Below are 144179 nucleotides of genomic sequence, written 5' to 3' on the forward strand. Positions count from 1 at the left end.
CAGGGTATTCGGGATGGATACTGGTGTACTAGCGCCAACACCTTCTCCCTGGTTCAGTATTGAAAGTCTTGGAGGAAACTCGTTCTTCCTTGGACAAAACTATAGATGGTGGAAGGCGATCCAGCTGCTGTTGACACAACGTTACTACCATTTATGAGAAGCAACTGTATCTATACCTCGGACATTACAATGCTTCCCTACCGTCCCAATATGGGTATTGAAATAGGTCGCTTCTGCCTGGATGATCAGTCCTGCATTGGTCTCGAGATTGACAGTAGCTGGCCCTTCCCAGAGAATCACTTCTGGTTCAAAGCAAGCGTTTCCAACGCCGACTAGTGGTTGAGCTGAAGTTCATTTCATCGCTTTGTTATTTGTTGTGTGAGAAAAACTTTACTACAATGTTTTGTTGGAAATGATCTATAATCCAACGTGTATCCTCGTTGTCGTTGTGGGTTGATGACTTGTTGTATGTAATCAAGGTACATTTGCATATGCGTCCATGAACTCACGCCTGCTAGTGGTGTCCATATGAACAGTGCTACTGATTTTAGTTGCAAAAATTAGATAGTGCTCGTGATTTGTAGCTGCATATTTTGACAAATCGCAGTGTTACAAGGTTGACAAATGGCAATGTTACTAGATAAACAAATGTCAATCTTTCAAGTTTGAGAAATGGCAACATACCCAAAATGACAGATATGCAAATCTTACCCAATTGTTTGTACGTGTTTGCACACGGGTCATGCAAAACAACCGTTTGCGTTGAAGGGATGCAGAAATCCTGCTCGGCACATTTTCCCTTGGCTTCCTGGGGAAGCTGTCGGTTTGCATACGGGTGTTCTAACTAAAACGTTTGGGATGAGTGTTTTATATTTAAAAACCATTGACATTTTTTTCAAAAGAAAATCGTTTCATAAGTCTGTACATTAAGGGAGAAAAACGCAAGTTCGTTCAAACCATATCTTTCATTCAGTCACACTACGAATTTATATTCATATGATCGAGAATTCGAGATACAGTATTAAACCCCAAAAAACTATTTCCGGCGGCGGCGGAGGTGGCGTGCCACGCCGTCGTTGTCGTTGTCATCCTCCAGGACGCCGTTGTTGAAGTCTACAAGGAAGCACAAAATGTTCTTCACTTGTAAATCAAACATCATGTCGTCGCGCAGGAGGACGGCAACTGGCGCCGCTCAGAGGTAGCGGTCGACGGAAGCGTCCCATGCCGCTGAGGGGGGGGGTGCACGGGCACGGGCACGGCGGGTGCAGCCAAACGCACGGGGATCGGCGCCGCGGTGGGTGGAGGGGCGCGCACGGGCGCGGCGAATGCAGCCAAACGCACGGGGCCGGCGGCACGTTGGGTGGAGGGGCGCGCACGGGCACGGGCGCTGGCACTGGCATGTACACGCGCTCGCGCGGGTCCGCGGAGACCTCGCTGACGCCCGCGGCTTCCAGCTCTGCGATAGTGCTTGGCCACCAGCCCGTCAATGCTACGGGGATGGTCGCTGGCACGGGCGCGTGGATGGGAGATGGGACGGGAGCGGGGGCAGCAACCGCCGCGGCCAGCTCGTTCTGGGCCATGTCCATGAGGCCCCATTCCTCCTTATTTTCTATCTCCTCCGGCTCGGAGTCGACTTCACCAAACTTGAAGACTAGTGGCAGGTGATCATTCTGCGCCATGGCGGTGCAGGTCTACGGGGGGGAGGGGAATGGGAGGCGAACAATAAGGCCGCCCGTATTAAACAGCGGCTCGGGCGCCATTAATGGAGAGGAAGGCGGGCGGCCAAGGAAGTCAAAGGGCAAGCTTCCTAGTGAGCCTGCGCAGCGTAAAGCTCGCTCGCTTCCCGGTGAGCCTGCGCATTGGAGGATAGCTTGCACGCATTTCGGTCAGCCTGCGCACCGGACTGCGCTCGCAGGCCTCCCGTTCAGTCAAGGTCAAGCAGCTGTCCACATGGCACCTCCTACAGCCATTAAAACCAAGACACATGGCGTCACGTGAATGGTTAACAGAACGCACACGTTTATACAAACGTTTGAGATATTAAGTGGCAGCTATTTTTTCAAAATGCCTTTGTTGCTGTCATTATTCCAGTGCGCCTTCTCTCAAAATGGACACGAAAAATACTACATCGAGCACCATTCCATGATAGAATGCCAAGTTTCATGAATTTCAGATGAGTTTTGGATTTACTAGAATTTAAAAACCAGGCATCTCAATGTTTTGTCGGCAATCAACGGTGCCCTGGTGTTTGAAATTCATTCCCATTTATTGCGTGGGACCTAAGCATGCACCCAAGGACACATATTTCATTTTTTTAACCAATTTATATGCACTCGAGCATGTGCATGTGGTTCAAATTTGAATTATGCACATAAATGCATTGAAAACTCAGTTAATGCATAAAAATGTCCAAAAGAACCCTAAAAAATCACAAAAATTGACACAACACTCATGTTGTTCTATGTTGACACGAGAAAATTTTGGAAGCAATAAGAGGCAGTGGATATCGTTTCATCCCCAAAGGTGGGACGTTCCCTACCGAAACCATGATGCTTGTTGTGAGAAGCTCTGGTTTGTGAGAAGCATATACCCATACCTGCCCCAAACGGGACAAAAAATTTACCACGGCATGTTAATGCCGCTCCATGAAAGCATGCCAAGTTTCATGAATTCAGACGAGTTTTGGATTTACTAGAATTTAAAAATGAGGCATCTCAATGTTTTGCCGGCAATCAACGGTGCCATGGTGTTTGAAATTCATTCCCATTTCTTGCATGGGACCTAAGCATGCACCCAAGGACACAGATTTGATTTTTCAACCAATTTATATGCACTGGAGCATGTGCATGTAGTTCAAATTTGAATTATGCACATAAATGCATTGAAAACTCAGTTAATGCATAAAAATGTCCAAACGAACGCCGAAAAAACCCAAAAATTGACACAACACTCCTGTTGTTCTATGTTGACACGAGATTTTTTTAAAAGCAATAAGAGGCAATGGATATCGTTTCGTCCCCAAAGGCGGGACGTTCCCTACCGAAACCATCATGCTTGTTGTGAGAAGCTCTAGTTTGTGAGAAGCATATACCTGAACCTGCCCCAAATGGGACAAATTTTTTAACATGGCATGTTGATGCCGCTCCATGATAGCATGCCAAGTTTCATGAATTTCAGATGAGTTTTGGATTTACTAGAATTTAAAAACTAGGCATCTCAATGTTTTGCCGGCAATCAGCAGTGCCCTGGTGTTTGAATTTCATTCCCATCTCTTGCATGGGACCTAGAAATTCACTCAAGGACACATATCAGATTTTTCAACCAACCTTAGTGCATTGGAGCATGTGCTTGTAGTTCAAATTTGAATTATGCACATAAAATGCCTAGAAAACCCAGTTAATGCATAAAAATGTCCAAACGAACCCCGAAAAATCACAAAAAATGACACAACACTCCTGTTGTTCTATGTTGACACTAGAAAATATTTGAAAGCAATAAGAGGCAATGGATATTGTTTCGTCCCCAAAGGTGGGATGTTCCCAATCGAAACCATCATGCTTGTTGTGAGAAGCTCTGGTTTGTGAGAAGCTTATACCCGAACCTGCCCTAAACGGGACAATTTTTTTACCATGGCATGTTGATGCCGCTCCATGATAGCATGCCAAGTTTCATGAATTTCAGACGAGTTTTGGATTTACTAGAATTTAAAAACCAGGCATCTCAATGTTTTGCCGGCAATCAACAGTGCCCTGGTGTTTGAATTTCATTCCCATCTCTTGCATGGGACCTAGAAATTCACCCAAGGACACATATTAGATTTTTCAACCAACCTTGGTGCATTGGAGCATGTGCTTGTAGTTCAAATTTGAATTATGCACATAAAATGCCTAGAAAACCCAGTTAATGCATAAAAATGTCCAAACAAACCCCAAAAAATCACAAAAAATGACACAACACTCCTGTTGTTCTATGTTGACACTAGAAAATATTTGAAAGCAATAAGAGGCAATGGATATCGTTTCATCCCCAAAGGTAGGACGTTCCCTATCGAAACCATCATGCTTGTTGTGAGAAGCTCTGGTTTGTGAGATGCTTATACCCGAACCTGCCCCAAACGGGACAAATTTTTTACCATAGCATGTTGATGCCGCTCCATGATAGCATGCCAAGTTTCATGAATTTCAGAGGAGTTTTGGATTTACTAGAATTTAAAAACCAGGCATCTCAATGTTTCGTCGGCAATCAACACTGCCCTGGTGTTTAAATTTCATTCCTATCTCCTGCATGGGACCAAGAAATTCACCCAAGGACACACATGTGCTTTTTCAACCAACTTTAGTGCATTGGAGCATGTGCTTGTAGTTCAAATTTGAATTATGCACATAAGATGCCTAGAAAACCCAGTTAATGTATAAAAAGGCCAAACGAACCCTGAAAAATTCCAAGATTGAACACAACACTCCTGTTGTTCTATGTTGACACTAGAAATTTTTTGAAAGAAATAAGAGGCAACGGATATCATCCCGTCACCAAAGGTGGTACTTTCCCTATCGAAACCATCATGCTTGTTGTGAGAAGCTCTGGTTTGTGAGAAGCTTATACCCGAACCTGCTCCAAATGGGACAAAATTTTCACCACGGCATGTTGATGCCCCTCCATGATAGCATGCCAAGTTTCATGAATTTCACACGAGTTTTGGATTTACTAGAATTTAAAAACCAGGCATCTCAACGTTTTGTCGGCAATCAACAGTGCCATGGTGTTTGAATTTCATTCCCATCTCTTGCATGTGATCTAGAAATTCACCCAAGGACACACATGTGATTTTTCAACCAACTTTGGTGCATTGGAGCATGTGCTTGTTGTTCAAATTTGAATTATGCACATAAAATGCCTAGAAAACCCAGTTAATGTATAAAAAGGCCAAACGAACCCCGGAAAATTCCAAGATTGAACACAACACTCATGTTGTTCTATGTTGACACTAGAAATTTTTTGAAAGCAATAAGAGGCAACGGATATCGTATCGTCCCCAAAGGTGGTACATTCCCTATTGAAACCATCATGCTTGTTGTGAGAAGCTCTGATTTGTGAGAAGCTTATACCCAAACCTGCCCCAAATGGGACAAAATTTTCACCACGGCATGTTGATGCTGCTCCATGATAGCATGCCAAGTTTCATGAATTTCAGACGAGTTTTGGATTTACTAGAATTTAAAAACCAGGCATCTCAATGTTTTGCCGGCAATCAACAGTGCCCTGGTGTTTGAAATTCATTCCCATCTCTTGCATGGGACCTAGAAATTCACCCAAGGACACACATGTGAATTTTCAACCAACTTTGGTGCATTGGAGCATGTGCTTGTAGTTCAAATTTGAATTATGCACATAAAATGCCTAGAAAGCCCAGTTAATTTATAAAAAAGGCCAAACGAACCCCGAAAAATTCCAAGATTGAACAAAAAACTCATGTTGTTCTATGTTGACACTAGAAATTTTTTGAAAGCAATAAGAGGCAACGGATATCGTCTCGTCCCCAAAGGTGGTACGTGCCCTATCGAAACCATCATGCATGTTGTCAGAAGCTCTGGTTTGTGAGAAGCTCATACCCAAACCTGGCCCAAATGGGACAAAATTTTCACCACGGCATGTTGATGCTGCTCCATGATAGCATGCCAAGTTTCATGAATTTCAGATGAGTTTTGGATTTAGTAGAATTTAAAAACCAGGTATCTCAATGTTTTGCCGGCAATCAACAGTGCCCTGGTGTTTGAAATTCATTCCCATCTCTTGCATGGGACCTAGAAATTCACCCAAGGACACACATGTGATTTTTCAACCAACTTTGGTGCATTGGAGCATGTGCTTGTTGTTCAAATTTGAATTATGCACATAAAATGCCTAGAAAACCCAGTTAATGTATAAAAAGGCCAAACGAACCCCGGAAAATTCCAAGATTGAACACAACACTCATGTTGTTCTATGTTGACACTAGAAATTTTTTGAAAGCAATAAGAGGCAACGGATATCGTCTCGTCCCCAAAGGTGGTACGTTCCCTATTGAAACCATCATGCTTGTTGTGAGAAGCTCTGATTTGTGAGAAGCTTATACCCAAACCTGCCCCAAATGGGACAAAATTTTCACCACGGCATGTTGATGCTGCTCCATGATAGCATGCCAAGTTTCATGAATTTTAGACGAGTTTTGGATTTACTAGAATTTAAAAACCAGGCATCTCAATGTTTTGCCGGCAATCAACAGTGCCCTGGTGTTTGAAATTCATTCCCATCTCTTGCATGGGACCTAGAAATTCACCCAAGGACACACATGTGAATTTTCAACCAACTTTGGTGCATTGGAGCATGTTCTTGTAGTTCAAATTTGAATTATGCACATAAAATGCCTAGAAAGCCCAGTTAATTTATAAAAAAGGCCAAACGAACCCCGAAAAATTCCAAGATTGAACAAAAAACTCATGTTGTTCTATGTTGACACTAGAAATTTTTTGAAAGCAATAAGAGGCAACGGATATCGTCTCGTCCCCAAAGGTGGTACGTGCCCTATCGAAACCATCATGCATGTTGTCAGAAGCTCTGGTTTGTGAGAAGCTCATACCCAAACCTGGCCCAAATGGGACAAAATTTTCACCACGGCATGTTGATGCTGCTCCATGATAGCATGCCAAGTTTCATGAATTTCAGATGAGTTTTGGATTTAGTAGAATTTAAAAACCAGGTATCTCAACGTTTTGCCGGCAATCAACAGTGCCCTGGTGTTTGAAATTCATTCCCATCTCTTGCATGGGACCTAGAAATTCACCCAAGGACACACATGTGATTTTTCAACCAACTTTAATGCATTGGAGCATGTGCTTGTAGTTAAAATTAGAATTATGCACATAAAATGCCTAGAAAACCCAGTTAATGTATAAAAAAGTCCAAACGAACCCCGAAAAATCCATTCCCATTTCTTCCATGGGACCTTAGCATGCACTGAAGGATACAGATTTGATTTTTCAACCAATTTGTATGCACCATTTTGTAATTCAAATCAAGTAGATCCCACACAGTTTATTCTCACCAACTGTGTGAGATGTAGTACAAAATATCTTGGAGCACCGTCGGTGTATAGTACGCCTATGGCTTACACGAGAAGGTGCATCGGCTACAGTCCACAGCCGGCGTGTGATACGTCTCCAACGTATCTATAATTTTTTATTGTTCCACGCTATATTATATTCTGTTTTGGACATTATTGGGCTTTATTATACACTTTTATATTATTTTTGGGACTAGCCTATTAACCGGAGGCCCAGCCCAGAATTGCTGTTTTTTGCCTATTTCAGAGTTTCGCAGAAAAAGAATATCAAACGGAGTCCAAACGGAATGAAACCTTCGGGAATGTGATTTTCGGAACGAACGTGATCCAAAGGACTTGGACCCTATGTCAAGACATCAACTAGGAGGGCACGAGGTAGGGGGGCGCGCCCTCCACCCTCGTGGGCCCCATGTTGCTCCACCGACGTAATCCTTCCTCCTATATATACCTACGTACCCCCAAACTACCAGATACGGAGCCAAAAACCTAATTCCACCGCCGCAACCTTCTGTACCCGTGAGATCCCATCTTGGGGCCTGTTCCGGAGCTCCGCCGGAGGGAGCATCGATCATGGAGGGCTTCTACATCAGCACCATAGCCTCTCCGATGATGTGTGAGTAGTTTACCTCAGACCTTCGGGTCCATAGTTATTAGCTAGATGGCTTCTTCTCTCTTTTTGGATCTCAATACAATGTTCTCCCCCTCTCTTGTGGAGATCTATTTGATGTAATCTTCTTTTGCGGTGTGTTTGTTGAGACCGATGAATTTTGGGTTTATGATCAAGTTTATCTATGAACAATATTTGAATCTTCTCTGAATTCTTTTATGTATGATTGGTTATCTTTGCAAGTATCTTCGAATTATCGGTTTAGTTTGGCCTACTTGATTGATCTTTCTTGCAATGGGAGAAGTGCTTAGCTTTGGGTTCAATCTTGCGGTGTCCTTTCCAAGTGACAGTAGTGGCAGCAAGGCACGTATAGTATTGTTGCCATCGAGGATAACAAGATGGGGTTTATATCATATTGCATGAGTTTATCCCTCTACATCATGTCATCTTGCTTAAAGCGTTACTCTGTTCTTATGAACTTAATACTCTAGATGCATGCTGGATAGCGGTCGATGTGTGGATTAATAGTAGTAGATGCAGGCAGGAGTCGGTCTACTTGTCTCGGACGTCATGCCTATATACATGATCATACCTAGATATTCTCATAACTATGCTCAATTCTGTCAATTGCTCAACTGTAATGTGTTCACCCACCGTAAATACTTATGCTCTTGAGAGAAGCCACTAGTGAAACCTATGGCCCGCGGGTCAATTTTCCATCATATTAATCTTCCAACACTTAGTTATTTTTATTGCTTTCTATTTTACTTTGCATCTTTATCATAAAAATACCAAAAATATTATCTTATCATATCTCACTCTCGTAAGTGACCGTGTAGGGATTGACAACCCCTTATCGCGTTGGTTGCGAGGATTTATTTGTTTGTGTAGGTGCGAGGGACTCGTGCGTGGCCTCCTATTGGATTGATACCTTGGTTCTCAAAAACTGAGGGAAATACTTACGCTACTTTGCTGCATCACCCTTTCCTCTTCAAGGGAAAACCAACGCAGTGCTCAAGAGGTAGCAAGAAGGATTTCTGTTGCCGTTGCCGGGGAGTCTACGCAAAAGTCAACATACCAAGTACCCATCACAAACCCTTATCTCCCGCATTACATTATTTGCCATTTGCCTCTCGTTTTCCTCTCCCCCACTTCACCCTTGCCGTTTTATTCGCCCTCTCTTTTACGTTCACCCTTTCTTTTTCGCTTGCTTCTTGTTTGCTCGTGTGTTGAATTGCTTGCTTGTCACGATGGCTCAAGATAATACCAAATTATGTGACTTTACCAATACCAACAACAATGATTTCCTTAGCACTCCGACTGCTCCTCTTACCGATACTGAATCTTGTGAAATCAATGCTGCTTTGTTGAATCTTGTCATGAAAGATCAGTTCGCCGGCCTTCCTAGTGAAGATGCCGCTACCCATCTAAATAGCTTCGTTGATTTGTGTGATATGCAAAAGAAGAAAGATGTGGACAATGATATTGTTAAATTGAAGCTATTTCCTTTTTCTCTTAGAGATCGTGCTAAAGCTTGGTTTTCATCTTTGCCTAAAAACGGTATTGATTCATGGAATAAGTGCAAAGATGCTTTTATCTCTAAGTATTTTCCTCCCGCTAAGATCATCTCTCTTAGAAACGATATTATGAATTTTAAGCAACTTGATCATGAACATGTTGCACAAGCTTGGAAGAGGATGAAATTAATGATACGTAATTGCCCTACGCATGGTTTGAATTTGTGGATGATTATAAAAAAAATGCCGGATTGAATTTTGCGTCTAGAAATCTTTTAGATTCGGCCGTGGGAGGCACTTTTATGGAAATCACTTTAGGAGAAGCTACTAAACTCCTAGATAATATTATGGTTAATTATTCTCAATGGCACACTGAAAGATCTACTAATAAAAAAGTGCATGCGATTGAAGAAATTAATGTGTTGAGTGGAAAGATGGATGAACTTATGAAATTATTTGCTACTAAGAGTGTTTCTTCCGATCCTAATGATATGCCTTTTTCTACTTTGATTGAGAATAATAATGAACCTATGGATGTGAATTTTGTTGGTAGGAATAATTTTGGTAACAACGCGTATAGAGGAAACTTTAATCCTAGGCCTTATCCTAGTAATTCCTCTAATAATTATGGTAATTCCTACAACAATTCTTATGGAAACTTTAATAAGATGCCTTCTGAATTTGAGACTAGTGTTAAGGAATTTATGAATTTGCAAAAGAATTTCAATGCTTTGCTTGAAGAAAAATTGCTTAAAGTTGATGAATTGGCTAGGAACGTTGATAGAATTTCTCTTGATGTTGATTCTTTAAAACTTAGATCTATTCCTCCTAAGCATGATATCAATGAGTCTCTCAAAGCCATGAGAATTTCCATTGATGAGTGCAAAGAAAGAACCGCTAGGATGCGTGCTAAGAAAGATTGCTTTGTGAAAGCGTGTTCTTCAAATTTCTATGAAAATAAAGATGAAGATCTAAAAGTTATTGATGTGTCCCTATTAAATCTTTCTTTTGCAATATTAATATTGATAATGATGGGACTGAATATGATCCACCTTTACCTAGAAGGCGTTCCAGAAATTCGGAGTTTTTAGATCTTGATGCTAAAATTGATGAAAGTGGGATTGAAGAGATCAAAACATTAGAACCCACTATTTTGGATTTCAAGGAATTTAATTATGATAATTTCTCTTTGATATATTGTATTTCCTTGTTGCAATCCGTGCTAAATTCTCCTCATGCTTATAGTCAAAATAAAGCCTTTACCAAATATATCGTTGATGCTTTGATGCAATCTTATGAAGAAAAACTTGAGTTGGAAGTTTCTATCCCTAGAAAACTTTATGATGAGTGGGAACCTACTATTAAAATTAAAATTAAAGATCATGAATGCTATGCTTTGTGTGATTTGGGTGCTAGTGTTTCCACAATTCCAAAGACTTTATGTGATTTATTAGGTTTCCGTGAATTTGATGATTGCTCTTTAAACTTGCACCTTGCGGATTCCACTATTAAGAAACCTATGGGAAGAATTAATGATGTTCTTATTGTTGCAAATAGGAACTATGTGCCCATAGACTTTATTGTTCTTGACATAGATTGTAATCCTTCATGTCCTATTATTCTTGGTAGACCTTTCCTTAGAACGATTGGTGCAATTATTGATATGAAGGAAGGGAATATTAGATTCCAATTTCCATTAAAGAAAGGCATGGAACACTTCCCTAGAAAGAAAATAAAATTACCTTATGAATCTATTATGAGAGCCACTTATGGATTGCCTACCAAAGATGGCAATACCTAGATCTATCCTTGCTATGATGCCTAGCTAGGGGCGTTAAACAATAGCGCTTGTTGGGAGGCAACCAATTTTATTTTTAGTTTTTTGCTTTTTGCTTCTGTTTAGGAATAAATATTTGTTCTAGCCTCTGGTTAGATTTGTTTTTATGTTTTAATTAGTGTTTGTGCCAAGTTAAACCTATAGGATCTTCTTGGATGATAGTTATTCGATCTTGCTGTAAATTCCAGAAACTTTCTGTTCACGAAAACAATTGTTAAAAATCACCAGAACGTGATAAAATATTGATTCCAATTTCTGCTGATCAATAAAAAAATTGTCTAGATCTTCCTATTTTTGCTGAATTTTTGGAGTTCCAGAAGTTTGCGTTACTTACAGATTACTACAGACTGTTCTGTTTTTGACAGATTCTGTTTTTCGTGTGTTGTTTGCTTATTTTGATGAATCTATGGCTAGTAAAATAGTTTATAAACCATAGAGAAGTTGGAATACAGTAGGTTTAACACCAATATAAATAAAGAATGAGTTCATTACAGTACCTTGAAGTGGTCTTTTGTTTTCTTTCGCTAACGGAGCTCACGAGATTTTCTGCTGAGTTTTGTGTTGTGAAGTTTTCAAGTTTTGGGTAAAAGATTTGATGGATTATGGAACAAGGAGTGGCAAGAGCCTAAGCTTGGGGATGCCCATGGCACCTCCAAGATAATCTAAGGACACCTAAAAGCCAAAGCTTGGGGATGCCCCGGAAGGCATCCCCTCTTTCGTCTACTTCCATCGGTAACTTTACTTGGAGCTATATATTTATTCACCACATGATATGTGTTTTGCTTGGAGCGTCTTGTATGATTTGAGTCTTTATTTTTTAATTTACCACAATCATCTTTGCTGTACACACCTTTTGAGAGAGACACACATGATTCAGAAATTATTAGGACACTCTATGTGCTTCACTTATACCTTTTGAGTTATATAGTTTTTGCTCTAGTACTTCACTTATATCTTTTAGAGCACGATGGTGGATTTGTTTTATAGAAACTATTGATCTCTCATGCTTCACTTAGATTATTTTGAGAGCCTTAAACAACATGGTAATTTGCTTAAATAATCCAAATATGCTAGGTATTCAAGACTAGTAAAAACTTTCTTATGAGTGCATTGAATACTAAGAGAAGTTTGATGCTTGATGATTGTTTTGAGACATGGAGGTAGTGATATCAAAGTTGTGCTAGTTGAGTAGTTGTGAATTTGAGAAATACTTGTGTTGAAGCTTGTAAGTCCCGTATCATGCACATATGGTAAACGTTATGTAACAAATTTGAAACATGAGGTGTTCTTTGATTGTCCTCCTTATGACTGGTGATCGGGGACGAGCGATGGTCTTTTCCTACCAATCTATCCCCCTAGGAGCATGCGCGTAATGCTTGGTTTTTGATGACTTGTAGATTTTTGCAATAATTATGTGAGTTCTTTATGACTAATGTTGAGTCCATGGATTATACGCACTCTCACTTTCCATCATTGCTAGCCTCTTCGGTACCGTGCATTGCCCTTTCTCACATTGAGAGTTGGTGCAAACTTCGCCGGTGCATCCAAACCCCGTGATATGATACACTCTTTCACACATAAACCTCCTTATATCTTCCTCCAAACAGCCACCATACCTACCTATTATGGCATTTCCATAGCCATTCCGAGATATATTGCCATGCAACTTTCCACCGTTCCGTTTATTATGATATGCTTCATCATTGTATTATTGCCTTGCATGATCATGTAGTTGACATCGTATTTGTGGCAAAGCCACCATGCATAATTTTCATACATGTCACTCTTGATTCATTGCCCATCCCGGTACACCGCCGGAGGCACTCATATAGAGTCATATTTTGTTCTAGTATCGAGTTGTAATCTTTGAGTTGTAAATAAATAGAAGTGTGATGATCATCATTAATAGAGCATTGTCCCAATAAAAAAAGAGAAAGGCCAAAAAAAGGAAGGCCCCAAAAAAAGGGAAATAAAAATGGACAATGCTACTATCCTTTTTCCAGGCTTGTGCTTCAAAGTAGCACCATGATCTTCATGATAGAGAGTCTCTTGTTTTGTCACTTTCATATACTAGTGGGAATTTTTCATTATAGTACTTGGCTTGTATATTCCAACAATGGGCCTCCTCAAGTGCCCTAGGCCTTCGTGAGCAAGCAAGTTGGATGCACACCCACTTAGTTTATTTTGTTGAGCTTTCATATATTTATAGCTCTAGTGCATCCGTTGCATGGCAATCCCTACTCCTTGCATTAACATCAATCGATGGGCATCTCCATAGCTCATTGATTAGCCTCGTTGATGTGAGACATTATCCCTTTTTGTCTTCTCCACATAACCCCCATCATTATATTCTATTCCACCTATAGTGCTATATCCATGGCTCACGCTCATGTATTGCGTGAAAGTTGAAAAAGTTTGAGATTACTAAAGTATGAAACAATTGCTTGGCTTGTCATCGGGGTTGTGCATGATGAGAGCATTCTTGTGTGATGAAAATGGAGCATGACTAAACTATATGATTTTGTAGGGATGAACTTTCTTTGTCCATGTTATTTTGAGAAAACATAATTGCTTAGTTAGTATGCTTGAAGTATTATTATTATTATGTCAATATTGAACTTTTATCTTGAATCTTTCGGATCTGAATATTCATACCACAATTAATAAGAATTACATTGAAATTATGCCAACTAGCATTCCACATCAAAAATTCTGTTTTTATCATTTACCTACTCGAGGACGAGCAGGAATTAAGCTTGGGGATGCTTGATACGTCTCCAACGTATCTATAATTTTTTATTGTTCCATGCTATATTATATTCTATTTTGGACATTATTGGTCTTTATTATACACTTTTATATTATTTTTGGGACTAACCTATTAACCGGAGGCCCAGCCCAGAATTGCTGTTTTTTGCCTATTTCAGAGTTTCGCAGAAAAAGAATATCAAACGGAGTCCAAACGGAATGAAACCTTCAGGAACGTGATTTTCGGAACGAACATGATCCAAAGGACTTGGACCCTACGTCAAGACATCAACCAGGAGGGCACGAGGTACGGGGCGCGCCTACCCCCCTGGGCGCGCCCTCCACCCTCGTGGGCCCCCTGTTGCTCCACCGACGTACTCCTTCCTCCTATATATACCTACATACCCCCAAACTACCAGATACGGAGCCAAAAACCTAATTCCACCGCCGTAACCTTCTGTACCCGTGAGATCCCATGTTGGGGCTTGTTCCGGAACTCCGCCGGAGGGAGCATCGATCACGGAGGGCTTCTACATCAACACCATAGCCTCTCCGATGATGTGTGAGTAGTTTACCTCAGACCTTCGGGTCCATAGTTATTAGCTAGATGGCTTCTTCTCTCTTTTTGGATCTCAATACAATGTTCTCCCCCTCTCTTGTGGAGATCTATTCGATGTAATCTTCTTTTGCGGTGTGTTTGTTGAGACCGATGAATTGTGGTTTATGATCAAGTTTATCTATGAACAATATTTGAATCTTCTCTGAATTCTTTTATGTATGATTGATTATCTTTGCAAGTCTCTTCGGATTATCAGTTTGGTTTGGCCTACTAGATTGATCTTTCTTGCAATGGGAGAAGTGCTTAGCTTTGGGTTCAATCTTGCGATGTCCTTTCCCAGTGACAGTAGGGGCAACAAGGCACGTATAGTATTGTTGCCATCGAGGATAACAAGATGGGGTTTATATCATATTGCATGAGTTTATCCCTCTACATCATGTCATATTGCTTAAAGCATTACTCTGTTCTTATGAACTTAATACTCTAGATGCATGCTGGATAGTGGTCGATGTGTGGAGTAATAGTAGTAAATGCAGGCAGGAGTCGGTCTACTTGTCTCGGACGTGATGCCTATATACATGATCATACCTAGATATTCTCATAACTATGCTCAATTCTGTCAATTTCTCAACAGTAATTTGTTCACCCACCGTAAATACTTATGCTCTTGAGAGAAGCCACTAGTGAAACCTATGGCCCCCGGGTCTATTTTCCATCATATTAGTCTTCCAACACTTAGTTATTTTTATTGCTTTATATTTTACTTTGCATCTTTATCATAAAAATACCGAAAATATTATCTTATCATATCTATCAGATCTCACTCTCATAAGTGACCGTGTAGGGATTGACAACCCCTTATCGCGTTGGTTGCGAGGATTTATTTGTTTGTGTAGGTGCGAGGGACTCGTGCATGGCCTCCTACTGGATTGATACCTTGGTTCTCAAAAACTGAGGGAAATACTTACGCTACTTTGCTGCATCACCCTTTCCTCTTCAAGGGAAAACCAACGCAGTGCTCAAGAGGTAGCAGCGCGTCATGCACACTAGCTCGCTCCCCCAAAACTCCCACCTCTGCATCCCTCTCTGCTTCAGTCTCCTGATTCAAATTTTCAGTAGCCCCAGCATTTTACTCCCGCCTCTGCATCCCTCGCAATCTCAAAAATATCTGCTCGCCCTTGTTCCAAATTTTCAGTAGCCCCGCCTCGTTACTCCCGCCTAGTAAAATTTTCAGTTGCCGCAGTATTTCCTCAAACACAACCTCCGCTCACACAGACACACACAACCCTCGAAACCATTGGAAGGTCGCCGCCATCGCCGGCGCCTCCATCTGCCACCTCTGCCTGTGTGCCGGGGAGCTCGAGTAGCCAATGGACAAAAAGAGGTTTATTGCGGCCTTTTCGCCCGAGGACTTCCCCGTCCTCCTCCGGACCCGGCAGCCGACGAAGTCCTACCTCGGGGTCCGACAGTGGCGGTGGGGGACGTGGGTCGCCGAGATTACAGATCGAGGGACCCACACCCGCCAGTGGCTCGGTAGCTTCCACACGGCCGAGCTCGCGTCCATGGAGTACGACCGCTGGCAGGTCCACTCCCACGGCGCGGCGGCTAGGCTCAATTTCCCCTTCGGCACACGTCTGGTCCACCTCGTTCCGCCGGAGCCAGGGGTGGTGAGCTCGGCTATGGCGCGGGAGGACCGCGAGGCGTGGGAGCGTCTCGAGGCCGAGGCCGCCACCGAGGCTACATGCAAGAGCTCCGTCGGCAGCACCCAGAGCTCGTGGAGGCGGAGCGGGCGATCTTTGCTGGCGTGGAGGGCGGCGAGGTTATCGCGCTCTCCTCCGATGACGAGGTCAAAGGCGGCGAGGACGGCGGTGCGGAGGGCGGCGAGGTTATCGCGCTCTCCTCTGATGACGAGGTCGAAGGCGGTGGCGACGGCGGCACGGAGGGCGTCGAGGTGGGCCCCCAGGATGAGGAGATCGATGTCGACGAGTGGAGGAGTGCCTTCCCCAACGACCCCGACGGCGGTACTAACGTGGACCCGGCTCGCGGCACACCGTACATGACGAGGAAGGATTGGCTCGACCTCTACTTCGACCAAAAGTAGTTTAGCTTAGTTTAAATTTATGCTTTATGTTTGGTTATGCAAAACTATCTATGTTTATGTTTGAATGCATGTTACTTTCGGTTGAACCTGCTTTGAACTTGATCAAATTGAAGTTTACAACCTTAAGTTTAGGGGATCGACTAGAAAAGGCCAAAAATTGCTGGAGTATATATATATCCACTAAGGGTTTTAGTCCTTTAACTTTTTAAGGATCGCGAGATGTCCTTATGACTTGCTTATTTCAGTTCTTCACAATGTGATGCTCTATATGTGCAACTATTTGTTGTGCAGTTCAATTTCATCAATAACAGTTTCAACAATACCACTATGAATTACGATATTTGGTTGCTATTAAGGATATTGCAGTTAACTTGCCTTTTCGTTTTTCAATTGTTGTTTAGCAACGTGCATTGTACTGAATGGCTAAATATGCAATCCCAGGCTACATAGCAACAAGGAAGAGTGTTACCTTAATGTTCTGGTGATGTCTAGATATACATGTAATAAAATCTTATATAATGGGATGGATGGAATGTTGTACTACATCATTTTTCAATTGTTGTTTAGCTTCTAATATTAACTTGGTGCTTTTAGGTACATATATCATTGCCAAAGATCCACACTTCGACCCTTTCTGCGAATGGGGCAATGAGATATTCATGAACCAGCATCAAGTGAGGAAACTGATAAAGATTGTTACTAAAATGGGTCAAAAGATGTCAATCGAACTATTTGTTTGCACTTTATGCAAGACAACAGTGAACTGCAGGATGGTAAGTAAGAACCATGTAGCCTTCTTTTTACTGCCTGTAATGAGTTGTGTTAGATGACAATATCTGAATTTTTTTTCTTTTGAAGTGGATCCTGAAGCATTTTACTCAAGATTACCTCTCAAACTACATGATTGGCGGCCGGCCATCACAAGGGGTTGGACTAGAGTCCTGCATGCCTTTTACATCCAGGAGAGCACAATAGGGCCATTCCGCTTCACCTTGTTCAGCAACTGGAATGTCTGTCGCCTCTTTCTTTACCATCTGTAATAGTACAAGTATAGAACCCTGGTACATCATTCTTTATTTGCTGCTTCTATAATCCTTAAACATATGTACCTGTGAATCGAATAATGCATTGGTTGTTTGAACCTGATGGATATGAATAAAGCTATAGCCTACTTTCAAGTTTAAATTAGGTACAATTTTAAATAGCAGCAATTAAATTAGGGCGCAATTACGTTGTGCAGGTCATTACGGCACACACGGTTGGTAAAACACAAACGTTTGCGATATACACCATAATTCGAGACGGTTCACAGAGAGGAAACATGTGCAAGCATGCACACAGTTGCCGTTCACAAAGCGTGTGTGATGTCAGACACTATCACATACGGTGCGGGAAAACTAAATGTGTGTGATTGTCTACCTATCGTACACGGTTTATAATCATGAACTGTTTGTGATGTGCCAGGCATCGTAAATCTCCCGTGCCTGGAATCTGCCTAAAATCTGCCTGGAAAGCTCCCGTGCCTAGAATATGCCTGGTTTTAGGCAGAACCACAAAACTCCGACTGTGATGGCAATGCGAGCACAAACGAGTAGCAAGGATGAAGCGTTTGGGATATTCGAGATATCGGAAACGGTTATATAGGGACAACTGTATGCATCACGGCTCCCTATCCCCGACGGTTTTTGGGTCATGTGGGAAGGACCCCCCCCCCTATCGCCCACACTCACTTGGCGACGGTTCCAAATTTCGTCGCGGAAAGGGGTAAAAAACCATTTGTTTAGGACCGACGCGCACCTGTGTGAGTGGAAAGCAACTTGGGGAAGGCTAGAGATCAAGATTCTTGTTGTTGGAATGGAATATCTTGGTCTCAACACATGAGTAGGTGGTTCTCTCTCAGAAAATGTATGTTGGAAGTGTAGGCAAGTTCTGATGGCTCTCTCCACGAATGATGAGTGGGTGGAGGGGTATATATAGCCTCCACACAAAATCTAGCCGTTACAGACAATTTGCCAAACTCGGTGAGACCGAATCAAGAAACTCGGTCAGACCGATTTAGTTCAAAATGTGAACGTTAGGCTTTTCGATGGGACCGATATGATCAACTCGGTGGAACCGATGTGCTATGGTTAGGGTAAAACCTCAACTCGGTTTGACCGATTACACAAGCTCGGTGGGACCTATTTTGGTAATAAGCTAAACAGAGAGTTGGTCAAGCAAACTTGGTGGGACCGATTGCATATCTCAGTGAGACCGAAATAATTGCAACAGGCAACAGAGAGTTTGCAACCCATCTCGGTGAGACCGAGATCCCATCAGTGAGACCGAACTGATTAGGGTTTCTGGCAGTGGCTATGTCAAGTGAACTCGGTGGCGCCGGATAGATCAAATCGGTAGGGCCGAGTTTGACTTTTGGTTTGGGACATATGTGGATATGAGAAAGTGGTTGAGGGCTTTGGAGCATATCACTTAGCACTTTGAGCAAGCAAGCCATTAAGCAACACCTCATCCACTTTTAATAGTATTGGCTTCCCTATGGACCCAATGTGATCTTGGATCACTAAAATGAAAATGTAGAGTCTTGAGCTTTTAAGCTTTTGCCAATCTTCTGTCCTTAGCATCTTGAAGGGGTTCCACGTCATCTTGTCCACGCCACTCCACTATTTAACTCTTCTGAAATATACTAGATAAAAGTATAATTCCAACAAAAGATATGTTGACATTAATTACCAAAATCATCCAGGAAGCACTTCTGCTTTCAACAAGGCTTCAGCCCATTATCCCCACTCCAATCCATCGATCAGATCACCAGAGCATAAAACCAATCACGCACTACAGGTTGACGATTCGATCTGTCGCTCATTCGTCAAGAAAAGGAAAATCCCTCTCTCAATCGGCAACAGAGAAACCCTCGCCTCGCTTGGTTGTGCCGCGTGCCTGTGCTGCTGCCCTTGTCAGACATCATCCCGCGATTCCCCGCCGCGCCGGCTGCCGGGTCCGGCGTCCTAACCACCCGCCTCCCCTTCTAATCTTCTATAACTATTGAAATTACAACATGCACACACTCTGCCGCACAGGTAATATGTACACATTATCATCCAATTCTTTCCCTAGTTCCTTTATATTAGGCAAACTCAGTGAATTGGTGTTGTTAAATTATATTACATAGTCAGTTTTATTTCATGGTCATGAAGAGATTAGAAATACAAGATGACGAGGACCTGTACAATGAAATATTTCTTTCAGGATTGAGGATATTAAGATTATTCAGCGCTATAAAAAATGAGGAAACGTAAGGGGCTACTACCTCGTGCATTTCGCGATAATGGTATATTATGCTCTTCTTTTGTAAAAATTCCATATGAACAATTGACTTAGTCTTTAAATACTGGATATTATGTTTGCATCTCCCAGTCCTTCTACTATTGCTGGTGAAGAAATGATGGCCTTGAATTAAGCAAATCTTCAATAATTTGGTACCAAACAATGTTTGCAATGATGAACTTTATTAAACTATTTATTTTACAGAATTTCCTCTCATGAAATAATGAACTTATATTTTGTTTTTAATGTGAATTTGTGGCATACCTCTAACACACATTGGTACGCACTATGTTCGTCGTAATATTTAGTCATTTAGTTTTAGCCCTAGGCTTTAAGAAATTTTGGCTCCGCCTCTGGCAATAGTTGTTGAAGCAATAGTTGGTGAGACGACCCCGATGCTACGATGGAAATCAAGGTGTCGTGCCGGTGAAGATGGAGATCATGCCGATGCTTTGGAGATGGAGATCAAAAGCACAAGATGATGATGGCCATATCATGTCACATATTTTTGATTGCATGTGATGTTTATCCTTTATGCATCTTATTTTGCTTAGAATGACAGTAGCATTATAAGATGATCCCTTCACTTAATTTCAAGGTAAAAGTGTTCTCCCTGAGCATGCATTGTTGCCAAAGTTCGTCATTTCGAAGCACCTCGTGATGATCGAGTGTGATAGACTCTACATTCACATACAACGGGTGTAAGCCAGTTTTGCACATGCAGAATACTTCGGTTAAACTTGACGAGCCTAGCATGTACAGACATGGTCTCGGAACACTAGAGGCCGAAAGGTCGAATGTGAGTCATATAGTAGATATGATCAACATAGAGATGTTCACCACTGAAGACTACCCCATCTCACATGATGATCGGACATGGGTTAGCTTATTTGGATCACATATCACTTAGACAACTTGAGGGATGTTGATTTAAGTGGGAGTTCATTAGTAACTTGATTATTTGTACTAAAAGTTATCATGAACTTAGTCTTAATAGTTTTTGCATATCTATGTTGTAGATCAATGGCCCGTGCTACCGTTCCCTTGAATTTTAATGCGTTCCTAGAGAAAGCTAAGTTGAAAGATAATGATAGCAACTACATGGACTGGGTCCATAACTTGAGAATTATCCTCATTGCTGCACAAAAGAATTATGTCCTTGATGCACCGCTAGGTGACAGACCTGCTGCAGGAACTACTTCAGATGTTATGAACATCTGGCAGGCTCGATCTAATGACTAGTCAATAGTTCATTGTGCCATGCTTTACGGCTTAGAACTGGGACTTCAAAGATGTTTTGAACGCCACGGAGCATATGAGATGTTCCAAGAGCTGAAGTTAATATTTCAAGATAGTGCCCGCGTTGAGAGATATGAAGTCTCCAACAAGTTCTATAGTTGTAAGATGGAGGAGAACAATTCTGTCAGTGAATACATACTCGAAATGTCTGGGTATTATAACCACTTGACTCTGCTGGGAATTGATATTCCAGTTGAGAGTGTTATTGAAAGAGTTCTTCAGTCACTGCCACCAAGCTACAAAGGCTTCGTGATGAACTATAATATGCAAGGGAGGACGAAAATGATTCCCGAGCTCTTCGCGGTGCTGAAATCGGCGGAGGTAGAAATCAAGAAGGAGCATCAAATGTTGATGGTTGACAAGATCACTAGTTTCAAGAAAAAGGGCAAGGGAAAGAAAGGGAACTTCAAGAAGAATGGCAAGCAAGTTGTCGCTCCCGTGAAGAAGCCCAAAGAGGGACTCAAGCCTGAAACTAAGTGCTCTACTGCAAAGAAAATGGTCACTGGAAGCGGAACTGCCCCAAATACTTGGCGGATAAGAAGGATGGCAAAGTGAACAAAGGTATATTTGATATACATATTATTGATGTGCCCCTAATCACAAACCTTTTCACAGATGATTTGGGTTCATACGGTATCGTCTCAACGGTTTAGACGGTGCCCTATTTAACGTGAATGTAGCTGTCTCTAATGCATAACCCCAAAATGATAGTGGTAAATCGGTAAGAAACATCATAGATTGCACTATATCCAATAAAGTACGGTTATGACGTTCGGACACACCATTATGTTGTGGTGTTCCAGATGGCATGAATTTGTGAAACTATTCCTGTCGGGTGGTTGGTGCAACATATGCCAAGGGATGGCTTATCATTGTGGGAGCCAATAAAACGTCGCCGGTGCCCGGAAACGGGATGAGGCGAAGACATGCACGCCGGCGAATCTTACCCAGGTTCGGGGCTCTCCGAGGAGATAACACCCCTAGTCCTGCTCTGCGGGGTCTCCGCATGATCACTAGATCGATAAGGGGTAGCTACAATCGCTCCTAGAGCTGTTGAGATCAAGGGAGAAGAAGAACAAGGCTAGCTCTTGCTTCTCTCTATCTATGGTGTGTGTGCTATGCGTGGGTGTTAACCTAGAAGCCAACTATGCTCAGTGGCCAACCCTTTGCATGGGTGCTCCGGGGGGTTTATATAGGCCTACCCCCCGGGGGTACAATGGTAATCCGACTGGGATCTGGTCCCAGCCGTCAGTGTCTACGCTCGCCGGCTTCTCCGCCGGCTGCTGGGTCCCGCCGGCTGGTGGGTCCCGCCGGCTGCCGGCTACTTGGTCGACAGGCCGGTCCCACCGCCTAGGGTTTTGTCGGCGGCTGCTTACTGTAGCCGCGCCTCTGATGATGAGGGCTTTGTCGAGGTGAGCGTGGCTACGGTGGGCCACCTCGGGGGCTATCACTGTAGCCTCACCTCGTCTTGTCTCCTTAATGGGGCTCCTGCTTCGAGGAAGGGAGTATAGCCGGCTTCTGGAGGCTGGCTATACTCTTGGCCGACTAGGAAAAGCCGGGCCGCCTTCACGCCTCTCTCTGACTAAAGGGGCCTGCAGTCCTTGGGCCGTACAGGAGTGGGTCGTGGACGACGTCGAGGCTAGCGTGGCTACAGTGCCGAGCCGTACGGGAGACGTCCCTCCCGTACGGCCTCCTGTAGCCATGCCCGCCTCGGGCTTCGGGGGTCATGGGCCGCACTGGGCCACACCCGGTCACGTCGCCGTTATGGAGGGGTGGTTGTGATCTTGGCCGGCCCCTAGGAGTCGGCGTCCTTCCTGGTCGGCTTCTTGGAGTCGGCCACCCCGTAGTCGTCCTGGGGAGGAGTCGGTGAGGCTGGGTCGCCTTTCGGGAGTCGGCTTTAGTGGTAGCCGGCCGGGGGAGGCGGCCCAAATGCTTGGAGTGCTTGAAGGCCCAAAGGCCTGATAAATTTTCTGAAGAGCCAGGGGTAGTCGGTTAGGCTACCCGTGGCCATTTACTCCGACAATTCCACATTGTTTTAATTGAAGACCAAACTCGTAACTCAAATATTCGTCTCCGCGATCAGATCGTAGAAACTTTATGTTCTTGTTACGATGATTTTCTACTTCACTCTGAAATTCTTTGAACTTTTCAAATGTTTCAGACTTATGTTTCATTAAGTAGATATACCCATATCTGCTCAAATCATCTGTGAAGGTCAGAAAATAACGATACCCGCCGCGAGCCTCAACACTCATCGGACCGCATACATCAGTATGTATTATTTCCAATAAGTCAGTTGCTCGCTCCATTGTTCCGGAGAACGGAGTCTTAGTCATCTTGCCCATGAGGCATGGTTCGCAAGCATCAAGTGATTCATAATCAAGTGATTCCAAAAGCCCATCAGCATGGAGTTTCTTCATGCGCTTTACACTAATATGACCTAAATGGCAGTGCCACAAATAAGTTGCACTATCATTATAACTTTGCATCTTTTGGCTTCAATATTATGAATATGTGCATCACTACGACCGAGATTCAATAAACCATTTATATTGAGTGTATGACCATAGAAGGTATTATTAATGTAAATAGAACAACAATTATTCTTTGACTTAAATGAATAACCGTATTGCAATAAACATAATCCAATCATATTCATGCTCAACGCAAACACCAAATAACATTTATTTTAGATTCAACACTAATCCCGAAGGTAAAGGGAGTGTGTGATGGTGATCTTATCAACCTTGGAATCACTTCCAACACACATCATCACCTCGCCCTTAACTAGTCTCTGTTTATTTTGCAACTCCCGTTTCGAGTTACTACTCTTAGCAACTGAACTAGTATCAAATACCGAGGGGTTGCTATAAACACTAGTAAAGTACACATCAATAACATGTATATCCAATATACCTTTGTTCACTATTCCATCCTTCTTATCCGCCAAGTATCTAGGGTAGTTCCACTTCCAGTGACCATTTCCTTTGCAGTAGAAGCACTCAGTTTTAGGCTTGGGTCTAGCTTTGGGCTTCTTCATGGGAGTGGCAACTTGCTTGCCATTATTCTTGAAGTTCCCTTCCTTTCCTTGCCCTTTTACTTGAAACTAGTGGTCTTGTCAACCATCAACACTTGATGCTTTTTCTTAATTTCTACCTTCGCCGATTCCAGCATCGCGAAGAGCTTTGGGAATCGTTTCCGTTATCCCTTGCATATTATAGTTCATCACGAAGTTCTAGTAACTTGGTGATAGTGACTAGAGAACTCTATTAATCACTATCTTATCGGGAAGATTAACTCCCACTTGATTCAAGTGATTGTAGTACTCAGACATTCTGAACACATGCTCACTCGTTGAGCTATTCTCCTCCATCTTGTAGGCAAAGTACTGTCAGAGGTCTCATACCTCTTTACACGGGCATGAGTATGAGATACCAATTTCAACTCTTGGAACATCTTATATGCTCCGTGACATTTCAAAACATTTTTGAAGTCCCGGTTCTAAGCCGTAAAGTATGGTGCACTAAACTATCAAGTAGTCATCATACCGAGCTTTGCCAAACGTTCATAACGTCTGCATCTGCTCCTGCAATAGGTCTGTCACCTAGCGGTGCATCAAGGACATAATTCTTCTGTGCAGCAATGAGGATAATCCTCAGATCACGGACCTAGTCTGCATCATTGCTACTATCATCTTTCAACATAGTTTTTCTCTAGGAACATATCAAAAATAAACGGGGAGCTACATCGCGAGCTATTGATCTACAACATAGTTATGCAAATACTATCAGGACTAAGTTCATGATAAATTAAAGTCCAATTAATCATATTACTTAAGAACTCCCACTTAGATAGACATCCCTCTAATCATCTAAGTGATCACGTCATCCATATCAACTAAACCATGTACGATCATCACGTGAGATGGAGTAGTTTTCAATGGTGAACATCACTATGTTGATCATATCTACTATATGATTCACGTTTGAACTTTCGGTCTCCAGTGTTCCGAGGCCATATCTGCATATGCTAGACTCGTCAAGTTTAACCCGATTATTCTGCATGTGCAAAACTGGCTTGCACCCGTTGTATGTGAACGTAGAGCTTATCACACCCGATCATCACGTGGTGTCTCAGCACGAAGAACTGTCGCAACGGTGCATACTCAGGGAGAACACTTATACCTTGAAATTTTAGTAAGGGATCATCTTATAAAGCTACCGCCGAACCAAGCAAAATAAGATGTATAAAAGATAAACATCACATGCAATCAAAATATGTGACATGATATGGCCATCATCATCTTGTGCCATTGATCTCCATCTCCAAAGTACCGTCATGATTTCAATCGTCACCGGCATGACACCATGAGCTCTATCATCTTGATCTCTATCAACGTGTCGTCATATGGTCGTCTCCCCAACTATTGCTTTTGCAACTATTGCTATCGCATAGCGATAAAGTAAAGCAATTACATGGCACTTGCATCTTATGCAATAAAGAGACAACCATAAGGCTCCTGCCAGTTGCCGATAATTTCAAAAACATGATCATCTCATACAACAATTTATATCTCATCACGTGTTGACCATATCATATCACAACATGCCCTGCAAAAACAAGTTAGACGTCCTCTACTTTGTTGTTGCAAGTTTTACGTGGCTGCTACGGGCTTAGCAAGAACTGTTCTTACCTACGCATCAAAACCACAACGATTTTTCATCAAGTATGTGTTGTTTTAACCTGCAACAAGGACCGGGTGTAGCCACACTCGATTCAACTAAAGTTGGAGAAACAGACACCCGCCAGCCACCTATGTGCGAAGCACGTCGGTAGAACCAGTCTCACGTAAGCGTACGCGTAATGTCGGTCCGGGCCACTTCATCCAACAATACCGCCGAATCAAAGTATGACATGCTGGTATGCAGTATGACTATTATCGCCCACAACTCACTTGTGTTCTACTCGTGCATATAACATCTATGCATAGACCTGGCTGTGATGCCACTGTTGGGGAACGTAGTAATTTCAAAACAATTCCTACGCACATGCAAGATCATGGTGATGCATAGCAACGACAGGGGAGAGTGTTGTCCACGTACCCTCGTAGACCATAAGCGGAAGCGTTATGACAACGTGGTTGATGTAGTCGTACGTCTTCACGATCGACCGATCCTAGCACCGAAGATACGACACCTCCGCGATCTGCACACGTTCGGCTCGGTGACGTCCCACAAACTCACGATCCAGTAGAGTGTCGAGGGAGAGCTTCGTCAGCACGACGGCGTGATGACGGTGATGATGAAGTTACCGGCGCAGGGCTTCGCCTAAGCGCTACGACGATATGACCGAGGTGGATTATGGTGGAGGGAGGCACCGCACACGGCTAAGAGATCAATGATCAACTTGTGTGTCTATGGGGTACCCCCTCCCCCGTATATAAAGGAGTGGAGGAGGGGGAGGGCCGGCCCTCCTATGGCGCGCCCCATGGGGAGTCCTACTCCCGATGATCTTTGCTTCCAATATATCGATCTTTACGCCTCGACCATATCGAGACTCCTCATCATGTCCGTGATCATATCCGGGACTCCGAACTACCTTCAGTACATCAAAACACATAAACTCATAATATTGATCGTCACATAACGTTAAGCGTGCGGACCCTACGGGTTCGAGAACTATGTAGACATGACCGAGACTCATCTCCGGTTAATAACCAATAGCGGAACCTGGATGCTCATATTGGTTCCTACATATTCTACGAAGATCTTTATCAGACAAACCGCATAACAACATATGTTGTTCCCTTTGTCATCGATATGTTACTTGCCCAAGATTCGACCGTTGGTATCCCAGTACCTAGTTCAATCTCGTTACCAGCAAGTCCCTTTACTCGTTCCGTAATGCATCATGCCGCAACTAACTCATTAGTCACATTGCTTGCAAGGCTTATAGTGATGTGCATTACCGAGAGGGCCCAGAGATACCTCTCCGGCAATCGGAGTGACAAATCCTAATCTCGATCTATGCCAACTCAACAAGTACCATCGGAGACACCTGTAGAGCACCTTTATAATCACCCAGTTATGATGTGATGTTTGGTAGCACACAAAGTGTTCCTCCGGTATTTGGGAGTTGCATAATCTCATAGTCATAGGAACATGTATAAGTCATGAAGAAAGCAATAGCAACATACTAAACGATTAAGTGCTAAGCTAACGGAATGGGTCTAGTCAATCACAACATTCTCTAATGATATGATCCCGTTAATCAAATGACAACTCATGTCTATGGCTAGGAAACTTAACCATCTTTGATTCAACGAGCTAGTCAAGTAGAAGCATACTAGTGACACTCTGTTTGTCTATGTATTCACACATGTACTAAGTTTCTGGTTAATACAATTCTAGCATGAATAATAAACATTTACCATGATATAAGGAAATATAAATAACAACTTTATTATTGCCTCTAGGGCATATTTCCTTCATGACTATGATGAAACTTTCTCACTCGTAGCGGTGCTTAAGTCTGTCTGAATCATGTTAGCAATTGCCGCATTTTATGATTATGAAATCTGGCAAATGGACGTCAAAACTGCATTCCTTAATAGGTTTCTTAAAGAAGAGTTATATATGATGCAACTAGAATGTTTTGTCGATCCTAAAGGTGCCAACAAAGTGTGCAAGCTCTAGCGATCCATTTATGGACTGGTGCAAGCATCTCGGAGTTGCAATATACGCTTTGATGATGTGATCAAAGCATATGGTTTTATACAGACTTACAGAGAAGTCTGTATTTACAAGAAAGTGAGTGGGAGCTCTATAGCATTTCTGGTGTTATATGTGGATGACATATTACTGATTGAAAATAATATAGAATTTCTGGATAGCATAAAAGGATACTTGAATAAGAATTTTTCAATGAAAGACCTCGGTGAAGCTGCGTATATATTGGGCATCAAGATCTATAGGGATAGATCGAAACGCTTAATAGGACTTTCACAAAGCACATACCTTGACAAGGTTCTGAAGAATTTCAAAATGGACCAGTCAAAGAAAGGGTTCTTGCCTTTATTGCAAGGTGTGAAATTGAGTCAGACTCAAAGTCCGACCACAGTAGAAGATAGAGAGAAAATGAAAGTCATTCCCTATGCCTCAGCCATAGGTTCTATTATGTATGCCATGTTGTGTACCAGACCTGATGTGTGCCTTGCCATAAGTTTGGCAGGGAGGTACCAAAGTAATCCAGGAGTGGAACTGGACTGCGGTCAAGAACATCCTAAAGTACCTGAAAAGGACCAATGATATGTTTCTCGTTTATGGAGGTGACGAAGTGCTCATCGTAAAAGGTTATGTCGATGCTAGCTTCAACACAGATCTAGATGACTCTAAGTCACAAACCGGATACATATTTATATTGAATGGTGGAGCTGTCAGTTGGTGCAGTTTCAAGCAGAGCATCGTGGCGGGATCTATGTGTGAAGCTGAGTACATAGCTACTTCGGAAGCAACACATGAAGGATTCTGGATGAAGGAGTTCATATCCGATCTGGGTGTAATACCCAGTGCATCGGGTCCAATGACAATCTTTTGTGACAACACTGGAGCAATTGCCTTAGCGAAGGAATTCAGGTTTCATAAGAGAATTAAACACATCAAGATACGCTTTAACTCCATTCTTGAAAAAGTTAAGGATGGAGAAATAGAAAGTTGCAAAATACATACAGATCTGAATATGGCAGACCTGTTGACTAAACCTCTTCCGCGGGCAAAACATGATCAGCACCAAAACTCCATGGGTGTTAGATTCATTACTATGTAATCTAGATTATTGACTCTAGTGTAAGTGGGAGACTGATGGAAATATGCCCTAGAGGCAATAATAAAGTTGTTATTATTATATTTCCTTATTCATGTTAAAGGTTTATTATTCATGCTAGATATGTATTGACCAGAAACTTAAATACATGTGTGGATACATAAACAAATCCCGTGTCCCTAGTGAGCCTCTACTAGACTAGCTCGTTGATCAAAAAATGTTTAAGGTTTCCTACCATAGACATGTGTTGTCACTTGATAACGGGATCACATCATTAGGAGAATGATGTGATGGACAAGACCCATCCGTTAGCTTAGCATATGATCATTCAGTTTATTGCTATTGCTTTCTTAATGTCAAACACATATTCCTTCGACCATGAGATCATGCAACTACCGAATACCGGAGGAATACCTTGTGTGCTACCAAACGTCACAACGTAACTGGGTGATCATAAAGATGCTCTACAGGTATCCTCGAAGGTGTCTGTTGATTTGGCGTGAATCGAGATTGGGATTTCTCACTCCGTATGACGGAGAGGTATCTCTGGGCTCTCTCGGTAATACACATCACAAGAAGCTTGCAAGCAAAGTGACTAAGGAGTTAGTTACGAAATGATGTATTACGGAATGAGTAAAGAGACTTGCCGGTAACAAGATTGAACTAGGTATGAAGATACCAACGATTAAATTTCGTGCAAGTAACAAACCGACAGACAAAGGGAATTACATATATTGTCATAAAGGTTCGACCGATAAAGATCTTCGTAGAATATGTAGGAACCAATATGGGCATCCAGGTCCCGCAATTGGTTATTGACCGGAGAAGCGTCTCGGTCATGTCTACATCATTCTCAAACCCGTAGGGTCCGCATGCTTAACGTTCGTCGACGATATAGTATTATATGAGTTATGTGAGTTGGTGACCGAATGTTGTTCGGAGTCATGGATGAGATCACAGACATGACGAGGAGCTCCGGAATGGTCGGAGGCAAAGATTATTATATAGGACGATATTATTTGGTCTTCAGAAAAGTTTCGGAATGCACTGGGTATTTATCGGATCACCGGAAGGGGTTCCGGAAGGCCCCGGGAGTTTATTGGGCCAAACGGGCCAACGAGGGAGTGCACACCAGCCCACATGGGGCTGGTGCGCCTCCACCTCATGGCGCTGGCCCTAGGAAAGGAAAGGGAGAGGGCTGGCCCCTCTTGCCTTTTCTCCCACATGAGAAAAAGGGAAAGGGGGCGCACCCCCTCTTGCCTTCTCCCAAGCGCCAGAAAAGGAAGGGGAGTGCCATAGGGCAGGCACCCAAGGGAGCCGGCGGACACCCTTGGGGCACACCCTAGCTGCCTCCCCTCCCCCACCTATATACATGAGAGGGAGGGGCGCCACGCACCACGACAATCCCCAAGCCGTGTGCGGCGCCCCTGTCCCCGGTTTCATCCTCCTTCAAATTTTTCCGCAGTGCACGGCGAAGCCCTGCGGGAACAAGTTCACCATCACCGTCACCACACCATCGTGCTGCTGAAACTCATCTACTACCTCGTCTTACTTGCTGGATCAAGAAGGCAAGGACGTCATCGAGCTGAACGTGTGCTGAACGCGGAGGTGACGTGCGTTCGGTACTTGATCGGATGGATCGTGAAGGTGTACGACCACATCGACCGCGTTGATAAACGCTTCCGCTTAACGGTCTACGAGGGTACGTACTCTCCTCTCTCGTAGCTATGCACCTCCATGGATAGATCTTGTGTGTGCGTGAATTTTTTTTTTGTTTTCCATGCAATGTTCCTCAACAGTACTATGATCATTATTACCGCTAGACTTAAAATATATTACAATGTGTAGAATGCCAAAATACTCCCATAAGTATTGCAGACAAATATGTATGCCTTCATGGTTATTCATGTGTCGATATTTTCATTCATGGTACACACACAACCACAAAACACATATATGTGTGGATAGAAAACTTTCACCATTCATGTCAATTGATAGGATTTTGCCTTAAGAAAGTTCGTTACAGCATCCTGGGTGTGGCTTGGCTGCAAAGTGAAAGCATAGTGTGCACCATAGCATTCGAGCAACAACAATACAATAATGTTGTGGTAGCTCACCGAAGACAAGTTTTTTTAGAACTCACCAGAGGCAAGTGAGTCCAAGTATTACGTGGTTCACCTTGAACTCAAATCAGACGGGGGGAATTAAAGAGGAACCAAACTGTAATCTGTGCCAGCTCGTGTATATTATGCACATGGACCGCATTTGACGGTGAATACTATTCCCTGTGTAAGGCGGGGAAAGTCAAGTGCACCTGTTTCCTGCTTGCTCCCCGAACCACGTTGTCGCCTAAACACAAAGGGCGTGTGCAACTACCCCGACCCATGTTGGCGAACTGTAGCAAAGTCGACAGATTACATTTTTGCGTACACAACGGTTTTATCAAGAAAAAACAAGTAGTAGAAATGTCTTGAAAAATCATAGAACTAAAAATGTGAATTTGTTTAGGAACTTTTGAACAATTTTTTTTAAAGATTCTGCTCATTTTTAACATGAACTCCTTTTTAAGAAACGGAACATTTATTTAAGACTTTGAGTTCTTTTGAAAAAGTGAATATGTTCAAAAGTTTGTGGTTTTTTTTTCTAAACACGGATATGTTTTTAGATGAAAACATTTAAAAAAACTCTCAATTTTTTAAATTTTTTTGAAAATTTTAAAAAAACTGAACGTTTTGAAAAAAATTGGAATTTTTTTGGAAAGGAAAATACATAACAAAAATCCATCTCTGCACCCGAGCTAGATGCACCCGCGCTGACGAAAAAAATCAAAACAAATACTAGAATTTTTTTTAAAAATTCCAATTATTTTTTGTGTGGTAGACAATTTGATGTGTGAGGTCTGCTCCAATTGTCACATCATTTGGACGTCTGAGGAGCTCTGAGCAAAAAAGACAAACTGAGGGTCTGTCAAAATATTTACTGTTCATGTACTGTTTTGGCCTGATTTATCTTTTTTGCTGAGAGCTAATCAGATGTCCAAATGACTTGAAAGTTGGAGCGGACCTCACGCATCAAATTTTCTACCGCATTTTTTTGGATATTTTAAAAAAAAATTAGGATTTTTTTTCTAACCGGGTGCAGATGAGCCTGGCACCGAAATGCCTACTCAATACATAAAAGGAAATCGAAAGGAAAAAGTCAGAAAAAGAAAATAGAAGACGAAAAAAGGAAAAACAGAAACCGGAGGAAACCACTAGAGAAAAACATAGCAAAAGAAACCCTAGAACAATACCTTCCAGAAGTTTCCTAGGAAAATGTGATCTAAATTGGAATCATGTGTAGCGATAACTAGATAATTAGGCCAACACATTTATTCGTTCAGTTTGCTCCTCTACGTGTGTTTCCACGAAAACTAGGAGCGGGAATCTATTCCCTGCGCTGGTCGAGGAGTAGTGACTAAACGCGCACCCCACCTGTGGTAACAGACCAGCCCGTTAGTCTGTTTCTGCATTTTTACTGTGGGTTTTCTTCCGTTTTCTATTTCTTTTTCCGTTTGTCTTGTTCGTTTCTTTTTTTTTATTTTTCCCTTTTTCCCCTCAAATTTACGGCTATTTTTCACAAATTCGTGTACTTTTCTCAAAATAACGAAGAACTTTCAAATTCATGAAGTTTTTGAAAATCGCCATAGTTTTTCAAATTCATGCACAGTATTTACGTTCGTGAACTTTTCACAAAATCAAAACACTTTTGAAATTGGTTATTTTTTAAAATATGAAAAAAATCAAATTCATGAATAATTTTTATACTCGCTAGCAGTTTTTGAAATATGTGAATGTATTTCAAAATCACATTTTTTCAAATTTATGAATATGGTTTGAATTCCCGAATATTTTTTGAAACTCATGAGCATTTTTAGAAGTTGCTAATATTTTTTTGAATTCATGAATATTTCTTAAATTGCATTTTTAATTTAATTTTTTTGGATTTCCCGAAAGTATTTTGGTAGAAAAACAGGCAAAATAATTATGTCCTAAAAATCGTCTCCAGAAAATAACAACGGAAACATTATGGAGCACCGCATGCACACTTGTATGGGCCGACCCACCTATGCTTGCGCTACGGAGAAGGTATGTGTTTGCTCAGTTTCTAGTGCAAATTATTGAAAAAAGAAATCCAATTCGTGAACTATTTTTGAATTAGTATACTGTTTCTCATATTCATGAATCATTCTTAAATTCGTTATTTAAAAAACATATGATCATTTTCTAAATGTAATGTTTTTATCTATAAAAACTGCTGAACCAATTGTTGATGCTCTTTTTTCTACTGTCTTGTGCTACTAAACCAATGATTAATGGTCAATGCTTAACGGAACCACCAGTCAACAGGTCCACCTGGTAGTGATCAACAGTAAATCTCAATCAGTCTGTCGAGCGAGCGAGCCATGGATCGAGCGGGACGAGCAACTGATCTAATGAGCTTTCCGCTTTACTGGGTTGGCCAACAATGGCTTTGCGCGAGCACCAACTTGTGAACTAGCGCCGAAGACACCATATAGGAGCTCTCGCTAGCACAATTCCTTTTTGGCGTTTGTAGTGCCGGTCACAGTGCTTTTCATACACGGTGCGCACCCTCGCTTCAATCATTTTTTATGTGGGCTGGCCTATTAACATGTACTCGAGCGCAAGTTCAAGCGCTGGTTTTGGGAAGCTTCCCGGACGTATTATTTTCTTTTTCAGTTTTCTGAACCATTTTTATTCATTTTTCCTTTTTTATTTTGTTTTCTTTTTTCCTTGTCTTTTATTTTTCTTTTGTTTTTATTTTTAAAATGCATGAATATCAAATTCAATAATTTCTTCAAATTTATGATTTTTTAAATCAACGTTTTCCCCTAAATCAGCAAAAAAATTTCAAAATCAATAATTTTTTTACAGTCTCATGAAATTATTGCAAATTCAAAAGATTTAAAAATTCATGAACTTTTTTCTTAAATTTGTGAATTTTTTATTGCAATTTAAAAAAATCATGATCTTTTTCCTTACCCACGGTTTTTGTGTGTTTTTGTCAAATTTGTAGTTTACTTTTTTCAGTTTATTACATCTCTTTTTGAAATCAGCGAACTTCATTCAAATCCATGTTTTTTTAGCCCACAATTTTTTTCAAGTTTGTGAACTTTTTTTTACAATTGATAAACTTTATAAAATCCTTTTTTTAATCGCCGTGAACATTTTGGATTGTGCACATTTTTTTCTTCTAAAATCATGAATTTTTAAAAAAAACGCATGATTTTTTTTGAATTTACTAATTTTTTTGATTTACTCTGTATTTTTTTTCTTTCTAAATGTCGATGATTGACCGGTCAACTGGTCAACCTCGATCAGTCAACCATGACCCGGCGAACCACGCCCTAGGGGATTGAACATGCCGCCATGATGTTGGGCCAGCCCAGAAATGTGGGCGCATAGGCGATGGTTCTCCTAGCCGGCTCTTAAGGCGCCGACTAGGAGGTCTCAGAGACCAGCGCTAAATAGGATTCTGCGTCGCTAGGATTCATCAGTCCCAATTTGCAGAGCAATAGGTCTCAGCCACTACATGGACTCACATGGGACATGTGGTCTGTGGCTTTATTTCTTTTGTCTTTGCACCAGTTTCGTGAATGTTCTACAACCCTCTACTATAGAATTTTTTTCTCTCTGCCAATATTATCGGTTTTTTTCAGTTATTATATTTCCTTTCTTCCTTTTCTTGTTCACTTTTTATTTTTTGTTCTTTTGTCTTTCATAAATACTTTTTTAAACTTGAGCGCATTTTAGATATTCTAGAATATTTTACACATGTTCATTTTTTTTAATCTGTAATAATTTTTGAACTCACGATTTTTTTGTACACATGAAAATTTTAGAAAAATGAGAATAAAAGTTAAAATTCCTTACCATTTTTAATCATGATTTTCTAAAATTCACGAACATTTCTTTAATAGTGAACAATCTTTGAAATTCATGATATTTTAATTTATTTATATTTATATCAGAAGTGATTTTTAACAAAAAAATGGCGGAAATGAAAATAAGAGCAGAAATCAAATTTGCCACGACAATACGAATGCTTGTAGCGCTGGATATCCTGCATATCAGCCGGCCCATATGAGCGAATTCTCGGTTGCGTGTTTGTTTGTTACGATGCGCTTAGCGTGCAGAACATGACATCTCGCATTCGAGATCTTTCCAGGGAGCAACTAAAGAGAGGTTAACTCTTCGGGGGCGACCTTTGCGGTCAGTTTTGGTGGTCTTGGAGTGTGCCAAGTGGGTGCTCCCTCCGAATTTCTTTATTTTTCTAATATTTTGTCGGCATTTTTGGGTTTTAGATGAGTTTTTCTGTTTTTTCTAGCTTTTCGCTTGGTTGTCCCTAGGTTTTGGAGATTTTTTTTCAAAACACGGTTGTGCTTCTCTAGAAAAAATATGTGGCTTTTCTAGCACAGATTTGCTTCGTGTTAAAACACATGTTTGCTTTAGGTGGAAGCACGAATTTGCTTCCCTGTTGTGCGTCTGGTGGAAGCACATATTATTTTTTCGAGAAGCACAAATGTGCGTGCGTTGTGCTTGTCGTGAAAAAGAAAAATTAAGCTTTCAGTCGAAGCACAAATTTGCTTCTCGTGGAAGCACAGATTTGCTTCTGAGAAAAGCGTAGATGTGCTTCTCAGGAAAAAATGTGCTTGCACGAAAAACACATATTTGTTTCTCATGAAAGCACAGAAGCGCAGTTGTGCTTTTCGGGAAAAGAATTGTGCTTCCACGAGGAGCACAATTTTGCTACTCATAAAAGCACAAATTTGCTTCCACCTGTGCTTCTCCGGAAAAGGGAAAAGCATAACCCATGCTTCCAAAAAATTGAAAAACCTTGAACCGGTTTTTTTCTTCAGTTTTCGCTTGTTTGGATTTTCTTTTTTCGGGTTTCAATTTTTTCTTGATTTTTTCATGAAAAAGGTTCATCGAAACCTATTAACGTTGGATTTAGTTTCGAAGATCTCTACCCAAGAAATCCAACGGGAAAACGATTTGGTATTCGAACACATGCTTCAATAGATAAAACATTTTGAAAAAACGAATTTATGAAAAAGAAGAGAAACTCACATGTTGCAACAAGTGGCGCACATGTAGTGCGCCATTTGTTAATACTGAGAAGGTAAAAGTGTTGGAAAATTAGGCAAGTTCATGATTCATTCCAGTAAATAATTCATGACTAGAACAAATACTAGCATGCAACAATCTAGCAAACTAGAAGAACAACAAAACATGCAGAATAGCAGCGTACACGAAACAACAGCTGTAGAGACAGACATGAACATATGATGTTGGACATACTGTTCGTTAGCTATTGTGGGTGCGACGGTGTTGATGACGATGTTGACGACGATCTGCTGCTGACGGCGATGAAGGCGACAATGAGTAGCACCGCCCAACTTGGACGGAAGACGACCCATGATGACGAATTTGAGCAGTCGCGCAGAGCGCTTCCCAAAAACCTAATTTGTCCTCTCCTGGTGCAAGATCGCAAGGACGAACGGTTCCGGAGACCTGCTCTCCCACGCGCCGATGCACGCCGGCGTTTGGGGTGGAGTAGACTACGACGGCGGCGCAAGTTGCGAGATGAGGCAAAACCCTAGGTGTTTTGGGTGTGTCTTTGGTCGCAGATGGTAGCTGTATATATATTAGGACCATAGGCGGTATTGTGTCGTGATTACAATCCCAAACCGACTTGGTTCTAATTCGTATACTTACCGGACAAGAAATCATAAACTTGTCTGCCAAGACATAAAAATAAAACGGCAAAAGGAAACTGCGCCCCTGCAAGGAGACGGACCGGATTTCGGCGGACCATTCACGCGCATGTTGCACGTACGCCACGCCACGCCACGGCCAGGCGAGACGAGGCGGGCGCGCGCGCGTGTGGTTTTCCCTTTCTCTTCTCACACACCACTTAGAGTGGCGGAGAGAACCCACCATGTAAAGAGGTCCAACTCTTCTTCAACTTCCGGGATGGGACTAAACTTTAGCACCACCACTTGCCATTTTACACATGGTCCACAATTTGAGATTTCAAAAATTGCTATGGGCCTAGCCCATTAATTCTAACAAAAAGCATAACCTGTGCTTCTCCTGAAAAGGAAAAATCACAGGCAACAAACGATTTTGTCAGAAGATTCATATCAAAGCTTGAGGTGCTGGCAAATAAGAAGGAACCCACTGCTAGAGGTGCTTCAGTTGTTCATGTCAGGCCGTGAGCTCCACCAGCGGGCTGGGTTAAAATCCACATTGATGTCGGAGTGAGAACTAGGAGAGGAGGTTCAGCCGCTGCAGTCTGCAGGGATCAACAAGGCAACTATCTGGGGAGTTCATCAGTTGTTATTGCTGGTGTTGACGATCCAGCCATCCTGGAGATCATTGCATGGCGTGAAGCGCTTGCCCTAGCGGAAGACCTCAACCTGCATAAATTGGTCATCGCCTTTGACGCCAGGCAAGTAGTAAATGACATCTCAAGATCACATATGGGCAGAAACGCTGCTATCATTCATGAGATTAGAAGTAGAGCTTCATTTTTCCATTGTAATTTTATTTTTGAAGGACGTGCGGCTAATAGAGACGCACACAACCTTGCCAAATATTAACTCTCTCTCGGTCCGGGGCGCCATGTCTGGTTTGGCCAAGCCCAAGCTCCGATTTGTATCCCACTTTCTGTGGACTTTGATGAATAAATTGGTTTTATCCCCTCAAAAAAAAGAAAAAAGCATAATCTGTGCTTCCAAAAAATTGAAAAACCTTGAACATTTTTTTTGTTTTCGCTTGTTTGGATTTTCTTTTCTCAGGTTTCAATTTTTTCTTGATTTTTTCATGAAAAGGGTTCATCAAAACCTATTAACGTTGGATTTAGTTTCGAAGATCTCTACCCAAGAAATCCAACCGGAAAACGATTTGCTATTCGGACACACGGTTCAATAGATAAAACATTTTGAAAAAAATGAATTTACAAAAAAGAAGAGAAACTCACATATTGCAAAAAGTGGCGCACATGTAGTGCGCCATTTGTTTTTTTCGAGAGTACGCTAATAGCGTACCACATTTTTATAGAAGGCAGAGAGTATAATTACAAGAAGCCAACCACCAATGCGAACATTATAGGTCGGCACCCACGCAACACCAGTAACCACTAGACTACTCTCTCACGAAAGGATCTAATCTTCCAGCTCCAATGCCTGCAAGTTTCCATTCTTTGATCTCGGCCAACACAATCTGAACTAACTCTGGTGGGGTTCTTTGCTGGTGAATTCTGTTGAAAACTCTCGCGTTTCTTTGTTTCCACAACGCCCAGGCAGTAGCTATGATGAAGGAGTCAAATCGACGAAGAACTTTCCTCAAAAATCTTCCTCTTTGCCGCAGCCACCAGTCAGTGAACTTCTCCTCCGTGTTCGGCACCTGCACATTAACCTGTAGAACATCGAAGCATCGATGCCAGACCTCTCTGGCATAGACACAGTGGGCAAGAATGTGGTCCACACAATCAATCTCCTGAAGACAGGTGAAGCAGGAGGAAGGCTCATCTTGGAGACCATGACGCGTGCGTCTATCACTTGTCCACAGCCGATACTGCACCATGAGCCAGGCAAAAATCTTGCAGCGCAAGGGGGCCCAACTTTTCCAAATGCATCTTGCGGTGGGGGAAGCTAGGAGCCCTATGCACAACCGGTTGTAAACAGATTTGGCAGTATAGCAACCGGAAGCGTCTGCCGGCCAAATGAACTGATCCGGTGCAGTTGGAATGATCGGGACTGTGGCCAACGCTTGGCAGAGGTTGGCCACCTGCATATGGGCCATGAAGGAGAGGTCGCCCTGAACGTCGTGGATCCACGCATTATCCACAATAGCCTGTTGCATTGTCCTCACGTTCTTCTCTCGGGTCCGAACCATGGCGCTGATCAGCGGAGCAATCTCGCTTATCGTGAATCCATGTATCCATCTATCCTTCCAAAAGTAGACATTTTCACCATTGCCCACCACTATTTTGATCATGCTATTGAATACTAAACTGGCCTCGTTATCTTTCGTCATCCCAATACCTTGCCATGGTCTCTCGCGATCCACGCGCCTCAGCCATTTCTAGTGCGCCATTTGTTAAGACTGAGAAGGTAGGAGAGTTACGTTTACGAGAAGTACTTATCTACCATTCTTAAGAAATTGCTCCCCACTACTTCCTATTCTCTCATCATGCATGTTGTCCACATCAGCAATGTGCCACGTCAGCAAATTCTCCTTTTAACCAATTTCTGTCAACGTTTAGATGTCTGACGTCGTCCCTCTGTTTCCATACTTAAACTACGGAGCGAAGCCTTTTTTTGGTCACTACGCAGCGAAGCTGAATCGTCCCGATTCACAAATAGAAAAACGAAGCCCAATCGCCTCATTCTAAAGAAAAGAAGCCCAACCGTCTTCCATCTCTCATAAAGGACCAATCTATGCCCATGGCAACCGTACTGCGCGGCGGCCAGAAAAGAAAGGAAGCGATCTCCGCGTGTGATCTGGTCCTCGGCTTCGACGTCTTGTCTTCAGCGCGTCCGCCGGGCTCTGTAGGCTCTCTCCGACTGTGGCTCGGTGTGAATCGGTCTGGTGCCCTGTAGCATGGTCGAGATGGCGGTGGTCGTCCTCCTCCCCCCCCTCTCTCTCTCTCTCTCTCTCTCTGTGTGTGTGTGTGTTGGGGGAATTGGTTGTATCGAGTGGGATCTGATCAGGTGCACAACAGTCCCGTGCAGGCTTTCCTTTCGGTCAGGAAGGTGGAGACGCCGCCCAGGTAATGCAACCAACGATGCCCACGCCCCTACTACTCATCCTTCTACCTTTGGATTTTTGCACTTTTGCTTAACCCATCAGCTAATTTGATTGGATAGTGGGTACGTTACTTGATGTGCGAGTTCTTTCCCCATAGGTATTCTTTTGCACTGCTGCGCTGCTTTCCCTTCATTGATTTCTTTTGTCTCGCTCTGTTGTACCCTTCAAGTTCAGTGGGTCTATCTTTTTATTCTTGGTTCCTACATATACTGTTGCTACAATTGAATCCTTTTAGCTTTATACTAATCTTCAATGTTGATAATCTAAAAGGAGAACTTCTTGCAGGCCGAAATGTATTTCTAGCAATGGTTAGGGATAGACACGAAGAAATATGACTGGATGATGAGTACTGATTTCCACTAGCTTGCATATTGCAATCTTTTCATAAATATTGGTCCTCAAGGTCAGTCAAATTATCAAATATAACACATTATTATCTCAAGCAACCTGTCTGAGCAGATCACACATATTTAATTTAATTTCCATCGATTCAATTTTCAAAACGGACAACAAGCAATTTTTCATCATGTGGTGTTCAAACTTTTAGGCCAAAAATAAATATGATGAATGACCCACAAAATTTTTTATTAGTATTTTCTGTTTTTTACATTTACTTTATGCACATCTTTCGATGGGTATTTTAGAGCAGCAGTGCAAATGTTCCGCAGCAACACGCGGGGCGTTATCTAGTTACTATAGTGATTTCGACTTTTAGGTGGCATGGCGTCAGCCGACCCGCATGCATAGGCTCCTAACGGGAGCATATATATCTTGCTTTGTGCAAGTGTCATGCACCCATCGCCCAAGCCAAAGGCTTAGACGATAGGTTGCACCACAACATTCTGTGCAGCCCACTACACACAAGTACACTTTTTTCTCAATTTTTTTCGAAAAATTCAATTAAATGTTTCCTATCATCCGGATAGTATATGTGAAAACGGATATAATATGTTGTATATAAGAATGTTTTAGTGTCATATATATCACTTTTTATGTACCATGTACTATTTTATTATGATGCTTAATACTCACAAATATAAAGGTATTTTCAAAATATACTAAAATCTATGGACTCACATATAAAAAATTCGGATAACACACTTTGGAGAATCTTAAATATAGCACATGAAGATACTTACAATAATAAAATTGTATATGTACTACCATATGATAATATATATGCTAGTGGCTGGGCTGTGCCCCGGGCGCGCCTCTTGAGGTGTTATTATGCGCACTAATCAGGTTGTTATAGTTTTTAACATGTTAACGGCGTAGATAAGTGAGAGTGGTTAAAAATTTAAGGCAACCCTCTCTCACATATAATTAGAAGTATAACAATGCAATCTTTTTTTGGATAAAACTTCTGATCTACTTGTCAATTGTCAAGGTAGTACAAAGAACACTAAAACTAAAAATTACATCCAGATCCGTTAAATGGTAATTTTTTTTGAAGATAAATGGATTGTTAATTGATAAGAAATAAGATCACACTAACAGAATAAAATGTTATCCCTCTAAGATATTTCATAGACACAAGAAGGTCTTTGTCCATACAACCACCTTTCCTCCTTGCAATAGCCATCAATTTAAACCATCATACTAACACCACAAGATACACAAAAGGAAAAATTAAATGGAACAACCTCTATGGCATTGCCACAAAACTAAATCTCGGTCGGCTGAAACGGTATGGAACACTTGCCAACTAGTGCTCATAAAGGACATTGTATCCTTTCATTAATTCATGACGTAAAATAGATAAGTTGTATACAGTGATGCATACCTCTAATTAATTCTTATATTAACCTTTCTAACTATGCACAAAAGAGAAGACAACCTGAAATAAAATAACACAAACCGCATGAGCATCCCTTAGAACAAGAAAAAATAAATTGTTTCAATGTTTTTTGTTCTCAACCCCGATATTTGAATTGGCTTGCCAAAAACGGCTAATCATGAGTTAATTCTTCTAGCATATCAGCTACAAGTTGTCAAAAATGCATATTTGCTAGAGAACATAATGAAGATTAAACTTTAATAACATGCTGACCATTTTTTAAATAGAAATTGAGAAACATAATTCAGAGTTGCTAAAATATGTTCATGCAGGTTGTACTGGTCTAACCAGAATTCGTATACAGTTGCAATTCATTACTCCGGTTAGCTGCTAAAATATGTTCATGCAGTCCTTAAACATGATTTAATTCTTCTAGCACATCACCTACATAATAATGCTTCAACTACAGTAACATGCCGGCTATTTTTTGACAGAGAAACTGAAAGACATAATTCAATTATAATTATCCTTAACATTGTACACCTTGGATTTGGCTTCAGGTCTAGTTTGGTCGGCAACTTCTATGTTCTCAAAGATAGTCCACAAGCATGAGCCTTCCTCCCACAGATGGCATATCCAAGATTATCTAGACAAGCAACACAAAGCAGAGCCAATGAGGAGGCACATCTCTTATAAACAACATGCTTACAACTTTATATATAAGTTAGAGAACAACCATGTAGTGGCTCCGCTTACTCCTCGCGTTATAGCTCGTGCCCTTCACAATGTGTGGCTTCTCTACTTTGATGACTTCTCTTGATATCTTCCCAACTTCTTTTCGGAATATGTATGTTGCATTTTTAGCTCTTGTTCCCACAGTTCTAGCCTTGCATGTACATAGTGCATTGCAAAGATTCAACCATATTATATCAACCTAAAATTTCCCATTACAGACTACACCCTTGACCAAATTATATCTAACCACATGCCATGGATATGTAGACTGCATTGTAATGGCCTCATTTTCTTTGGCACACACATAAACCTCCATGTTATAACTGATCAAAATAGTCACAGTAGATCAACTGTAAGAGGGAAATTCCACAATGCATCCTAAATTCCTAATTACCATACCCTTGATTGTATTTTGGTGCATCGTCCATTACAAATTCACACTCCCATGCCTGACTATCTCAAAATTTAGGCGTTACTGCTAGGGATGTGTAGCACATTCCTGGCTTTTGTTTCCATTACACACTCCCTTCCAACATGGTTGTATCTAGCATCTTCAGCGCCCCATCGGTGCACTCGACTAAAAATGCATTTTTCTTCCCTCGCCAGCCCCTACTGCCCACGTGCCTAGTGCGAGGAGGCGCCCTTTGTGCGACTCTTAATGGGGTTAATTTCATATACTGGTAAAAAGAGAGAATGTAATCCATATTGTAGATTGACATTTCGAAATAATTAAGCAAAGCATTGTTCGCACGCTACAGAAACAAATGTTCACGTGTATGGGAATTTTCTTTCATAATATTGGGAAAAGTTCATGTAATTAAAGAAAGTTCACATGTTTAGCAAAGAGTGTTATTGATTTTTTTATTGTGTACGTGTTTCAAAAAGCATTAATTAATTTTACATAAATGCTTGTGTAAGTTTAAAAGTTTTCAACACATTGTCAATAAATCCATGTGACTAAATATGTGCACAAATGGTCATGTGTTACGCTAACTTTTTAATATTCATGTAATTTTAGAAGTTGTCCATGACTTTATTAGGAAATTGAAATAATTATAAAAAATCACAAAAATTACAATTATGTGAATTTTCTGAATATATATTGAATTGTCTTGTGAAAAATAAATACAATACAAAAATTAAATAAAAGGAAAACTAAATAATAAACATACAAATAAGAAAAGAACAAGCAAAATCAAAAGAGCCCGAATAGAATGCAAAGAAACAAAAACAAAAAAAAGTAATTAGAAGAGGAAAACCATTGATAACCGATAACAACACTCGTGTAATTTTAAAAAGTGTTCCAGTCATTATTTTAAATTTTAGTGTAATTTAGAAGTGTTAATGCATTTTAAAAATAGTATAGTTTCAAAAAAATTATGTAATTTGCCAAAAAGAAAAACGTTGCAAGGAATATCCGAGTGTGGCATTTCGGAGCTCGGGTGGATCTGCACTAGTGAACAACTAATTTAAAATGTACAAAACAAATTTTAAAAACACTAATTTTTTACACATCAAAGATGAGAGGCTCTTCTATGTGCTTGAACTTTTTTGCACTGTTGTAACATGAGAGGAGTGAAGGAAAAATGCCCTAGAGGCACTGATAAAGTTTTATTTTATATTTCCTTATTCTTGATAAATGTTTATTATTCATGCTAGAATTGTATTGATCGGAAACCCAAATACATGTGTGAATACATAGACAAACACTGTGTCCCTAGTGAGCCTCTACTTGACTAGCTCGTTGATCAAAGATGGTTAAGGTTTCCTAACCATGTACATGAGTTGTCATTTGATAACGGGATCACATCATTAGGAGAATGATGTGATGGACAAGACCCATCCGTTAGCTTAGCATATTGATCGTTCAGTTTTATTGCTATTGCTTTCTTCATGTCAAATACATATTTCTTGGACTATGAGATTATGCAACTCCCGGATACCGGAGGAATACCTTGTGTGCTATCAAACGTCACAACATAACAGGGTGATTATAAAGATGCTCTACAGGTATCTTCGAAGGTGTTTGTTGGGTTGGCATAGATCGAGATTAGAATTTCTCACTCCGAGTATCGGAGAGGTATCTCTGGGCCCTCTCGGTAATGCACATCATAAGAAGCCTTGCAAGCAAAGTGACTAATGATTTAGTTACAGGATTATGTATTACGGAACGAGTAAACAGACTGCCAGTAACGAGATTGAACTAGGTATGTAGATACCGACGATAGAATCTTGGGCAAGTAACATACAGATGGACAAAGGGAATAACGTATGTTGTCATAACGGTTCGACCGAAAAAGATCTTCATAGAATATGTTGGAGCCAATATGAGCATCCAGGTTCCGCTATTGGTTATTGACCGGAGAGGTGTCTCGATCATGTCTACATAGTTCTTGAACCCGTAGGGTTCGCACGCTTAACGTTCGATGACGATATTCTATTATATGAGTTATGTGATTTGGTGACCGAATGTTGTTCGGAGTCCCGGATGAGATCACAGACATGACGAGGAGTCTCGAAATGGTCTAGAGGTAAAGATTAATATATAGGATGGTAGTATTCAGACACCGGAAGTCTTTCGGAGTGTATCGGGTATTTATCGGACTACCGGAGGGGTTACCGGAACCCCCTGGTGGAATATATGGGACATATGGGTCATGAGAGGGGAGCACACCAACCCACAAGGGGTGGTGCCCCCCCCCCCATGGAAGGAGGCCGAGTGGGAGAAGGGAAAGAGGGGGTTCGCCCCCCCTCTCCTTCTCTCCTTCCCCTTCCCTTTTCCCCCTCCGGCAATTATGAAAGGGGGGAGGCCTAATTGGGGAAGACCCCAAGTACGATTCGGCCTACTTGGGGCGCCCTTGGCTGCATCTCCTCCCCTCCCACCTATATATATGTGGGGAGGGAGGCGCCTAGAACACACAACATCAATTGTTAGCCGTGTGCGGCGTCCCCCTCCACAGTTTACACCTCGGTCATATTCTCGCGGTGCTTAGGCGAAGCCCTGCGTGTATTACTTCACCACCACCGTCACCACGCCGTTGTGCTGACAAAACTCATCTACAACCTCGACACCTTGCTGGATCAAGAAGGAGAGGGACGTCACCGAGCTGAATGTGTGCAGAACTTGGAGGTGCCGTACGTTCGGTACTCGATCGGTGGAGCGCGAAGAAAGTTCGATTACATCAACCGCGTTGTGAAATGCTTCCGCTTACGGTCTACGAGGGAACGTAGACACACTCTCCCCATCGTTGCTATGCATCTCCATGGATAGATCATTGCATGTGCGTAGATTTTTTTTGTTTTCCATGCAACGATTCCCAACAGTGGCATCATGAGCCAGGTCTATGCGTAGATGATATGCACGAGTAGAACACAAAGATTTGTGGGCGGTGATAGTCATACTGCTTACCACCAACGTCTTATTTTGATTCAGCGATATTGTGGGATGAAGTGGCCCGGACCAACCTTACATGTCCACGCACATGAGACCGGTTCCACCGAAAGACATGCAACTAGTTTTGCATAAAGGTGGCTGGCGGGTGTCTGTTTCTCCTACTTTAGTTGAATCGAATCTGACTGCGGCTAGTTCTTGAAGAAGGTTAAAACAACAAACTTGATGAAACACCTTTGTGGTTTGATGCGTAGGTAAGAACGGTTCTTGCTAGAAGCCCGTGGCAGCCACGTAAAACTTGCAACAACAAAGTAGAGGACGTCTAACTTGTTTTTGCAGGGCATGTTGTGATGTGATATGGTCAAGACATGATGTGATATACGTTATTGTATGAGATGATCATGTTTTGTAAAAGTTATCGGCAACCGGCAGGAGCGTTATGGTTATCTCTTTATTGTATGAAATGCAAACGCCATGTAATTGCTTTACTTTATCACTATGCGCTAGCGATAGTTGTAGAAGCAATAGTTGGTGGACGGTGTCGAGCCGGTGACAATGGAGATCATGACGATGCTTTAGAGATGGAGATCAAAAGCACAAGATTATGATGGCCATACCATGTCACATATTTGATTGCATGTGATGTTTATCTTTTATGCATCTTATTTTGCTTAGTACAGCGGTAGCATTAGAAGATGATCCCTTAACAAAAATTTTAAGGTATAAGTGTTCTCCCTGAGTATGCACCATTGCAACAGTTCGTCGTGTTGAGACACCACGTGATGACCGGGTGTGATAGACTCTACGTTCACATACAACGGGTGCAAGAAAGTTTTGCACATGCGGAATATCCAGGTTAAACTTGACAAGCCTGGCATGTACAGACATGGCCTCAGAACACTGGAGACCGAAAGATCGAACGTGAATCATATAGTAGATATGATCAACATAGAGATGTTCACCATTGATGACTACGCCATCTCACGTGATGATCGGACATAGTTTTGTTTATTTGGATCACATATCATTTACATGACTTGAGGGATGTCTATCTAAGTGGGTTGATTAATTGAACTTAATTTATCATGAACTTAGTCCTGATAGTTTTTGCATATCTATGTTGTAGATCAATGACCTGTGCTACCGTTTCCTTGAATTTTAATGCGTTCCTAGAGAAAGCTAAGTTGAAGGATGATGGTAGCAACTACACGGACTGGGTCCGTAACTTGAGGATTATCCTCACTGCTGCATAGAAGAATTATGTCCTTGATGCTCCGCTAGGTGAAAGGCCTGCTCCAGGAGCAAATGTTGATGTTATGGACGTCTGGCAAGCTCGATCTGATGACTACTCGATAGTTCAGTGTGGCATGCTTTACGGCTTAGAATCGGGACTTCAAAGACGTTTTGAACATCATGGATCATATGAGATGCTCCAGGAGTTGAAGTTAATATTTCAAGCAAAATGCCCGAGTTGAGAGATATGAAGTGTCCAACAAGTTCTAGAGCTGCAAGATGGAGGAGAACAGTTCTGTCAGTGGACACATACTCAAAATGTCTGGGTATCATAATCACTTGACTCAGCTGGGAGTTAATCTTCCAGATTATAGTGTTATTGACAGAGTTCTTCAATCACTGCCACCAAGCTACAATGGCTTTGTGATGAACTGTAATATGCAAGGGATGGACAAGACAATCCCCGAGCTCTTCGCAATGCTCAAAGCTGTGGAGGTAGAGATCAAGAAGGGGCATCAAGTGTTGATGGTTAACAAGACCACTAGTTTCAAGAAAAAGGGCAAGGGAAAGAAGGGGAACTTCAAGAAGAATGGAAAGCAAGTTGCCACTCCCGGGAAGAAGCCCAAAGCTGGACCCAAGCCTGAAACTGAGAGCTTCTACTGCAAAGGGCCTAGTCACTGGAAGCGGAACTGCCCCAAGTATTTGGCGGATAAGAAGGATGGCAAAGTGAACAAAGGTATATTTGATATACATGTTATTGATGTGTACCTTACTAATGCTCATAGTAGCGCCTGGGTATTTGATATTGGTTCGTTGCTCATATTTGTAAGTCGAAACAGGGGCAACGGATTAAACGAAGATTGGCTAAGGACAAGGTGACGATGCGCGTCGGGAATGGTTCCAAGGTCGATGTGATCGCCGTCGGCATGCTACCTCTACATCTACCTTCAGGATTACTTTTAGACCTGAATAATTGTTTTTGGTGCCAGCGTTGAGCATGAACATTATATCTGGATCTTGTTTAGTGCGAGGCGGTTATTGCTACCTCTTGAGCATGCATTGTTTTTCCCTTGAAGAGGAAAGGGTGATGCAGCAAAGTAGCGTAAGTATTTTCCTCAGTTTTTGAGAACCAAGATATCAATCCAGTATGAGATTACATGCAAGTCACCTAGTACCTGCACAAACAATCAAGAACCTTGCAACCAACGCGATAAAGGGGTTGTCAATCCCTTCAAGGTCACTCGCAAATGTGAGATCTAATAAAGATAGTAAAGTAAATATTTTTGGTATTTTTGTTGTATAGATTGGAAAGTAAAGATTGCAAAATAAACGGCGACAGAAATTGGCAAGTTGACGGGAAACTAATATGATGTAAATAGACCCGGGGCCATAGGTTTCACTAGTGGCTTCTCTCATGATATCATATATTACGGTGGGTGAACAAATTACTGCCGAGCAATTGATAGAAAAGCGCATAGTTATGAGAATATCTAGGCAATGATCATGAATATAGGCATCACGTCCGTGTCAAGTAGACCGAACCGATTCTGCATCTACTACTATTACTCCACACATCGACCGCTATCCAGCATGCATCTAGAGTATTAAGTTCATAAGAATAGAGTAACGCATTAGGCAAGATGACATGATGTAGAGGGATAAACTCAAGCAATATGATATAAACCCCATCTTTTTATCCTCGATGGTGTCGGTGTGGAACGACACCTATGGGATCACAAGAATCCCTACTATGGTTGCCGGGGCGCAGGGTTGCGAGAAGAGCAGGATTAGTAATCAGCACAAGGATCGTTTACTCGGGTTCGGGCCGTGAGGATGCGTAAAACCCTAGTCCTGCTTTGGTGGATGTATTTCAGAGAGTTCTTGAGCTCTCGAACTAGCTATGGTGGGTGGGTGGTTCCAAAGAGCCGAATCCTTTTCCAGTATGCCATGGGCCTCCTTTTATACTCGAAAGGGGCTGCCACAGTGGCACACAGGAGGTGGAAAGGCGTACAGTGCTACGAGCTTATCGCTCGTATTATAGGACAAGACGCATTTAATGCGTCGCTGAGGTGTCCTCTAGCTTTATCGGGGACGGGAGCGAGGCCCATCCCGTTTGTCGCCGCTCCTCCTCGCTTCGACACGCGCCCTGGCCAGCGATGCGCGCGGAGCCATGTAGGCAGGCAGGCAGGCAGCTGAGGTGGCGCGATGGTAGGGTCTTCACGAAGATCTGCGTGCCGCCATGCAGGCGCTTGCCAATCTGGCCTGGAAGCTGCATGTTGCCATGTAGGTGCCAGCCCAGCTGGTTGAGCTGGCAGCTGCATGCGAGCGGCGGTGGAGACTTGGCTGGTGTGGGCCTGGCAGTGGCCCTGCTGGCGTCCTCGGTGAGGGCCTTGCCGGGTGGCCCGGCAAGGGTCTTGCCGTGGCGCACTGTTGTCCCCGGCAAGGATCTTGCCGGGGGTCTTGTGGCTCTCCTCGGCAAGGATCTTGCCGAGGACCGTTGTCTTTTAATCCTCATCTGATCTTGAATATTCCTTGGTCTTGACAAAGATTTGCATGCCACCATGGAGGTGCCTCCTGAGCCCTAGTTCCAACGTGGTTGGTTGAGTTGGAACCCGTGGGCTCGAGGGTGGCTCACTCTGCTGGTGTGTGCGAGCCGCCCCGACAAGGGTCTTGTCGGGGCTGCTGAGGCTGCCCCGGCAAGGGTCTTGCCGGGGGAGCCTGCTTCGTTCTTCTGCTTCTTTGTGTTCTTGGCCTTGGCTGTCTTGTACTTTGGTTTTACCTTGGTTCATGTGACAGCCCGGATTTTTGCCTTCTCTCTTTTTACCGGACTTGCCTTCTCTCTCTTTCCGGACTTGGTTTTCATCGTGGTTTTTGCCCTGATTTGATTTGGATTTTTGGATCAATTCAAATGGACTTGTCACTTGGGCATATTCTTGGCTTTCACCCAAGTGACCTATCTACCTTATTCCTCCCACAAATTCCCAAAATAATAAAATGAATATTTTTCCTAAAAGGAAAATATTCATTTTTCTCTCTTAAGCTCATTTCAGAACTTTGTGCTCCAAAGCAACATCAATTTTTCTTGCTCAAAAAAATCTGAGATAATTCCTAAATATTCTTAGGACCATGGCACATCTTCCCATGCGAAAATATTGCATCACTTTTTGTAATATTTTTGCTGTAGAAAATCTTTTCACTTCTGGACCAGAAATGCACTTTGTACAGCAAGTGCATTTTTCCTTAAGCGTTTGGCCTTGAGATTTCTTGAGCTTGAAGACCTTCCTAAGAAACCCTAAACCCCAGGAGATTAGCCCTAATGGCCTTCTAGAAGGTGGCCAAACTTGGCGACCATGTTTCTGACCAGAAACTTGCCAGCTTGGTAGAGTCGCGTCTGGTCGGCCTGGGTATGATCCATCACCTCTCCTAGACGTAGCACTGCACGGTCGAGCTTGTAGACAAGGTTTGGCCGCTCTTGGCCGTCGTTTTGGCCATGCCAGCTTGGTGACCGCGCGAGGACACAGTGCCTGGCAGCGTCTCGACGCGCTCTGGCTCGCACTTTGCGTTCTGTTTCGCGCGTGTGCATGCAAGGGCTCGCCTCAGGCTGCCGCAACGTGCCACAACCCTCGACCCATCACCCATGACCCCTCCCTGGCGCTCGCCGATGCCGGAACCGCTGCAGCAAGCCCGGTCAAGTCGCGGCCAAAACGGCACAATGCGCGCGTGTGCTTGTCCCCATCTCAAACCGCCCCCTGTGCTCGTCCGCGAGTGTGGGCAAGCGCCAGCGTTGACGCTGCACCCTGTCCCCTCACGTTGGAGCCTCTTGTCGACGTTCGTCGCGTGTCCAGAGCGCTCCGGCGGCGACACGTTTGCCCCCTCTGCTCCGGCTATATAAAGCCACCCCGCCTCCCTTGCTAGCCACGCACCACTCCACACCACCTCCACGAACACGTAGACGAGCAGAAGCCCGGTCGGGCAGGCCTCTGGCCGTCGCCCCGACCCGAGGACTCCGGCGATCCCCTCAGGCCAGTTGCCGCTCTCCAGGGCCTCTCAAGCTCAAGCAGCTGCTTGGGCAGGGCCTTGGTGGTCTGCTGGAGCTGCCTGGACCCCGCCAAGCCCTCGGAGCTGCCTCTAGCCACCGTCTTCCACCTCTCCGGCGAACCCCGTCTGCCACCGAAGCTTGCGAGCTCGACTACGACCAGCTCCGTCCACCTTTCGCCAAGCCACGGGTACGGGCAGGTGCGCCATGAGCCCCGCTTCTGATCTATCCCTCTAGCCTAGCCCCAAACCCCCTCGTTGCCGGCATGAGCTCCGGCGAAGCACCGCCTCCCCTCTGATCTCGATCTCCTTCCCTCTCTCCTGACTGGTGGGGCCCAGTGTCAGCCTCACCACTCGCGCCCGAAGCGGTACGAGTGGAGGCGCACTCCCACTTTACGCCTTCGACGTCACCCCCCAGGATTTTCTATTTATTCAAATTTAATTCAGAAATTTGACTAAACTTTGACCAGCCACCATTTCTAAACCATAAGTCCAAATGAATTGATTATTTTTGCATTGTCTTTGTTACAAAAAGCTCTAGCAGCACTAAAAAGGTGGATTTTTCCTTGCTAACTAGAATTTCTAGTGATTTTCAGAATGTGTTTTGACATTTATTTTTGTGGTTTTAAAATATTTTCAGAAGGAGGATCTTGCCTTGAAGCTAACCAGGAGGAGTGTGACCCTCCTCTTCACTAAGGCAAGCCACAACATCATTTGGATGGTGTTATTTCAATATCTATGATTTTCTACTTGAATATGAGTCTTTATTTGCATTTAAAATTTGATAAATTAATATGTTTAATTGCTAGGTGTTTTATGATGCTTGATATGCTTGTTTTAGCTTCTGGTTGAGTTCATAGAATTGTTTGGCTAAGTAGAGTAAGATTTTGCACTAGATATTTTGTTATGGAAAGTTATGGTAGCTATTTTTGCTAGTAATAGTTTTCAACTAAATGATGAACTAATAAAAATGTTGTTTGTAGATAAAAATGAGTTATACCCGGAGAAGTTTCTGATCTTAGTATTGCAAGATAGTTATGTTGCTTGTTTTGATCCATGCTTAAGAGTTTCTTGCTCTGTGTGACGAGTAGTTGCATGATTTCCGGTATGATGCCATGTTAGTAATAAAAAGTTTTTCCGAAAGTTAATACTTGATTAAGTTCAACCTGAATATGATGTTGATCACATCATGGTGCCACTGAATCGGGTTTTTAATTCAGTGCGACCACATTTACCTAATGGGAAGGTCTTGATTCGGTCCTTTGTCATGGCTCTCACCGGTGCCTCCCGTGAGGGAAGGTTATGGGCGTGCATACCCTGGCCCAGTAGGCAGACATAACCTTGTGTGCTCGTTTTGTTTTTATGGTACCTTGTCCCCGTTTGGGACCGTTTTGCCACGACGATGGCCGTTGGTGTCTTTGGTAGACACGGGGCCACCCAAGACCTAGCCCTGAGAGGGAGATAGTCGGAGTGGCCGGGGAGAGTGCATGGCAAAGGGAGGGTTTCGTCGGAATACTTTGGTCCACCCGAATGGGAGTACGAGGCCAGGTATTCCGTAGTGTGGGTAAAGTGCGCTACCTCTGCAGAGTGTATTTAATCTATCGATAGCCGTGCCCTCGGTTATGGGCAAGACTCAGGAGTAAGTCACACCATGGATCAACTTTTATAATTAATCTTGCAAACTAGTAATTGTTGTGATGCATTGTTTCGTGGTGAACCTTGAACACTCGAGGTGTTCATGAGTGATTGGTTTCAGGTGTGACCCCGGTGTGGTCACCATTTGGTTACGAGGTAACCGTCTGGTAAGCGAGTCCGTGTGACTCGGTGCGCTGTTTGGTTGCTTTACATAGCTTTGCCTTTGTAGTAATTTCTCACATTAATTTAACATGATTAATTATCATTGTGACGCCCCCGATTTGACCGTACACTAATCATGCACGCAAATGTGTACGATCAAGATTAGGGACTCACGGGAAGATATCACAACACAACTCTAAAACATAAATAAGTCATACAAGCATCATAATACAAGCCAGGGGCCTCGAGGGCTCGAATACAAGTGCTCGATCATAGACGAGTCAGCGGAAGCAACAATATCTGAGTACAGACACAAGTTAAACAAGTTTGCCTTAAGAAGGCTAGCACAAACTGGGATACAGATCGAACGAGGCGCAGGCCTCCTGCCTGGGATCCTCCTAACTACTCCTGGTCATCGTCAGCGGCCTGCACGTAGTAGTAGGCACCTCCAGTGTCGTAGGAGTCGTCGTCGACGGTGGCGTCCGGCTCCTGGGCTCCAGCATCTGGTTGCGGTAACCAGGTATGAAGGAAAGGGGGAAAAGAGGGAGAAAGGCAACCGTGAGTACTCATCCAAAGTACTCGCAAGCAAGGAGCTACACTACATATGCATGGGTATATGTGTAAAGGGGCATATCAGTGGACTGAACTGCAGAATGCCAGAATAGGAGGGGGATAGCTAATCCTGTCGAAGACTACGCTTCTGGCCATCTCCATCTTGCAGCATGTAGAAGAGTGTAGATTGAAGTCCTCCAAGTAGCATCGCATAGCATAAATCCTACCCGGCGATCCCCTCCTCGTCGCCCTGTTATAGAGCGATCACCGGGTTGTATCTGACACTTAGAAGGGTGTATTTTATTCAGTATCCGGTTCTAGTTGTCATAAGGTCAAGGTACAACTCCGGGTCGTCCTGTTACCGAAGATCACGGCTATTCGAATAGATTAACTTCCCTGCAGGGGTGCACCACATAACCCAACACGCTTGATCCCATTCGGCCGGACACACTTTCCTGGGTCATGCCCGGCCTCGGAAGATCAACACGTCGCAGCCCTACCTAAGCACAACAGAGCGGTCAGCACGCCGGTCTAATCCTAAGCGCACAGGGGTCTGGGCCCATCGCCCATAGCACACCTGCACGTTGCGAACGTGGCCGCGAGCAGACCTAGCAACCCACACGATAACGGCGGTTACGTCAAAGCGGTCCAACACGGTGCGCGCCACTCAGTCGCTGACGTCATGAAGGCTTCGGCTGATACCACGACGTCGGGATACCCATAACTACTCCCGTGTAGATGGTTAGTGCGTATAGACCAAAAGGCCAAACTCAGATCAAATACCCATAACTCGTTAAGCGTGTTATATTTAAATAACCGTGAACGCCGACCAGGGCCAGGCCCACCTCTCTCCTGGGTGGTCTCAACCTGCCCTGTCGCTCCGCCACAAAGATCCACTTGCGGGTACTCCTACGAGCCGACCCGACTTTAGTCACCACATGTGTCATGTATAAAGTATATAGTATAAACCCGTGATCACCTCCCGAGTGATCACGGCCCGATAGTATAGCATGGCAGACGGACAAGGATGTAGGGCCACTGATGGAATACTAGCATCCTGTACTAAACAGGTAGGATTGCGGTAAAGGTAACAACAGTAGTAGCAATGACGGGCTATGCATAAGTATAGGATTAACGAAAAGCAGTAACATTACTACACTACTCTAATGCAAGCAGTATAGAGAAGAGTAGGCGATATCTGGTGATCAAGGGGGGGCTTGCCTGGTTGCTCTGGCAAGAAGGAAGGGTCGTCAACACCGTAGTCGTACTGGGTAGCAGCGGTGTCGGTCTCGGTGTCTAGCGAGAGAAGAGGGGGAAGAAACAATAAATATAATGCAAACATATGCATGACGATGCATGACAAAGCAAACGCGGTGTTAGGTGTGCCCTAACGGGGTAAGGGGTGATACCGACGAAGGGGGAAAACATCCGGGAAAGTGTCCCCGGTGTTTCGCGTTTTCGGGCAAAGGTACCGGAGGGAGAAAGTTGCGAGTTCGATAGGTTAGGGAGGTGTGGCGGACGAACGGGCTGCGCATCCGGATTCGTCTCGTCGTTCTAAGCAACTTTCATGATGAAAATATTTTAATCCGAGTTACGAATTAAAAGATATGATTTTCTAAAGATTTTATTAATTTCTGGAAATTAATTAATTATTTAATTTAATTCGAAAATGGATTTATGACATCAGCATGATGTCATGCTGACGTCAGCAGTCAACAGGGGTTGACTGGGTCAAACTGTCGCGTGGGTCCAGTGGGACCCACGTGTCATACTCTGTTAGGTTAATTAGGGTTTAATTAAACTAATTCTGTTTAATTAAACTAACAGGTTAATTAGATTAATTCATTAGGATTAATTAATTTAATTAATTAATTAATTAATTTAATTATTATTATTTATTATTACTATTTTTTTAAACGTTTTAGGGGCTGGCCCCATTTGTCAGCGGGCCAGGGGGGTTTCGGGCCCAGGGGTCAGCGGCTCAGGGGCGCGGGGCCCCACCTGGCAGTTGCCCAGGGAGAGCCCTAGCGGGCGATCGGGCACGGGACTCGGGCGCGGTTGCAGGCGGCCGACGGGGGCGAGCCCGGGCGCGGCCAGCGGCACGGCGCCGGCGAGGCAGAGTGCGCCGCGGCGGGGCGTGGGCGACGGGCGCCCGTAGCCTGCCCGGGGCAGGGCGGGGCCGTGGCCATGGCGGGGGGGGGGGGGGTTGCCGCAGCGGGGCACGAGGGCCACGGCGGGCGGAGGCGGGGCGAGCGCAGTGGCCGGACGCGGCCACGGCGGGCGCGTGGGGAAGAGGAGAAGGAGGGGGGTCCTCACGGGGGGGGGGGGGCGGGGTCTGGGCTGTGAGCGCGGGGAGGAGCGACGGGGACGACCGGCGCAGGGGAGGAGGGGGAAGCAGGCCGGCGGGGGAGTGCTCCGGCGACGGCGTCCAACGGCGATGGCAACGGGGCGGTCGGCGACGGGGCCGGGGCGGCGGCGTCGGTGGTCTCCTCCCGATCCAGATCGGGGGAGGCAGAGGAGGGAGATTTTTCGGGGGGGAGTGGGGGCTGTCAGTGGAGTGGGTGGGGGGTTGGTGAGTGGATAAGGGGGGGCGAGTGGGTGGCCGGCTGGGCCTGGTGGGTTGGCCAGCTGGGCCACAGATGGCCCAGTGGGGGGGGGTTTCTTACTCTTTTTTTTGTTTGCTTTCTCTTTTTTTATTTTCTTTCTTTTACTTATTTTATTTTCTGTTTTAATTCAATTTAAATTATTTAGGCATTTTATAAAAATGTGTTTACTACACCATATTTACTTATGCAAAATATGGCACCTCCCGAACATTTTTGTTTTAAATTTTGAAAAACTTTTATCGTTGACTTTAATTTTGAATTTGAATTTTGAAACGGTTTGACCTAACGATAGATTAGCAACAGTAACTGTGGTGACGTGGCACCATTAGCGTGGGATTACTGTAGCTTGATTATCCGGGCGTTACAAAACTCCTCCACTACAAGAAATCTCGTCCCGAGATTTAGGAGGTAGAAGGAAACAGTGCGGGGTATTCATCACGCAGGCGATCCTCGCGTTCCCAAGTGGCTTCCTCCTCAGAATGGTGCGACCACTGGACTTTGAGGAACTTGATCGCCTTCTGACGTGTGCGGCGTTCAGCTTGGTCGAGAATGCGGACCGGATGCTCCTTATAGGAGAGGTCTTGCTGCAATTCGAGCACTTCATGATCCACTGCTCGGATTGGGTCCTTGAAGCAATGGCGGAGCTGTGACACATGGAACACATCATGAACCTGAGAAAGGTTCGGCGGAAGCTCCAATTGGTATGCCACTTTTCCACGCCTTTCGAGAATAGTGAATGGGCCAATATATCGAGGAGCTAGTTTGCCCTTGATTCCGAAGCGGTGAGCACCCTTCATTGGTGTGACTCGAAGATAAGCCTTTTCGCCAGGTTGATAGACCATGTCTTTATGATGACGGTCATACTGACTCTTCTGACGTGACTGAGCAGTCTTGAGATTCTCACAATAATGCGGACTTGTTCTTCGGCATGTTGGATAATATCCGGACCGAAGAGTGGACGTTCCCCAGTTTCTGACCAGTTCAGAGGGGTTCGGCACTTTCGCCCATATAACACTTCGAAGGGGGCCATCTTCAGACTAGCTTGATAGCTATTATTATAAGAGAACTCAGTATACGGAAGAGATTCCTCCCATTTCTTGCCGAAGGAAATAACACAAGCTCGAAGCATGTCTTCGAGAACTTGGTTGACGCGTTCAACTTGCCCTTGCGATTGAGGATGAAACGCAGTACTGAATGACAGATGAGTTCCCATGGCTTCTTGGAAACTTGCCCAGAATCTTGAAGTGAAGAAGCTGCCACAGTCTAAACTGATAACCAATGGAATACCGTGGAGTGAAACAATCCTGGACATATAGAGCGTTGCCAGCTGACTAGCAGTGATCGTTTCTTTGATCGCCAGGAAATGTGCAACTTTGGAAAGCCGGTCAATGACGACAAGAATAACATCATTACCTTTCTGTGATTTGGGAAATCCAGTGACGAAGTCCATCTCAACATGGTCCCATTTCCATTCAGGAATAGAGATAGGTTGCAGAGTTCCAGCAGGCCTTTGATGTTCTGCTTTGATACGACGGCAAACGCCACACTCAGCAACATAACGAGCAATGTCTTGCTTCATATTAGACCACCAGAATCTCTGACGGATGTCTTGGTACATCTTTGTACTACCAGGATGGATACATAGAGGCGTATCATGAGCTTCTTTCATAACCTCCTGTGTCATATCCAGGTTTTTCTCTGCACATGGCACCACTAGGCGGCCCTTGAAGTATAAAGTGCCATCTTCAGCGATAGTGAAGAATGAGGGCTTTCCTTCTGCGAGGTAGCGCTTGATCTTGTGGGCTTCAGAGTCATATCCCTGTATTCTCTTGATGGAGTCCAAGAGATCTGGTTCGACGGCCAGGGTATTGAGGGAACCCTGGGAAACAACACGGAGGTTCATCTTGCGAAACTCCTTAGGAGGGGGAGCGAGTGCACCCGGAGGAACAATATGGAGGTTCAGCTTCCTAAATTCTTCAACAAGCAAGGGCTGAACTTTGTGAACCTGGAGGTGGTTGCAGTAAGACTTGCGGCTCAAGGCATCAGCCATTACATTAGCCTTGCCTGGCGTATAGGAAATACCCAAGTCAAAGTCTGCAACAAGCTCCATCCATCTCTGCTGACGGAGGTTCAGGTCTGGCTGAGTAAACAGATACTTCAGACTTTGGTGGTCGGTGATGATCTCGCAACGATTACCAAGAAGGGAATGTCGCCACTGCTTCAGCGCATGAATGACAGCAGCAAGTTCGAGGTCGTGAACTGGGTAGTTCTCTTCGTGAGGGCGCAATTGCCGAGAGGCATAAGCAATCACTTTGCGGTCTTGCATTAGGACACAGCCTAATCCTTGACGGGAAGCGTCGCAGTAAATGACGAAGTCCTTCTTAGTATTAGGAGGAGCTAGAACTGGGGCAGAAGTCAACTTGTCTTTGAGTGCCTGGAAACTCTCCTGACATTTGTCTGTCCATTGGAACTTGACACCCTTATGAAACAGGTTAGTCAGAGGCCTGGCGATCTTAGAGAAGTTCTCGACAAATCGTCTGGCGAGACTAAGAAAACTTCTTGCTTAACGTTCTTCGGAGGAGTCCAATCGAGAATAGCCTGAACTCGCTCGGGGTTGACGGCAATACCATCCTTAGAGATGACATGCCCAAGATAGGTTACTTCCGGTAGCCAGAATTCACATTTGGAGAACTTGGCATATAGTTGATGCTCTCGTAGCTTTTCCAGCACAAGTCGAAGATGTTCAGCATGTTCTTCTTCGTTCTTGGAAAATACCAGGATATCATCCAGATAAACCACGACGAACTTGTCGAGGTAATCCATGAATATATAGTTCATCAGACGAGAGAAGGTGGCTGGAGCATTGGTTAAACCGAAAGACATGACGGTGTACTCGTATGAACCATAGCGGGTCACGAAGGCGGTCTTTGGGATATCCTCTTCGCGAACACGGATCTGGTGGTAACCCAATCTCAGGTCGAGCTTAGAGAACACTGACGAACCCGCCAGTTGATCATACAGATCATTGATCCGAGGAAGAGGGTATTTATTCTGAATGGTAGCTTGGTTTATTGGACGGTAGTCTTGAACTAATCGGTTTGTCCCATCCTTCTTCTTGACAAAGAGAGAAGGTGCTCCCCAAGGAGAGCAACTTGGGCGAATGAATCCTTTGCAAAGAGAATTGTCGATTTCCTCCTTAAGCTCAAGGAGTTCATGTGGCGGCATCTTGTAGGGTCGCTTGGCTATAGGAGTGGTGCCTGGTTTCAAGTCGATGATGAGTTCGACAGCTCTAGCAGGGGGAATCCCTGGAAGTTCTTCAGGAAAGACATCGAGGAATTCACGCACGGCGGGAATGTTTTCAATGCCCTCGAGTGGTGCAGCGTTCAATGCATTCAATGCATAGAGCCTTGCCTCGGCATTTTGCACCAGATGGGCTTGGTAAGTAACTATCTCATCTGAAGGGTGTAGCAGATGGACGGTCTTAGTGGTGCAAACGATTGAAGCAGTATGCGCTTTTAACCAATTCATTCCCAGAATGAGATCAATGCTACAGGACTTCAGTACGATGGGAGAGACAAGAAATTCCAGTCCTTCAATTTCAACAGGAATGTCGTGACTAACCATAGAGGTTTGACATTGGCCCGCAGGGGTGTGTACCACTAGCGGAGTGTTCATCTCTTCGTATTTAATGCCATGCAGGAATGCAAATTCTGCTGATATGAATGAATGGGATGCTCCTGTATCAAATAAAACGGATGCTGGTACTGAATTTACGAGGAGTGTACCCATCACAGTAGCAGGCTGGTCTTGAGCTTCGTTGAGATCAACGTGGTTGGCATGAGCACGACCATAAGACTTAGCATTGTTGTTGCGGGGCTGGTTGTTACCACGGTGTGACACCCCAAAATTTTGGCCTTGTTTTATTTATTAAAATGTTGCCAGGAAATAAAACTTTTCCATTTGTCAAGATTTACCCTTTTGTTATTGTAAATTTTTACTTCAAGTGGAAAAACCTTCAAAGAGTATTGTTGGACTTGAATACTCTCTATGATAAAACAAATTCTTTATCAGTGGTTTTAAATTTGCAAGAATTGTGTTCTCAGAACTTTATTCTTATAAAAGGATTTCTTTTGCATTTGGAGCCTGTTTTGCACTACAACCACTTGACAAATGCATTTAAAATTTCCACCAAAATTTGGGGATGTCATGTGATGTTTCCACATCACTTTTATGCAAAAATACCTTTTGGCCATTGGAGATCTTGAGCTCTACACCAACTTTTCCAATCTGGTCCAGTAGGCACTTTTGCACTACAACCCATTTAAATATTTCTTTAAAAATTCTTCCAAGTGTTTGGAGATGTCAGTGGATGCATACAATTCATCTTCAAGCAAAAACCCAGTGATGTTCTTTGAAAAATTTGAGTGGATCAACATCTTTTGCATTCCGATCCAATTTGGTGATTTGTACTGCAACCTTATTTTTCTTTGCTCTAGTAACCCTGAGCTTTTTCCTACTTGTAGCCCTCCCTTCAAAACCCTTAAGTCCAGGAGAGTGGACTCATTAGAGGTTTTTAAGTGCATGCTTTAAACCCTTTTTCTTTCTGTCCAAAACTGGAGTTTTGCAAAACTTGCACGAACAAGTTTCTGGTTTTGCCCAAGTGATCTTACCACCATCTCCTGCATCTAAAGAGACCCTGATCTGAAGAGTTTGGCCACTCCAAGAGTTGCCTAAGTACACTTGGCATTCTGTCGAACACTTGGTGTGCACAGTCAGCTTGGGGCATGTTTTCTAGTTTGCACTGTGAACTTGCTCCAATGACCCAGCACCCTTGTCCACTGAACTCCTAGTTGCCCCTATCCTAGTCCTGTTATTTGCCAGCTCCACCCTCGCGCTCTAGACCGCCCTGGCATTTCGTCGAACAGGTGCCGTGCGTGCTCTGGGCGCGCCCAGAGCGCACGTTTTGCACGCGCGCGCACTAAGCCGCCGCGTCGCACTGCCGCACTCGACGCGACCCGTCCCTGGCCCCTGCTCCACCGCTGACCCGCGCACTACCTCGCCAACCCTCCACGCCAGCTCTGGCGCCCTGCAGCGCCGCTGGCAGAGCACTTGGCAGCACGCCGGCGTCGGCAGCGGCCTCTGCCATGTTCGGCACCGCCCAAACCACACTAGCGCGCCAGCTACCCCAGGACGTGCTTATCCTCATGCTCGTCGGCACGCGTTCGTCGCCGCCACGACGCCCTGCAGCTACAGCAACGGCGACCCGTCGTCGATCTTATCCACCGCCGCGGAGCCAGCCTCGTCACGCTATAAAAGGGAACCCCGAGCCCCTCCGAGCACTCAGGCGACCTCCAACCTTCCCTCTAGAGCTCCCCAAGCAGTGGTTTGGCCTGGAGAGGCTCCCTTCCCCAACTCCGGCCGGTTCGGCCGCCGCCAAGCGCCGGTGAAATTCTTCGCAGCCAGCCACTCTTTCACCCAACCAGCGCCACCAGTAGTTCCCCCTAGTCCTTGCGGAGCTGCTCAACTACCCAACTTCGGTCGGAGACCACCGGAGCACAAAAACCACTTCACCACCGTAGCTCCCTCCGCCGCGGAGCTCGCCGCCGGCGATTTCTTCCACCTCCGACGACCTAGCGACCACCAAGGGGACCGCCCCAGTCCGGCCGTTCCATCCCCACCCTCGGGTGCCCATGAAGAGCCACCGTTCGTCGACGGCGATCGCCGGAGGCCGCCGCCGTTCGGGCAGAGAGAAAGAGGAGGGAGGGAAGAACGGTCAAACCTGACCAGTGGGCCCTCTCGACCCACTGTCAGTGACCCGCGCGTCCGCCCTCTCTGGTTAAGTGATAGCGCAAAGCACCGAGTACGTTTCCTCTGCTGCGAAAGCGTATTCCCCTCGAAACGTTTTCTTTTCTGGTTTTAATTAAAAACAGAGTTTGACCAGACTTTGACCAGCTATAACTTTTAAAATAAAACTCCAAATGAGTTGATTCTTTTTTCTACCTCTCTCAAATTTCACCTAGTTTATTTTAAGATTTATTTAAAAAAATTTGAGACAACTTTTTGTACTGTGTTTGAAATATTTGTTATTTGGATATTTTGCAAAATAGGATTTTGGAGAAAAGGGAGAGCTTTCAAAAAGTGCATCCTTTGCATACTCTTGAAGGCAAGCATTTCTGAACTCTGGCATAATATTTTTTTGTGGGTTTTGATACGATTACAACACCTTTTGACTTGGAGTATGCGTTATCTTTATGTAACGATAAAATCTCGTACATAAGTACACTTTGGAGTTGCTTCGTGGTCAGCAATGGATACACTAGTGATTTGGATCATCCTCGGGTGCTCCTCATGCATACTGGAAGGAAGCCGGGAAGGTCGTGGTCTTGGGTAGACACGAGCTTGTCCCTAGTCCCTCGTCGAGACGAGTATGTCCGGTATGGCATGGTGAGGCTTGAGGAGTGGTGATTTATTTCATAAATGGTAATATTGTTGGAGGATACTTGGACCACCTGAGTCGGATGTAGATCGAGTCTTGATCAGTAGCTTCCTTATTTGTTGGTACCACCACTTGTCCCTGTCGTAGACGGGGTATGGTTCAGTAGGTTGTCAACCCCTTACCAAAGCACACACCGTACAGAGAGGCCATGGTGGAAGATACCGGGTGCATCCGGTAGGCAGGCCACCTGGTCCGGGGGCATGGGTGTTTCCGGTTGGGACCGAGAGGGGGGCACCCCCTTAGAGTGCGCGAATAGAAATTTGATCCCATGCTACGTCGAGGTTGTAGCCTCCCCACTTAGAGTTTTGCTTGGCAGGTGTCGTGGGTGATTCCAGACACCGGTGAGTTAAGCTGGTGTGTGTGCAGGTCAGGCGTGTTTTCAATTAAAAGACCGTAGACGGAATTAGTCCCGATGGACTAAGTAAACCCGTTACTCATGGGAAAATGGTACTCCCTCTGCAGAGGATATATCCTGTTGGATAGTCATGTTCTTGGGTAAGGACCACAGTCTGAGTTGAATCTAGTAATAGTATTCGGATGGAGAACGATTTAACTAGAACTCAGTGATGGTATCCGGATGGAGACACGGCTAACCGGATCATAGTAACGGTATTCGGATGGAGATACGACTTGACTAGACCAAATTATCGGTTTTCGGATGGAGAAACGACTGAACTAAATATTGTTTATGATGGTGGCACATATGGATTGTGATCTTTATTATTTTGGACTAACCTTTTATATTATGTATTTTATTGAGTATCCCTGGGATGGTTCTACCTCCTGGATATTCACTGTGATTATTCTTTTATAAGCCCTTTATGTGGTGTCGCCCCGACGCCCGACTGCGGCATTATTCTTGCAGTTTCCTCTCGAGGAGTCATTCAGACCCTCGTTTGGCACCAGTATTACTATCCTTGCAGTTTCCTCTCGAGGAGTCATTCAGACCCTCGTTTGGCACCCAGTATTTTACTTTGGATTATTTTTAACCACATGTGTGCATCATGGTTTTCGTATATTTCGTGACAGGCGTGTGATCACATAATAATCCGGAGCATGTTTGATATATTATAGCCGTGTTCTTAATGTTTGCGAGTACATTCAAACGTACTCACTGGCTTGTCCCTGGCTATTGTCTTGGCCAAATTCCTTGCTTGGAGATAAGCATCGCGGTGACAACCTCGGAACCTACGTGTTGACTTTCGCAGCCTCGAGAAGATAGGAGTTATCCTGGTCAGCTGTTCTTGTGGGAAGTGGAGTCCCATAGACGCAGATGTATCCAACCGCTTCCGCCCTCTACCATTAGAGACCAAGTGTTGTACTCCTAGGCCTCAATGGTCTTGTACTACATATTTTTGTACTTTGCTTGGAATTCTTGTATCAAGTTGGTGCCTCATCAGCTAACAGTAATCCTGGGGCTGGTGGGCACAAAGGCCGTTTTTCTGGGAAATTATTATCCCAAAAATCCGGTTGTGACACACGGCCAGCTGCTGGAAGGGCCAGTTGATTCTGGTTCTGATTCTGATAGCAGTTCCTGGCAAAGTGACCCGGTTGACCACACTTGTAGCACAGACCATTATCGGGAGTGAGAACAGGAGCCCCAGGTGGAGGAGCTGGTAGCTTTGACTGCCTAGATGGTGGAGGAGGCGGACGCAGTGCAGCATAAGATTTCCTTGGAGCAGGTGCATTTGGACGGTACATGCTGTTCGGGATCCATATCTTTCGCTTCTGTGAGGGCGGGCCCGAAGATGAGCCCGTGTCACGGTTGCGCCTCTGAGAGCTCTGGTATTCCTGCAGACCAGTCTCGACATTGATGGCCTTATTCACCAAGATGGCGAAATCGGCGAAGTCATGCACTAGAAGTGCGAGCTTGATATCAGCTTGTAGTCCATCACGGAACTTCTCCTGTCTGCGAGCATCAGTTGCAATGTCTTCTTCAGCATAGCGGGACAAGTCCAGAAACTCCCGTTGATAAGCTTCAACAGTTTTGTTGCCTTGGGTGAGGTTGCGGAACTCACGCTTCTTCCGGTCCATGACTCCCTGAGGAATGAAGCGGGCACGAAAAGCAGCTTGGAAGTCTGGCCAGGTGATGATTGTTCCAGCTGGCAGAGTACGCCTGTGGCTGTCCCACCATTGAGCTGCGGGTCCCTTCAGAAGGAAGGAAGCAAAGTTGACATAGCTGGCAGGGGCTACATCGGCAGACTCCATCTCATAGGTGATGTCACGGAGCCAGTCATCAGCATCCAGAGGCTGAGTTGAGCTGCGGTACACAGTTGGATTGAGGCGCATGAAATCCTGCAGAGTTACTGGGGTTGGTTGCTGGTCCATATTGGGGCGAGGAAACTGAGCCATCATATTTTCCATGAATTGGCGGTTCAGTTCAAACTGTTGGATCATACCAGCCATGTACTCAGGTGGTGGTGGGGCATTGCCACCGCTACCACGACCACCTGGTCTAACCATCCTGCTAATATATAACAGGGGTAGTTCAGCATTGAGAAATTTGCAAAGACAAGAATCATTCATGATGAAACATGCATAATGAAAGGAGCACGATAGCTACTACATAGTAGTCGGCATAACTTGCAAAAGGGGTCATGCATAGAGTTCAGTACACAGAGTTCAGTACATAGACTAAAACAACATAGGCGGCACACAGGCTCGCGGCGAATGCATCTAACACTACAAGCAAGCCTACATCAGTCCCAAGAGGTACTGTGGAGGTAATCGTAGCCCGACAGCTGGTAGTGAGGCAACGGATAGCCCTCCACGTCAGCAGACTGGGGGCCGCGGATACTCAGGTGTAGAGCCCGACGCTCAGGTGGCAGAAGAGGACCAAGTGCGGGAGAGTAGCCTCCCACCTCTGGCCAACCGACACCGTGGGGCATCACGGTCCTGGCTGGGTAGATCGCAGTACGTGGTAGCTGTCCAGATCGGAAAAAGGGGTGTAGCAGCGTCAGAGCACGGTAAAGGTGCTGTCGGGTGGTGTACAAGTCGTGACGAAGAGCTCGGTTAGCTCAATCCAGCCATCAGAATGTAGAACCAGGTTCTGATGGTAGAACGGCTCTCGGGTGACAGTGGAGTAGGCAGCAGTGTAGTATCCCTCCGCACCAACATCGGATGCGATAGCAATGTGCCTGAAAGGGGAGGTGTCCAACTCCCGATACTCTCCACGAAGACGTGTCAGAGCAGCATAGGCAGCATCATGGACAGCCATATCGATGGTCACACCAACACCATGAGCGGTGTGCAGCACAGTAGTGGAGTCATACTCCCGTGAGTAGAGGTGGACGATGGCACGGTACTGCTCCTGGTTAAAGTCCTGGTACTCCTCGTAGACGGTGTACTCAGGGTGCCAGCGATAACCCAGATAGGTCATCATCTCAGCTAGCACAGCCGGTGATCCCGAGGCACCAATGGCCGTCGTGTGGCGCACGACCTGCCTCGTGGGTTCCATCTGAAAGCAAAGACGTTTCAAAGGAATCAAATGGCAGTGTGTGAATTGTTCAAAATACTATTCTAAGAATCAACTATGGCTTATCCAACTTTGGGGTGAATGCGGTCACGGGATCCTAGTGTTAGAGTTAGTAAATTCGTTTAACCCGAGTAGAAGAGAGTTCAGAGTCCCAGAGTAAAGGTCGAGGAGTAAAAGATCCTAGTACCACCCAATGGCGACGTGGGCCCGTAAGACACACAGCCATGTTAGTAAAAAGTTTTATAATGTCTAGACTCGACTTCGGCCAAGGAGTGTGGAAAGGGGGATTCCTACAGGCAGTCGGCTCTGATACCAACTTGTGACGCCCCCGATTTGACCGTACACTAATCATGCACGCAAATGTGTACGATCAAGATCAGGGACTCACGGGAAGATATCACAACACAACTCTAAAACATAAATAAGTCATACAAGCATCATAATACAAGCCAGGGGCCTCGAGGGCTCGAATACAAGTGCTCGATCATAGACGAGTCAGCGGAAGCAACAATATCTGAGTACAGACACAAGTTAAACAAGTTTGCCTTAAGAAGGCTAGCACAAACTGGGATACAGATCGAACGAGGCGCAGGCCTCCTGCCTGGGATCCTCCTAACTACTCCTGGTCGTCGTCAGCGGCCTGTACGTAGTAGTAGGCACCTCCAGTGTCGTAGGAGTCGTCGTCAACGGTGGCGTCCGGCTCCTGGGCTCCAGCATCTGGTTGCGGCACCCAGGTAGAAAGGAAAGGGGGAAAAGAGGGAGAAAGGCAACCGTGAGTACTCATCCAAAGTACTCGCAAGCAAGGAGCTACACTACATATGCATGGGTATATGTGTAAAGGGGCATATCAGTGGACTGAACTGCAGAATGCCAGAATAGGAGGGGGATAGCTAATCCTGTCGAAGACTACGCTTCTGGCCATCTCCATCTTGCAGCATGTAGAAGAGAGTAGATTGAAGTCCTCCAAGTAGCATCGCATAGCATAAATCCTACCCGGCGATCCCCTCCTCGTCGCCCTGTTAGAGAGCGATCACCGGGTTGTATCTGGCACTTGGAAGGGTGTATTTTATTCAGTATCCGGTTCTAGTTGTCATAAGGTCAAGGTACAACTCCGGGTCGTCCTGTTACCGAAGATCACGGCTATTCGAATAGATTAACTTCCCTGCAGGGGTGCACCACATAACCCAACACGCTTGATCCCATTCGGCCGGACACACTTTCCTGGGTCATGCCCGGCCTCGGAAGATCAACACGTCGCAGCCCTACCTAAGCACAACAGAGCGGTCAGCACGCCGGTATAATCCTAAGCGCACAGGGGTCTGGGCCCATCGCCCATAGCACACCTGCACGTTGCGAACGCGGCCGCGAGTAGACCAAGCAACCCACACGATCACGGCGGTTACGTCAAAGCGGTCCAACACGGCGCGCGCCACTCAGTCGCTGACGTCACGAAGGCTTCAGCTGATACCACGACGCCGGGATACCCATAACTACTCCCGCGTAGATGGTTAGTGCGTATAGACCAAAAGGCCAGACTCAGATCAGATACCCAGAACTCGTTAAGTGTGTTATATTTAAATAACCGCGAACGCCGACCAGGGCCAGGCCCACCTCTCTCCTGGGTGGTCTCAACCTGCCCTGTCGCTCCGCCACAAAGATCCACTTGCGGGTACTCCTACGAGCCGACCCGACTTTAGTCACCACATGTGTCATGTATAAAGTATATAGTATAAACCCTTGATCACCTCCCGAGTGATCACGGCCCGATAGTATAGCATGGCAGACGGACAAGGATGTAGGGCCACTGATGGAATACTAGCATCCTGTACTAAACAGGTAGGATTGCGGTAAAGGTAACAACAGTAGTAGCAATGACGGGCTATGCATAAGTATAGGATTAACGGAAAGCAGTAACATTACTACACTACTCTAATGCAAGCAGTATAGAGAAGAGTAGGCGATATCTGGTGATCAAGGGGGGGCTTGCCCGGTTGCTCTGGCAAGAAGGAAGGGTCGTCAACACCGTAGTCGTACTGGGTAGCAGCGGTGTCGGTCTCGGTGTCTAGCGAGAGAAGAGGGGGAAGAAACAATAAATATAATGCAAACATATGCATGACGATGCATGAAAAAGCAGACGCGGTGTTAGGTGTGCCCTAACGTGGTAAGGGGTGATACCGACGAAGGGGGAAAACATCCGGGAAAGTGTCCCCGGTGTTTCGCGTTTTCGGGCAAAGGTACCGGAGGGAGAAAGTTGCGAGTTCGATAGGTTAGGGAGGTGTGGCGGACGAACGGGCTGCGCATCCGGATTCGTCTCGTCGTTCTGAGCAACTTTGATGTTGAAAATATTTTAATCCGAGTTACGTATTAAAAGATATGATTTTCTAAAGATTTTATTAATTTCTGTAATTTAATTATATTTAATTTAATTCGAAAATGGATTTATGACATCAGCATGATGTCATGCTGACGTCAGCAGTCAACAGGGGTTGACTGGGTCAAACTGTCGCGTGGGTCCAGTGGGACCCACGTGTCATACTCTGTTAGGTTAATTAGGGTTTAATTAAACTAATTTTGTTTAATTAAACTAACAGGTTAATTAGATTAATTCTTTAGGATTAATTAATTTAATTAATTTAATTATTATTTATATATTATTACTCTTTTTTTAAACGTTTTAGGGGCTGGCCCCATTTGTCAGCGGGCCAGGGGGGTTTCGGGCCCAGGGGTCAGCGGCTCAGGGGCGCGGGGCCCCACCTGGCAGTGGCCCAGGGAGAGCCCTAGCGGGCGATCGGGCACGGGACTCGGGCGTGGTTGCAGGCGCCCGACGGGGGCGAGCCCGGGCGCGGCCAGCGGCACGGCGCCGGCGAGGCAGAGCGCGCCGCGGCGGGGCGTGGGCGACGGGCGCCCGTAGCCTGCCCGGGGCAGGGCGGGGCCGTGGCCATGGCGGGGGGGGGGGGGGGGGGTTGCCGCAGCGGGGCACGAGGGCCACGGCGGGCGGAGGCGGGGCGAGCGCAGTGGCCGGACGCGGCCAAGGCGGGCGCGTGCGGGCACGCACCGGCGGGGCGTGGGGAAGAGGAGAAGGAGGGGGGGTACTCACGGGGGGGGGGGGGTCTGGGCAGTGAGCGCGGGGAGGAGCGACGGGGACGACCGGCGTAGGGGAGGAGGGGGAAGCAGGCCGGCGGGGGAGTGCTCCGGCTCCGGCGTCCAACAGCGACGGCAACGGGGCGGTCGGCGACGGGGCCGGGGCGGCGGCGTCGGTGGTCTCCTCCCGATCCAGATCGGGGGAGGCAGAGGAGGGAGATTTTTCGGGGGGGGGGGGGAGTGGGGGCTGTCGGTGGAGTGGGTGGGGGGTTGGTGAGTGGATAAGGGGGGGGAGTGGGTGGCCGGCTGGGCCTGGTGGGTTGACCCAGTTGGGCTGGCCAGCTGGGCCACAGATGGCCCAGTGGGGGGGGGGTTCTTACTCTTTTTTTTGTTTGCTTTCTCTTTTTTTTATTTTCTTTCTTTTACTTATTTTCTTTTCTGTTTTAATTCAATTTAAATTATTTAGGCATTTTATAAAAATGTGTTTACTACACCATATTTACTTATGCAAAATATGGCACCTCCCGAACATTTTTGTTTTAAATTTTAAAATTTTTTATCGTTGACTTTAATTTTGAATTTGAATTTTGAAACAGTTTGACCTAACGGTAGATTAGCAACAGTAACTGTGGTGACGTGGCACCATTAGCGTGGGATTACTGTAGCTTGATTATCCGGGCGTTACAATCATGATATTGTCTGTCATCGTGCTTATGTTTGTTGTGAGCTTGCAAGTACATTCAATGTACTGACCTGGCGTGTCATGCCAGCTTTCAGGCAAGTTGATTCGCATCGGAGCGCATCTCGTGTTTTGGCCGTGTCCATGTCGGTGTCCCTGTGCCATGGAGTTCCGCTACGTCGTTCTTCCACTGCCGCATAGTTTCGTGTGATCGAGGCCCCAGCCATGTTCATTAAATAATGTACATACTGTCGAGCAGCACCGTGTGTGCCGCTTGGCCTCGAATCTCCATGTAATATCAGACCTTTGTACCACGCTAGTATCAATAAAGCGGTTATTTCTGTACCATGTTGTTGTGTATTATCAGAAGACTCGATCTCTGGGCTGGCAATGCAGGGTAAACCGGTTGCTCTGAGCCGGGGTGCCACAATGCTTGGTATCAGAGCCGCGTTGATTGTAGGACACGCTAGACCGGTAGTGCGTTAGTAAAACGGTAGATAGTTTCGTTTGAGTGCCGGTAGACATAGGAATTGGTTGTTGCATTGCATGCATGACTTATTGTTGTTATTACTAACCGTATGGTTTGTGAGTGTAGATGGCACCAGTACCGATCTTGTACCATCCTGAGCCAGCTCCGTGCACATCGCCGCACCTGCTTCAGAACGTGTGGCGACGACTCTATCCAGAGGGTGCTGATCCAGAGTATCGGGTGTATCGCGAGCATCTGGCCGGTGCATTGTATGAGTATTATGCTGAGGTCACTCTACACCACAGTTCCCCATCCGGCGCTTACACTCGTTCGTCTAAGGGTGGTCTTGCTTCTACGCCATCTCAGGCGGTTCAGTTTCCTGCTATCGAGGCTCTTGTAGACTTGCGCTACAATGAGGTTCGCATGCACACCCATCCTGGACTTTTCTTCTACCCATCTCTGCACGAGAATGGGCGTATCCGCTTTCCTTTGATTAATCCGGCATGCGATCGTCCCACTAGCCACCTTGCACGCTACATCACCGCTAGCTATCTCCTTAACTATGAGTTAGCTCGGGAGCTCTCCCGCGCTCGCGCCGCTCTCGCTGCTGCTCGTATAAGGAACCCTCGTCCCACTGTCATCTACACTTCTGCTCCTTCCACCTCCGTTCCTACGACGACCTCACAGGGTACCGTTAACCCTTTGACGGTGAACCCTCACAGCGCTCCTGCTGCATGGTCTTCTCTTGTCGCTACTCCTGCCGCTCCTATGCTTAGATCCCATCCCCCGCTTGCCCCTGAGGGAGAGCCCTCACGGCAGCGCCAGCGCACCTCACTTCCCCTGGAGGTCTCTACTATCAGTTCAGGATCTGGGTCCGGCTCAGGAGACGAGCCTGCAGCAGCACCATCCGAGCAGTAGATCGTTAGAGTATCGTGGTAGTCATGAGCATGATGTATGGCTGTAATCGCACGTGTCATGATGCGTAGTTTCATGTACGAGGGTAGTAGACCCATTGCGATGTTTATTTTCATGTTGGGACTATGTATAATTATGTTGGACTCTTTTTCGACCTGGTTTTATTCGCTGCTTTCTTCCGGGATTTGTCATTGGTTTTTCCCCCACTTTGGAATTTTCTCATCATGGTTGGTATGTATTGGGAAAACGAAAAATAGGATGCCGCGTGGAGGCAGCAGCAGTCAAGCTGGTGAGGATGTCCCTGTCTGTCGTTCCGCAAGACAGGCATGACATTCCCTTGAACCATACCAGCCACCTCCGCCTCCACTGCCACAACCTCCTTCCACCGAGAAAATCCTGCGAATGTTTGAAGAAAGAAGGAGCAACGATCTGCTGGAAATACTGAAAAGTGTACAAGTTATGGTTGGGCAGAATGGAAACCAGAATGGCCATCATTCCAAGCTATCAGATTTTCAACGAACCAAGCCTCCCAGTTTCAGCCATGCTACTGATCCTTTGGACGCCGACGACTGGCTAAGGACTATTGAAAGAAAACTGGAAATTGCTCGCACAGACGACGGAGACAACATTCCCTTCACAACGCATTATCTCGAAGGAGCTGCCGCTATATGGTGGGATAATGCCAAAGCAATATCGCCTGCCGACGAGGAAATTACTTGGACAAAATTCAAGGATCATTTCCGCAAATATCATATTCCCACCGGAGTCATGAAGATCAAGCAACGCGAATTTCTCGCTCTCACTCAAGGCAGCATGACCGCCGCCGAGTATCTGAATAAATTCAACCATCTAGCCCGCTATTCTCTCCACGATGTGGCCATAGAAGAGCGGAAGATCGACCGATTCCTTGGAGGCCTACATCAACATCTCCGGTGCACTCTTAGTATGTTTGATTTCCCGGACTTCCTGACTCTGGTGAACAAGGCCCTCATCGCCGAGAGGGAACACAAGCTCCTGCACGACAACAAGCCAGCTGCTAATGACCACAAGCGCAAATTCGAGCCCAAGAAGGATATGCAACCAGTGCAAAAGGCTCGTACATGGCAACAGACTCAGGTGGAGTACAAACCCAATTCGTAGCAGAACGTCAACAAGACTACTACACAAGTCAAGAATGTCGTGACCAGCCCAGTGCGCCACGATTACCAGTGCGACAATTCGTGCTTCAGCTGTGGTCAAACCGGACACTACGCCCGACAGTGTCCCAAGAACCCTAAGCACGTCGCTCCATTTCAGCCGCAAGTCAACTACATGGAGCAGTATTCCGCCCCCGATATAATCCAAGGGCAAGTTCATCACATCTCCGCAGACGAAGCCCAAGAGGACCCAGAAGTCGTCATTGGTATGTTTCTCGTTAACGACATACCCACCGTAATTCTATTTGACTCTGGTGCTTCCCACTCTTTTATTTCGCGGAGTTTTGCTTCCCAAAACAATTTCTCTTGCTCGATTTTGGGAAAACACATGCTGGTACAATCCCCGGGATCCCTCCTCAGAAGCAATCTCATCTGCCGAAATTTGGAGATTGACATCAAGGGCGTCAAGTTTCCAACATCGTTGATAATCATCGATTCCAACAAATTGGATCTCATTCTGGGCATGAATTGGTTAACCCAATACCAAGTCCGCATCAGCTGTGCGACCAGAGAAGTTACCGTGAAAAATATGGAAGGTCGCACTACCAGTTTTTATGCCCGCAAGCGCATCCCCACGAAGGATATGGTTTTTGCAGCCGTGACAGAAGAGGTGGAATTAATCCTAGTGGTCAGTGAGTATCCAGATGTATTTCTTGAAGAATTGCCCGACATGCCACCAGACCGGGAATTGGAATTCGCTACTGACCTAGTGCCTGGAACCACCCCGATACATAAGAAATATTATCGGATGCCCTCCTCAGAATTGGTGGAATTGAAGAAACAACTTGATGAGATGCTGCAAAAAGGATACATTCGTCCAAGCTCTTCCCCATGGGGATCACCAGCAATCTTCGTGGACAAAAAGGATGGCAGTCTACGAATGTGTGTAGACTACCGACAGCTGAATGACGTCACCATTAAAAACAAGTATCCACTGCCGAGGATTGACGATCCGTTTGATCAACTCAGTGGGGCCAAAGTATTCTCAAAGATTGATTTGAGGAAGGGATATCATCAACTCAAGATTAAGAAGGAAGATATTCCTAAGACCGCGTTCACCACTCGGTACGGTCTTTACAAATACACTGTTATGTCCTTCGCCTCACCAACGCTCCTGCATTCTTTATGCATATGATGAACAAGGTGTTTATGGACTTCTTGGACAAGTTTGTGGTGGTGTTCATTGATGACATCCTCATTTACTCCAAAAGCAAGGACGAACATAAGGAACATCTTTGCGCAGTTCTGCAACGGCTTCGCGATCATCAACTGTATGCCAAATTCATCAAGTGTGAGTTTTGGCTCCAGCAAGTGGGATTCCTCGGACATATCCTCTCGGCAGAAGGAATCTCGGTGGACCCAAGCAAGGTAAAAGATGTACTTGATTGGTCCGCACCCACCACCGTCTCAGAAATCCGGAGTTTCCTTGGACTGGCCGGATATTATAGCCGTTTTATCGAAGGATTTTCCAAGATCGCCAAGCCAATGAATGAGCTCCTCAAGAAGGACAATAAGTTCGTATGGACTGAAGACTGCGAACGGAGCTTCAATGAGTTAAAAACCAGACTGACATCGGCACCCGTATTAACTCTTCCAGATATCTACCGCAGTTTCGATGTTTACTGCGATGCCTCCAGAAAAGGACTGGGGTGTGTACTCATGGAAGATGGCAAAGTGGTGGCCTATGCATCTCGCCAACTGCGACAACATGAAGGAAACTATCCTACTCATGATTTGGAATTGGCTGCAGTGGTGCACGCTTTGAAAATCTGGGGACATTATCTGATTGGAAAGAAGTGCCAGATATTCACCGACCATAAAAGTCTCAAGTATATATTCACTCAGCCCGACTTGAACCTTCGACAGCGAAGATGGCTCGAGTTTGTTAAGGACTATGACCTCGGAATAAATTATCATCCGGGCAAAGCTAATGTGGTGGCTGACGCCCTCAGCCGCAAACCAGCCAACCTCAATGCCCTAATGGATTCCTTGCCTCCAGAGCTCTATGAAGAAATCATGCAGCTAAATCTGGTAATCACTGACGCCCGTCTTACCAATATATTGGAAGTTGCTCCTACTCTCGAAGAAGAAATCCGCAGAGCTCAAGCGGATGATAAGGTGTTATGGATATATGTTCAGAAGCTGCACCAAGGGCAAGCACCTGATTTCACTATGGATCAGCAAGGTTCGCTAAGGTTCCGAGGAAGACTTTGCGTACCCAACCAAGACAGTCTGAAGAAGAAAATATTGGTGGAAGCACATGAAGCACCATACTCAATTCATCCCGGTGGTACCCAGATGTATGAGGATCTTCGTCAGATATTTTGGTGGGATGGAATGAAGAAAGACATCGCGTACTTTGTGGCCTGCTGCGATATCTGCAATAAGGTAAAGGCGGAACACCAAAAACCCGCCGGACTCCTCCAGCCTCTGCCGGTATCCCTATGGAAATGGGATGATATTTGCATGGATTTCATTACCGGATTACCAAGGTCTCATCGAGGAAACGACGCGATATGGGTCATAGTGGACACTCTAACCAAGGTGGCAAACTTCCTACCCATCCAGACCACATACCGTGCAAATCAACTTGCACAGCTATATGTATCAAGAATCGTCAGTCTGCATGGAGTACCCAAGACTATCACCTCCGACACGAGATCTCTATTCACATCCGCATTTTGGTCCCGACTTCATCAAGCCTTGGGGACCGCTCTGAAGTACATCACGGCTTACCATCCTCAGACAGATGGACATACTGAGCGAGTAAATCAAATACTCGAAGATATGCTCCGGGCATGTACATTGGCCCAAGGAATCCAGTGAGAAGACTGTCTACCCTACGCCGAGTTTTCCTACAACAACAGTTTCCAGGCCAGCTTAAAGATGTCACCCTATGAAGCCCTGTATGGCCGGAAATTCCGCACCCCATTAAATTGGTCTCAAACTGGAGATAGCCGTATTTTCGGGACTGATTTAATGCTCGAAGCAGAGAAGCAAGTCAAGGAAATCCGAGACAGACTGCAACTAGCCAAATCCTGACAGAAGAGCTACTATGATGCCAAACATCGTCAGATCAGCTTCGAACCCGGAGAACACGTATATCTCCGAGTCACCCCTATGAAAGGAGTCAAGAGGTTTCAGACCCGAGGAAAATTGGCACCCAGATATATCGGTCCATTCCCCGTCATGGCCAGAGTCGGAACAGTTGCCTACCAGTTGGAATTGCCACCATAATTGTCAGAAGTACACAACGTGTTTCACATCTCATAGCTAAGAAGATGCATCTCGCCACCGGAGAAAAGGACTGATATGTCAGAGATAGAATTGGCTAAGGATTTGACTTATGAGGAAAAGCCAATCAGAATATTGGATCAGACAAAAAGGGTCACTCGCAGCAAAGAGATAAGATTTTACAAGGTTCAGTGGGAGCATCACACCGAAGAAGAAGCAACCTGGGAAAGAGAGGAATTTTTAAAGACTGCATACCCAGAATGGTTTTCCCAAGCAACCAAATCTTGAGGACGAGATTCATCCTAAGTGGGGGAGGTTTGTGATAGCCTGGATTTTTGCCTTCTCTCTTTTTACCGGACTTGCCTTCTCTCTCTTTCCGGACTTGGTTTTCATCGTGGTTTTTTCCCTGATTTGATTTCGATTTTTGGATCAATTCAAATGGACTTGTCACTTGGGCATATCCTTGGCTTTCACCCAAGTGACCTATCTACCTTATTCCTCCCGCAAATTCCCAAAATAATAAAATGAATATTTTTCCTAAAAGGAAAATATTCATTTTTCTCTCTTAAGCTCATTTCAGAACTTTGTGCTCCAAAGCAACCTCAATTTTTCTTGCTCAGAAAAATCTGGGATAATTCCTAAATATTCTTAGGACCATGGCACATCTTCCCATGCAAAAATATTGCATCACTTTTTGTAATATTTTTGCTGTAGAAAATCTTTTCACTTCTGGACCAGAAATGCACTTTGTACAGCAAGTGCATTTTCCTTAAGGTTCTGGCCTTGAGATTTCTTGAGCTTAAAGACCTTCCTAAGAAACCCTAAACCCTAGGAGATTAGCCCTAATGGCCTTCTAGAAGGTGGCCAAACTTGGCGACCAAGTTTCTGACCAGAAACTTGCCAGCTTGGTAGAGTCGCGTCTGGTCGGCCTGGGTATGATCCATCACCTCTCCTAGACGTAGCACTGCACGGTCGAGCTCGTAGACAAGGTCTGGCCGCTCCTGGCCGTTGTTTTGGCCATGCCAGCTTGGTGACCGGGCGAGGACATGGCGCCTGGGAGTGTCTCGACGCGCTCTGGCTGGCGCTTTGCGTTCTGTTTCGGGCGTGTGCATGCAAGCGCTCGCCTCCGACTGCCGCAACGTGCCACAACCCATGACCCCTCTGTGGCGCTCGCCGACGCCGGAGCCGCCGCAGCAAGCCCGGTCAAGTCGCGGCCAAAATGGCACAGTGCGCGCGTGTGCTTGTCCCCATCTCAAACCGCCTCCTGTGCTCGTCTGCGAGCGTAGGCAAGTGCCGGCGTTGACGCTGCACCCTGTCCCCTCTCGTGTCCAGAGCGCTCCGGCAGCGACACATTCCCCCCTCTGCTCTGGCTATATAAAGCCACCCCGCATCCCTTGCTAGCCACGCACCACTCCACATCACCTCCACGAACACGTAGACGAGGAGAAGCCCGGTCGGGCAGGCCTCTGGCCGTCGCCCCGACCCGAGGACTCCGGCGATCCCCGCAGGCCAGCTGCCGCTCTCCAAGGCCTCTCGAGCTCAAGCAGCTGGTTGGGCAGGGCCTTGGTGGTCTGCTGGAGCTGCCTGGACCCCGCCAAGCCCTCGGAGCTGCCTCTAGCCACCGTCTTCCACCTCTCCGGCGAACCCCGTCCGCCACCGAAGCTTGCGAGCTCGACTGCGACCAGCTCCGTCCACCTTTCGCCATGCCACGGGTACGGGCAGGTGCGCCACGAGCCCCGCTTCCGATCTATCCCTCTAGCCTAGCCCCAAACCCCCTCGTCGCCGGCATGAGCTCCGGCGAAGCACCGCCTCCCCTTTGATCTCGATCCCCTTCCCTCTCTCCTGACTGGTGGGGCCTAGTGTCAGCCTCACCACGCGCGCCCGAAGCGGTACGAGTGGCGGCGCACTCCAACTTTACGCCTTCGACGTCACCCCCCCAGGATTTTCTATTTATTCAAATTTAATTCAGAAATTTGACTAAACTTTGACCAGCCACCATTTCTAAACCATAAGTCCAAATGAATTGGTTCTTTTTGCATTGTCTTTGTTACAGAAAGCTCTAGCAGCACACCAAAAGGTGGATTTTTCCTTGCTGTCTAGAATTTCTGGTGATTTTGAGAATGTGTTTTGACATTTATTTTTGTGGTTTTAAAATATTTTCAGAAGGAGGATCTTGCCGTGAAGCTAACCAGGAGGAGTGTGACCCTCCTCTTCACTAAGGCAAGCCACAACATCATTTGGATGGTGTTATTTCAATATCTATGATTTTCTACTTGAATATGAGTCTGTATTTGCATTTAAAATTTGATAAATTAATATGGTTAATTGCTAGTTGTTTTATGATGCTTGATATGCTTGTTTTAGCTTCTGGTTGAGTTCATAGAATTGTTTGGCTAAGTAGAGTAAGATTTTGCACTAGATATTTTGTTATGGAAAGTTATGGTAGCTATTTTTGCTAGTAATAGTTTTCAACTAAATGATGAACTAATAAAAATGTTGTTTGTAGATAAAAATGAGTTATACCCAGAGAAGTTTCTGATCTGAGTATTGCAAGATAGTTATGTTGCTTGTTTTGATCCATGCTTAAGAGTTGCTTGCTCTGTGTGACGAGTAGTTGCATGATTTCCGGTATGATGCCATGTTAGTAATAAAAAGTTTTTCCGAAAGTTAATACTTGATTAAGTTCAACCTGAATATGATGTTGATCACATCATGGTGCCACTGAATTGGGTTTTTAATTCAGTGCGACCACATTTACCTAATGGGAAGGTCTTGATTCGGTCCTTTGTTGTGGCTCTCACCGGTGCCTCCCGCGAGGGAAGGTTATGGGCGTGCATACCCTGGCCCGGCAGGAAGACATAACCTTGTGTGATCGTTTTGTTTTTATGGTACCTTGTCCCCGTTTGGGACCGTTTTGCCACGACGGTGGCTGTTGGTGTCTTTGGTAGACACGGGGCCACCCAAGACCTAGCCCTGAGAGGGAGATGGTCGGAGTGGCCGGGGAGAGTGCATGGCAAAGGGAGGGTTTCGTCGGAATACTTTGGTCCACCCGAATGGGAGTACGAGGCCAGGTATTCCGTAGTGTGGGTAAAGTGCGCTACCTCTGCAGAGTGTATTTAATCTATCGATAGCCGCGCCCTTGGTTATTGGCAAGACTCGGTAGTAAGTCACACCATGGATCAACTTTTATAATTAATCTTGCAAACTAGTAATTGTTGTGATGCATTGTTTCGTTGTGAACCTTGAACCCTCGAGGTGTTCATGAGTGATTGGTTTCAGGTGTGACCCCGGTGTGGTCACCGTTTGGTTACGAGGTAACCGTCTGGTAAGCGAGTCCGTGTGACTCGGTGCGCTGTTTGGTTGCTTTACATAGCTTTGCATTTGTAGTAATTTCTCGCATTAATTTAACTTGATTAATTATCATGATATTGTCTGTCATCGTGCTTATGTTTGTTGTGAGCTTGCAAGTACATTCAATGTACTGACCTGGCGTGTCATGCCAGCTTTCAGACAAGTTGATTCGCATCGGAGCGCATCTCGTGTCTAGGCCGTGTCCACGTCGGTGTCCCTGTGCCATGGAGTTCCGCGATGTCGTTCTTCCGCTGCCGCGTAGTTTCGTGTGATCGAGGCCCCAGCCATGTTCATTAAATAATGTACATACTGTCCAGCAGCACCGTGTGTGCCGCTTGGCCTCGAATCTCGATGTAATATCAGACCTTTGTACCACGCTAGTATCAATAAAGTGGTTATTTCTGTACCATGTTGTTTTGTATTGCCAGAAGACTCGATCTCTGGGCTGGCAATGCAGGGTAAACCGGTTGCTCTGAGCCGGGGTGCCACAGTTCACCTCCCCTGTTCTGCTTGGTGCGGCCGTGGGCGCGGCTCCGACTGTCCGTGCATAGGTAAAGGGGTACAAAGGTGCGCCCCTTCTTTTGTACACCGACAGGAGCCCCCGAGCCTGGGCCACACATAAGCGCGACACGTTGTTGGTCCAGGCCCAAAACGGTGCGCGGGCAGGAGGGGCGGTTTTTGCCGCGGTAATTTTCGGTCTGCTGCGCTTCCCCACGACCCGCATTGAATGCGCGACGTGGAGGGGTGCGCGTGACGTGGGTGGCATGCGTGGGGCGGTTCTCGCATGCATGCGTCACATCATGGTAAAGAGGCGGCTCGCGCCTTCCCCGTAAAAAGAGGAAGGCGTGGAGGTGCGGCTCATTTACTGAATGGGGCTGGGTCGCGGTCTTCAAGGCGACCACACCCCATGATCACGGGGTGGGGAGAGGTCGCTTCACCCGTCCCCTCGGTTCTGCACGTTCGCCACGCGTCCTCCATGCGGTTGGGGTGGCAAGTGGTGGAGACGGGAAATCGGGCCGTCGCTGGTTGGGGCAGCGGGTCGGTCCCGATTCCCTGCACCTCTGGTAGCTGGATTGGCCGAGCGGGGCGGCCGAGCCCCGACCCTGCCCCTTTATAAGGAGAGGGAAGGGGAGATGGCATCCCGCATTCTTCTATCTTCTACCTTCTCCTGCCTCTGCTTCTTCCTCTCATCCACCATGGAGAAGGGGAACCCCGGTCCCTCGACGGTGGCGGTGAGGGTCGCCGCTCGACAGCGCGTCCCTCCTCCTCCTGAGCCCGCGGTGGTGGAGCCGGCTGCGAGGGGAAGGGGGAGGGGGCGAGGCCGTGGGAGAGGTCGTGGTGCTCGGGGAAGAGGAGGACGGGGCGGCGTGCCGGCCTCGCCCCCGCCAATGATGCCTTTCCCGACGGAGGGCCACGTTGGTGACCAGCCCCGTGAGTTCTTCATCAGGCTGCGCCGACCTCCGCGCCGCCGTCTTCGTCTTCCTACCCCGTTTTCTCGGGAGATGGAGCGTGACCCGCCCCATACCCTCAGGTTGCACATGAGGGGTTGCGGGAATGGGGGCACGCGGGTCGACATCGACTTCCCGGCTCCTCGGGTCATGTACCTTCGCCGTGGATGGAAGACGTTCGCTCGCATCCATAGCCTGACGGCGGGGCTCGTCCTCTACTTCAAATTAATGGAGGACGGGTTGCTCTTTGTCAAGGTCTTCGGGGATTTTGGAACTCGCCTGAAGTGCTGCGTGGAGAGCTCCTCCGACGGAGACTCCAACGATGGAAGCTCTTCCTCGAGCAAAAGTGACGAGGAAGACAGTGGGGCAGATGACGGGGACGAGTCCGACTAGGCGTCGGACGCCCCGCGCCTTGGCGGGTGCAGCAGCAGCAGCATCTCTAGCCGCTCCTCCGGTGGAGTTTTGCCGGGGGAGGGGCCAGCTCCTTGAACTTCTCGGGGTCATCTCCTTGGGCGGCTGGCGTCTGGAGGCTGCGGAAGAGGAAGAGGGCGGGCGGCAAGGCCGTCAACTCGGAGTACGCGGACACCGACACCTTCATCGCGTGTCCGACGACCTGCCGCCCCGTCTTCCAGCTCCTTTCCCGGCACCGTCATCACCGGCCCGCCCTTGGGTAGCCACCGAGGTGTTCTCTTGGTGCTTTCTGCTGCTCGTAGCTCGCCTAGGCGCCCCTTTTGCCCTTTCGCCTTCTTGACCTGCCTCCTGAGGAGAGGGACAAGAAAGGGATTACGGGCATCTCATCTCTTTTTTAGTTTGTAAGCCTTCGGGCCTTCGTTAAATTTAGAACTTGTAAGCCCCTTGCTCATGTTTTTCATTCCGTACGGACTATACCTATGTGGGATGTTTTTAATGAAAAAGGGATGTTTGTCGGGTTTTTCGTTCGCGGGTGGACCCCGCGACAAGGAGCGAATCCTTCTTGCTATTTAAGATAAACGTTTTTCGCCCGGCAACAGGCCTTGCCGTCCCCCCACTTCGCTCGACCATTCTAGTGCCCTTGGCGGGGGCAGGGATGAAGTGGGCTTAGGCTCCTCATTCTATCTCCTTGCCGCCGCGGCTACAACCAAATCTGGACCCAGGAGATAATCCTTAGGTATAGGAAAAAGGGAGCACGGTAGCCTGGAGATAAAACGATGTTTCACATGTCCCAGTTCCGTACCGAAATGTATGACAGGGGATGAAAGACTTATCTGGATCTGCAGCCCCGGCAACCTTGTCTTGCCGTGGTTGGATCCTTGTACTTGCAGCCCCCCGGCAACTCTGGTTTGCCGGGGTCGGGGCGCCAGTCCGTTCCCTTTCTTCCATGTAGCTCAGCAGAAGTGCCCATGTGCCCTGCGAACCAAAGGAGGGCAGAAAAGAACAGAGAGACGCGCACTCGACTTCTAGGCTAGGGGTTAGTTGCCACTAAGCACTATCAATCCTAACCAAGGAAGAGACTCGACCTAGCATGCATGCTATAACTAAGGGCGCCAGCGCTTCATTTATTTGTGCTCAGGGTCTGCGCCTGGCTTCGTACAAAGGGTTACATGCCTTGCCGGCAAGGCTTGTACAAAAGGTGGCTTGCCGGGGGGCCCGACAAGCCACGCCTTATGGGTAAAACTTGCGAAGATGCTTGATGTTCCAGGAGTTGCTCACTGGAACAACAACTTCGGTCTCCAGGCGGACTGCGCCAGGCCTAGTGACTCGTATTACCCGATAAGGGCCTTCCCACTTCGGCATCAACTTGTTGGAATTCTTGGCCGACTGAACGCGCAGAAGAACAAGGTCGCCTTCCTCAAAGCTTCGGGCATGAACCTTGTGGCTATGGTAGCGGCGCAAGGCTTGCTGGTAGCGTGCTGCTCTCACAGCCGCCCGAAGACGATCTTCCTCAAGGAGCGTCGTGTCATCTTGCCGCAACTGCTCTTGCTCAAGCTCATCATAAGCGAGCACTCGAGGTGACCCGTATATGAGTTCCGTGGGGAGAACTGCCTCCGCCCCATATACTAGGGCAAAGGGTGTTTGGCCGGTGGCTCGATTTGGCGTCGTCCTGATCGACCAAAGAACCGCCGGCAACTCATCAATCCAGCGCCTTCCGGTCTTGTGCAGCTTGTCAAAGGTCTTTGTTCTCAGGTCTTGCAACACTTCAGCATTCACCCTCTTTGCTTGGCCGTTGCTCCGGGGGTGTGCCACGGAAGCAAAACAGACCTTGCTGCCGAGGTCTTGAATGTACTGCATGAAGGTGTGGCTTGTGAACTACGTGCCGTTGTCGGTGATGACTCTGTTTGGCACACCAAAACGGCAAACTAGTCCCTTGAAGAACTTGACGGCTGACTGTGATGCCACCTTCCTCACTGGTTCCACCTCTGGCTACTTTGTGAACTTGTCGATTGCAACGTAGAAGTACTCAAAGCCCCCGACAGCGCGGGGGAAAGGGCCCAGTATGTCGAGCCCCCAGACCAAGAATGGCCAGGAGAGAGGGATTGTTTAAAGGGCTTAAGCCGGTTGATGAAGCTTCTTTGAATGGAACTGACACGCTTCACACTTGGTTACTAGTGTCGTTGCGTCCTGGAGGGCGGTGGGCCAGAAGAAACCTTGCCGGAACGCCTTGCCGGCAAGGGCCCTCGACCCTATGTGGGAGCCACACATGCCTCCATGTATCTCTGCCAACAGCTCTAGTCCTTCCTCCCGGGGGATGCACTTCAATTTCACACCGTTCGGTCTTCTCCTGTACAGGACGTCATCGACGAACTGGTACAGGGCAGAACGACGGGCTACTTTTTCCGCTTCTTCCTGCTCCTCAGGAAGTTCCCCTGTTTGGAGGAATCGGACAGTATGCTGCGCCCATGCCGGAGCCTGGGGCTCGACGGCAAGGACCAAAGGCATTTCCTCTGCCATGGGAGCGGCTGTCTCCACGGCCAGGGCTTGACGCCCTGCCGGAGCCAGTTGCTCTTTGGCAGGCTCAGCGTCCATGGCAGCATCCTTGCCGGCAGCCCCAGGGGGCTCGGCGGGAAAGTACTTGCTGGGACCTGATTTCCTCCGCTTGTTCCGCCCCGTTGATGGTTCAACGGATGGCTGAGTTAACCAGAGCAAAAAGGTACCTGGTTCCACAGGTAGCTTGAATGCAGCATGCTTCGACAGGTAATCGGCTATGGCGTTCTCTGCTCGGGGAACGTGCTCCGCTTGGATACCGTCAAAGTGCTCCTCCAGCTTCCTCACTTCATCTACGTAAGGCTCCATCAATGGGCTTTGGTAATCCTTGTTGACTTGTCTGACGACAAGCTGCGAGTCACCCCTGACGATGAGCTTCTTCACCCCGAGGTCTGCTGCGATCCTGAGACCGGCAAGCAGCCCCTCGTACTCAGCAGTGTTGTTTGTGGACATCACCCTGGGAAAGTGCACCTAGATCACGTACTTGAGGTGCTCTCTGGTGGGTGCGACAAGCAGCACACCGGCACCGGCGCCTTGCAGCGAGAAAGCCCCATCAAAGTACATGATCCAGTCGCGGTCCGCTTCCTTGCCGGGGAGAGCGGTCTCTTGGATTTCTTCGTCAGGTGTTGAGGTCCATTCCGCAATGAACTCTGCCAAGATTCTGCTCTGGATTGTTGAGGTACTTTCAAACTTCAACCCAAAGCTCGACAACTCCAAGGCCCATTCCACAATCCTTCCGGTTGCGTCTGGGTTGTGCAGTATCCGTTGTAGCGGGAGGCGGGTGACGACAGTGATCTCGTGGGCTTGGAAGTAATGACGCAGCTTCCTCGAGGCCATAAGGAGGCCGAAGAGCAATTTCTGCACACCGGAGTACGTCGACCTAGCCCCCTGCAAGAGGGAGCTGACAAAGTAAACCGGGTGCTGCATCATCTTCTTCTTCTGCACCACTTCGATTGACTGTGCGGGCGCTGCCCTGATGGCGCCAGACTCTGCCGGGGGCCTTGCCTTGCCGGCACCAGGCCCTGCCGAGGGAATCTTTGGCTCGCCGTCCGCTGGTTCTGCCATTGCTGCTGCCTCCTCATCGACCTCCCTCTGTGCCACCGTGCGGCGCTGACCACTTGATTCATTGCCGCTAGATATAGCAGCAACGGTTCTTGTGGTTTAGGCACAACCAGTATCGGCATGGAGGAAAGGTATTTCTTCAGCTCCTGCAACGCCGCCTCAGCTTCTGGGGTCCACTCCATCGGGCCTTCCTTCTTGAAGATTTTGAAGAAGGGACGGGCGCGCTCGGCGGACTTGGATATGAATCGGCTCATGGCGGCGACGCAGCCGGTGAGCCGACGCACATCCTTGATCCGCTTGGGCGCCTCAATCTGTTCAATGGCCTTGGTTTTGTCTGGGTTTGCCTTGATCCCGCGCTGCGACACAAAGAATCCGAGAAGCTTGCCGGACGGAACGCCGAAGACACACTTCTCAGGGTTCAGCTTTAGGTTGATCTTGCGCAGGTTGGCAAATGTCTCTTCTAGATCTTGCACAAGAGTTGCCTCGTCCTTGGTTTTGACCACTATGTCATCCATGTATGCCTCCATATTTCTATGGAGCTCGGGTTCAAAACCAATTTGGACTGCTCTTGCAAATGTCGAGCCAACACTCTTCAACCCAAAAGGCATCCGTAAAAAGCAATACGTACCACATGGGGTGATGAATGCTGTCTTCTCTTCATCTTCTCTTGTCATGAAGATTTGGTGGTAGCCCAAGTAGGCGTCGAGGAATGACAGCAGATCACACTCGGCCGTGGAGTCGACAATCTGGTCGATGCGCGGCAACGGGAAGGGGTCCTTAGGACAACCCTTATTGATATTTGTGTAGTCAATACACAGCCTCCACTTACCATTTGCCTTGCGCACCACTACCGGATTGGCCAACCACGTCGGATGGAGCACTCCTCTCACCAAACCCACTGCTTCCAACTTCCTGATCTCCTCTGTGATGAACTCCTGCCTCTCCAGAGCCTACTTTCTGACCTTCTGCTTGACGGGCCGCGCATGAGGACAGATAGCTAGGTGGTGCTCAATCACCTCCCTGGGAACACCGGGGATGTCGGATGCTTGCCACGCAAACACGTCGACATTCGCCCGCAGGAAGGTGACGAGCGTGCCTTCCTATTTGCTGTCAAGGGTGGAGCCTATGGTTAAAGCCCCTTCCGTGCCATCCTCCCTGACGGACACCTTCTTGGTCAGCGGTGGCTCAGCTCTAGATTTCCTGCTCTTGCCGGTAGAGTTCTCTGGCACATCCTCGACGGTAGCACAACACTCCGAGGAGGTGTGCTTGCCGGAGTGGGTGCGACAGGTCTTGCCGGGCTTCTTCTTCCCTCCCGGGGCTTCAGCGGCAGGAGCAAGTGCTTTGGCGGCAGTTGCTGCAACTGCTTCCCGGTAGAGTTGGTCGGCGCAGATCAGCGCGTCCTTCTTGTCGGAGGGGACGGAGATGATGGTCAACGGCCCGGGCATCTTTAGCATGTTGTAGGCATAGTGCGCCGCCGCCATGAACTTGGCTAATGCTGGCGGCCGAGGATCCCGTTGTAGGGCAAGGGGATCTCAGCCACGTCGAAGATGATCCTCTCCGTCCTGTGGTTCAACTCTCCTCCAAACGTCACGGGCAGCATGACCTTCCCCTTCGGCTGGCTCCTCCCCGGATTGACCCCTTGAAACGTGCCCGTTTCCTCGAGGTCTCCATCAGGGATTTGCAGGCTTTTGATCACGACGGGCGAGATCAAGTTCAGGCCGGCCCTGCCGTCGACCAACATCTTGTTCGCCTTGAGGTTGCGTATCGTTGGGGAGACCAACAACGGCAAACACCCGACCGCGGTTGTGCGGTCAGGGTGGTCCTCGGTGTCAAAGATGAGGGGCGTGCTGGACCGCTTCAGCGGCTTCTGAGCATTGAACGACGGCTCTGCTGCTGTAATCTCATGCGCCCACTGCTTGAGCTGGCGGTGAGAAGTATGCAGCGAGGCGCCATTGGCGACGCACATGGCCTCTGTAGCCTTCTGGAACTCTTGTTCGCCGGACAAGCCGTCCTCGTCATGATCATCATCTTCTTGCTTCTTGTCACGGCCGGATCCCTCGGCACCATCCTGGCCCTTCTCCTTGTCCCGCCTCTCATACTCGGCCTTTTGCTTTTCATCAAGCAGCTCGACTTGCCGGTAGTTCTGGAGTTTGTGGCCCTTGGTGCGGTGGATCTTGCAGTACTGCTTGCCAGAGCCCCCTGGCTTGTCGGCAGCTGCTAAGGCCCGGCAGGCAACGCACCCGGCAATCTCCTTGCCGAGGTCGTCTGCCTTGACCTTCTTGGCAGCACCGGTGTCGTCAAACCCTTCAAAGGCAAGCACGGCCTTGCCCTTGCATTTCCTGTTGCGACGCCGGCCCTTCTTCATCGGGGCGGCGGTGTCTTCATCAGTAGAGTCAGTTTCCGCGCCGGCGTCCTTGCCGGGGTACTTCCTTCCTTCTTCAGCCCGGGCGCATCGATCGGCCAGAACATAGAGTTCGGCCACATCCTTAACCTTGGTCATCGCCAGCTCTTTGCGCATCTTGCGGTTGCGCACATTCTGATGGAACGCGCTGATTATAGCGGCGGGATGAACGTCGGGGATGTTGTACTACACCCGGCTGAATCTCTTGATGTACTTGCGCAAGGTTTCCCCTTCCTTCTGGAGAATGATATGCAGATCACTGGCCTGGCCATGAGCTTGGTGGCCTCCAGTGAAGGCGCCAAGAAACTCCAGTGCCAACCAAGACATAACATTGGGCTTCAGTGCCAACGGGAAGTAATTGGCAAGCACCTTGTCGTCACGAGCTCCAGCAGCCTGCATCGCGATGGTGTAGATGCTGAGGAACTTGGACGGATGGGTCTTGCCAGTGTACTTCTCGCTGACGTCGGGCTTGAACATGTGGTGGGACAGCCACCGGAACTGCCGCAGCTCGCGGGTAAAGGCTGGGCAGCCCACCTTGTAAGGTAGGCTGCCGGAGCCCCCCGGCGCTGGGTAGTCCATAGCGGGTCCCGCCCGCTTGTCCGACTGGTGGCGTGTATCACGCCGGCGCTCGATAGTGGTTCGAGCATCTTCGTGAGCCCGTTCTCGAAGAACCTGGCGCTGGTCGCGGTGGGTCCATGGGTCGGACGACGCTATAGAGATGTTATCACAAGCGTCGTCACGACGAGCCGACGCCCACGGCGGCTGGCGAGGAGGAGGAGAGTGCACCGTGACCGCAGCACTCCCGGTCCTCCCAGTGCTGGCATGTGGTGGCTCGGTGGAGCGCCGGCCCCAGGGTCCCGCCGGTCGCGGATCATCTTTGTTGGTGACGGTGACGAGGCTTCGGATGGTGGCCCTCCACTCGTCGAGCTTCTCCACAGCAGGGGGGAAGTCGAGGAGTAGCTACGCGCGCGCCAAAGCTTCTACTGGCGTGGGTGGCGGCGACAGCTGCATGGATCGTGGCGCGCTTCGACTTCTAACCACGTTAGAAGGAGATCTATCACGACCCAGCGGCTGCACGCCATTTTCGCCAGCACTTCGGCGGGCATGCTGAACTCCTTCGTCCCGCGGACGACTCACAGGGCTCTACCCACGGCGGTGTCCAGGGTCACCGGCGTGGCGACACTGCTCGTCGCGCACACCATGGGAAGAGCGCGCAGTGGTCGCCGGCGTGGGCGTCTTGGAGGTTGCTGCGCCACCCGTGGGTGGCAAAACGACACTCCTGGAGGGCCCCGCGCCGCCCGCGGGGGGCCCAGCCCCGTCTTTGGATTTGGTGACGTGCGGCCCGTCGCCTGGGGCACGAACGGCGCCGCTCGCCAGGCTCTGACTGCCAGGGCGATGCTGGTGCTCGCGGACCGCGGTCCGGGTTCTGTCCGCGACCGGGCCGCTGCCGCCCATACTGGCACAGGCCGCTCGGCCCCCAGTGAGCCGATCGCCGTGGCCGTCTTCTTCTTGGGAGCCATGGCGATGAAGAAACGCTAGGCTAACTACTAGACCAGATTCTCACAATTGCGCCCCCTACCTGGCGCGCCAAAGATGTCGTTGTGGAACGACACCTATGGGATCACAAGAATCCCTACTACAGTTGCCGGGGCGCAGGGTTGCGAGAAGAGCAGGATTAGTAATCAGCACACGGATCATTTACCCAGGTTTGGGCCGCGAGGATGCGTAAAACCCTAGTCCTGCTTTGGTGGATGTATTTTAGAGAGTTCTTGAGCTCTCGAACTAGCTATGGTGGGTGCATGGTTCCAAAGAGCCGAATCCTTTTCCAGTATGCCATGGGCCTCCTTTTATAGTCGAAAGGGGCTTCCACAATGGCACACATGAGGTGGAAAGGCGTACAGTGCTACGAGCTTATCGTTCGTATTACAGGACAAGACACATTTAATGCGTCGCTGAGGTGTCCTCTAGCTTTATCGGGGACGGGAGCGAGGCCCGTCCCGTCTGTCACCGCTCCTCCTCGCTTCGACACGCGCCCTTGCCAGCGATGCGCGCGGTGCCATGTAGGCAGGCAGGCAGCTGAGCTGGCGCGGTGGTAGGGTCTTCACGAAGTTCTACGTGCCGCCACGCAGGCGCTTGCCAATCTGGCCTGGATGTGAACGGCAGTGGAGACTTGGCTGGTGTGGGCCTGGCAGTGGCCCTGCTGGTGTCCTCGGTGAGGGCCTTGCCGGGTGGCCCCGCAAGGGTCTTGCCGTGGCGCGCTGTCGTCCTCGGCAAGGATCTTGCCGGGGGTCTTGTGGCCCTAGTTCCAACGTGGTTGGTTGAGTTGGAACCCGTGGGCTCGAGGCTGGCTCACTCCGCTGGTGTGGGCGAGTCGCCCCGACAAGGGTCTTGTCGGGGCTGCTGAGGCTGCCCGGCAAGGGTCTTGTGGCGGGAGCCTGCTTCGTCCTTCTGCTTCTTTGTGTTCTTGGCCTTGGCGTTGCCTTGGCTGTCTTGTACTTTGGTTTTACCTTGGTTCGCCTCCCCTGTTCTGCTTGGTGCGGCCGTGGGCGCGGCTCCGACTGTCCGTGCACAGGTAAAGGGGTACAAAGGTGCGCCCCTTCTTTTGTACACCGATAGATGGCAACAATACAATACGTGCCTTGCTGCCCCTACTGTCACTGCGAAAGGACACTGCAAGATTGAACCAAAAGCTAAGCACTTCTCCCATTGCAAGAAAGATCAATCTAGCAGGCCAAACTAAACCGATAATTCAAAGAGACTTGCAAAGATATCAAATCATGCATATAAGTATTCAGAGAAGAGCCAAATATTATTCATAGATAATCTTGATCATAAACCCACAATTCATCGGATCTCGGCAAACACACCGGAAAAGAGTATTACATCGAATAGATCTCCAAGAACATCGAGGAGAACTTTGTATTGAGAACCAAAGAGAGAGAAGAAGCCATCTAGCTAATAACTATGGACCCAAAGGTCTATGGTAAACTACTCATGCTTCATCGGAGAGGCTATGGTGTTGATGTAGAAGCCCTCCGTGATCAATTCCCCCTCCGGCGGATCGCCAGAAAAGGCCCCAAGATGGGATCTCACGGGTACAGAAGGTTGCGGTGGTGGAAAAGTGGTTTCGTGGCTCCCCCTAATGTTTTTAGGGTATAAGAGAATATATAGGCAAAAGAAGTACGTCGGTGGAGTTCCGTGGGGCCCACGAGGGTGGGGGGCGCGCCCTCCTGCCTCGTGGCCGCCTCGCGGAGTTCCAGACTTCAACTCCAAGTCTTCTGGATTGCGTTTGTTCCAAGAAAGATCATCGCGAAGGTTTCATTCCGTTTGGATTCCGTTTTGGTATTCCTTTTCTGCAAAACACTAAAATAGGCAAAAAACAGAAACTGGCACTGGGCCTTCGGTTAATAGGTTAGTCCCAAAAATAATATAAAAGAGCATATTAAAGCCCATTAAATATCCAAAACAGATAATATAATAGCATGGAACAATCAAAAATTATAGATACGTTGGAGACGTATCAAGCATCCCCAAGCTTAATTCCTGCTCGTCCTCGAGTAGGTAAATGATAAAAACAGAATTTTTGATGTGGAATGCTACCTAACATAATTTTCAATGTAATTCTCTTTATTGTGGCATGAATATTCAGATCCATAAGATTCAAAATGAAAGTTTAATATTGATATAAAAATAATAATACTTCAAGCATACTAATAAAGCAATCATGTCTTCTCAAAATAACATGGCCAAAGAAAGTTATCCCTACAAAATCATATAGTCTGGCTATGCTCTATCTTCATCACAGAAAGTATTTAATCATGCACAACCCCGATGACAAGCCAAGCAATTGTTTCATACTTTTGATGTTCTCAAACTTTTTCAATCTTCACGCAATACATGAGCGTGAGCCATGGACATAGCACTATATGTGGAATAGAATGGTGGTTGTGGAGAAGACAAAAAAGGAGAAGATAGTCTCACATCAACTAGGCATATCAACGGGCTATGGAGATGCCCATCAATAGATATCAATGTGAGTGAGTAGGGATTGCCATGCAACGGATGCACTAGAGCTATAAGTGTATGAAAGCTCAACAAAAGAAACTAAGTGGGTGTGCATCCAACTTGCTTGCTCACGAAGACCTAGGGCAATTTGAGGAAACCCATCATTGGAATATACAAGCCAAGTTCTATAATGTAAAATTCCCACTAGTATAAAAGTGACAACATAGGAGACTCTCTATCATGAAGATCATGGTGCTACTTTGAGGCACAAGTGTGGTAAAAGGATAGTAGCATTGTCCCTTCTCTCTTTTTCTCTCATTTTTTTATTTGGCCCTTTCTCTTTTTTTATTATGGCCTCTTTTTTTCGTCCGGAGTCTCATCCCGACTTGTGGGGGAATCATAGTCTCCACCATCCTTTCCTCACTGGGACAATGCTCTAATAATGATGATCATCACACTTTTATTTACTTACAATTCAAGAATTACAACTCAATACTTAGAACAAAATATGACTCTATGTGAATGCCTTCGTCGGTATACCGGGATGTGCAATGATTCAAGAGTGACATGTATGAAAAATTATGAACGGTGGCGTTGCCACAAATACGATGTCAACTACGTGATCATGCAAAGCAATATGACAATGATGGAGCGTGTCATAATAAACGGAACGGTGGAAATTTGCATGACAATATATCTCGGAATGGCTATGGAAATGCCATAATAGGTAGGTATGGTGGCTGTTTTGAGGAAGGTATATGGTGGGTGTATGATACCGGCGAAAGGTGCGCGGTATTAGAGAGGCTAGCAATGGTGGAAGGGTGAGAGTGCGTATAATCCATGGACTCAACATTAGTCATAAAGAACTCACATACTTACTGCAAAAATCCGTTAGTTATCGAAACGAAGTACTACGCACCTGCTCCTAGGGGGATAGATTGGTAGGAAAAGTCCATCGCTTGTCCCCGACCACCACTCATAAGGAAGACAAGCAATAAATAAATCATGCTCCGACTTCCTCACATAACGGTTCACCATACGGGCATGCTACGGGAATCACAAACTTTAACACAAGTATCTCTCAAATTCACAACTACTCAACTAGCATGACTTTAATATCACCATCTTCATATCTCAAAACAATCACAATGAATCAAACTTCTCATAGTATTCAATGCACTTTATATGATAGTTTTTATTATACCCATCTTAGACGCTCATCATATTAGGACTAATTTTATAGCCAAAGCAAATTACCATGCTGTTCTGAAAGACTATCAAAATAATATAAGTGAAGCATGAGAGATCAATAATTTATATGAAATAAAACCACCACCGCGCTCTAAAAAGATATAAGTGAAGCACTAGAGCAAAATTATCTAGCTCAAAAGATATAAGTGAAGCACATAGAGTATTCTTATAAATTCCGATTCATGCATGTCTCTCCAAAAGGTGTGTACAGCAAGGATGATTGTGGTAAACTAAAAAGCAAAGACTCAAATCATACAAGACGCTCCAAGCAAAACACATATCATGTGGTGAATAAAAATATAGCCTCAAGTGAAGTTACCGATAGACGAAGACGAAAGAGGGGATGCCTTCCGGGGAATCCCCAAGCTTAGGCTTTGGGTTGTCCTTGAATTTTACCTTGGGGTGCCTTGGGCATCCCCAAGCTTAGGCTCTTGCCACTCCTTATTCCAAAATCCATCAAATCTTTACTCAAAACTTGAAAACTTCACAACACAAAACTTAAACAGAAAATCTCATGAGCTCCGTTAGTATAAGAAAATAAACCACCACCTTAAGTTATTGTTATGAACTCATTCTTTATTTATATTGGTGTTAAACCTACTTTATTCCAACTTCTCTATGGTTCATACCCCCCGATACTACTCATAGATTCATTAAAATAAGCAAACAACACACGAAAAACAGAATCTGTCAAAACATAACAGTCTGTAGCAATCTGTATCAAAGGAATACTTCTGGAACTCCAAAAATTCTTAAATAAATTGGTGGACGTGAGGAATTTGTCTATTAATCATCTGCAAAAAGAATCAGCCTAAAATCACTCTCCAGTAAAAAAATGGCATCTAATCTCGTGAGCGCAAAAGTTTATGTTTTTTACAGCAAGATTGCAAAGACTTCAACCATGTCTTCCCAAAGGTTCTACTTGGAACAAACACTAATTAAAACGTAAAACCACATATAAACAGAGGCTAGATGAATTATTTATTACTAAACAGTAACAAAAATCAAGGAACAAAAATAAAATTGGGTTGCCTCCCAACAAGCGCTATCGTTTAACGCCCCTAGCTAGGCATAAAAACAAGAATAGATCTAGGTATTGCCATCTTCGGTCTGCAATCCATAAGTGGCTCTCATAATTGATTCATAAGGAAATTTTATTTTATTTCTAGGGAAGTGTTCCATGCCTTTCCTTAACGGAAATTCAAATCTAATATTTCCTTCTTTCATGTCAATAATTGCACCAATCATTCTAAGGAAAGGTCTACCAAGAATAATAGGACATGTAGAATTGCAATCTATATCAAGAACAATGAAATCTACGAGAAAATAATTCCTATTTGCAACAATAAGAACATCATTAATCCTCCCCATAGGTTTCTTAATGGTGGAATCCGCAAGATGCAAATTTAAAGAACAATCATCGAATTCACGGAAACCTAGCACATCGCACAAAGTTTTTGGGATCGTGGAAACACTAGCACCCAAATCACATAAAGCATAGCATTCATGATCTTTAATCTTAATTTTAATAGTTGGTTCCCACTCATCATAAAGTTTTCTAGGGATAGAAACTTCTAGTTCAAGATTTTCTTCATAAGATTGCATTAAAGCATCAACGATATGTTTAGTGAAAGCTTTATTCTGATTATAAGCATGAGGAGAATTCAACACGGATTGCAACAAGGAAATACAATCTATCAAAGAGCAATTATCATAATTAAATTCCTTGAAATCCAAAATAGTGGGTTCATTGCGTAAAGTTTTGACCTCTTCAATCCCACTTTTATTAATTTTAGCATCAAGATCTAAAAACTCTGAATCATTGAGGCGCCTTTTAACTAAAGTGACTCATCTCCAGTCCCATCTTTATCAAGATTCATATTGGAAAACAAAGATTTAATAGGAGTCACATCAATCACTTTTAGATCTTCATCATTATTATCATCTAGATCTTCCGGTTTAGCGGCCATCTTATTACCTAAGGTGGCCTGCTTATCCGAAATTTGGCCTACTAAATTTTCAAGATGAGCAAACTGAGATTTTAAACCATAAAATTCCATAGACATATCATCAAGCTCTTTATTCATGTACCCTATAAAGAGGCGAACGGAAAAGAGGTGGAGAAAAGGCAAAGGGTTTTTTGAAAATCATTCTAGAAGTGGGGGAGAGGAAAACGAGAGGCAATGGAAAATAATGTAATGCGAGGGAGAAGAGTTTATGATGGGTACTTGGTATGTCTTGACTTGAGCATAGATCTCCCCGGCAACGGCGCCAGAAACCCTTCTTGCTACCTCTTGAGCATGCGTTGGTTTTCCCTTGAAGAGCAAAGGGTGATGCAGCAAAGTAGCGTAAGTATTTCCCTTAGTTTTTGAGAACCAAGGTATCAATCTAGTAGGAGATTACACGCAAGTCACCTAGTACCTGCACAAACAATTAAGAACCTTGCAACCAACGCGATAAATGGGTTGTCAATCCCTTCACGGTCACTCGCAAAAGTGAGATCTAATAAAGATATTAAAATAAACATTTTTGGTATTTTTGTTGTATAGATTGGAAAGTAAAGATTGCAAAATAAACGGTGACAGAGATTGGCAAGTTGACGGGAAACTAATATGATATAAAATAGACCCGGGGGCCATAGGTTTCACTAGTGGCTTCTCTCATGATAGCATATCTTACGGTGGGTGAATAAATTACTGCCGAGCAATTGATAGAAAAGCGCATAGTTATGAGAATATCTAGGCAATGATCATGAATATAGGCATCACGTCCGTGTCAAGTAGACCGAAACGATTCTGCATCTACTACTATTACTCCACACATCGACCGCTATCCAGCATGCATCTAGAGTATTAAGTTCATAAGAACAGAGTAACACATTAGGCAAGATGACATGATGTAGAGGGATAAACTCAAGCAATATGATATAAACCCCATCTTTTTATCCTCGATGGCAACAATACAATACGTGCCTTGCTGCCCCTACTGTCACTGGGAAAGGACACCGCAAGATTGAACCCAAAGCTAAGCACTTCTCCCACTGCAAGAAAGATCAATCTAGTAGGCCAAACTAAACCCATAATTCGAAGTGACTTGCAAAGATATCAAATCATGCATATAAGAATTCAGAGAAGAACCAAATATTATTCATAGATAATCTTGATCATAAACCCGCAATTCATCGGATCTCGGCAAACACACCGCAAAAGAGTATTACATCGAATAGATCTCCAAGAACAGCGAGGAGAACTTTGTATTGAGAACCAAAGAGAGAGAAGAAGCCATCTAGCTAATAACTATGGACCCGAAGGTCTGTGGTAAACTACTCATGCTTCATCGGAGAGGCTATGGTGTTGATGTAGAAGCCCTTTGTGATCGATTCGCCCTTCGGCAGATCGCCGGAAAAGGCCCCAAGATGGGATCTCACTGGTACAGAAGGTTGCGGCAGTGGAAAAGTGGTTTCGTGGCTCCCCCTAATGTTTTTAGGGTATAAGAGTATATATAGGCGAAAGAAGTACGTCGGTGGAGCTCCATGGGGCCCACGAGGGTGGGGGCGCGCCCTCCTGCCTCGTGGCCGCCTCGCGGACTTCCAGACTTGAACTCCAAGTCTTCTGGATTGCGTTTGTTCCAAGAAAGATCATCATGAAGGTTTCATTCCGTTTGGATTCCGTTTGGTATTCCTTTTGTGCAAAACACTGAAATAGGCAAAAAAAACAGAAACTGGCACTGGGCCTTTGGTTAATAGGTTTGTCCCAAAAATAATATAAAAGAGCATATTAAAGCCCATTAAACATCCAAAACAGATAATATAATAGCATGTAACAATCAAAAATTATAGATACGTTGGAGACGTATCAGTTATTCATTTAAATCAAAGAATAATGGTTGTTCTATTTATATGAATAATACCTTTTATGGTCATGCCCCCTTGAAGAGTGGTCTATGTTTGTTAAATCTTGATTGTGGTGATACGCATATTCATAACATTGATGCCAAAAGATGCAAAGTTGATAATGATAGTGCAACATATTTGTGGCACTGCCGTTTAGGTCATATTGGGGTAAAGCCTATGAAGAAACTCCATGCAGATGGACTTTTGGAATCACTTGATTATGAATCATTTGATACCTGCGAACAATGCCTCATGGGAAAGATGACTAAAACCCTGTTCTCCGGAACAATGGAGCGAGCTATTGACTTATTGGAAATAATACATACCGATGTATGCAGTCCGATGAGTGTTGAGGCTCGCGACGGGTATCGTTATTTTCTAACCTTCACAGATGATTTGAGCAGATATGGGTATATCTACTTAATGAAACACAAGTCTGAAACATTTGGAAAGTTCAAAGAATTTCAGAGTGAAGTGGAGAATCATCGTAACAACAAAATAAAGTTTCTACGATCTGATCACGGAGGCGATTATTTGAGTTATGAGTTTGGCCTTCATTTAAAACAATGTGGAATAGTTTTACAACTCACGCCACCTGGAACACCACAACGTAATGGTGTGTCCGTGTTGGGTAACGAAGCATGCAATTTCAAAAAAAAATCCTACGCTCACGCAAGATCTATCTAGGAGATGCATAGCGACGAGAGGGGGAGAGTGTGTCCACGTACCCTCGTAGACCGAAAGTGGAATCGTTAGGTTAACGCGGTTGATGTAGTCGAACGTCTTCACGATCCAACCGATCTTAGTACCGAATGTACGACACCTTCGAGTTCAGCACACGTTCAGCTCGATGATGTCCCTCGAACTCTTGATCTAGCAAAGGGTCGAGGGAGAGTTCCGTCAGCACGAAGGCATGGGGACGGTGATGGTGATGTGATCTGCGCAGGGCTTCGCCTAAGCACTACGTGAAAGAAATATGCCCTAGAGGCAATAATAAAGTTATTGTTTATTTCCTTATATCATGATAAATGTTTATTCATGCTAGAATTGTATTAACCGGAAACATGATACATGTGTGAATACATAGACAAACAGAGTGTCACTAGTATGCCTCTACTTGACTAGCTCGTTGATCAAAGATGGTTATGTTTCCTAGCCATAGACATGAGTTGTCATTTGATAAAAACCGATATGGCTCACTATCATTTAGCTATTGCATTTATTTTTCTCAACGGGATCACATCATTAGGAGAATGATGTGATTGACTTGACCCATTTCGTTAGCTTAGCACTCGATCGTTTAGTATGTTGCTATTGCTTTCTTCATGACTTATACATGTTCCTATGACTATGAGATTATGCAACTCCCGTTTACCGGAGGAACACTTTGTGTGCTACCAAACGTCACAACGTAACTGGGTGATTATAAAGGTGCTCTATAGGTGTCTCCGAAGGTACTTGTTGGGTTGGCATATTTCGAGATTAGGATTTGTCACTCCGATTGTCGGAGAGGTATCTCTGGGCCCTCTCGGTAATGCACATCACTTAAGCCTTGCAAGCATTGCAACTAATGAGTTTGTTGCGAGATGATGTATTACGGAACGAGTAAAGAGACTTGCCGGTAACGAGATTGAACTAGGTATTATGATACCGACGATCGAATCTCGGGCAAGTAACATACCAATGACAAAGGGAACAACGTATGTTGTTATGCGGTCTGACCAATAAAGATCTTCGTAGAATATGTGGGAGCCAATATGAGCATCCAGGTTCCGCTATTGGTTATTGACCGGAGACGTGTCTCGGTCATGTCTACATAGTTCTCGAACCCGTAGGGTCCGCACGCTTAACATTACGATGACAGTTATTGTAACACCCCGAGAATCATGCTACAGTAACCCTCTGTGATTAAGCTAATCATGTTGCTAAACAGGGCTTGATCACATTTGGAACACATTTCTTTTCAAACTCCTAATTCAAACTTCAATTAAATTTAAAGTGGAAAATAAAAGTTTTCAAAAATTTAAACAAAAATGTTCGGTGGGTGCCAAATAATACACTGGTAATTATGGTGGAGAAAACACATTTTTATAAAATACCTAAATACTTTTAAATGAAATAAAACAGAAAAGAAAATAAACAAATAAAAAGAAAATGCAAAAGAACACAGACAAAGAAAAAGAAAAAGGAGAAGGCCCCCCCACAGCACCCCTGGCCCAACTGGGCCGACCCCCGGCCCAGCCCACCTCTCCCACTCGCCCCCCTTCCCTGTTCCCCCGACCGGGGTCGGAACAGGGGCAGTCCCCGCCGCACCACCTCGCCGGCAACGGGGAGGATAAGGGCGCCAGCACCCCCCGCCTCCTCGGGCCCCTCTCCCACTCACCCCCGCTCACCTCTCGGCCTCTGCGCCTCTCTCTCTCCCCCCCAGATCCACGCCGCTCCTCCCTTCCCCACGCCCGACGCGGTCGCCGCCGTTCACCGTCGTTCCCACGGCCACCGTGCCCGCCTCGCCGCCCCACGGTGTCTCCAAGGACCGCCGTCGCCCACTGCATCGTTTGGTGCAGCCCGTTGGAGACCGGAGCCCCTGCAACGACCTCCCCGAGCTCTTCTTCCCCGCACGGCCGCCGTCGATCGCCGCCCCGTTTCGCCTCCGACGAGCCTCCCCGAGCACGCTGCCGTCCCCCTACAGCCTCGCCGTGAGCTTCTCCCCCTCCTCCCCTGTCCTTTCGCTCTCGCGCGCCCCCTAGCTGCTTCCCCACGCGCGCCCGAACGCCGCGCCGCGGAGCTCGTCGCCGGCGGGTCTCCGGTGACCTTTTGGTCACGGGCTCAAGCCCGCTGCACTCCCCACAGCGCGTAGATGTCCCCCAGCCCCTCCGCTTGCTCGATAGCCCGCCGTAGCCTCGTTTCCGTTGGGCACCCATGCGCGCCGCCGCCTCCGCCGCTTGCCGGCGCCAATTCCGGCCAAGTCCGGCGAAGCCCCGGCCACCACTGGATGCGGCGCTGCGAGCTCCTTCGAATGGGCCTAGCCCCGCTCCTCCCCGAGCCCCGTAGCGCGATTCCGGCCAACTCCGGCGAGGGGCCGCCGCTGTTTTGGTTGCCGGAGTCGCTCCGGCGCCGGCCGCCGACGTGGCTGGCCTGGGGCCACCCCAGTGCCACTGCCAATGGGCCCCGTGGGCCCCGTTGACTGGGTCAACCCAGTCAACGTGCTGACTGGGCAGGCCCAGCCACTGACATGCGGGCCCCGCCGCAAAATTAAAAAAATAGAAAAGAAAATTGTTTTTATAATTAAAACTAATTAATTAATCTAATCACTCACTGACAGGTGGGCCCAGTAGCTAATTAACTAAAAATTAATTAGTTTAATCTTCTGTTAGCCCACTGTCTATGACAGGTGGGGCCCACTGGTCAGTTTGACCTGGTCAGCCGCTCTGTTCACCTGCTGACGTCAGCATTGCCTCATGCTGACGTCATAATTCATTTTTTCTTAATTAAAATAATTTCAGAAATTCAAATAAACTTTGAAAATTCATATCTTTTAAACCGTAACTCGGATGAAAATGTTTTCTATATAAAAGTCGCTCAGAACGATGAGACGAATCCGAATATGCAGTCCGTTCGTCCACCACACCTCACTAACCTATCGAACTAGCAACTTCCCCCCTCCGGTCCGTTTGTCCGAAAACGCGAAACATCGGGAATACCTCCCGGATGTTCCCCCCCTTCACCGGTACCACCTACTGTCGCGTTAGGACACACCTAGCACCGCTCATTGTCATGTCACGCATCGTCATGCTTATGTTTGCATTGTATTTACTGTTTCTTCCCCCTCTTCTCTCCGGTAGACTACGAGACCGACACTCCTGCTGCCCAGTTCGACTACGGAGTCGACGACCCCTCCTACTTGCCAGAGCAACCAGGCAAGCCCCCCCTTGATCACCAGATATCGCCTATTCTTCTCTATACTGCTTGCATTAGAGTAGTGTAGCATGTTACTGCTTTTCGATATCCTATCCTGATGCACAGCCCATCCTTGCTACTACTGTTGATACCTTTACCTGCAATCCTACATGCTTAGTATAGGATGCTAGTTTTCCATCAGTGGCCCTACATTCTTGTCCGTCTGCTGTGCTATACTATCGGGCCGTGATCACCTGGGCGGTGATCACGGGTATATACTTATATACTATATACATGACACATGTGATGACTAAAGTCGGGTCGGCTCGTAGGAGTACCCGCAAGTGGATCTTTGTGGCGGAGCGACAGGGCAGGTTGAGACCACCTAGGTGAGAGGTGGGCCTGACCCTGGTCGACGTTCGCGGTTACTTAACACGCTTAACGAGATCTTGGTATTTGATCTGAGTCTGGCCATTTGGTCTATACGCACTAACCATCTACGCGGGAGTAGTTATGGGTATCCCGGCGTCGTGGTATCAGCCGAAGCCTTTGTGACGTCAGCGACTGAGTGGCGCGCGCCGGATTGGACTGGAACGCCACTAGGCTAGGTCTGCTTCCGGCCGCGTACGCAACGTGCAGGTGTGCATAGGGCGATGGGCCCAGACCCCTGCGCGCATAGGGTTAGACCGGCGTGCTGACCGCTCTGTTGTGCTTAGGTGGGGCTGCGACGCGTTGATCTTACGAGGCCGGGCATGACCCAGAAAAGTGTGTCCGGCCAAATGGGATCGAGCGTGTTGGGTTATGTGGTGCACCCCTGCAGGGAAGTTTATCTATTCGAATAGCCGTGTCCCTCGGTAAAAGGACGACCCGGAGTTGTACCTTGACCTTATGACCACTAGAACTGGATACTGAATAAAATACACCCTTCCGAGTGCCAGATACAACCCGGTGATCGCTCTCTAACAGGGCGACGAGGAGGGGATCGCCGGGTAGGATTATGCTATGCGATACTACTTGGAGGACTTCAATCTACTCTCTCCTACCTACTGCAAGATGGAGATGACCAGAAGCGTAGTCTTCGACAGGACTAGCTATCCCCCTTTTATTCTGGCATTCTGCAGTTCAGTCCACTGATATGCCCCTTTACACATATACCCATGCATATGTAGTGTAGCTCCTTGCTTGCGAGTACTTTGGATGAGTACTCACGGTTGCTTCTCTCCCTCTTTTTCCCCCTTTCCTTTCCACCTGGTTGTCGCAACCAAATGCTGGAGTTCAGGAGCCAGACGCCACCATCGACGACGACACCTACGACACTGGAGGTGCCTACTACTACGTGCAGCCCGCTGACGACGACCAGGAGTAGTTAGGAGGATCCCAGGCAGGAGCCTGCGCCTCTTTCGATCTGTATCCCAGTTTGTGCTAGCCTTCTTAAGGCAAACTTGTTTAACTTATGTCTGTACTCAGATATTGTTGCTTCCGCTGACTCGTCTGTGATCGAGCACTTGTATTCGAGCCCTCGAGGCCCCTGGCTTGTATTATGATGCTTGTATGACTTATTTATGTTGTAGAGTTGTGTTGTGATATCTTCCCGTGAGTCCCTGATCTTGATCGTACACATTTGCGTGCATGATTAGTGTACGGTCAAATCGGGGGCGTCACAAGTTGGTATCAGAGCCGACTGCCTGTAGGAATCCCCCTTTCCACACTCCTTGGCCGAAGTCGAGTCTAGACATTACAAAAACTTTTACTAACATGGCTGTGTGTCTTACGGGCCCACGTCGCCATTGGGTGGTACTAGGATCTTTTACTCCTCGACCTTTACTCTGGGACTCTGAACTCTCTTCTACTCGGGTTAAACGAGTTTACTAAACTCTAACACTAGGATCCCGTGACCGCATTCACCCCAAAGTTGGATAAGCCATAGTTGTTTCTTAGAGTAGTATTTTGAACAATTCACACACTGTCATTTGACTCCTTTGAAACGTCTTTGCTTTCAGATGGAACCCACGAGGCAGGTCGTTCGCCACACGATGGCCATTGGTGCCTCGGGATCACCTGCGGTGCTAGCTGAGATGATGACCTATCTGGGTTATCGCTGGCACCCTGAGTACACCGTCTACGAGGAGTACCAGGACTTTAACCAGGAGCAGTACCGTGCCATCGTCCACCTCTACTCTCGGGAGTACGACTCCACTACTGTGCTGCACACCGCACATGGTGTTGGTGTGACCATCGATATGGCTGTCCACGATGCTGCCTATGCTGCTCTGACACGTCTTCGTGGAGAGTATCAGGAGTTGGACACCTCCCCTTTCAGGCACATTGCTATCGCATCTGATGTTGGTGCGGAGGGATACTATACTGCTGCCTACTCCACTGTCACCCAAGAGCCCTTCTACCATCAGCACCTGGTTCTGCATGCTTATGGGCTGGATCGAGCTAACCGAGCTCTTCGCCACGAGATGTACACCACCCGTCAGCACCTTTACCGTGCTCTGACGCTGCTGCACCCCTTTGTCCGATCTGGACAGGTACCGTGTACTGCGATCTACCCAGCCAGGACCGTGATGCCCCACGGTGTCGGTTGGCCAGAGGCGGGAGGCTACTCTCCCGCACTTGGTCCTCTTCTGCCACCTGAGCATCGGGCTCTACACCTGAGTATCCGCGGCCCCCAGTCTGCTGACGTGGAGGGCTATCCGTTGCCTCACTACCAGCTGTCGGGCTACGATTACCTCCACAGTACCTCTTGGGACTGATGTAGGCTTGCTTGTAGTGTTAGATGCATTCGCCGCGAGCCTGTGTGCCGCCTATGATGTTTTAGTCCATGTACTGAACTCTGTGTACTGAACTCTATGCATGCCCCCTTTTGTAAGATATGCCGACTACTATGTAGTAGCTATCGTGCTCCTTTCGTTATGCATGTTTCATCATGAATGATTCTTGTCTTTGCACATATTTCTCAATGCTGAACTACCCCTGTTATATATTAGCAGGATGGTTAGACCAGGTGGTCGTGGTCGTGGTGGCGATGCCCCACCACCACCTGAGTACATGGCTGGTATGATCCAACAGTTTGAACTGAACCGCCAATTCATGGAAAATATGATGGCTCAGTTTCCTCGCCCCAATATGAACCAGCAGCAAGCCCAAGTGACTCTTCAAGATTTCATACGCCTCAACCCAACCATCTACCGCAGCTCAACTCAGCCTCTGGATGCTGATGACTGGCTCCGTGACATCGCCTATGAGATGGAGTCTGCTGATGTAGCCCCTGCCAGCTATGTCACTTTTGCTTCCTTCTTCTTGAAGGGACCCGCAGCTCAATGGTGGGACAGCCACAGGCGTACTCTGCCAGCTGGAACAATCATCACATGGCCAGACTTCCAAGCAGCTTTCCGTGCCCGCTTCATTCCTCAGGGAGTCATGGACCGGAAGAAGCGTGAGTTCCGCAACCTCACCCAAGGCAACAAAACTGTTGAAGCTTATCAGCGGGAGTTTCTGGACTTGTCCCGCTATGCTGAAGAAGACATTGCAACTGATGCACGCAGACAGGAGAAGTTCCGTGATGGCCTTCAAGCTGACATCAAGCTCGCACTTCTAGTGCATGACTTTGCTGATTTCGCCACCTTGGTGAACAAGGCCATCAATGTCGAAACTGGTCTGCAGGAATACCAGAGCTCTCACAGACGCAACCGTGACATGGGCTCATCTTCGGGCTCGCCCGCACAGAAGCGTAAGATATGGATCCCGAACAGCATGTACCGTCCAAATGCATCTACCCCAAGGCAGACCTATGCTGCACCTCGTCTGCCTCCACCACCATCTAGGCAGTCAAGACTTCCAGCTCCACCATCCCAAGCTCCTGTTCCCACTTTGAATAATGGCTTGTGCTTCAGGTGTGGTCAACCAGGACACCATGCTAGAGAATGCAACCAGAACCAGAATCAACTGGCCCTTCCAGCAACTGGCCGTGGTAACAATCAGCCCCGCAACAACAATGCTAAGTCTTATGGTCGTGCTCATGCCAACCACGTTGATCTCAACGAAGCTCAAGACCAGCCTGCTACTGTGATGGGTACACTCCTCGTAAATTCAGTACCAGCATCCGTTTTATTTGATACAGGTGCATCGCATTCATTCATGTCAGAAGATTTTGCATACAAGCACGACGTTAAATGTGAGGAGATGAACACCTCTGTATTGGTCAAAACCCCCGTGGGACAGTGTCAAACCTCCTTGGTTGGCATCGATGTCCCCGTGGAAATCAAAGGGCTGGAATTCTATGCCTCTCCCATTATCCTGAAGTCGTCTAACATCGACCTCATTTTGGGTATGGATTGGTTGAAAGCGCATACTGCTTCTATAGTTTGCGCCACTAAGACCGTCCATCTGCTACACCCTTCAGGTGAAATAGTTGCTTACCAAGCTCATCTGGTGCAAAATGCCGAGGCAAGGCTCTATGCATTGAATGCATTGAACGCTGCACCACTCGAGGGCATTGAAAACATTCCCGTCGTGCGTGAATTCCTCGACGTCTTCCCTGAAGAACTTCCAGGGATTCCCCCTGCTAGAGCTGTCGAATTCATCATCGACTTGAAACTAGGCACCACTCCTATAGCCAAGCGACCCTACAAAATGCCGCCGCATGTACTCCTTGAGCTTAAGGAGGAAATCGACAAATCTCTTCGCAAAGGATTCATTCACCCAAGTTGCTCTCCTTGGGGAGCACCTTCCCTCTTTGTCAAGAAGAAGGATGGGACAAACCGGTTAGTTCAAGACTACCGTCCTATAAACCAAGCTACCATTCAGAATAAATACCCCCTTCGTCGGATCAATGATCTGTATGATCAACTGGCGGGTTCGTCGGTGTTCTCTAAGCTCGACTTGAGGTTGGGCTACCACCAAATCCGTGTTCGCGAAGAGGATATCCCAAAGACCGCCTTCGTGACTCGCTATGGTTCGTACGAATACACCGTCATGTCTTTCGGTTTAACCAATGCTCCAGCCACCTTCTCTCGTCTGATGAACTATATATTCATGGATTACCTCGACAAGTTCGTCGTGGTTTATCTGGATGATATCCTGGTATTTTTCAAGAACGAAGAAGAACATGCTGAACATCTTCGACTTGTGCTGGAAAAGCTACGAGAGCATCAACTATATGCCAAGTTCTCCAAATGTGAATTCTGGCTACCGGAAGTAACCTATCTTGGGCATGTCATCTCTAAGGATGGTATTGCCATCAACCCCGAGCGAGTTCAGGCTATTCTTGATTGGACTCCTCCCAAGAACGTTAAGCAAGTCAGAAGTTTTCTCGGTCTCGCCAGCTATTGCCGTCAATTCGTCGAGAACTTCTCCAAGATCGCCAGGCCTCTGACTAACCTGTTACATAAGGGCGTCAAGTTCAAATGGACAGACAAATGTCAGGAAAGTTTCCAGGCACTCAAAGACAAGTTGACTTCTGCTCCAGTTCTAGCTCCACCTGATACTAAGAAGGACTTTGTCATTTACTGCGACGCTTCCCGTCAAGGATTAGGCTGTGTCCTAATGCAAGACCGCAAAGTGATTGCTTATGCCTCTCGGCAATTGCGCCCTCACGAAGAGAACTACCCAGTTCACGACCTCGAACTTGCTGCTGTCATTCATGCGCTGAAGCAGTGGCGACATTACCTTCTCGGTAATCGTTGCGAGATCTTCACTGACCACCAAAGTCTGAAGTATCTGTTTACTCAGCCAGATCTGAACCTCCGTCAGCAGAGATGGATGGAGCTTGTTGCAGACTTTGACTTGGGCATTTCCTATACGCCAGGCAAGGCTAATGTAATGGCTGATGCCTTGAGCCGCAAGTCTTACTGCAACCACCTCCAGGTTCATAAAGTTCAGCCCTCGCTTGTTGAAGAATTCAGGAAGTTGAACCTCCATATTGTTCCTCCGGGTGCACTCGCTCCCCCTCCTAAGGAGTTTGGCAAGGTGAACCTCCACGTTGTTACCCAGGGTTCCCTCAATACCCTAGTTGCTAAACCAGATCTCGTGGATAGCATCAAAAGGCTACAGAAGTATGACTCTGAAGCCCACAAGATTAAGCGCTACCTCGCAGAAGGAAAGCCCTCATTCTTCACCATTGCTGAAGATGGCACCTTATACTTCAAGGGCCGCCTAGTGGTGCCATGTGCAGAGAAAAACCTGGATATGACGCAGGAAGTTATGAAAGAAGCTCATGATATGCCTCTATGTATCCATCCTGGTAGTACAAAGATGTACCAAGACATCCGTCAGAGATTCTGGTGGTCTAATATGAAGCAAGCCATTGCTCGTCATGTTGCTGAGTGTGACGTTTGCCGTCGTATCAAAGCAGAACATCAAAGGCCTGCTGGAACTCTGCAACCTATCTCTATTCCTGAATGGAAATGGGACCATGTTGAGATGGACTTCGTCACTGGATTTCCCAAATCACAGAAAGGTAATGATGCTATTCTTGTCGTCATTGACCGGCTTTCCAAAGTTGCACATTTCCTGGCAGTCAAAGAAACGATCACTGCTAGCCAGTTGGCAATGCTCTATATGTCCAGGATTGTTTCACTCCACGGTATTCCATTGGTTATCAGCTCAGACCGTGGCAGCTTATTCACTTCAAGATTCTGGGCAAGTTTCCAAGAAGCTATGGGAACTCATCTGTCATTCAGTACTGCGTTTCATCCTCAATCGCAAGGACAAGTTGAACGCGTCAACCAAGTTCTCGAAGACATGCTACGAGCTTGCGTTATTTCCTTCGGCAAGAAATGGGAGGAATCTCTCCCGTATGCTGAGTTCTCTTATAATAATAGCTATCAAGCTAGTCTGAAGATGGCCCCCTTCGAAGTGTTATATGGACGAAAGTGTCGAACCCCTCTGAACTGGTCAGAAACTGGGGAACGTCCACTCTTTGGCCCGGATATTATCCAAGATGCCGAAGAACAAGTCCGCATTATTCGCGAGAATCTCAAGACTGCTCAGTCACGTCAGAAGAGTCAGTATGACCGTCATCATAAGGACATGGTCTATCAACCTGGCGAAAAGGCTTATCTTCGAGTCACACCTATGAAGGGTGCTCACCGCTTCGGGATCAAGGGCAAGCGAGCTCCTCGCTATATTGGCCCATTCACTATTCTCGAAAGGCGTGGAAAAGTGGCATACCAACTGGAGCTACCGCCGAACCTTTCTCAGGTTCACGATGTGTTCCATGTGTCACAGCTCCGCCGTTGCTTCAAGGACCCAATCCAAGCTGTGGATCATGAAGTGCTCGAATTGCAGCAAGACCTCTCCTATAAGGAGCATCCGGTCCGCATTCTCGACCAAGCTGAACGCCGCACACGTCAGAAGGCAATCAAGTTTCTCAAAGTCCAGTGGTCGCACCATTCTGAAGATGAGGCCACTTGGGAACGAGAGGATCGTCTGCGCGAAGAATACCCCGCACTGTTTCCTTCTACCTCCTAAATCTCGGGACGAGATTTCTTGTAGTGGAGGAGATTTGTAACACCCCGAGAATCATGCTACAGTAACCCTCTGTGATTAAGCTAATCATGTTGCTAAACAGGGCTTGATCACATTTGGAACACATTTCTTTTCAAACTCCTAATTCAAACTTCAATTAAATTTAAAGTGGAAAATAAAAGTTTTCAAAAATTTAAACAAAAATGTTCGGTGGGTGCCAAATAATACACTGGTAATTATGGTGGAGAAAACACATTTTTATAAAATACCTAAATACTTTTAAATGAAATAAAACAGAAAAGAAAATAAACAAATAAAAAGAAAATGCAAAAGAACACAGACAAAGAAAAAGAAAAAGGAGAAGGCCCCCCCCCCACAGCACCCCTGGCCCAACTGGGCCGACCCCCGGCCCAGCCCACCTCTCCCACTCCCCCCCTTCCCTGTTCCCCCGACCGGGGTCTGAACAGGGGCAGTCCCCGCCGCACCACCTCGCCGGCGACGGGGAGGATAAGGGCGCCCGCACCCCCCCGCCTCCTGTGGCCCCTCTCCCACTCACCCCCGCTCACCTCTCGGCCTCTGCGCCTCTCTCTTCCCCCCCCAGATCCATGCCGCTCCTCCCTTCCCCACGCCCGACGCGGTCGCCGCCGTTCACCGTCGTTCCCACGGCCACCGTGCCCGCCTCACCGCCCCACGGTGTCTCCAAGGACCGCCGTCGCCCGCTGCATCGTCTGGTGCAGCCCGTTGGAGACCGGAGCCCCTGCAACGACCTCCCCGAGCTCTTCTTCCCCGCACGGCCGCCGTCGATCGCCGCCCCGTTTCGCCTCCGACGAGCCTCCCCGAGCACGCTGCCGTCCCCCTACAGCCTCGCCGTGAGCTTCTCCCCCCTCCTCCCCTGTCCTTTCGCTCTCGCGCGCCCCCTAGCTGCTTCCCCACGCGCGCCCGAACGCCGCGCCGCGGAGCTCGTCGCCGGCGGGTCTCCGGTGACCTTTTGGTCACGGGCTCAAGCCCGCTGCACTCCCCACAGCGCGTAGATGCCCCCCAGCCCCTCCGCTTGCTCGATAGCCCGCCGTAGCCTCGTTTCCGTCGGGCACCCGTGCGCGCCGCCGCCTCCGCCGCTCGCCGGCGCCAATTCCGGCCAAGTCCGGCGAAGCCCCGGCCACCACTGGATGCGGCGCTGCGAGCTCCTTCGAATGGGCCTAGCCCCGCTCCTCCCCGAGCCCCGTAGCGCGATTTCGGCCAACTCCGGCGAGGGGCCGCCGCTGTTTTGGTCGCGGGAGTCGCTCCGGCGCCGGCCGCCGACGTGGCTGGCCTGGGGCCACCCCAGTGCCACTGCCAGTGGGCCCCGTGGGCCCCGTTGACTGGGTCAACCCAGTCAACGTGCTGACTGGGCAGGCCCAGCCACTGACATGCGGGCCCCGCCGCAAAATTAAAAAAAAGAAAAGAAAAATGTTTTTATAATTAAAACTAATTAATTAATCTAATCACTCACTGACAGGTGGGCCCAGTAGCTAATTAACTAAAAATTAATTAGTTTAATCTTCTGTTAGCCCACTGTCTATGACAGGTGGGGCCCACTGGTCAGTTTGACCTGGTCAGCCGCTCTGTTGACCTGCTGACGTCAGCATTGCCTCAAGCTGACGTCATAATTCATTTTTGCTTAATTAAAATAATTTCAGAAATTCAAATAAACTTTGAAAATTCATATCTTTTAAACTGTAACTCGGATGAAAATGTTTTCTATATGAAAGTCGCTCAGAACGACGAGACAAATCCGAATACGCAGTCCGTTCGTCCACCACACCTCCCTAAACTATTGAACTAGCAACTTCCCCCCTCCGGTCCGTCTGTCCGAAAACGCGAAACATCGGGAATACCTCTCGGATGTCCCCCCCCCTTCACCGGTACCACCTACTGTCGCGTTAGGACACACCTAGCACCGCTCATTGTCATGTCACGCATCGTCATGCTTATGTTTGCATTGTATTTACTGTTTCTTCCCCCTCTTCTCTCCGGTAGACTACAAGACCGACACTGCTGCTGCCCAGTTCGACTACGGAGTCGACGACCCCTCCTACTTGCCAGAGCAACCAGGCAAGCCCCCCCCTTGATCACCAGATATCGCCTATTCTTCTCTATACTGCTTGCATTAGAGTAGTGTAGCATGTTACTGCTTTTCGATATCCTATCCTGATGCATAGCCTATCCTTGCTACTACTGTTGATACCTTTACCTGCAATCCTACATGCTTAGTATAGGATGCTAGTTTTCCATCAGTGGCCCTACATTCTTGTCCGTCTGCTGTGCTATACTATCGGGCCGTGATCACCTGGGCGGTGATCACGGGTATATACTTATATACTATATACATGACACATGTGATGACTAAAGTCGGGTCGGCTCGTAGGAGTACCCGCAAGTGGATCTTTGTGGCGGAGCGACAGGGCAGGTTGAGACTGCCTAGGTGAGAGGTGGGCCTGACCCTGGTCGACGTTCGCAGTTACTTAACACGCTTAACGAGATCTTGGTATTTGATCTGAGTCTGGCCATTTGGTCTATACGCACTAACCATCTACGCGGGAGTAGTTATGGGTATCCCGGCGTCGTGGTATCAGCCGAAGCCTTCGTGACGTCAGCGACTGAGTGGCGCGCGCCGGATTGGACTGGACTAACAGGGCAACGAGGAGGGGATCGCTCTCTAACAGGGCAACGAGGAGGGGATCGCCGGGTAGGATTATGCTATGCGATACTACTTGGAGGACTTCAATCTACTCTCTCCTACCTGCTGCAAGATGGAGATGACCAGAAGCGTAGTCTTCGACAGGACTAGCTATCCCCCTTTTATTCTGGCATTCTGCAGTTCAGTCCACTGATATGCCCCTTTTCACATATACCCATGCATATGTAGTGTAGCTCCTTGCTTGCGAGTACTTTGGATGAGTACTCACGGTTGCTTCTCTCCCTCTTTTCCCCCTTTCCTTTCCACCTGGTTGTCGCAACCAGATGCTGGAGTTCAGGAGCCAGACGCCACCATCGACGACGACACCTACGACACTGGAGGTGCCTACTACTACGTGCAGCCCGCCTACGACGACCAGGAGTAGTTAGGAGGATCCCAGGCAGGAGGCCCGTGCCTCTTTCGATCTGTATCCCAGTTTGTGCTAGCCTTCTTAAGGCAAACTTGTTTAACGTATGTCTGTACTCAGATATTGTTGCTTCCGCTGACTCGTCTGTGATCGAGCACTTGTATTCGAGCCCTCGAGGCCCCTGGCTTGTATTATGATGCTTGTATGACTTATTTATGTTGTAGAGTTGTGTTGTGATATCTTCCCGTGAGTCCCTGATCTTGATCGTACACATTTGCGTGCATGATTAGTGTACGGTCAAATCGGGGGCGTCACAGTTATATTATGAGTTTAAATGTTTTGATGTACCGAAGGTTGTTCGGAGTCTCGGATGTGATCATGGACATGACGAGGAGTCTCGAAATGGTCGAGACATAAATATTGATATATTGGACGACTATATTCGGACACCGGAAATGTTCCGAGTGATTTCGGAGAAAACCGGAGTGCCGGAGGGTTACCGGAACCCCCCGGGAGAAGTAATGGGCCTTATGGTCCTTAGTGGAGAGAGAGGGGCAGCCAGGAGGGGCCGCGCGCCCCCTCCCCCTCTGGTCCGAATTGGACTAGGAGAGGGGGGCGGCGCCCCCCTTTCCTTCTCCCTCTCCCCCTTCCTTTCCCCCTCCTAGTAGGAGTAGGAAAGAGGGGAGTCCTACTCCTACTAGGAGGAGGACTCCTCCTCCTGGCGCGCCAACAAGGGCCGGCCGGCCTCCCCCTTGCTCCTTTATATACGGGGGCAGGGGGGCACCCCATAGAGACAACAATTGATCTATTGATCTCTTAGCCGTGTGCGGTGCCCCCCTCCACCATATTACACCTCGATAATATCGTAGCGGTGCTTAGGCGAAGCCTTGCGTCGGTAGAACATCATCATCGTCACCACGCCATCGTGCTGACGAAACTCTCCCTCAACACTCGGCTGGATCGGAGTTCGAGGGACGTCATCGAGTTGAACGTGTGCTGAACTCGAAGGTGCCGTGCGTTCGGTACTTGATCGGTCGGATCGTGAAGACATACGACTACATCAACCGCGTTGTGTTAACGCTTCCGCTTTCGGTCTACGAGGGTACGTGGACAGCGCTCTCCCCTCTCGTTGCTAAGCATCACCATGATCTTGCGTGTGCGTAGGAATTTTTTTGAAATTACTACGTTCCCCAACACTACGACGCTATGACCAGAGGAGTAAACTGTGGAGGGGGCACCACACACGGCTAAGAGAATAATTGATGTGCTATGGGGTGCCCCCTGCCCCCGTATATAAAGGAGGGGAGGAGGAGGCCGGCCACAAGGGGGCGCACCATGGGGGGGAATCCTACTAGGACTCCACTCCTAGTAGGATTCGCCCCCTCCTTTTTCCTTTCTTACCGGAGGGGAAAAGGAAGGAGAGGGAGAGGGAAAGGGGGGCGCCGCCCCCTCCATCTAGTCCGATTCGGACTGACATGGGGGGCACCCCTTGCGGCCCTCCTCTCTCTCCACTAAGGCCCATGAAGGCCCAATACTTCCCCCGGGGGGTTCCGGTAACCCCTCGGTACTCCGGTAAAATACCCGAACCACTCGAAACCATTCCGATGTCCGAATACTACCTTCCGATTTATGAATCTTTACCTCTCGACCATTTCGATACTCCTCGTTATGTTCGTGAAATCATCCGGGACTCTGAACAAACTCCGGTCACCAAAACATATAACTCATAATACAAATCGTCATTGAACGTTAAGCGTGCGGACCCTACGGGTTCGAGAACTATGTAGACATGACCGAGACACATCTCCGGTCAATAACCAACAGCGGAACCTGGATGCTCATATTGGTTCCTACATATTCTACGAAGATCTTTATCGGTCAAACCGCAATAACAACATACGTTATTCCCTTTGTCATCGGTATGTTACTTGCCCGAGATTCGATCGTCGGTATCATACCTAGTTCAATCTCGCTACCGACAAGTCTATTTACTCATTCTGTAATGCATCATCCCGTAACTAACTCATTAGTCACCTTGCTTGCAAGGCTTATAGTGATGTGCATTACCGATAGGGCCCAGAGATACCTCTCCGATACTCGGAGTGACAAATCCTAATCTTGTTCTATGCCAACCCAACAAACATATTCGGAGACACCTATAGAGCATCTTTATAATCACCCAGTTACGTTGTGACGTTTGATAGCACACAAGGTGTTCCTCCGGTATTCGGGAGTTGCATAATTTCATAGTCAGAGGAATATATATAAGTCATGAAGAAAGCAATAGCAATAAAACTTAGCGATAATTATGCTAAGCTAACAGATGGGTCTTGTCCATCACATCTGTCACGACCGGTTTTTCAATAAAAATATTTATTGAGAGACCAATCCCTTTTACGGACAAGTAAAGAAGAATTTCTTTTCACTGGTAGACAATATCTTGGCCACATAAGAAAATACCAGGAGTACTGAACATAATACAAGGTTGAGCGGAGACTGCCCAACAATTTATTACATGCACACCATTAAAACATAATGGCGGGTAGGGTGGCATAACTACTAACTCACGATAGAAGTGGTGGTGGAAATATCACCGCGATGCGGGTGATATGACTCCTGAAAACTAACAACTCTTCGAGCGTCGGAGCGAGGCTCGAGGAGACTTATTGCGGGTGGCGGAAGCGTATATAATACAAGTGACCAATATCCAGGATCGCACGGGACTGACTGGGACTCCTCTAGGCGTCGGACTCACTATCAAATTCTTCATCCAAGAGATCGCCTTCGTCAACATCTGGCCAAAATCAACAAGCCAGGTGAGTACTATGAAAGTACTCGCAACAGTTCGGACTTAAGATATAACAAATGTAAACATGATGCATATGAACAGATTAACAAGTGCATTCAGACATAGAGATAATATTGCATGGGAAATAAAAGAGAAGTCGGGCGGTAGTCCTCCCGAAATCCCAAAATAAATACTGAGGGCCAAGCGAGTGTCTGAATGACTCCTCGAGAGGAAAATGCAAGAATAACAATGCCACAGTCGAGCGTCAAGGCGACACCACATAAAGGGCTTATAATAGAAAATAAATGACAGTGCGTGCCACAGTCGGACGTCTGAGCGACATCACATAAAGGGCTTATATTGAAAGTAAAAGATAAACATGCCACAGTCGGACGTCTGAGCGACATCACATAAAGGGCTTATATATCATAACTTGATATCTCAGTAGCTCAAGAATTCAAACGCTGCAAGGGCATAATCAGATATGAAATAAAACAACAGGGTTAGTCCAACCACGGAATAACGTCAACCAATATACCAATCAAGCTTGTTCACCGGTGAAAATACCACGAGGACTTGACATAGATATGGGTTCACTGATCACGGTCCTTGACCATGGATACGATGACTCGGAAGGATTTGACTCTGCAGAGTTTGTACTTTAACCACAGCCAACGGATTTCAGTAGTCACGGGGACTAGTTCCGTTTACGGTGTTTTGGAAGAAACACATCTAACCAGTACACACCCATTCAACATTCCGAAGCTAGGAATCACCCTCGGCAACGTTCAAGAAAAACCTTGAGACGGGGAGGCTACAACCTCGCGTAGCATGGGATCAAATTTCTATACGCGCGCTCTAAGGGGTGCCCCCCTCTCGGTACCAACCGGAAACACCCATGCCCCCTGACCGGATGACTGGCTTTAATCCAGGGCCATGGAACCCTCATCCCGGCCCCTCTATTTGGTGTGTACACGGAAAGAGGTTACCAACTTACTAAACCGCATTCTGGCAGAAAACATGTGGTAGCACGGAAGGGGGAAGAACGATAACGTGACTCCGTCCACGTTAACGTCGGAATTTATCGGATGACGTAAGGCTGGCATGCTACAACAGTACCACCTTACTGCCCTTCATGTCACCACATGACTAGGCCATCTCTCCTTAGAGATCATAGTAACTTCGGAGCACACGGGTAGTTGCCTTACATGCAATGAGATACTCACCGATGCTCATATGCCATGCACAACTATTCAAGCAAACATGCAAAACACCTATCATATCAAAGGTTCAAACATGCTTGCCTGGTTCGGAGAAGTCGGAGTCTAGCTCGGCGAAGTTCGCGGCTCCGTCACCTCTTCCGGAACCTACGGTATAGCGAAAATGCATACTAACGTGAAAACCAACGCGTGCATAAAAGTTGTCTCAAAACTTTTCCAAATAAATCCTATAAAAAACTAGACAAAAATATAAGACTGTCAAAAAAAGAATCACTCAAAAATCACTTTTTATTAAAAAGTTATAAGGGTTTTAGTCCAGGGACTAATCTGTGATGAAACAGAAAAGATCCAGGGACTTAACTGAGAAAACAGAAAACGGTTCAAAGAGAAACGCGCCAGCCCACAGAGAAAACGTACTTGCCCGAAGGCGCCAACAGAAAATGCTTCGGGGAGAGAAAGAAGAGAGGCTGACGTGGGGGTCCCACATGTCAGGTTCAAATCCTCGCCGACGCCCGAAGGCTGCGGTGGTCGCCGGCGTCGAACCACGGTGAGTCAGGGAGATCGGAGTGTACCAAGAGGTTCAGCGTGTCCTTCCGCGTCGGTGGGTGGTGGACTTGGTCGTCGGAGAGCACCACGTCGACGACGACACTTTCTCCGGCGGACGGCGGCTCGGGCGATGGTGGGGAATTCCGGTGAGTGCTGGAAACTCCGAATTGAAGCGCGGGTCAGAAGAGTGGATGCACTAGAGAGCTACTGGCAAGAGCTGGGGGTTAGGGATGCACGCACGGGAGTGAATCGAGCTGGATCCCGTGGCGGGTCGCGGCGGCCGGAGTTGAGGAAGAAGGCTCCCTCGGGGCTCTTCCGGTGGCTAGGCGGGGTGTTGGAGGTGCGCAGAGGTGGTGCGGGTTTGAGGTGGAGCTCGGGGCCTCTATTTATAGGCGGCTCGAGGGGGTGGCCGTGAACGGGATCGCTCCGGCAAGCAATTACGGCGAGGCAGTGGCTTGGCAAGGAGTTTGAGTGGTCAGGCAGCATCAGTGAGGTGTATTGGTGTCGTTCCCCCGCTAATCCTGGTCTGTCTTGGCGTAATGGCGCCGGTCCACGGCGGGGTGGCCGTACGGGCACGGCGGCGGCAGAGAGCGCGCTCCGCGCCTAGCGGTTCACGACTAGGGTGGCAGCGCGCACGGGGGAGTGGAAGACCACGCGGCGACCTCCGGTGGCTTGGGCGGCGCTGGACGGCGCCGTCTGCGCTGCGCCTCTCTCTGGCGGCCGCAAAGCCGCCGTTGGCGTCGGTCACGGGGCGGCGCACCTCCCCCTGCTCGTCGCCGACGCCCGCAACCTTCCAGCCGCTCGTGCGGTGCAAAGGACAAGGGGGAGGGGACAGGAAGCACGGCGACGCCGGGGCACTGGCGAGATCGACAAGAGACACTGAAGAAACGACAGTAGTTTCAGACACTGTTAACTGAACTTGACTGAACATTATAGAAACAGTGTCCAGTAGGTGTTCGATGAAATGATTTGGCAGGAAGAAATTTTTTCCTGGAGCTGGGACTTGGTGAGGTGACCTCTCAATGCACCCAGAGGCTGCCTGATTTTTTTCAGATTTTTAGGAGAAGGATTTGAATGAATTTCATCAAATTTGGCAAATCTGGTCCAAACTTGCAGCAGGTGTAGTTTGAAAATTTTGAACTGAAGACCAGTGGATCTTCATGGATCTTGGTTGAGGGTTCAAAGGACTTGCTAGGGAAATTGGTTTGGGGGCAAAAATCAAAACAGAAAGGGTAGCTCCTTTGTAAATTTTCAAGAGCTAGAATAGAAGGCAGAAATTGTTTTTGATAAGAAATAAATGGAAAATATTTATATGGAGAGGTTCAACTTGCTGGATTTGAAGTACATCATGATCCAAAGATGAGGAAAGGCTTATGAGAGGGGAATTACACTTAGGTCATGGCAAGAGAGATTTTTGAAAGTGGAAAAGGATCATTCCAAAAGCCATAGGATATATTTAAAAGAATTTTCAAAAGGAAAATCTCCCAAGTGAAAGGCATTTTGGTTTGAGTCCAAATAAAAAGGGGAAAACCTCCAAGACCAAAAATCAAATCTTGGGTGAATCCAAAACAAAAACACTTGTCATAAAGAAAGTTTTTGAGAGGGTGGGTTCTTTAGAAGAAAATTTAAATCACCTCCCTCAAGTCAAATAAATTTTTTGAAAAAGCCAAATAAAATTTTGGGTGTCACAACACCTACCCCCTTAGGTAAAATCTCGTCCTCGAGATTTCGGCTGATCCTCAAATAGATATGGATACTCTTCCTGGAGAAAATCTTCCCTTTCCCATGTAGCTTCATCCTCAGTGTGGTTGCTCCACTGAACTTTGAAAAATCTTGTCGTTTTCTGATGGGTCCTCCTTTCAGACTCTTCCAAGATCTTCACTGGCCGCTCTCTGTAGGTGAGGTCTGGTTGCACATCAATGACTTCATGGGATACATGTTTCTCCGGGTTACTTACACATTTTCTCAATTGTGAGACGTGGAACACGTCATGGACGTCTGACAGCTCCTTGGGTAGGTCTAGTTTGTAGGCTACTGTGCCTCTTCGTGCAACTATACAGAATGGTCCAATAAACCTTGGGGCTAGCTTCCCCTAATTTTGAACCGTTGCAGACCCCTCATAGGAGACACTCGGAGATATACGAAATCACCGGGTTCAAAGCTGACCTCACGATGTTTTTGATCGTAATAGCTATTCTGTCGGCTTTGTGCTGTCTTGAGTCTATCCCTGATCTGTTTAACTTTCTCCTCGGCCTCCTTGAGCATATCTGGGCCGAAGATACGACTATCACCTGTCTCTGACCAATTCAGTGGGGTACGACACCTCCGTCCGTACAATGCTTCAAAGGGTGCCATTTGTAAGCTGGCTTGGTAACTGTTGTTGTAAGCAAACTCGGCGTATGGCAAACTTTCTTCCCAACTGGATCCATAGGTGAGCACACAGGCTCTCAGCATGTCCTCTAGGATTTGGTTCACACGTTCCGTTTGTCCATCAGTCTGAGGGTGGTACGCTGTACTGAAAGCTAGTTGCGTGCCCAGAGCTTGTTGTAAGTGATCCCAGAATTTAGAGACAAATTGAGTGCCTCGGTCGGATATTATAGTCTTTGGGACTCCATGCAGACAGACTATACGGGAGAGATAAAGCTTGGCTAGCCTTTGTGTGGAGTAGGTTGTCTTCACGGGGATGAAATGGGCTACCTTGGTTAGCCTATCTGTGATGACCCATATGGCATCATTACCGCGTTGTGATCGAGGTAGTCCGACGATGAAGTCCATTCCTATTTCATCCCATTTCCACTCCGGTATCCTGTTTGGCTGGAGTAGCCCTGCTGGCTTTTGGTGCACAGCCTTGATGCGCTGACATGAATCGCAACAAGCAATAAATGCGGCTATATCCCTTTTCATACCATGCCACCAAAATCTTTCCTGAATGTCTTTGTACATTTTGGTTCCTCCAGGGTGGATCGAGTATGGAGTGGTGTGGCTTTCGGTTAGGATTTGTTGCTTGAGTTCCTCAATGTTAGGTACGCAAAGTCTGTCTCCGTACCATAATATTCCTTCACTGTCTGTGACGAACTCTGAGGCCTTACCAAGGTTCATTTTCTTCTTTATACCTTCGATGCTGGGATGTCCCTGCTGAGCCTTCTTAATTTGTTCCACTAGGGTGGGTTGTATTTCCAGATTTGATACGGTGCCCTCAGAGACTAACACCATGTTGAGTCTAGCGAACTCTTGCTGAAACTCAGGCCTCAAGTTTTGTGGACTGTCGTTGTCCGGGCTGGGGTTCCGACTAAGGGCATCAGCCACTACATTTGCTTTCCCTGGATGGTAGTGAATGCCGACATCATAGTCCTTGACCAATTCCAACCAGCGTCGTCGGCGTAAATTTAGCTCTGGCTGTGTGAAAATATATTTAAGGCTCTTATGGTCCGTATATATTTCACAACGATTTCCCAACAGAAAGTGCCTCCACTCCTTGAGTGCATGGATGACCGCTGCTAGCTCCAAGTCATGAGTTGGATAATTTTCCTCATGTTTCCGCAGTTGCCTGGAGGCATACGCGACCACTTTGCCATCTTGCATCAGTACACATCCGAGGCCCTTTCGGGACGCGTCACAATATACTTCAAAACTCTTGTGTATGTCTGGCACAGTTAAGACCGGTGCGGTTGTTAGTTTCTTCTTGAGTTCTTGGAAGCTTTTCTCGCATGCTTCCGTCCATACAAACTTCTTGTCTTTCTTGAGCAACTGGGTCATTGGTTTCGACACAGTGGAGAATCCTTCAATAAATCTTCTGTAATATCCGGCCATTCCTAGGAAACTCCGCACATCTGTCACGTTGGCGGGTGGTTTCCAGTCAAGTATGGCTTTGACTTTCTCTGGGTCTACGGCCACGCCTTCTTGGTTTAATATATGGCCTAGGAAACCAACTTGCCTTAGCCAAAATTCACACTTGCTAATTTGGCGTACAACTGATGTTTCCTTAATTCTCCCAAAACAATTCTGAGGTGCTCAGCATGCTCTTCTGGTCTCCTTGAATATACCAGAATATCGTCAATGAACACCACACCAAATTTGTCCATGAATTTCATAAACACTTTGTTCATGAGGTGGACGAAATATGCGGGGGCGTTCGTTAGTCCAAAAGGCATCATTGTGAACTCATATAATCCGTATCTGGAGGTAAATGCCGTCTTAGGGATATCTTCTGTCCGTACTTTCAATTGATGATACCCCGATCTCAAATCAATTTTTGAGAACACCTTGGCTTGTGCGAGCTGGTCAAATAAATCATTTATCTGTGGCATCGGATATTTGTTTTTGATGGTGACCATATTGAGAGCTCGATAGTCTATACACAGTCTCAGTGTCCCATCCTTTTTCTTGGCGAATAATACTGGCGAACCCCAAGGTGAGGAACTGGCTCGAATAAAACCTTTGTCCAGTAATTCCCTTATCTGTTTCTTCAATTCTACCAATTCTGAGGGTGCCATTCTATAAGGTTTCTTATAGATGGGAGCGGTGCCAGGTGCTAGTTCAATGCTGAATTCTATCTCTCGGTCTGGTGGCATGCCTGGTAGTTCTTGAGGAAATACGTCAGGAAACTCGCACACCACTGGAACTTTTCTCAGTTCTGAAATGTCCACTTTGTTCAATTTTGGTCGCTGTGACCGTGGTATTTCTTGAGTTGTAACCTTTATTGTCTTGCCGTGATGATGAGTGAGGATCACGGTCCGATTGAAATAATCAATAAATCCTTTGTTGGTGGTTAACCAGTCCATCCCTAAAATGACATCCAGTCCTTTGTTTTCCAACACGATAAGATTAGCTTGAAACTGTAGTCCTTCGAACTCTATGATCACTCCTTGGCAGTAACTCTGAGCGATCTGCTTATTTCTGGGGGACTTGATGATCATAGATTTTTCCAAGGGAAGCATCGGAAAACCATGTTGCAAAACAAAACTCTTCGAAACGAACGAATGGGAAGCTCCAGAATCAAACAAAACCGTGGCAGGTACTGTGTTGACAGGGAACGTACCAAGCACGATGTCTGGGGCATTCTGCGCTTCTTCTCTGGTCACATGGTTCAGGTGACCCTTCCTGTGGTTGTTGTTGGGATTGAAATTGTTGCGCTTTGGGGCTGGATTATTCCCACCATTGTTCGGTTTGGGGGCCGAGTTCCTTGGTTTTGGGCACTGTTTAGCATAGTGCCCCTCTTCACCACAAGCATAGCATGTGACCCCGGGACGGTACGTGAAGTCCTTGTCCCTGGAATCAAACTATTTGGTTGGCCTTAGATCAGTAGTCGTGGATCTCCTTGCTTCAGTCCTCTGAGCATCAGTCTTGCTTCGGTTGTTGCGAGCAAGGGTCGTCTTATCCCTCTTTCGCTTACGGATGTCTTCCAGACTACGGCGCTCATTCTCCAAGGTAATGGCCTTGTCAACCAGAGTTTTAAAATCCGGGAAAGTGTGTACAACCAGTTGGCATCTTAGTGCCGGTGCCAGGCCGTCCAAGAATTTTTCCATCCTCTTGTTCTTCGTCATGTGCTCGTCGTAGGCATAACGAGATAGCTGGGTAAACTGACCGTTGTATTCTGTCACTGACATGCCTCTTTGCTTGAGGTCATCAAATTCTCTGTTCTTGATTTTTATGATGCTCCTGGGGATGTGTGCCCCACGAAAGCCTTCCTTGAACTCTTCCCAGGTGATGTTGTGTTCACTGGGATGCATGTGTAGGAAGTTTTCCCACCATGCTGCAGCTGCTCCAGTGAGGTGCATAAAGCACCTTCTCATGATCTGAACACTGAGCAATAATCAGCTTTCTCTCGATGTCACGAAGCCAATCATCGGCTTCAAGTGGCCTATCAGTGTGAGAAAATGTTGGAGGGTGAGTCTTCTGTAACTCAGACAACTTGGAGTGTGGTTGATAGGGCTCACGGTGATTTCCCATATTGATGACGTGATTCATCATCTCTTGGTGCTGTTGCTGGCTTTGTTCGAAGAGACGGCATACTTGAGACAGGGCTGCTTCGCTGTCCTGTTGACTGGACTGTCCCGGAGTGAAGTTGTTGCTAGTCTGTGTCCCATAAACTTCTTCTGGCTGATTGGGCATGGAACGAGTCCACGGACGAGACATTTTTCCAGTCTGGGGTATTATTTTGCAAAATTCATGAGAAGAACTGTGTGGCACAAGGAAAATCTTGCAAAGGCAAAAATTTAAAAGACCTCAAGATTTTTCAAGAAAGCATAAATGATTTCGCACGGAGAAGGACCGCTTAGCACAAATCTTACACGCGAAAAGAAAACACATGATACAGCACTTAGGATGTGCGTACACATTCCTGACATGTTATTTAGACTAGCACACTCCTCCAGAAAGCAGCGAACACACTACTACAAACTAACGTACAGATAAAACACATCATACAAGCAGACATAACGCGCGGCTACTCGGCGCTCTCAGTCGGAGATGGTGACGATGTCCTTTCCCTTGCCGAGGGCAAGACTCAGCGGTGCAGGAGATTCAACCTCCACCTCCTCTCTAGCAGGCTCCTGGCGCGTAGCACTGCGCTGCGGTGATGGCGCGGGAGCGACGGGCGGCAGTGCGGGTGCGGCAGGCGGTGCAGCTCTGACTGGAGTAGGAGCGATGACTCGGTCGAACTCCTCAGTGGTAGGCAGACGGCGAGCAGTGGCCAAAATGGCCGGTGCATAAGAGGCTGAAGACGAGACGAATGTCAGAGGCGGTGCCGTGTGGAGAAGCTCCTTCCTGCTGGCAGGACCGCCCCGGACTAAGTCCATGCGGGCAGCCACAAGATCGTCCACGAGGTTGTCGAAGGATTCCTCCAGAGCTTTGAGGTACTCAACAACCATCTCGATGGCTTCATCTCGCTTTCCCCGATGGCAGGCGAATGCATAGTGACAAGTATATGGCACATGGCATGGGAGGTAGCGGTAGCGACGAGTCTTCATCATAGGAAGAATGTCCCGAAGGCGAGCTATTGCCTCACGGGCAGCCATCTGCATGGCATGCCTCTCCGTAGGCATGGCCCTTCCCACAAAACGGAAGTGGCAAGATGCAGAACATCCTCCCTTGAATTGCACCACGGCCTGGTGCATAGACACGTCATCGTTGAGCTTGTGCTGATAAAGCGTGAACTCCGGACGAGTCGCTGGCCCAATCGCGAGTTTGGTGATGGAGACGAGGAGTTTGACAAACCCCTCGGGCACGTTCGTGAACACTCGAGTCTCGCAGTTGCTGCCAGCCATCTACAAAAGTAGGCAAAAATTCTGAGTAGTCATGTCATAAATTTATGATGACCAACAGAAAATAGCTACATTTGCAAAAATGCTGAAAAGGCACAAAGGACGCTAATAACCGATTAGCGATCGCACCTAGTGGCTTCCTACAGTCAGCCTGGCTCTGATACCAAGCTTGTCACGACCGGTTTTTCAATAAAAATATTTATTGAGAGACCAATCCCTTTTACGGACCAGTAAAGAAGAATTTCTTTTTGCTGGTAGACAATATCTTGGCCACAGAAGAAAATACCAGGAGTACTGAACATAATACAAGGTTGAGCGGAGACTGCCCAACAATTTATTACATGCACACCATTAAAACATAATGGCGGGTAGGGTGGCATAACTACTAACTCACTATAGAAGTGGTGGTGGAAATATCACCGCGATGCGGGTGATATGACTCCTGAAAACTAACAACTCTTCGAGCGTCGGAGCGAGGCTCGAGGAGACTTATTGCGGGTGGCGGAAGCGTATATAATACAAGTGACCAATATCCAGGATCGCACGGGACTGACTGGGACTCCTCTAGGCGTCGGACTCACTATCAAATTCTTCATCCAAGAGATCGCCTTCGTCAACATCTGGCCAAAATCAACAAGCCAGGTGAGTACTATGAAAGTACTCGCAAGACAGTTCGGACTTAAGATATAACAAATGTAAACATGATGCATATGAACAGATTAACAAGTGCATTCAGACATAGAGATAATATTGCATGGGAAATAAAAGAGAAGTCGGGCGGTAGTCCTCCCGAAATCCCAAAATAAATACTGAGGGCCAAGCGAGTGTCTGAATGACTCCTCAAGAGGAAAATGCAAGAATAACAATGCCGCAGTCGGGCGTCAAGGCGACACCACATAAAGGGCTTATAATAGAAAATAAATGACAGTGCGTGCCACAGTCGGACGTCTGAGCGACATCACATAAAGGGCTTATATTGAAAGTAAAAGACAAACATGCCATAGTCGGACGTCTGAGCGACATCACATAAAGGGCTTATATATCATAACTTGATATCTCAGTAGCTCAAGAATTCAAACGCTGCAAGGGCATAATCAGATATGAAATAAAACAACAGGGTTAGTCCAACCACGGAATAACGTTCAACCAATATACCAATCAAGCTTGTTCACCGGTGAAAATACCACGAGGACTTGACATAGATATGGGTTCACTGATGACAGTCCTTGACCATGGATACGATGACTCGGAAGGATTTGACTCTGCAGAGTTTGTACTTTAACCACAGCCAACGGATTTCAGTAGTCACGGGGACTAGTTCCGTTTACGGTGTTTTGGAAGAAACACATCTAACCAGTACACACCCATTCAACATTCCGAAGCCAGGAATCACCCTCGGCAACGTTCAAGAAAAACCTTGAGACGGGGAGGCTACAACCTCGCGTAGCATGGGATCAAATTTCTATACGCGCGCTCTAAGGGGTGCCCCCCTCTCGGTCCCAACCAGAAACACCCATGCCCCCTGACCGGATGACTGGCTTTAATCCAGGGCCATGGAACCCTCATCCCGGCCCCTCTATTTGGTGTGTACACGGAAACAGGTTACCAACTTACTAAACCGCATTCTGGCAGAAAACATGTGGTAGCACGAAAGGGGGAAGAACGATAACGTGACTCCGTCCACGTTAACGTCGGAATTTAACGGATGACGTAAGTCTGGCATGCTACAACAGTACCACCTTACTGCCCTTCATGTCACCACATGACTAGGCCATCTCTCCTCAGAGATCATAGTAACTTCGGAGCACACGGGTAGTTGCCTTATATGCAATGAGATACTCACCGATGCTCATATGCCATGCACAACCATTCAAGAAAACATGCAAAACACCTATCATATCAAAGGTTCAAACATGCTTGCCTGGTTTGGAGAAGTCGGAGTCTAGCTCGGCGACGTTCGCGGCTTCGTCACCTCTTCCGGAACCTACGGTATAGCGAAAATGCATACTAACGTGAAAACCAACGCGTGCATAAAAGTTGTCTCAAACATTTTCCAAATAAATCCTATAAAAAACTAGACAAAAATATAAGACTGTCAGAAAAAGAATCACTCAAAAATCACTTTTTATTAAAAAGTTATAAGGGTTTTAGTCCAGGGACTAATCTGTGATGAAACAGAAAAGATCCAGGGACTTAACTGAGAAAACAGAAAACGGTTCGAAGAGAAACGCGCCAGCCCACAGAGAAAACATACTTGCCCGAAGGCGCCAACAGAAAACGCTTCGGGGAGAGAAAGAAGAGAGGCTGACGTGGGGGTCCCACATGTCAGGTTCAAATCCTCGCCGGCGCCCGAAGGCTGCGGTGGTCGCCGGCGTCGAACCACGGCGAGTCTGGGAGATCGGAGTGTACAAGGAGGTTCAGCGTGTCCTTCCGCGCCGGTGGGTGGTGGACTTGGTCGTCGGAGAGCACCACGTCGACGGCGACACTTTCTCCGGCGGACGGCGACTCGGGCGATGGTGGGGAACTCCGGTGAGTGCTGGAAACTCCGAATTGAAGCGCAGGTCAGAAGAGTGGATGCACTAGAGAGCTACTGGCAAGAGCTGGGGGTTAGGGATGCACGCAAAGTGAATCGAGCTGGATCCCGTGGCGGGTCGCGGCGGCCGGAGTTGAGGAAGAAGGCTCCCTCGGGGCTCTTCCGGTGGCTAGGCGGGGTGTTGGAGGTGTGCAGAGGTGGTGTGGGTTCGAGGTGGAGCTCGGGGCCTCTATTTATAGGCGGCTCGAGGGGGTGGCCGTGAACGGGATCGCTCCGGCGAGCAATTACGGCGAGGCAGTGGCTTGGCAAGGAGTTTGAGTGGCCAGGCAGCATCAGTGAGGTGTACTGGTGCCGTTCCCCCGCTAATCCTGGTCGGTCTTGGCGTAATGGCGCCGGTCCACGGCGGGGTGGCCGTACGGGCACGGCGGCGGCAGAGAGCGCGCTCCGCGCCTAGCGGTTCACGACTAGGGTGGCAGCGCGCACGGGGGAGTGGAAGACCACGCGGCGACCTCCGGTGGCTTGGGCGGCGCTGGACGGCGCCGTCTGCGCTGCGCCTCTCTCTGGCGGCCGCAAAGCCGCCGTTGGCGTCGGTCACGGGGCGGCGCACCTCCCCCCTGCTCGTCGCCGACGCCCGCAACCTTCCAGGCGCTCGTGCGGTGCAGAGGACAAGGGGGAGGGGACAGGAAGCACGGCGACGCCGGGGCACTGGCGAGATCGACAACGGACACTGAAGAAACGACAGTAGTTTCACACACTGTTAACTGAACTTGACTGAACATTATAGAAACAATGTCCAGTAGGTGTTCGATGAAATGATTTGGCAAGAAGAAAAAATTTCCTGGAGCTGGGACTTGGTGAGGTGACCTCTCAATGCACCCAGAGGCTGCCTGATTTTTCTCAGATTTTTAGGAGAAGGATTTGAATGAATTTCATCAAATTTGGCAAATCTGGTCCAAACTTGCAGCAGGTGTAGTTTGAAAAATTTGAACTGAAGACCAGTGGATCTTCATGGATCTTGGTTGAGGGTTCAAAGGACTAGCTAGGGAAATTGGTTTGGGGGCAAAAATCAAAACAGAAAGGGTATCTCCTTTGTAAATCTTCAAGAGCTAGAATAGAAGGCAGAAATTGTTTTTGATAAGAAATAAATGGAAAATATTTATATGGAGAGGTTCGACTTGCTGGATTTGAAGTACATCATGATCCAAAGATGAGGAAAGGCTTATGAGAGGGGAATTACACTTAGGTCATGGCAAGAGAGATTTTTGAAAGTGGAAAAGGATCATTCCAAAAGCCATAGGATTTATTTAAAAGAATTTTCAAAAGGAAAATCTCCCAAGTGAAAGGCATTTTGGTTTGAGTCCAAATAAAAAGGGGAAAACCTCCAAGACCAAAAATCAAGTCTTGGGTGAATCCAAAACAAAAACACTTGTCATAAAGAAAGTTTTTGAGAGGGTGGGTTCTTTAGAAGAAAATTTAAATCACCTCCCTCAAGTCAAATAATTTTTTTGAAAAAGCCAAATAAAATTTTGGGTGTCACAACATCATTCTCTAATGATGTGATCCCGTTCATCAGATGACAACACATGTCTGTGGTCAGGAAACATAACCCTCTTTGATTAACGAGGTACTCAAGTAGAGGCATACTAGGGACACTCTGTTTTGTCTATGTATTCACACATGTACTAAGTTTCTGGTTAATACAATTCTAGCATGAATAATAAACATTTATCATGATATAAGGTACTATAAATAACAACTTTATTATTACCTCTAGGGCATACTTCCTTCAGTCTCCCACTTGCACTAGAGTCAATAATCTACATTACATAGTAGTGATTCTAACACCAATGGAGTCTTGGTGCTGATCATGTTTTTCTCCTGGAAGAGGCTTAGTCAACGGTTCTGCAACATTTAGATCCGTATATATTTTGCAAAACTCTATGTCTCCCTCCTTGACTTGATCGCAGATGGAATTGAAGCGTCTCTTGATGTGTTTGGTTCTCTTGTGAAATCTGGATTCCTTCGCCAAGGCAATTGCTCCAGTATTGTCACAAAAGATTTTCATTGGACCCGATGCACTAGGTATTACGCCTAGATCGATATGAACTCCTTCATCCAGACTCCTTCATTTGCTGCTTCCGAAGCAGCTATGTACTCCGCTTCACACGTAGATCCCGCCACGACGCTCTGCTTGGAACTACACCAACTGACAACTCCACCATTCAATATAAATACCTATCCGGTTTGCGACTTAGAGTCATCCGGATCAGTGTCAAAGCTTGCATCTATGTAACCATTTACGGGAAGCTCTTTGTCACCTCCATAAACGAGAAACATATCCTTAGTCCTTTTCAGGTATTTCAGGATGTTCTTGACCGCTGTCCAGTGATCCACTCCTGTATTACTTTGGTACCTCCCTGCTAAACTTATAGCAAGGCACACATCAAGTCGGGTACATAGCATTGCATACATGATAGAACATATGGCTGAGGCATAGGGAATGACTTTCATTTTCTCTCTATCTTCTGCAATGGTCGGGCATTGAGTCTGACTCAACTTCACACCTTGTAACATAGGCAAGAACCCTTTCTTTGACTAATCCATTTTGAACTTCTTCAAAACTTTATCAAGGTATGTTCTTTGTGAAAGTCCAATTAAGCATCTTGATCTATCTCTATAGATCTTGATGCCCAATATACAAGCAGCTTCACCGAGGTCTTTCATTGAAAAATTCTTATTCAAGTATCCTTTTATGCTATCCAGAAATTATGTATTATTTCCAATCAACAATATGTCATCCACATATAATATTAGAAATGCTACAGAGCTCCCACTCACTTTCTTGTAAATACAGGCTTCTCCAAAAGTCTGTATAAAACCATATGCTTTGATCACACTATCAAAGCATATATTCCAACTCCAAGATGCTTGCACCAGTCCCTAAATGGATCGTTGGAGCTTGCAAACTTTGTTAGCACCTTTAGGATCGACAAAACTTTCTGGTTGCATCATATACAAGTCTTCTTTAAGAAATCCATTAAGGAATGCGGTTTTGACATCCATTTGCTAAATTTCATAATCACAATATGCAGCAATTGCTAACATGATTCGGACAGACTTAAGCATCGCTACGGGTGAGAAGGTCTCATCGTAGTCAACTCCTTGAACTTGTCGAAAACCTTTCGCAACAAGTCGAGCTTTGTAGACAGTAACATTACCGTCAGCTGCAGTCTTCTTCTTGAAGATCCATTTATTCTCTATGGCTTGCCGATCATCGGGCAAGTCAACCAAAGTCCACACTTTGTTCTCATACATGGATCCCATCTCAGATTTCATGGCCTCAAGCCATTTCACGGAATCTGGGCTCATCATCGCTTCCTCATAGTTCATAGGTTCGTCATGGTCTACTAACATGACTTCCAGAATAGGATTACCATACCACTCTGGTGCGGAACGTACTCTGGTTGACCTACGAGGTTCGGTAGTAACTTGATCTGAAGTTTCATGATCATCATCATTAACTTCCTCACTAATTGGTGTAGGCATCATTGGAACTGCTTTCTGTGATGAACTACTTTCCAATTCGGGAGAAGGTACAATTACCACATCAAGTTCTACTTTCCTCCCACTCACTTCTTTCGAGAGAAACTCCTTCTCTAGAAAGGATCCATTCTTAGCAACAAATGTCTTGCCTTCGGATCTGTGATAGAAGGTGTACCCAAAAGTTTCTTTTGAGTATCCTATGAAGATGCACTTCTCCGATTTGGGTTTGAGCTTATCAGGTTGAAGCTTTTTCACATAACCATTGCAGCCCTAAACTTTAAGAAACGACAGCTTAGGTTTCTTGCCAAACCATAGTTCATATGGTGTCGTCTCAACGGATTTAGATGGTGCCCTATTTAACGTGAATGCAGCCGTCTCTAAAGCATAACCCCAAAACGATAGTGCTAAACCGGTAAGAGACATCATAGATCGCACCATATCTAATAAAGTACGGTTACGACATTCGGACACACCATTATGATGTGGTGTTCCAGGTGGCGTGTGTTGTGAAACTATTCCACATTGTTTAAAATGAAGACCAAACTCGTAACTCAAATATTCACCTCCACGATCAGATTGTAGAAACTTTATTTTCTTATTACGATGATTTTCCACTTCACTATGAAATTCTTTGAACTTTTCAAATGTTTCAGACTTATGTTTCATTAAGTAGATATACCCATATCTGCTCAAATCATCCGTGAAGGTCAGAAAATAACGATACCCGCCGCGAGCCTCAACACTCATCAGACCGCATACATCGGTATGTATTATTTCCAATAAGTCAGTTGCTCGCTCCATTGTTCCGGAGAACGGAGTTTTAGTGATCTTGCCCATGAGGCATGGTTCGCAAGCATCAAGTGATTCCAAAAGCCCATCAGTATGGAGTTTCTTCATGCGCTTTACACCAATATGACCCAAACGGCAGTGCCACAAATAAGTTGCACTATCATTATTAACTTTGCATCTTTTGGCTTCAATATTATGAATATGTGTATCACTACGATCGAGACTAAATAAAAATAGACCACTCATCAAGGGTGCATGACCATAAAAGATATTACTCATATAAGTAGAACAACCATTATTCTCTGATTTAAATGAATAACCGTCTCGCATCAAACAAGATCCAGGTATAATGTTCATGCTCAACGTTGGCACCAAATAACAATTATTCAGGTCTAAAACTAATGCCGAAGGTAGATGTAGAGGTAGCGTGCCGATGGTGATCACATCGACCTTGGAACCATTTCTGTCGGTGTTCTGGGAACGGGGGTCCCTAGACTTGCCTGCCTGCGGCCCACAGCGTGGCTAAGCAGCAGGCCGTACGGCCCATCTTCGTCAACAAGGCACCCAAGACCCTCGCGAGGGTCCAAGCCTCACGAGGAGGACGACGCAAGACCTCCTATGGAGTGGCCTAGCCAAGCAGGCTCATGAGGAGCGGAGATATCAAGGCGAGGCAAACCTCACGAGGCTTTCGCGACGTGAGCCATGACGAACGGTACCAGGCGGGTGCCAGGCTGGCGCCAGTGCGCGCAGCGTCTCTATTTCCTCTTTGGTGCTAAGGAGGCCAGCGCAGGCGAAGAGTACCGAGGCATCATGCAAAGGTTGCCATATTGGTGCAACGAGACCAAGACTAGGAGGACGCCAAGGCGTAGGTCATCGTGGAGCCCAAGACGGCGTCACCCCAGAGCTTTTCGCAGGCGGAGACCGCTTTTGTCAGGATAGCTTGTACTAGCTGCCCCCCTTCAAATTTTCCCGCTGTTGTTGGCTCCCTTCCCGCTCGATATTTGGGAAGAGGACCAGGGCCTCTATAAATAGGACTAGCCACCACAGTAGAGGCATCAAATCCTCACGCCACAAGTTCACAAGCACAAGAACACCTCAACCTCAGGAGGCTGTTCTTCCCATGTACTGTTCATCATCAGCCCACGAGGCAATCCACCACCACCACACTGGAGTAGGGTATTACACCACAACGGTGGCCCGAACCAGTATAAACCCCGTGTCCTTTTGTGTTGCAAGTTCGTCTAGTTCATCCGCGAGATCTTAGCGAGCTAGAGCGTAGATCGGTAGGAAGGAGAGACTTCGCGCGCACCCCAGTGTTCGAACCTTAAGGGTTTGCCGAAACCCCACATCCGACAATTTCCGACGCGCATCGTCACCTCGTCCTTAGCCAATCTTCGTTTAATCTGTAGCCCCTGTTTCGAGTTGCAAATATGAGCAACAGAACCAGTATCAAATACCTATGCGCTACTACGAGCATTAGTAAGGTACACATCAATAACATGTATATCAAATATACCTTTCACTTTGCCATCCTTCTTACCTGCCAAATACTTGGGGAAGTTCCGCTTCCAGTGACCAGTCCCTTTGCAGTAGAAGCACTCAGTTTCAGGCTTAGGTCTAGACTTGGGCTTCTTCCCGGGAGCAGCAACTTGCTTGCTATTTGATACGTCCATTTTGCATCATGCTTTCATATCGATATTTATTGCATTATGGGATGTTATTACACATTATGTCACAATACTTATGCCTTTTCTCTCTTATTTTACAAGGATTACATGAAGAGGGAGAATGCCGGCCGCTGGAATTCTGGGTTGGAAAAGGAGCAAATATTAGAGACCTATTCTGCTCAACTCCAAAAGTCCTGAAACTCCACGAAAGTCAGTTTTGGAATATATTAAAAATATTGGGCAAAGAAAGCACCAGAGGGGGGCCACCCCCTGTCCACGAGGGTGGAGGGCGCGACCTACCCCCTGGACGCGCCCCCCTACCTCGTGGGCCACCTAGAAGCCCCCCGATGCCCATCTTCTGGTATAAGGTGTCTTTTGCCCTGGAAAAAAATAAGAAGGAAGCTTTCGGGACGAAGTGCCGCCGTCTCGAGGCGGAACCTTGGCGGAATCAATCTAGGGCTCCGGCGGAGCTGTTCTGCCAGGGAAACATCCCTCCGGGAGGGGGATATCGTCACCATCGTCATCACCATCGATCCTCTCATCGGGAGGGGGTCAATCTCCATCAACATCTTCACCAGCACCATCTCCTCTCAAACCCTAGTTCATCTCTTGTATCCGATCTTTGTCTCAAAACCTCAGATTGGTACCTGTGGGTTGCTAGCAGTGTTCATTACTCCTTGTAGTTGATGCTAGTTGGTTTATTCGGTGGAAGATGATATGTTCAGATCCTTTATGCATATTAATACCCCTATGGTGATGAACATGAATATGATTTGCGAGTAGTTACGTTTGTTCCTGAGGACATGGGAGAAGTCTTGTTATAAGTAGTCATGTGAATTTGGTATTCATTCGATAGTTTGATGAGATGTATGTTGTCTTTCCTCTAGTGGTGTTATGTGAATGTCGACTACATGACACTTCACCATTATTTGGGCCTAGGGGAAGGCATTGGGAAGTAATAAGTAGATGATGGGTTGCTAGAGTGACAGAAGCTTAAACCCTAGTTTATGCGTTGCTTCGTAAGGGGCTGATTTGGATCCATATGTTTCATGCTATGGTTAGGTTTACCTTAATTCTTCTTTCGTAGTTGCGGATGCTTGCGAGAGGGGTTAATCATAAGTGGGATGCTTGTCCAAGGAAGGGCAGTACCCAAGCACCGGTCCATGCACATATCAAATTATCAAAGTAACGAACGCGAATCATATGAGCATGATGAAAACTAGCTTGACGATAATTCCCATGTGTCCTCGGGAGCGCTTTCCTTTATATAAGACTTTGTCCAGACTTGTCCTTTGCTGCAAAAAGGATTGGGCCACCTTGCTGCACCTTGTTTACTTTTGTTACTTGTTACCCGTTATGAATTACCTTATCACAAAACTATCTGTTACCAACAATTTCAGTGCTTGCAGAGAATACCTTACTGAAAACCGCTTGTCATTTCCTTCCGCTCCTCGTTGGGTTCAACACTCTTACTTATCGAAAGGACTACGATAGATCCCCTATACATGTGGGTCATCAAGACTCTTTTCTGGCGCCGTTGCCGGGGAATGAAGCGCCTTTGGTAGGTGGAATTTGGTAAGGAAAAATTTATATAGTGTGCTGAAATTTACTGTCATTTGTTACTATGGAAAATAATCCTTTGAGGGGCTTGTTCGGGGTATCTTCACCCCGACCAGTAGAGCAAATAGTTGCTCCTCAACCTAATAACCTACTGAAAATGTTTACTTTGAAATTCCTTCGGGTATGATAGAGAAACTGCTAGCTAATCCTTTTACAGGAGATGGAACATTACATCCCGATATGCACCTAATCTATGTGGATGAAGTTTGTGGATTATTTAAGCTTGCAGGTATGCCCGAGGATGTTATCAAGAAGAGGGTCTTCCCTTTATCTTTGAAGGGAAAGGCATTGACATGGTTTAGGCTATGTGATGATATTGGATCATGGAACTACAACCGATTGAAATTGGAATTTCATCAGAAGTTTTATCCTATGCATCTGGTTCATCGTGATCGTAATTATATATATAATTTTTGGCCTCGCGAAGGAGAAAGTATCGCTCAAGCTTGGGGGAGCCTTAAGTCAATGTTATATTCATGCCCCTGTCATAAGCTCTCAAGAGAAATTATTATTCAAATTTTTTATGCTCGGCTTTCTCTCAATAATCGCTCCATGCTCGATACTTCTTGTACTGGTTATTTATGATGAAGACTATTGAATTCAAATGGGATTTATTGGAAAGACTTAAATGCAACTCTGAAGATTGGGAACTCGACGAAGGTAAGGAGTCAGGTATAACACCTAAGTTTGATTGTGTTAAATCTTTTATGGATACCGATGCTTTTCGTGAATTTAGCACTAAATATGGACTTGACTCTGAGATAGTAGCTTCTTTCTGTGAATCGTTTGCTACTCATGTTGATCTCCCTAAGGAGAAGTGGTTTAAACATCATCCTACCATTGAAGTAAAAGTAGTTAAACCTATTAAAGTTGAAGAAAATACTATCACTTATAATGTTGATCCTATTGTTCCTACCGCTTATATTGAGAAACCCCCTTTCCCTGTTAGAATAAAGGATCATGCTAAAGCTTCAACTGTGGTTCATAAGAGTAATGCTAGAACTTCTACACCCTCTGAACAAATTAAAGTTGAACCTAGTATTGCTATGGTTAAGGATCTCTTGGTCGATAATATTGATGGGCATGTTATTTATTTCTGTAATGAAGCTGCTAGAATTGCTAGACCCGATACTAAGGGTAAACATAGACCTATTGTTGGCATGTCTGTTGTTTCTGTTAAAATAGGAGATCATTATTATCATGGCTTATGTGATATGGGTGCTAGTGCGAGTGCAATACCTCATTCCTTATACAAAGAAATTATGCATGATATTGCACCTGCTGAGATAGAAGATATTGATGTTACAATTAAGCTTGCCAATAGAGATACTATTTCACCAGTTGGGATTGTTAGAGATGTTGAAGTCTTGTGTGGGAAAGTTAAATATCCTACTGATTTTCTTGTTCTTGGTTCCCCACAAGATGACTTTTGTCCCATTATATTTGGTAGACCCTTCTTGAATACTGTTAATGCTAGGATAGATTGCGAAAAGGATATTGTTACTTTTGGTTTAGGGAATATGTATCATGATTTTAATTTTGCTAAATTTCGTAAACAACCCCATGATAAAGAACTGCCTAGTAAAGATGAAATTATTGGTCTTGCTTCTATTGCCGTGCCTCCTAATGATCCTTTAGAAAAATATATGCTAGACCATGAAAATGATATGTTTATGAATGAAAGAAGGGAAATAGATGAAGTATTCTTTAAACGGGGACCTATTTTGAAACACAACTTGCCTGTTGAAATTCTAGGGGATCCTCCTCCACCTAAGGGTGATCCCGTGTTTGAGCTTAAACCATTACCTGATACTCTTAAATATGCTTATCTTGATGAAAAGAAGATATTTCCTGTTATTATTACCGCTAACCTTTCAGAGCAGGAAGAAGAGAAATTATTGAAAACTCTAAAGAAGCACCACACTGCTATTGGATATAATCTTGATGATCTTAAGGGCATTAGTCCCACTCTATGCCAGCACAAAATAAAACTGGAGAAAGACGCTAAACTGGTTGTTGATCACCAATGACGATTAAATCCTAAGATGAAAGAAGTGGTAAGAAATAAATATTAAAGCTTCTGGAGGCAGGTATAATTTATCCTGTTGCCGATAGTCAGTGGGTAAGTCCTGTCCATTGTGTCCCTAAGAAGGGAGGTGTTACTATTGTTCCTAATGATAAAGATGAATTGATCCCACAAAGAATTGTTACAGGTTATAGAATGGTAATTGATTTTTGCAAATTAAATAAAGCTACTGGAAAAGATCATTACCCTTTACCTTTTATTGACCAAATGCTAGAAAGATTATCCAAACATACACATTTTTGCTTTCTAGACGTTATTCTGGTTTCTCTCAAATACCTGTGTCAAAAGAGGATCAAGATAAGACCACTTTTACTTGCCCTTTCGATACCTTTGCTTATAGACGTATTCCTTTTGGTTTATGTAATGCACCTCCTACCTTTCAAAGATGTATGACTGCTATATTCTCTGACTTTTGTGAAAAGATTGTTGAGGTTTTCATGGAAGATTCTCCGTGTATGGAACTTATTTTGATGATTTCTTAAGCAACCTTGATCGAGTCTTGCAGAGATGTGAAGAAACTAATCTTGTCTTGAATTGGGAGAAATGCCACTTTATGGTTGCTACCTCTTGAGCATGCGTTGGTTTTCCCTTGAAGAGGAAAGGGTGATGCAGCAAAGTAGTGTAAGTATTTCCCTCAGTTTTTGAGAACCAAGGTATCAATCCAGTAGGAGGCCACACGCAAGTCCCTCGTACCTACACAAACAAATAAGAACCTTGCAACCAACGCGATACAGGGGTTGTCAATCCCTTCACGGCCACTTGCAAAAGTGAGAACTGATAGAGATGATCAGATAATATTTTTGGTATTTTTATGATATAGATTGAAAACTAAAGATTGCAAAATAAACGGCGACAGAAATAGCTAGTTGACGGGAGATTAATATGATGGAAAATAGACCCGGGGGCCATAGGTTTCACTAGTGGCTTCTCTCAAAATAGCATAAGTATTACGGTGGGTGAACAAATTACTGTCGAGCAATTGATAGAATAGTGCATAGTTATGAGAATATCTAGGTATGATCATGTATATACGCATCATGTCCGCGACAAGTAGACCAAAACGATTCTGCATCTACTACTATTACTCCACACATCGACCGCTATCCAACATGCATCTAGAGTATTAAGTTCGTAAGAACAGAGTAACGCATTAGGCAAGATGACATGATGTAGAGGGATAAACTCAAGCAATATGATATAAACCCCATCTTTTTATCCTCGATGGCAACAATACAATACGTGTCGTTTCCCCTTCTGTCACTAGGATCGAGCACCGCATGATTGAACCCAAAGCTAAGCACTTCTCCCATTGCAAGAAAGATCAATCTAGTAGGCCAAACCAAACTGATAATTCGAAGAGACTTGCAAAGATATTAAATCATACATAAAAGAATTCAGAGGAGATTCAAATATTGTTCATAGATAATCTTGATAATAAACACACAATTCATCGGATCTCGACAAAAACACGCAAAAAGACTTACATCGAATAGATCTCCAAGAAGATCGAGGAGAACTTTGTATTGAGATCCAAAGAGAGAGAAGAAGCCATCTAGCTAATAACTATGGACCCGAAGGTCTAAGGTAAACTACTCACACATCATCGGAGAGGCTATGGTGTTGATGTAGAAGCCCTTCGTGATCGATGCCCCCTCCGGCGGAGCGCCGGAAAAGGCCCCAAGATGGGATCTCACGGGTACAGAAGGTTGCGGCGGTGGAAATAGGGTTTCATGGTGCTCCTGGATGTTTTCGGGCTATATGGATATATATAGGAGGAACAAGTAGGTCGGTGGAGCTGCGAGGGGCCCACGAGGGTGGGGGCGCGCCCAGGGGGCAGGCGCGCCTCCCTGCCTTGTGGCCTCCTCGCTTCTTTCTTGACGTCCACTCCAAGTCCCCTGGATCACGTTTGTTCCAAAAATAACTCTCCCGAAGGTTTCATTCCGTTTGGACTCCGTTTGATATTCCTTTTCTGCGAAACACTGAAATAGGCAAAAAAACAGCAATTTGCACTGGGCCTTCAGTTAATAGGTTACTCCCAAAAATATTATAAAAGTGCTTAGTAAAGCCATTAAACATCCAAAACAGATAATATAATAGCATGGAACAATAAAAAATTATAGATACGTTGGAGACGTATCAAGCATCCCCAAGCTTAATTCTTGCTCGTCCTCGAGTATGTAAATGATAAAAACAGAATTTTTGATGTGGAATGCTACCTAGCATATTTCTTAATGTAATTTTCCTTTATTGTGGCATGAATGTTCAGATCCGAAAAATTCAAGATAAAAGTTTAATATTGACACGAAAATAATAATACTTCAAGCATACTAACAAAGAAATCATGTCTTCTCAAAATAACATGGCCAAAGAAAGTTATCCCTACAAAATCATATGGTCTGGCTATGCTTTATCTTCATCACACAAAATATTTAAATCATGCACAACCCCGATGACAAGCCAAGCAATTGTTTCATACTTTTGATGTTCTCAAACTTTTTCAATCTTCACGCAATACATGAGTGTGAGCCATGGAGATAGCACTATATGTGGAATAGAATAGTGGTTGTGGAGAAGACAAAAAAGGAGAAGATAGTCTCACATCAACTTGGCGTATCAACGGGCTATGGAGATGCCCATTAATAGATATCAATGTGAGTGAGTAGGGATTACCATGCAACGGATACACTAGAGCTATAAGTGTGTGAAAGCTCAACAAAAGAAACTAAGTGGGTGTGCATCCAACTCGCTTGCTCACGAAGACCTAGGGAATTTTGAGGAAGCCCATCATCAGAATATACAAGCCAAGTTCTATAATGTAAAATTCCCACTAGTATATGAAAATGACAACATAGGAGACTCTCTATCATGAAGATCATGGTGCTACTTTGAAGCACGAGTGTGGTAAAAGGATAGTAACATTGCCCCTTCTCTCTTTTTCTCGCATTTTTTTATTTGGGCCTTTTCTCTTTTTTTATGGCCTCTTTTCTTTCTTTTTTTTCGTCCGGAGTCTCATCCCGACTTGTGGGGGAATCATAGTCTCCATCATCCTTTCCTCACTTGGGACAATGCTCTAATAATGATGGTCATCACACTTTTATTTACTTATAGCTCAAAAATTATAACTCAATACTTAGAACAAAATATGACTCTATGTGAATGCCTCCGGCGGTGTACCGGGATATGCAATGAATCAAGAGTGACGTGTATGAAAGAATTATGAATGGTGGCTTTGCCACGAATACGATGTCAACTACATGATCATGCAAAGCAATATGACAATGATGGAGCGTGTCATAATAAACGGAACGGTGGAAAGTTGCATGGCAATATATCTCGGAATGGCTATGGAAATACCATAATAGGTAGGTATGGTGGCTGTTTTGAGGAAGGTATATGGTGGGTGTATGATACCGGCGAAAGGTGCGCGGTATTAGAGAGGCTAGAAATGGTGGAAGGGTGAGAGTGCGTCTAATCCATGGACTCAACATTAGTCATAAAGAACTCACATACTTATTGCAAAAATCTATTAGTTATCGAAACGAAGTACTACGCGCATGCTCCTAGGGGGATAGATTGGAAGGAAAAGACCATCGCTCGTCCCCGACCGCCAATCATAAGGAAGACAATCAATAAATAAATCATGCTCCGACTTCATCACATAACGGTTCACCATACGTGCATGCTACGGGAATCACAAACTTTAGAACAAGTATATCTCGAATCCACAACTTAACTAGCATGAATCTAATATCACCATCTTCATATCTCAAAACAATTATCAAGTATCAAACTTCTCATAATATTCAATGCACTCTATATGATAGTTTTTATTATACCCATCTTGGATGTTCACCATATTAGGACTAATTTTATAGCCAAAGCAAATTACCATGCTGTTTTATAGGACTCTCAAAATAATATAAGTTAAGCCTGAGAGATCAATAATTTCTACAAAATAAAACCACCACCGTGCTCTAAAAGATATAAGTGAAGCACCAGAGCAAAATTTTCTAGCTCAAAAGATATAAGTGAAGCACATAGAGTATTCTAATAAATTTCGATTCATGTGTGTCTCTCCCAAAAGGTGTGTACAGCAAGGATGATTGTGGTAAACTAAAAATCAAAGAATCAAATCATACAAGATGCTCCAAGCAAAACACATATCATGTGGTGAATAAAAATATAGCATCAAGTAAAGTTACCGATGGACGAAGACAAAAGAGGGGATGCCTTCCGGGGCATCCCCAAGCTTAGGCTTTTGGTTGTCCTTGGATTTTGCCTTGGGGTGCCTTGGGCATCCCCAAGCTTAGGCTCTTTCCACTCCTTGTTCCATAATCCATCAAAACTTTACCCAAAAACTTGAAAACTTCACAACACAAAACTCAACAGAAAATCTCATGAGCTCCGTTAGCGAAATAAAACAAACCACCACTTTAAGGTACTGTAATGAAGTCATTCTTTATTTATATTGGTGTTAAACCTACTGTATTCCAACTTCTCTATGGTTCATAACCTCCGATATTAGCCATAGATTCATCAAAATAAGTGAACAACACACGAAAAACAGAATCTGTCAAAAACAGAACAGTCTGTAGTAATCTGCATCTAACGCAAACTTCTGGAACTCAGAAAAATCTACCAAAATAGAACGACCTAGATAATTTGTTTAATGATCTACTGCTATTGGAATCAGTATTTTATCACGTTCTGGTGATTTTTAACAATTGTTTTCGTGAGCAGAAAGTTTCTGACTTTTTCAGCAAGATCAAATAACTATCATCCAAGAAGATCCTATAGGTTTTACTTGGCACAAATACTAATTAAAACATAAAACCACATCTAACCAGAGGCTAGATCAAATATTTATTACTAAATAGAACCAAAAAGGAAGGAACAAAAACAAAATTGGGTTGCCTCCCAACAAGCGGTATCGTCTAACGCCCCTAGCTAGGCATAAAGGCAAGAATAGATCTAGGTATTATCATAATAATGATAGGAAAAATCGTGAAAACTCCTCTCATATTCCCTACGTTCAGCAGCAAGTTTCCTTTGGGGCAAGCAAAAATAATCAAAGGGGCTAAATTTAATGGGACAGAAGTCCCCAAGATCAAGCCCGGGAGGTATTGGTTCCTCCTTTGGCCCCTTATATTGCACAACCAATTCATCATTATAAGCGTTCTTTTGGCAAAAAGTCATGAGCCTACGTTCAAGGAAAAACCCTAATCCATTATTCTGAATAGCAAAATCATCGTTAAGTTCAGAAATTCTATCAACTAGAACATCGGTAGGAACCTTCTTTCTAAGGTTTTCATTATAGGCGACATGATCTAAAGATCATAAACGCATTAAGTCTTCTAGAGTAAAAAGGATAGCTTCTATGGGAGGACGTCCAGCGTCCACCCTATAATGCACAAAAAATTCATTGGCTTCTTTCATTATAAATCTAAACTAATGTGCCAAAAAGATAGTAGCTGCTCGCTTGACAGAAGAGTGCTCAATATTGGAAAATTCTAGAAAAATCCTTTGAATGCAAGGATGCATATGAATAAACTGTCTTTCAAGTTCAATTACGAACAAAGATATGGCATCCGCAAGACTACTAGTTCTATGAAGGATAGATCCACCCATAGTGGGAAAAGCACCGGCACAAGTAAACAAATCTTGAATAACTCCTTTTCCAATAATATTACCACTACCGATTCGAAACATTTCAGTATGTAAGATAGTGGGTTCTTCAGGAGGATCATCAAAAGCATCAAAGTTTCCCATGTTATTACTATTGTCCTTATCCACGATAACCTCCCCAGTTTCAGACATAATGGCAGCAAATACAAGGAACAAGCGAAAAAGAGGGAACGGGGAAAAAGGGCGAATAAAACGGCAAGGGTGAAGTGGGGGAGAGGCAAATGGCAAATAATGTAATGCGAGGGATAAGAGTTTGTGATGGGTACTTGGTATGTCTTGACTTGTGCGTAGACTCCCCAGCAACGGCGCCAGAAATCCTTCTGGCTACCTCTTGAGCATGCGTTGGTTTTCCCTTGAAGAGGAAAGGGTGATGCAGCAAAGTAGCGTAAGTATTTCCCTTAGTTTTTGAGAACCAAGGTATTAATCCAGTAGGAGGCCACACGCAAGTCCCTCGTACCTACACAAACAAATAAGAACCTTGCAACCAAAGCAATAAAGGGGTTGTCAATCTCTTCACGGCCACTTGCAAATGTGAGATCTGATAGAGATGATAAGATAATATTTTTGGTACTTTTATGATATAGATTGAAAAGTAAAGATTGCAAAATAAGCGGCGACATAAATAGCTAGTTGAAGGGAGATTAATATGATGGAAAATAGACCCGGGGGCCATAGGTTTCACTAGTGGCTTCTCTCAAAATAGCATAAGTATTACGGTGGGTGAACAAATTACTGTCGAGCAATTGATAGAATAGTGCATAGTTATGAGAATATCTAGGCATGATCATGTATATACGCATCACGTCCGCGACAAGTAGACCGAAACGATTCTGCATCTACTACTATTAGTCCACACATCGACCGCTATCCAGCATGCATCTAGAGTATTAAGTTCATAAGAACAGCATAACGCATTAGGCAAGATGACATGATGTAGAGGGATAAACTCAAGCAATATGATATAAACCCCATCTTTTTATCCTCGATGGCAACAATACAATACGTGTCGTTTCCCCTTCTGTCACTAGGATCTAGCACCGCATGATTGAACCCAAAGCTAAGCACTTCTCCCATTGCAAGAAAGATCAATCTAGTAGGCCAAACCAAACTGATAATTCGAAGAGACTTGCAAAGATATTAAATCATACATAAAAGAATTCAGAGGAGATTCAAATATTGTTCATAGATAATCTTGATAATAAACACACAATTCATCGGATCTCGACAAAAACACGCAAAAAGACTTACATCGAATAGATCTCCAAGAAGATCGAGGAGAACTTTGTATTGAGATCCAAAGAGAGAGAAGAAGCCATCTAGCTAATAACTATGGACCCGAAGGTCTGAGGTAAACTACTCACACATCATCGGAGAGGCTATGGTGTTGATGTAGAAGCCCTTTGTGATCGATACCCCCTCCGGCGGAGCGCCGGAAAAGGCCCCAAGATGGGATCTCACGGGTACAGAAGGTTGCGGTGGTGGAAATAGGGTTTCGTGGTGCTCCTGGATGTTTTCGGGGTATATGGATATATATAGGAGGAATAAGTAGGTCGGTGGAGCTGCGAGGGGCCCACAAGGGTGGGGGCGCGCCCAGGGGGGGCAGGCGCGCCTCCCTGCCTTGTGGCCTCCTTGCTTATTTCTTGACGTCCACTTCAAGTCCCCTGGGTCACGTTTGTTCCAAAAATAAACTCTCCCAAAGGTTTCATTCCGTTTGGACTCCGTTTGATATTCCTTTTCTCTGAAACACTGAAATAGGCAAAAAACAACAATTTGCACTGGGCCTTCGGTTAATAGGTTAGTCCCAAAAATAATATAAAAGTGCTTAGTAAAGCCCATTAAACATCCAAAACAGATAATATAATAGCATGGAACAATCAAAAATTATAGATACGTTGGAGACGTATCAATGGTTAATGAAGGTATTGTCTTGGGGCATAAAATTTCTGAAAGAGGTATTGAAGTTGATAAAGCTAAAGTTGATGCTATTGAAAAGATGCCGTGTCCTAAAGACATTAAAGGCATAAGAAATTTCCTGGGTCATGCCGGTTTTTATAGGAGGTCCATTGAAGACTTCTCTAAAATTTCTAGGCCTTTGACTAATCTCTTACAAAAAGATGTTCCTTTTGTCTTTGATGATGATTGTGTAGAAGCATTTGAAATACTTAAGAAAGCCTTGATTTTTGCACCTATTGTTCAGCCACCTAATTGGAATTTACCCTTTGAAATTATGCGTGATGCTAGTGATTATGCTGTAGGTGCTGTTCTAGGACAAAGAGTTGATAAGAAGTTAAATGTTATCCAATATGCTAGTAAAACTCTAGACAGTGCCCAGAGAAATTATGCTACTACTGAAAAGGAATTTTTGGCTGTTGTATTTGCTTGTGATAAGTTCAGACCTTATATTGTTGATTCTAAAGTAACTGTTCACACTGATCATGCTGCTATTAAATATCTTATGGAAAAGAAAGATGCTAAACCTAGACTTATTAGATGGGTTCTCTTGCTACAAGAATTTGATTTGCATATTATTGATAGAAAGGGAGCTGAGAACCCCGTTGCAGACAACTTATCCAGATTAGAGAATGTTCTTGATGACCCACTACCTATAGATGATAGCTTTCCTGATGAACAATTAGCTGTCATAAATACTTCTCGTACTGCTCCATGGTATGCTGATTATGCTAATTACATTGTTGCTAAATTTATACCACCTAGTTTCAATACCAGCAAAAGAAAAAGTTTTTCTATGATTTAAGACATTACTTCTGGGATGACCCACACCTTTATAAAGGAGTAGATGGTGTTATTAGACGTTGTGTACTGATACGTCTCCAACGTATCTATAATTTTTGATTGTCCAATGCTATTATATTATCTGTTTTGGATGTTTAATGGGCTTTATTATGCACTTTTATATTATTTTTGGGACTAACCTACTAACCGGAGGCCCAGTGCAAATTGCTGTTTTTTTCCTATTTTAGTGTTTCGCAGAAAAGAAATATCAAACGGAGTCCAAACGGAATGAAACCTTCGCGAGGATCGTTTTTGGAACAAACGCAATCTAGGAGACTTGGAATGGACGTCAAGGAAGCAACGAGGCGGCCACGAGATAGGAGGGCGCGCCCCCACCCTCATAGGCCCCTTGTGGCTCCACCGACCTACTTCCTTCCCCTATATATACTCTTATACCCTAAAAACATCCAGGAGCACCACGAAACCCTATTTCCACCGCCACAACCTTCTGTACCCGTGAGACCCATCTTGGGGCCTTTTCCGGCGCTCCGCCGGAGGGGGAATCGATCACGGAGGGCTTCTACATCAACACCATAGCCTCTCCGATGATGTGTGAGTAGTTTACCACAGACCTTCGGGTCCATAGTTATTAGCTAGATGGCTTCTTCTCTCTCTGTGGATCTCAATACAAAGTCTGGCGAAAACCGGCGCGGCGGCTACCTCGGTCCGGCGGGATTCCGGCGGGGTCGGGCGGGGCTCCGGCGGGCTTCGGGAGAGGGCGGCGAGGGGCCGGTGAGGCGGAGGGGTCGACGGGGCGTCGGGCAGCGGGGTTCGGCGTCGGGGCGGCGGCTTCCCGTGGCGGCGGCGTCGAGCTTCTCCGGCAGCTCGGTTGGGGCTTCGGGCGGCGGCTCCGGTCGGGGTGGCGGGGAACGGGGCGGCGGCGGTATATATAGGTGGGGGTGGCTTGGGGGAGGGGGCGACCTCGGGGACTCCAGGTGGGAGACGGCGACGCGGGCATGGGCCGGCCTGGCTCGGCTGGGCCTCGGCCCAGTCGGGCGCGGGATCTCTTTTTTTATAAATAATTCCGCCAAAACTAAACAAATCCTAGAAAAATAAATAAAAATCTAAAAATGCCAGAATAAATTTTCACCGTCTAATTAAAATAATTAGAACGAGATGAACATTTTCTTGGCCCTAAAAATGCAGTTTTGAAAACGTGCAATTTTTCTAATGCAAATAAAATTTCAAATAAAAATCTGATAAAATCAAATATTTGATTTTAATATTTTTCCTCCAATATTTCAATTATTTTGGAGAAGTCATATTTTCTCCTCTTATATATTTTAATATGAAATATTTTTTGGAGTGAAAAATAATTAAAACCAAAAATCCTCGTTTCATTATTTGATAAAAATCAAATATT

This window comes from Aegilops tauschii, chromosome 7, assembly GCF_002575655.3.
Source record: "Aegilops tauschii subsp. strangulata cultivar AL8/78 chromosome 7, Aet v6.0, whole genome shotgun sequence".
NCBI lineage: Eukaryota > Viridiplantae > Streptophyta > Magnoliopsida > Poales > Poaceae > Aegilops > Aegilops tauschii.